The 120505-nt window shown below is 41.8% G+C and overlaps 4 protein-coding genes, 1 long non-coding RNA gene and 2 other non-coding genes across 13 annotated transcripts; 2 read left to right on the plus strand and 5 right to left on the minus strand.

Moving 5' to 3' along the window:
- Window positions 1–782: 782 nt before the first annotated feature.
- Window positions 783–32874, minus strand: ZDBF2 (zinc finger DBF-type containing 2). 3 transcript variants are annotated; one of them, XM_050969576.1, is made up of 7 exons: window positions 32777–32874; window positions 24607–24728; window positions 22884–22935; window positions 22250–22301; window positions 18891–18996; window positions 17336–17463; window positions 783–8616 (listed from the first exon to the last, which is right to left on the minus strand). In XM_050969576.1, the coding sequence occupies exons 3-7, from the start codon at window positions 22933–22935 to the stop codon at window positions 5853–5855; spliced, it is 3102 nt and encodes a 1033-aa protein (XP_050825533.1). In that variant the 5' UTR covers window positions 24607–24728; window positions 32777–32874; the 3' UTR covers window positions 783–5852. The 3 variants fall into 3 exon arrangements, with proteins under 3 accessions (XP_050825533.1, XP_050825534.1, XP_050825535.1); XM_050969577.1 differs by lacking the exon at window positions 32777–32874 and adding an exon at window positions 26817–26870; XM_050969578.1 differs by lacking the exons at window positions 18891–18996; window positions 24607–24728; window positions 32777–32874 and having other exon boundaries at window positions 22884–22927.
- A 194-nt stretch (window positions 32875–33068) lies between these two features.
- CMKLR2 (chemerin chemokine-like receptor 2) lies at window positions 33069–73635 on the plus strand. Of its 5 annotated transcripts, none has more exons than XM_050969615.1 (5): window positions 33069–33290; window positions 37786–37868; window positions 49583–49721; window positions 50577–50617; window positions 70175–73635. In XM_050969615.1, exon 5 carries the CDS (start codon window positions 70191–70193, stop codon window positions 71253–71255), a length of 1065 nt encoding a protein of 354 aa, XP_050825572.1. In that variant the 5' UTR covers window positions 33069–33290; window positions 37786–37868; window positions 49583–49721; window positions 50577–50617; window positions 70175–70190; the 3' UTR covers window positions 71256–73635. The 5 variants fall into 5 exon arrangements, with proteins under 5 accessions (XP_050825572.1, XP_050825573.1, XP_050825571.1 ...); XM_050969616.1 differs by lacking the exon at window positions 50577–50617 and adding an exon at window positions 65018–65059; XM_050969614.1 differs by lacking the exon at window positions 50577–50617 and having other exon boundaries at window positions 33070–33290.
- Window positions 73636–76901: 3266 nt separating this feature from the next.
- Window positions 76902–83046, minus strand: EEF1B2 (eukaryotic translation elongation factor 1 beta 2). Its single transcript, XM_050969623.1, has 6 exons — window positions 82899–83046; window positions 82080–82202; window positions 79773–79896; window positions 78732–78798; window positions 77653–77778; window positions 76902–77089 (listed from the first exon to the last, which is right to left on the minus strand). Exons 1-6 carry the CDS (start codon window positions 82976–82978, stop codon window positions 76935–76937), a joined length of 675 nt encoding a protein of 224 aa, XP_050825580.1. The 5' UTR covers window positions 82979–83046; the 3' UTR covers window positions 76902–76934.
- On the minus strand, window positions 78165–78298 carry LOC127030561 (small nucleolar RNA SNORA41). Its single transcript, XR_007768422.1, has one exon. It is a non-coding gene; the product is annotated as a small nucleolar RNA SNORA41 (small nucleolar RNA).
- LOC127030560 (small nucleolar RNA SNORD51) lies at window positions 78867–78947 on the minus strand. The gene has a single exon (XR_007768421.1). It is a non-coding gene; the product is annotated as a small nucleolar RNA SNORD51 (small nucleolar RNA).
- Window positions 83047–83525: 479 nt separating the features above from the next.
- On the plus strand, window positions 83526–113777 carry NDUFS1 (NADH:ubiquinone oxidoreductase core subunit S1). The gene is made up of 19 exons (XM_050969591.1): window positions 83526–83643; window positions 91377–91444; window positions 93043–93134; window positions 95901–96008; window positions 97652–97728; window positions 98324–98405; window positions 98529–98659; window positions 99580–99765; window positions 100731–100865; window positions 101343–101457; window positions 102427–102572; window positions 103305–103433; window positions 106006–106135; window positions 108336–108496; window positions 110653–110807; window positions 111554–111729; window positions 112519–112653; window positions 112834–112906; window positions 113369–113777. Exons 2-19 carry the CDS (start codon window positions 91381–91383, stop codon window positions 113458–113460), a joined length of 2187 nt encoding a protein of 728 aa, XP_050825548.1. The 5' UTR covers window positions 83526–83643; window positions 91377–91380; the 3' UTR covers window positions 113461–113777.
- On the minus strand, window positions 86067–89157 carry LOC127059023 (uncharacterized). Its single transcript, XR_007776523.1, has 3 exons — window positions 88833–89157; window positions 88030–88482; window positions 86067–87046 (listed from the first exon to the last, which is right to left on the minus strand). It is a non-coding gene; the product is annotated as an uncharacterized LOC127059023 (long non-coding RNA).
- Window positions 113778–120505: the final 6728 nt, after the last annotated feature.

The following is a 120505-nucleotide window of genomic DNA, read 5'->3' on the forward strand; positions in this document are numbered from 1 at the left end:
CATACATCTCAAAACCACTTTAAAAAGAGCAGGGTTGACATTTTCAAACAAATGACTCTCACCGACCCCATAAACAAACACACATTGGCTTCCTATGAGCATCTCTTTGCCACTACCTTCCCTCAGTTTTCTTTCCGAGTTTCTATATTTACCTCTCATGTCATTGTTTTCTCTGTTTCATATTCATTGAGCATGCACAGAAAAGGTCTTTAACAGTCAGAAGTCAGGTATATAAAGGAGTTTTAACATACAATAGATGTTATTTTGCCACTATTACAGCAATAATTTTCCAAAACTTATATTCCAGGTACTTTTCTTTTCTTTAAAAAAATAATACGCTGTTACTCTTCATATTGGTTTTAAAGGAAAATATATAATTATTTAAACTCTTATTTAAATATAGTCAATTATTTAATTTTTACAAAAATCACTCTGACTTAGGGCCCTACTTACAAAAGACTTTTCATGCAAAAGTGCATAACATTTTTTACATTCTAAAGTCTTCAACATGTGGATATTACGAGGTTCCAAGGGCAAGTTGTGTATGTGGGAGAAGCACAAGCCACAGAACTTCCTACAGCCCGGGGAGGTTCCCAGAGGCGGGTGTGACCTGTGCAGAGGAAGAGGAAGTCCCATCCCTTCCCACCCAAGCCAGAACTAGAAGTTGGAGCCCAGCACCTGGTAGAAGCCCCCGACCAGGGCTCCCACAGCCCAGCCCCTCCCCAGGTTCGGGACCAGTGCTTGGGGGTTAAAGAGGCCTTAGCTGGGAGAGGGAGGTGCCCTCCTGACCACGACACCCTGGGAGGTTAACCCATATCGCCCACTGTAAGGCCAGGCCTGCTTCCCTCAAAAGTCATGACCCCATCCATACTATGCCACTTCTACTTCTGCACTGGTGGTGGCAGACACCTCGTCAGCAGATGCCACTCTCTGACTGCCCAGTTCTGAAAGCAGCGCAAATGTAAGGGTGGGAATACCGTGACTACCCTACAATAGCCAGATCTCACACAGGAGATCAGATTTCACGGTCCATGATGTGTTTTTCATGGCTGTGAATTTAGCAGGTACCCACCTAGAGGTATGTGGAATTGTTAAGACTGTCAATAACCAACCATAAGTCAGTATGGAATATGATTATTTAAAAACTGCAGTTAAATATTTACAAAATAGTCCTTAGCTGACTAAACTCTCATGGCCTTAGATTGTTTTTTAAAATATTTTACTAAGTTTTAAAAAGAAGTAAACTCTCAACTACAGTAAACTAAGTTGAAGTAAAAACAGGTAAAACAAAAGGACTTAACAGTTAAGGCTGAAATTTAAGATAACCCACTGTCATTCACACTCACCAGTACAACCTTTTTCTCTTCTCTATTCAACGATTCAAAGGTGAATTATGAATCAAACCATTAAGCTAAATTTTCAGATTTAACTCTAACTTTCTTTTGGTTTTTGAGGTTTCATTAGGACCTCAACCATGTTGCTTGTATAGTACTGGAAAGATTATAATTTCCTTACCAACACCATCCGTTATTGCTAGAGTGAAAGTTCACAGTGCTCTTGTCTTGTCCAATAAAGCTGGACATGGTTTTAGAAAAACACTAATTACACAACTTGCTACAATACTGTAATTGTATATTTTGTTGAAGACACCATTGCACTGATCTGCTTTGTATCATACTGTATTAATTTAAACTGCCTTTGAAACAGTCTTGAAAATGTATTGTATGTATAAATTAGGTGTGAATATACACATACAAACACAAAATATGTATTCCTTACTAATTAATATTACTCTGTTTAATTTCTAGTGCAATTGTTTAATCATATTTTTACACTTTACAATTGTGAGGAAAGGTAGGCACAATAAGTAATGTTGATTCTACATGATACTTTATTATAGTCTAGTGCGCCATAATGCACTGAATTTACTATCACACAATACAATATGATACAATTCAAGCTCACAGTTTGTTTCCTGTAAAGGGTGACAGTGCACTGAAGTGTAGTAAATAAGGTCCTAAATGCTTAATTTAAACAAATACACAATTTCTGTAACTTTACACAATAGAAGAGGAGGTTACTTACCCTCGAGATGGGTGGTCCCTATCTGTATTCTGCAGAGGGTTTATGCATGCAGGTCATGTGTTGGGAGCCAGAAAATTTGAAAGCAGTACTGTCCTGTGGTCCGCACATACACCCTTCCCTTGCCTCATGGATTTGTCCAAGGCAATAAAGGGTGGAGCAGACCAACCCTGTCTCCAGTTCCTTCTACACCACAAATCAAATAGATCACAGCAGAGAGGAAAGTGGAATACAGATAGGGACCCACATCTCAAAAGAACCTCCAGTTACAGGTAAGTAACATGTTCTTCTTCAAGTGATAGTTCTTATTGTATTCCACTGAGCGTGAGGGTGTGAGGAAGAGGAAAAATAAGGTCCTCAGTGTGCCTGAGGTGGGTTGTTATGAGAGAGAAAACTTTGGTGAAGACCCGGGGAGCAGTGGTGAGTCCAAATGGTAGAACCCTGCATTGCAAATGCTGAGGACCCAACGTGAACCTCAGGAATCTCCTGTGGGTTGGATGGATGTCTATACGAAAATAGAGCCGTAAACCCACATGCCTTTTTCTAGAGAAGGTATGATGGCTGCTAAGGTAACCATAACAAACTTGGGCTTGCAGATGAAGCAGCTAAAGTGCCGAAGGTCCAGGAATGGTCTCCAGACACCCTTTTTCTTGGGTACCAGGAAGTAAGTGGAATAACCCTGTGTCCTGATAGTTTGAAAGAATGTGCTCTATTGCTCCCCCTTGCAGTAAAGACTCTATTTTTAGGGCAAGGATGCTGTCATGAGAGTGGTCCCTGAAAAGGGATCAAGGCAGGGGATCTGGATGAGGCAGTGTAGTGAACTCAATTGTATAACCATAATGGATGTCATCCAGGACCCACTTATCAGTTATTATTGCACTCCAAGCTGGTAAGAAGAGTGCTAAATGATCCCAAAGGGGATGGGTTGGCTCCATGGCAGAGGGCCTGGTGGTTGACGGTTCTCTAGTGGTACACAGAAATATCACTTCTGAGAGGATTGCATGTAAGATCATGAAGCCTGAGAAGCCGGGCCTGGAGGATGGGATTCGTTGGGTCTTCTGGCACTTACAATGAGGCTTATATGGCCTCTGATAGAAGAACAAGGGAGACGTGAATCACTGTAGGGAGTAGGCAGTAGAATTTTTCTTGTGTTCAAGTGTATAGATACCCAGCAATCTAAGCGTGGCTCTGGAATCCTTGAGGGGATTGAGGGATTTGTCGGTTTTCTGATTAAATAGGTGACTCATCAAAAGGAACGTCCTCAATAGTATTCTGCCATTATCTGGGAAAACTGCATGAGTGAAGCCATGATTCCCTTCGCATGACAATGCCTGTGGCCATCGAGCGTGAAGTGCTATCTGCAGCATTCACAGCCGACTGAAGCACCAGCTTACCCTCCTCCAGGATAGACTGGAAACATGCTCAATCTTGCTGAGGCAGCTTTTCAATAAAGTCCTTCACTTTGCCATCATTAATTGGCCAACAAGGCCTGGTAGTTTGAAATTTGGAATTGGAGGTTTGCTGAAGAGAAGACCTTGCATCCCAGAAGCTCGAAATGTTTGCCCTGCTTATCTGTCGGGGTGGAGCACAGATGTTTTTGTCTGGAGTGTTCCATTGCTGCTTGCACCACAAGAGAATCAGGGTAGGGAAAGAAAACTCCGACCTCTGGGTCGGTATGTAGTATCTCTTCTCTGTGTTCAAGTGGCCGGGATATGCCAAACCGTTCAAGCTGGCTGAAAAATAGCATTGTTGATTGGTAGGGCAACCCTGTTCAATACCAAGGAATGAAAGATGTCCAGGCGCTGATGCAGTTTGTCTTGTACTTCCTCCAGTGGACTATGCAGCTCATCCGCCATCCTTTGCAGAAGTTCCTGGAACTGGCAAAAGTCACCAGGAGACAAAGGGGAGGCTGAAGGGACTGCAGCGTTTGAAGAGGATGAAGGGAAGCATTCCTGCTCTGGCAGTACCGTTGGAACAGGACTGAGCGGTTCATCATCCATAACTTGTTCAGAGCGTCTCTCAAAGGTGCCCTAACCGGGAACAGAGGCAAAGCCTCCCTCGTGGAATAGGCAGGTTCTGAGAATAGGTACTGAGCTCAGGACCCTCAAAAGGGCCAGAAAGACTGATTGAGTGGATGTTGCGAAGGGCCCCAGGGTGAAGCCAACCAGTGGCTTCTCTGTTGTTGGGGAAGGGAGGGGATTGCCCACGCCACTGACAGTCCTTTTGGGTACTCACCCTGGCAATAGGGAACGAGCGGCTCTCGTGCTCCATCGGAAACCAAGGACAATGAAAACTCAGATCCTGGTTCCAATGGCAGTACCGTCAGAAGCGTGCAATCCACAGAAGGAGGAGGTATCCAAGTGGGGCCTGACTGTGGCAAATGCCAGATAGAAGATTAGCCTTTTTTAGGCACAGGTGGCAGAGGAAGATGCGAACATCTTGGTTCCCCCAGGGCAAACTGCTCATGTGACTCCAGTGCTTTCTCCAAGCATCCCAGCATCAATGGTACCTATTCTGTAGCCAGCAATAGAGCAGAGGACTGTCCAGGAACTGGTGGCTCACTTGTCTTAAGGGCAGCTGACACTGAAGGCATGTGCAGCTTGGTTCTCTTTACCAGCAGATCTGTTGGTCTGCACAAATTTTGTGTCATGCATGAGCGCCTTGGAACAGGCTGCTTCTCTGTGGCTGGAACTCATGGAAAGTGCATCATTCTTTTTTGGTTTGGAGGAAGACTTACTGCCATGCTTATGTCCATGCTTCCTTGCCTCCTGACTAAGCCCAGGCATGGGGTCCATAGCAGCGGTACCACCAGAGCCAGGTTCAAGCTCCGAGGCCAGAGGCACACTACTAGGTTTCTCAGGCAGATGTACAGGGGTTGGTCACTGGACTGGGCCCAACTGTGGCATCATGGTAACCTCCATGAGGTGCTTCTTGAGAAGGAAAGCCCGGCCTTCTCAGGTATGATTTGAGAAGGACTGGCATATACTGCTGATAAAATATGGGCTTCTCTCAAGCAGTAGAAGCAGTGTTGGTGCTCATTGCTGATGGAGAACAAAACGGGGGCAGGAAGAGCAAATCTTGAATCCTGGCATCTTCGGCATAATCCAGCACGGGCGTGTGACTGCTGGGGACTAGAAAAACAGATTCCCCCAAAGTCCAAATCCTACAAAAACTATTACTAAAAACTTAACTACCTAAGAAACAGTAATAACAGCAGAATAAAAAACTAACTATAGACAATTTCTAAAACATTTTTCTTTTAAAAGTGCATCAGAGATGAGAGGACACTATTAGCTTGGACTTGGACCATTCAGCTGTGAGAAAGAACTGGATATGCAGTCCGTCCACCCCACTCTTTATCACCTAGTACAAATCCACAAGGCAAGGCAAAGGTGCATGCGCAGACCAATGGACACTACTACTTTCATACTCTCCAGCTCCAGACGCATGGCACACATGCAAATCCTCAGTGGAATTCAATAGGGACCATCACTCGAAGAAAAACAGTGCAATGTATAGTGTGCCCATATTCCAGCAATATGAAATTAGTTTGTTGCTACAGTAGTTTATTATCGGACTTTCAATTTATTGTATCTGCAGTTCTGGCACATTACCTGGATTTTGTATAAACACCTTCCGTTCACTCTTCCTCAGCCTATTCCCAGTTGTTGGGTAAGTAAAAGTTTGTCATTTTATTGGCTAGCTATCTCCTGGTAAAACAAGACAACCTCCCAATACAGGTATAAGAGAAGTTCTTCCAGAGGTCTGTTTCACAGTGCTGGGGAGATCCTTATCTCCCAGCTCCTAACTTTGGAAGAAGCTAGTTCTGGCTTCTTTGGAAAAGACCCTGCTGTGATTTTCTGCCTCTTTTCAGTAATCCCTGAAATGACTGTAGAGTTCAAAAATGTCGTCCTGGGTTTCCTCCTAACCTTTAGCTTTTTAGCATCAAGTTTTTCCGTTTTGAGGTGCTTTCTCAAAGTAGGTTTCCTTGTCTGATGCCTATGGATGGAGAAGACAGAAGATTTTTGGGCACAAGAGGAGAGCTCCCTTCTTATCTGCTCTTTTTTTTGCTTTTTAGTTCTGGATGCTTGTTTGCCTGAGGCTACTCTACTTCCTCTTCTCACAAGGCCACAATTGACAGACATGGGTCCTGAAGCCTTTTTGGAAAGACCTGGTTCTCTACTAGTGCCTTCTTTCCTCTTCCACATTGTCTTTGAATTCTCCCTCTCCAACCGTTCACTCCTGATTGACTTCAAAGGTGTTTTGGCAACGCTGCTATTAACTGGGGTTAATCTAACATCTTCTATCTGAGACTGATGGGAGCTGAAAGGTGAAATGACGACGTGTTTATAGGACTTCTCTGAGTGAACAAATATCGGAAAATCAGACCTTTCTCTGGAAATGGAAGCTCCATCTGTCCTCAGACTTGAATTTATATCATTCCTTTTAACTGGATCTGACAGGAAAGTCGCTGAAGACGAACTATAGGACCCTGGCCAATTGAAGAATTTAGATGGTGTACATTCTTTCTGTGTCTCAGATAATTTCTTTGTGTTTGCATCAAGGCTTAGACTCCTAAACAGTTGTCGAACATGGGAGGGCTTTTTGGCTTTTTCTCTAATTGTGCTCTTGGGAGGTGTTTTCAGAATTCGATTTGTCAGTGGGTCATAATACTTAAAAGAACATTGTTTGTATCTGTACCTTACAGAATCCTTGCTGTCTGTGGAGCTGTGATTTCTCCTCATTTTGGGAACATCTATGGGTTTGCCTTTATATTGTTTAATCTCTGGACATGAAAGGACATAAACCACTGTCTTGGGCTGCAGAGGGCTCATAATTTTGGTATATGCTTCAGGAAGCTTGAGGGCACACAGTCTGGTTTTCATGTTTGAAATTCTTTCATTCTCTGACCAAATAATGTTTGCTTTCTGATCGGGTGGATCAGGCTCCTTTCTAATGATTTTTCTTTTTACTATTGGATAGTTCACTAAACTGGTTTGGGTTCCATGGCTGACTTTGACCACTTGGCATCTTGAAGCAAGGCGCCACGTCCTCTTTCTAGGCATCTGAAGTATTTGTGGGTTGCATAGTGTATCAGAGGCCAAAAGATTATCAAAATCAGAACCACCACTTATAGCATCATTCAACTCTGGCAATGCTTTAATCGATGAAGTTTCTGTTCTGTTACCTGTAACAATGTCACTCTTCCTTTCATCTTTCTGCTTCTTCTTCCTCATTCCCTTCCCTGTACAGTTGGCAGACGGTTCGCTGTTGAAATGACAACGGAAACGACCTTCCTTGAAATCACGCACAAGTGCTTCAATTTTTATATCATCTTCATACATTATCTGGGACCACGTCTTTCCCACAAAGGAAGGAGGCACATGAGGCAGAGCTGGAAGAACTGGTTCCTCATTATGAATTATTATATCCTGTTTTGCTGCTTCTGTTTGCTCCACTGAACCACCTTTTAGAACAGAACTAAGTTGAGTTCCATAGTTCCTATCTTCCAGGTTTACTTGGACCTCTTTTAGGAATTCTATATCCTTTGTAGCTGCCTTGGGTAGGCCTGCTCCTGAGCAAACAGGTGTCTCACAATCAAAACTCATTTCAGAGCCCTCTAGACTATTGTGATCCAGAAGTGATGAAATATTTAAATAGGAATTACTCTCTTCATCTTTGCAAGAAAGCTCATTAGGTGAAGCTCCATGGCAGTACTTCAGAATGACTTCTTCAATTATCTCATCTACTGAAGTTTCATCAAAGCTGCTCACCTTCATGTCTTTGTATCTTGTTAAATGTGGGGATGCCCCAAAACTTAGTGAGTTGCTAGTACCCACAAGATCCCTGAGACAGAAGTCAGACACCAAAGTTTCATCCTGAGATTGTAAACCATCTAGTTTAAAAAAAGATTGACCTGAGATAATATATGAAGCGTTGCCTTGGCTGCAGGTAGGTCTCTGACATGAAAATGAAGGGTTTTTTGGGTGGACTGATGCCAGAACAGGATTAGGATTTGTGTTTAATGATCCATCCTTGTGGCATACATCCTTCTGAACGTGATCATATCTGCTACTTGGAATCAAATTTGATGTTGCTGCGTACCTAATATTTTTTGCAATTACAGGGCCAACAGGAGAACTGTGACATAAAGGGGTGCTACGCAAATGGTGAGATACTGGGCTCACATCTGTAAACTGGCCATCATGGCTACTATTTGCAATCTGAGTGCCATCCATTAGTGTATGTTTTTTCTCATTGCTACAGATGTCCAAAGTTTGCTGAGATATTTCTAAGACGTGTTCCTGTCCCATCTTTAGTTTTTGGATAAATGTCTGTGGCACAGAAATTGACTTTATGCCCTCCTGAGATCTGCAAGGAGAAGGGGCGCATGATTTAACAATGGATTCACTATCTGTGCCAGGCATCTCCCGTATGCTTCTTACCACCTCTTTCTCCTCCTCTTCTGGAAGCAGGAAAATATCCTGGGGAGCCATTGGGGAGATGGGAAATGGCATGTCATCATATGTTGGTCTGGAAAAAACAAACTGTATAAATGTTGTAAATACATATAAAGTTTTTCAAACAAAAGAATTAAGAGTTCCATAACCATTATTAAAGTATAGTGCATTAAGACTAAGAACAAACTGAAATCACTACCTACAGTACCTTACAAAGTAAAGCTTCAAGAAAAGAAAGGAAACAAAGACAATGTTCCATAAAGCACCCCAAAGAAAGAAGACAAACTGGGCATTTGTCTGATTCCATAAAGCAGGGGTGGGCAAAGTTTTTGGCCTGAGGGCCACATTTGGGTATGGAAATTGTACAGTGGGCCATGAATGCTCACAAAATAGGGGATATGGGTGCATGAGGGGGTGAGGGCTCCATATGGGGGTGCAGGCTCTAGGGTGGGGCACAAATGAGGAGCTCAGGGTGTCGGAGGGGCTCCGGGGGGGGCGGTGGGTTGTGGTACGGGGGGGGTGGGGTGAGGGCTCCAGCTGGGGCCATGGATGAAGGATTTGGGGTACAGGAGGGGGCTCCATACTGGGATTGAGGGGTTTGAAGGGCAGGAGGTGGATCAGGGCTGGAGCAGGGGGTTGCAGGGGACGGGGGAGCTCAGGGGTGTAGGCTCTGGGCAGTGCTAACCTCAAGCATCTCCTGGAAGCAGTGGCATGTCCCCAGCTCCAGCTCCTACGCGGAGGCACAGCCAGGCAGCTTTGAGTGCTGCCCTGTCCACAGGCGCCGCCCCCGTAGCTCCCACTGGCCGGGAACCATGGCCAATTGGAGTGGCAGGGCCTGGAGCAGGGGCAGAGTGCGGAGCCCCCTGGCTGCTCCTATGCATAGGAGCCAGAGGAGGGACATGCTACCTGTTAACTGGGAGCCATGTGGAGTGGGGCAAGCCCCCGACCCCGCTCCCCGGCGTGAGCTCAAGGGCCAGATTTAAAAGGTCTGACAGGCCAGATACGGCCCACAAGCCGTAGTTTGCTCACCCCTGACATAAAGGATCAGGTAGATATTATTTTCACCCTCTCCTAGTAAGGAGCTTTTCAGAATGGCTAAAAAACACATTACTATCATTATTCTACAAGTGATAGCAGAGAAAGGGAAGAGAAAATCTTTTTCTTCTTTTAATCCCATTGATTTATAAAGAACAATTAAGTTATTTTAATGTATAGTTGATCTACTAAGCATTCTGCTATACAGAGCTTTATAAGCATCTTTGTACATAAATTCTCTTCTTTTAAAGAGTGGTTCTGTGAAATATGACTCTGCAAATATCATCATAGGGTTCCACAGAGGGAGCAAATCTGTGCAGTAAGGAGCAAGCATTTCTACCTAGCCACTTTTCATTGTACAGTCTCACCATAAGGATTTACTCCAATACAGACATTAAAATGTTTGCTGATTGAAAGTTGGCAGACAAATTCTCAGCGTGGGAGAACTATTGTCTTCAACAGTAAAACATTGGGTTTGGCTATTTTTTCAAAATTATATTTTTATGTAACTATCAAAATATTTATATAGCTCAAAAGTGTTTCAATTTTGAAACTAAAAAAGTACGTCATTAATTCATTAAAAAACAAAGTCTAATTATCCTGTTTAGAAACATGCAATTTCTTTAATCTAAGCATTTATAAAGATTTTAACATGTACAGTAGTAGATATACCTCACCAATGAATCATTTTATCTTTTTTTTTTTTTAAATCTACTTTTAAAATGTTAAATATGGATCCATGGATCAATCCTTCACTCCTTATAACAGCAAACTCTAGAGTTTTGCCCAAGTAAGGAGTGTATTTGGTCCTTACATGGTCAGCAAGGCCTACTACTAAGAAAGGTTCATGTCCAAAAGCAACAAACTTTCAGTACTGAAATGCATATCTGCCTGGGACACAGTAGAAGATCTAAAGGAACTGGTAATACTGACTAGTTAAGTAATATACATTAATTTGTAATATGCAAAGAGCCTGTTTGGAAGGGAGGTAGGCTGGTATGTAGAGACAAAACAGTCTTTGTCCATGCAGATCTGTCCAGGTTGAAGGCATATTACACTCTCACAGGCCTTGAGAGGCAGGCCTGTCCTCGCTTACAGACAGCCCCCCAACCTAAAGCAAATACTCACCAGCAACTACACACCACACCACAGAAACCCTAACCCAGGAACCAATCCCTGTAACAAACCCTGTTGCCTACTCTGTCCCCATCTCTAATGACACCATCAGAGGACCCAACCACATCAGCCACACCATCAGGGGCTCATTCACCTGCACATCTACCAATGTGATATATGCCATCATGTGCCAGCAATGCCCCTCTGCCATGTATGTTGGCCAAACCGGACAGACTCTATGTAAAAGAATAAATGGACACAAATCAGACATCAGGAATGGTAACATACAAAAGCCGCAAGGAGAACTCTTCAATCTCCCTGGACATTCAAAAATAGATTTAGATTTATCCTTCAATAAAAAAAAAAAACTTCAAAAACAGACTTCAAAGAGAAACTGCTGAGCTACAATTCGTTTGCAAACTCAACACCATTAATTTGGGCTTGAATAGGGACTGGGAGTGGCTGGCTCACTCCAAAAGCAATTTTCTCTCTCTTGGTATTGACACCTCTTCATCAATTATTAATTGTAGACCACATCCACCCTGACTGAATTGGCCTTGTCAACACTGGTTCTCCACTTGTAAGGTAAAACTCCCTTCTCTTCATGTGCCAGTATATATATTTATGACTGTATCTGCAATTTTCATTCCATGCATCTGAAGAGGTGGGGGGGGTTACCCACGAAAGCTTATGCAAAAATAAATCTGTTGGTCTTTAAGGTGCCACCAGACACCTTGTTGTTTTTGTGGATACAGACTAACACAGTTACCCCTCTGATACTTTACACGATTTATGATCTTGTAACCTGTACTGCTCCCCAAGAAATAAATGGATATTTTCATTCCTGGAGCAAATACCTTTTACCATATCAGCTCAGAAATTCGAACACTTGCTATCCAGTGAAAGTGTGCCAAGTTATATGGACTGCCTTATTTGTCAGGTCAGCCATAAAAATATGAAAATAGAATGTGAAAGTGAGGCTACTTTTGACTAAAAGGAAACTGTGTTCTAATATATTTCTCTTGGTTTTGTATATCATTTTAGTGATGGTGATGTTAGGGAAGGGTTAATCTTACATATTAATTTGTATTTCTAAAATTTGTATCTATTTTTTTGAATTGTCAATTTAAAATTTGTATATACTGTATTATGTGCAGTGGTCTACGACTAAAACACTACATTAATAAAAACTAAACTAACAGTCTGTAAACTGTGATATCGGGCAAATATTTATCCTTTTAAAAAAGTCTAGTACTATCAGGATAGTAAATTTGTTTACTTAATATACTGGCTTATAAAGGAAGTAACAGATTTTACACTTTTATTAGCATTTTTAAAATTAAAATTACACAATTTGACAAAGTTAATACACATGTACTACAATTAAATAATGCTAACAAGCACAGTAAAAGTAAGTAAATGGACAGATAGTACTGAGGTTGTAACATAAACCAGCCAAAGTCAGACTCTCAAAGTTCACACTCACAAAATGTCCTTAACTTACACTATTTTTTCCTCAGAATACAGTGAATTGAACAATTGAATGTCACGGAAACCTTAATTTTGGTCTTAGGTTTTTTGTTTTTTATCTCTGAATTTAAATAAAATGTAGGATGGATAATAGTTCAACCTCACATTCTGTCCTAAACTCTCACAATTCTTTCCACAGGACATCATGAATTAAAGGTTTGAATTTTTAATTTCATGAAAACCTAAAGATTCTTTAAATATATATTTTTAGTTTTCAGTCTGTGAATGTAAATACAGTGTATGAGGGGGAGGAAAGACCTGGAGAATCTTCTGCATACAAGAGACTGCAGAACTATTCCCAGAAGCACTCCTGGTGCCAAGAATCCCTATCACAGTGATTAACAGTATTCTGACCTACCAGAGCAATGGGGGAGAACTGTTAATAACATTTTATTTTGGGGACAGCAAAATCAGAAGAGAATCTGCCCGCTCCTTGAGCTAGCTCCAAGTTGCATTTGATTGGTAGCATTATGCTGCAGGAAAGCTTAATGTAATGTTGCAGCGTTGCAGCTAGAGTAGCCTGTGGTTATCAAGCACTTGTGCAAAGGAAGCAAATAATTTCACTCATGTCTTTATATTATAAATAGCTGGACAGGAATAACAGGAATGTAAGTGTGTGTCCACACACAAACAGAATACACATATGCACACAGGAATTATATGTATATACACGTGTGCACACAAGGACTGCACAATAAATAAATGCAATTTTTCAGATAAATATTCAAGGGTTGTAAATATAAACAAAGTGTTATATGCATTATGTCAACATCATTTCTTTATTCTGAGCTATTCCCTTTATACCCGAGGAAACCAATTTCAAACCACAAATTAGTGCTCTACAACACTGGAACATCAACTGGTTAGAGCAGTCGTCCCCAACTTTTCGTCTGGCGGGCGCCAGACAAAGGACTGTGGCAGTGGTGGAGCATCTGCCGAAATACTGCCAAATTTCTGCGACATTTCGGCGGCGACGCCTCTCGATGACGTTGCTTGTCGGCAGCAAGTGGCATCATCAAGAGGTGTCACCGCCGAATTTCTGCAGCGTTTCGGCAGCAATGCCTTTCGACGACGTCACTTGTTGGCAGCACCGAGAGGCATCGCCACCGAAACGCAGCAGAAATTCGGCGGATGCTCCACCGCCGGCCAGGACGCGGGCGCATTTAGAGGCACTGTGTTGGGGACCCCTGGGTTAGAGAGTACCATGGAATGTTACAGATTTGTGACAGCATCCCACGGTATAGGGATTAATACATTGTGCCTTTGAAAGAAAACACTGTCAATAGTGTGGAACGTTCTTCAGAAATATTCCTCCTTTCATCAATGCAGAACACAAGAACATCATAATGGCTAAGACACAAAGTAATAAAACACTTTCACTATCTTCTTACTCACTGATTCTTGGTTGTTACATGTGAATGATGTGATTACACTAAAACATAAAAGATGTTAGTTTCACTCCAGGAGTTGATTATTATGGAAGCACTGGTAGTGGCTTCATAGTTAAGGCTCAGTCAGGATACTGTCTGAGTGTGGCCATTAAAATTGCAAAATTACAACTTACAGGTCTTATCTTTAGAGCCCTGCGCGTATACAAAATTTGTATCCGCATCTGATCCACAAACATGGTCTGTGGATATAAAGCAAATATCTGACTCAGCTGCTCAGGGGGAACATGACACATCTAGTTAGTGTGTTCATTCATGCATGTCTCTATATTATACACATACACATCTACAAAGCATTTCTATAACACATTATCTAAATGTGCCACGTTCCTCTCTCGGGGAACAGACTATACATATTATATACAAAATGTGCACTGTCTGAGTTAGTGCGTGTATGTGCATACACATTTGTATACTATTGACATATATTACATAAAAAAAAAATTACAAGGAAGAAAGGAGAGCAAACCAATATGGCTAAACAACAGGGTTCAAGAGGGTATTTGAGCCAAAAAGAAATCCTTCAAAATTTGTAAATCTAACCCTACTGAAGCCAATAAATAGGAACAGTAGGCAATATATAAGAAAGAAATTAAAAGGGATAAAAAGGATTTTGAAGAGCAAATAGCTGAAGATGTAAAAATAAACAGGAGAGCCTTGAAGTATATTGGAAGCTGGAAGCCTGCAGAAGAATAGATGGCATGAAAGGCCAAGCCTGAAGAGGAAGGAAGTCGGGTTAAGTTTATGTTTTTAGTTTGGGATTTTGTCGGAGGATTCTAGGGGTGAGTGAATACCGTGAGGCTGTGGGGAGAAGGCCTGCTAAAAGGTTATGGTAGGAAGAAGCCCAGGGATAGATATGAATAGACAGATCTTGCCTGCTCACTACAGGATCCCTGGTCTCGAACCCAGAAATGGGAGGGCTTGTGTTTCCTTACTAGCCACCGAGGGAAGGTGGTGTGAAGCGCCCCCAATATGAGGGGATAAGGATCCTCAAAACCCTGAGCCTAGAGAGCACAAGGCATACAGGGCTCAGAGTCAAAGCCGAAGACCTTTTGTAAGAGCACTGGACAGTTTATTTTTGGGACACTTATCTCAGAAGGGGTGGATTTGAACGTGACCTGGCTGAATTACATGGAAAGAGACTACCATCAACAGGGGGCACCAGATGGAGAACAAGTCTGCTGTGCTACATGCAGCTGTGGGGAGCATGCCAAATGTTGAGTACACTCTTTCACAATTCACAAGTCTACAGAGGTCTGAGAGGAGCTTCAGAGAGACTTAAACAAACTAAGTGAATGGGCATCACAATGGCAAATGAAGTTCAATTTTGATAAATGTAAAGTCATGCAAATTGGAAGGGAAAAAATTGAACTACTCATACACCACGTAAGATTCTAAATGAACTGTATCAGCTCAGAAAAGGGACCACAGATTCACCATAGACAGCTCAATGAAGACCTCTACTCAACATACAGCTGCAGTCAAACAAAGCTAAGCATCCTAACAGCTGGATGGAGTATAATACAGAAAATATTATTAATGCCGTTATATAAAATCAATCATACAGCCTCATCTGGATCACTGATACTGGTCCCCCCGCATTACAAAAAGGATGTTGCAGAATTCAATATGGTTCTGAGGATGACTGAGGACATGAAAACCTCATATGAAGAGAAACTGAAAAAGTTGGGATCATTTACCTTGAAAAGGAGATGAACAAGGAGATACATAATAAAAGTATATAAAATAATAAATGGTCTAGAGAAGGTACATTGGAAGTTTCTATTCTCCCTGCCACGGAGCTCAAGAACAAGGGTATAGAAAATGAAAATAAAGGGCAGGAAATTAAAAATGATAAAACAATACATATTTATGACAGTGGAATTCACTGCTACAAAAACACTTAGGCCAAGATCATAGAAAGATTCAAAAGAGGATTGCATATTTGTATGAATATTGAGAATTCCCAGAATTATAATTAATGACAAAGTTTCAGGCCTTAAGTAAAAAGATGGTTTGTATAGCTATCATCCTTGGAAACTCATCCTAGGATCCAAAAGTCATGTTGGGCTCTTCCTTCTCACACATCATCACCAGTAGTACAAGTTCTGTAAGCCAAATCAGGCCCCAGACATATCCATGCAACCACATTATTTTCACACTGTGCTTTCAATGTTGCCTATACAAGTTCAGTGTCTTTATTGGGTTTCCATAGGTGTAACTGACTGGAACTTTGCAAACAATTTGGCTGATTTTAAAGAAGGTATCCACCATACTCTCTGATCTGAAAGTTGTTAATCTGCCATTTTTACATAGTCTCTTTGAAGAGCACAATTGTACTTAAAGCAATGTACTTATTTCTTTTTCTTCTTTGGGTCACGGCACCCACACCATCTATATTTGAGGCTGCGTTCTTCCACAGCCACTCAATTAATTTTTTCATTATTTCTCCCATCTCACTCTTGTTTCTGCAACTTAATGGGACCTGCTTCTTTCTACCAAGTACATTTTGTTCCTCAAATGTACTAATCTTGCATTTTGATCAGTTCATCAAACACATGTCCATTTGGGTGTTGTCTTAAAGTTCTTTGTGTATTTTCTTCATGGAAAGCATTTTCAAACTAGAACAAGAACTAGTACTTTTTATTTATGCTGATGTGTGCATGTCCCAATTAATTTGACAAGGACATGACTGAAAGATTGTTCTGCCATATCCTCTTCTAATATCAACTTGACCGATTCCTGACAATACAGACTGATTCCCTACCAGCTCTGTTCTAGCACTTCATCTGAATGTATTATTTGGGGATATACAACTTTCTCTACAAAAGAAAGTTGTCTTAAGGAAGAGCAGAGAGGTTGGCATTAAGGTGCCGGCTCTCTGGAATGTAGAAAGGTGGGTGTTAAGGTACAATATTATTGATGTCCTTATACTGTGCCCAACACTGTGGTATCTGAGCACCTACTGGAGACTAAATCAGGAGTGAAGCCTGCTTGGTTTCCTTTCAGCTGGCTAGTCTGATAATCTTACACAAAATACTTTATAGCTAATATAGTTCTAGAAATTTCCACCCACCCACACAGAACAATACTATACAAAACCTAAGCATTAACAAGTACTGAAGAAGCCAGTTAGGATTGCTTATGTAAATATCCTATTATCCCTACAGTTCTTACATTCAGGTAATAACAACACTGACATGTAAAAATTCAGTTTACGTAATCCACAAATTATTTTAATCATAATCAAAAAGGCATATGTCTGAACTCTTTCAACAAATGCATCAAAAATTTACTGTTAGTCCAGTATGTATACAATTGATGTCACGAGGTAAGGTTTGTAAGTGTGTGGTCTGTTAGTTTAACATGGTGCTTGTTTTCATTTAATGTCACATGCCCAGATGCTACCATGATGATTATATTAAAATAATTAAATAAAGTGATAAAACAGAAAGACCTGAAATAAATGCAAAGGGAATACATAAAATACTAGCCATGTCTATTCCTTCTTTATAAATAGTCTTTTCTTTTAAAGTTGCTTCAGTGTGGAAGTTCCTACCTTAAAATAGGTGGAATGTAGTTGAAGTTTTGTATTTCTACAGCTAAGCTGAACCATATATGTATTATATCAACACATAGATAAAAACAAACTGTATGTTATACCTGTTGTCATGGTATCTGTGGGGATGATGTTGCAGAACATCTTGCAGGAAACGCTCCATCAGGATGGTGGTACCTGTGCGATTCCTGCAGTACATGGTGAAATGTCTGTGCTGGGAACTGAAAACATGCTGAAAAGATAGAAAACAGATCACTAGCTTGGTATCCTGACTGACTCAGGGATCTATCCAGGAAGATGGCTTTCATTTTCTAAATTTCAAATTCTCCATGTTGCAATGAAAAATGTTGACAAACAATTTTTCCTCCTTCTCTAGTCTTTAAGAACCTCATTCAGGAAGGTTCTTCTGCATGTGCCTAACTTTAAAGCCAAGGGGGAGTCATTAGGACTACCCATGCACTCAAAATTAGGCATGTGTTAAGCATCTTGATGAACTGAAGTGTAATTAACAGCTTCCAAAAGTGTGCAGACATCTTACAGCATCTGTTGTGCTTGGTACACAGTCTCTACAAACGATGATGGGAAAAATAACTTCTTGAACTTCAGATGTTCAGGAAATATAAACCCATAACCCAACAGAAACACACCTTTAAATTATCTGTAGCCCAATACAGAGGCAGATGAAGACAAAACAGATTCCTACTATTTGATTATCAATGGTCCACAACACAATAAACACTTTCAGACCATGGTAGAGTTAAAGAACAGGGAAAAGAATATCAAATACTCATGTCCATAGGATATGCAGTGCAGTTTATATATTGAACATATTCACACTGCTATCTCACATTACACAGTGATCCTAGGAATGAAGACATTGCCCTTGAAAAAGCTTAATAGGTGCAAAACAAAGCTTAGCAACACAGGCTGCAGAGAACAATCACCCCTCTGCTCCACTCTTTGCACTGGGCTCCCCATTAAACACAGAGCTTATTTCAAGGTCTCTGTCCTTGTCTGGAACGAGTTACCTGACCGATGACCTTTCACTCTACAACTGAGACAGCTACGCTCTATATAATGAAACTCTTTACCAACAGTACATGAGCTATCACAGGAGCTGGACCAAGACTATGGAACCCCGTGGGACACAAAAGAACGGTCACAGGTTTCACCACTTTCAGAAGTAAATTCACAACTTATTTCTGTCACTTAGCTTTTCTTCAGTCAGTTTCTCTCTCACACACACACATATATTTTTTAAAAAATCCCAAACTAATCAAGCAACTTCTCCTACAGCCTAAAAAGGAAGGAACAAAAAAAAAAAAAAGAAATGGATATTTCTATTTTTAAAAATCTGGGAGGTGCTCAGATACTAAGGTAATTGGAGCCTAATACGCACATGAAAGATTCCTATGATGTAACCATCCATGACAGAAAAAGCTGTCAAAATGATTATGTTCCATTCAGTATTGACTTAAAAAAATGCTCAATATTAGTGATTGACACAGTTGAACAAGCTGGTCAGGCAATACTACTGAGTGCCTGTTATTTCAACCATCTCTTAATATAGGACATGATGATGTGAGAATGAGAGAGGGGAAAAACAGATGAAACCAAGCTCCCCATTTCCACTTTCCTACTCTGCTGCAAATGTCTTACCTGTTCAAGATTGCTGTAGTGCACGTGGCAGCAGTTGCAATAGCCTTGTCTATTTTGCACACTGGATAACCCAGGTCCAGCCTGCTCTGGCCCTCGTATAATTACACTGACAGAAGAAAAGTTTTCTGATATTACTAGTAGTTTTCAGTGAGAAAAATCAGACTTATAAATCTATTATATTTCAGGTGTTTAAGAAAACATTAAGACTTATACTATCAAAAATGTATTCTTTTTCATATTCAAGCATAATCATTTAGATGGATTCATGGTGCTGAGCTTCAAATCCACTCATGCTGCTGAAGTGTTGAAGTTTTCCCTGAATATCATATGCAAACCTAAAAAGAAAGTCAGTCATGTATAGCAAGAATTCACCATGCTCTCTCAAGCACTCATGATATTATGAATACAATTTATAAAAAAAAAAAAAAAGAGAGAGACTTCCTTCAGAATACTGCATGGAAGTTTTGCACAAAGAATGCAGGGGCTACAGAAATTACCATCAGAAAGCACTCTTTCTGCCTTGAAGAACCTATATAACCATGCAGATTTCAGAGGGACCCACAGGCGTTTACAAGAAGTTTACAGTCATAACCCCACTTTTTAGATACAGTATTGGCCAAAGATTATATAATTATCAAAATTAAAGAAATAAAGATAATGAGAGAGATGAAATCATCACCCCAAAATAACTATGAAATGTAGCTTGAACTGTAACTTGAAATGTAAGTGCTGACTGCTGTCAGGTCACAAAAGATGTTTTTAATATAGACATTTTTAATGAAGCAGATTAAACCAACTCCTGAATATTTTCCATCATATAAATGTCAAGAAAGTTGATATGATTTAGATTTATATGTCAAAATGACTGCCATGCTGTGGGAAGTGAAAACCATACTTCTCCTGAAGAGTAGGAACACTATTGAGGAGAGAAAAAAAACAAACGAATGCACAGGATGTAGCTGTGTGGGAGTGTGAAAAAATGAAAAAAAACTGTTTAAAATTAATTCGGTGTTGAATACCTATCTTGCCACTGCAATTTGTGAATATTTGCAGTTCACTTTTAATCTGCAGAAGTGCCATCAAGCACTTTCTAAAGACTTAAACAAGAGAGGACAAAGAAGAGAAGGGGAGAAAATGTGGCAAGAAGGGAAGAATGAAGAGCAAGAGTGAAGAAGAGGAAAGGACAGAGTCCGCCAGACAAAATCTCAAATTATATGCAGTCCATGCTATAAAAAAGTTTGAGAAGCCCGGGTTTAGGGAGTTAAATAATAGCAGAGAGAGAAATCAAGAGATGACAGAAATAAGGGAAGATACATTTTCAGAAGAGATTGAAATGAGATGAATTGATGAAGAGAAGCAATATCAGAACACTGGTGCAGCCAGCAGCTGCAGAGGAGGGGTTCTGACAGTGACAGTGGCAAGAATGTGCAGCAAGACATGGAGGCAGCCAGTTCAGAGGGGAATAAAAAGCCCTGGTCCCATAAGATAGGCTGCAGTGAGCCCTTCAAGGATTTTAATTAAAAAGGAAGACAATTTTGAACTGATTGTACAATGAATGTGAAGCCAATGGAGTTAAGGAGTGTAAGAAAATAACATAAGAACAGCCATACCAATGGCCCACCTAGCCTTTTTGTTACACAATCGCCAGTTTTGTGTGATTGCCGCCTCACTTTTCACCTCCTTTTCCAGATAATTTATGAATATGCTGAACAGCACAAGTCCCAGTACAGATACTATTTTTCTGTTTGTACCAGCCAGAGGATCCAACACTTATTTCTAAAGACTCCTCAGTCAGATTATGCACTTATTAAAAATTAATAAATGGGGGACACCGCTACTTACCTCTCTCCATTATGAAGATTGACCATTTACTTCTACCCTTTGTCTCCTATCTTTTAACCTGTTACTGATCCATGAGAGGATGCTCCCTCTTATCCCATGACTGCTTAGTTTGCTTAAGAGCTTTCGGTGAGGGACTTTCTCAAAGGGTTTCTGAAAGTCCAAGTACACTATATTCAGTGGTGTCAAGTATCAGAGGGGTAGCCATGTTAGTTTGGATCTGTAAAAAGCGATGCATCTCTCAGCTTTCCCCCAGTCCTTAGTTTAAAAAAACCTCTACAACCTTTTTAATTTTACACACCAGCAAACTGTTTCCATTTTGGTTTAGGTGGAGCTCATCCTGCCTGCACAGGCTTCTCCTTTACCAAAAGGTTCCCCAGTTCCTAATAAACCTAAAACCTGCCTCCCTACACCATCATCTCATCCACACATTGAGACCCTAAAGTCCTGCCTGTCTTTCTGGCCCTGTGCATGGAACTGAAAGCATTTGAGAGCATACTATCGAAGAGATCCTGGACTTTACTCTCTTACCTAGCAGCTTGAATTTGGACTACAAGAGCTCTCTCCAACCTTTCCCTATATAACTAGGACCTACATTTACCATGACCTTTGCTCCATGCTGGAGTAAAGAAGCTGGGATTTGGGGAGGCCACAGAGAAGGAAACAACAATAATCCAAGCAAAAGAAAATGAAGGCCTGGATAAGCACCGAAGCCGAGGTAATGATATGCACAGGCAGCCCTGAGGAAAAAGCGACAGGCAGATCTACAGACCTGAGAGATACGGGAACAGAGAGCACAGAATCAGCAATGACACAACAGTTTTGAACAGAGGAGACACATGGGAGGTCTGAACTGAAAATGGAGACAGAAGAGACGTAGCTGTACGTGAGAATTAAACTGAAAAGGAGAATAGAGAGGAGGAGAGAGAATGAGAGCAGAAAAAGATGACAAAAGCTAGGGATGGTGAGGGGGTAGAGCACGGGAGACAAAAGAGAGAGATTTTTTAACTTCAGAAATGAAACAACTCCATACCAGCAATATCAACATTTTTATATAAAATTCTTATTAGGAAGTAATTTTTAAAAAAAATCAACACTTTTTTTAATGTAGCCACCGGTAAATGCCATCAAAACCCATGGCCAGTCTACATGATCATTTTTTAATAAAAAGAGAGGGTAACAGGAATTAAAGTCACATTTAAACCTTCTGCTAATCTTGAAAAACAACTCTGGGCTAGTTGGCTGCTGAGTTTTTTTTCAGGTTCTCTGGAATTCTGAAGCCAAAAATGAAATTTTTGACCTTCAATCTCACTGCTGATATTAATGAGGGGTCAAAGGACATGCAATGCACATGTTTAATTATACCTATACAGAGGATAAAGAGACCATTAACCCGACAGTTGAAAATATTGCATTGTTATCAGTTTTATGGGGTCAAATTTAATGTCAAAAGCTAGATTCTCCCTAGTTTATTCAGCATAAGTAATAAAGTTTAATGCTAATTATATCATCTAACTCACCTGCTACTGCTCTCCTGTTGTAGGGATCCTTCGATAGCTCGTCTTTCTATACCTATTTAAAAAAAAGAAAAAAAAAAAAAAAAAGAAGCAAAGATAGAAAAACAGGCAGGAGAAACCAGAACTGGTCATTGTTACCTATGCACTAAATTGTCAGTGTCAAAAAGAATGTGTTTTATAGGACGACAAAAGTAAAATTGATTAAATTTAGGAAAACTTCCATTTATACAGAATCAGTCACCCACCAAGAGCTGCATAAACTACAAGCTTTATCTTTTTACAGTTGACATCATTGGAAATTTTTCTGTTGACTTAATCGGACCAAGGTTAGGCCCTATATGTTGAAATCACTTCACCTGTCATCATAATGCAGTCACCTCTGGGGTAAAATGCAGCAGCTGTTTAACAGTTCACTATAAAACAATTCATTGCACCCATAAGGAAGTTGAATTAATAATTTAAATGGTCTTTCTTCTATCCTTGACATCTACAATTTTATGAATTCAGAACAGGAATTGGCAAAACTACTAACCCAACTGAAACACCAATGGGAATTGACATATATTTTTAGTTAAAATACATGCTTTTTTGGTGTTTTGAATGTCCATATTTTTGTTTTAATAATTAAGTTGCTTACCTTGTGCTGAAGAAGCAGAAGCTTCATCAGTTGGCTTGTTCCTGTCAAACATCTATAAACCAAATACAAAAAACATTGAAAACAAATATGAAAAGCATAGTCTTGGCTCTTACCCGATTCTCAGTGTCAGCATGGCTGAGCTCCAAGAAAATGACAACACTGTGAAAACACAATACTGTTTCAGATAAGGATTATAATTTAATCTCAACTGAATCTTCATGATCAAAACAAATTCCTGGTTTATTAGATTATTCTATAATGCCACATACTATCCACTAGCCAAGGGCCCAGTAATTGTATGAAGACTTCTTAATCAACCCAAACCTAGAGAGCTACAGATGCAGTCTTTGCATGTAGCAGGCCACATTAGTCAGAAGAAAATTATCTGACAGGGAAGCAAAACACCATCCCCATAAATCTAGTGCTTTGGTCATTGTAACAGTGCACAATCAGCTATTGTGAGTGCCTCCTGGTGAGTGAGCACGAATCTGCACTCTCTTTCTTTTTGTGGAGCCCCGTTGGCTGTTGCCCTTGTCAGGCGGGTCTTCAGTGACTCCAGCTAAGTCACATAGTCAAATGCATGAACGAACACTTCTTTTGGAATAAAAGGTCCAACAGAGCCTGTCCCTGTGCCCTTGGTAATGTCTCCAGCTCAGTTCTCAGCCCCTTCTGGGCTACCTTTAAGTCCGTCCCTGCCCTGTTATAGAGTAGTGCCCCCAGGGTATCTTCCCTGGAGACTCTAAGTCCTGCCCTTCACTTGGGTTTTTAAATGAAACTTGTTCCCTTCTTGGGGCTTTGGCCACTCTGCCAGAGGGCAGAAGGGGGATCTGTGCCCACTCACTACTCTGGGTCCTGACCCAGGGTCCCTATAAATAGCAGCCACATGGTACTTCCTGTAACAGTTGCTGCTGTTATTCCCTGGGTCTCTTCCCACACAGCCGCTTCTACTTCACCATTACCTCAGGGCTAAAATTCTCTGTCTGTTCCCTGCTTGAATAGGGTCACTTTCAGGCCTCCTCGGAGAGTTTCACAGCTTTCCAAGTCTGCCTCATCCTTTTGGTCCCAGCCAGCAACTGAGCTGCTCACACTCTGCAGGTCCTTTTAGCTGAGCCTCCTCCATTCTGATTGGCTGCTTCCCTGTAGCCATTCTAGGCAGGCCTGGAGGATCCACCTTCACTGCTCCTTTCTGGGACAGGATGTGGTAGGACTGTTGAGGCCTCCAGCACACCCCATCACAGTCACAAACTGTACAGTTTTAACTTGTATAAATCTTTCTCCTTTTACTAAAGATTTCTATGGAGAGGAACATTTGCACTTTGGTTTTGTATATTAGATCAGGAAATGTCTCTTCCTCCCATAATAGATAAACATTATCGTATCCTATCCAGATCTTAAACTACATTAGTAGGTCTATGCAATGTCCCTGCCAAATTCATTTAATGGTTTAATGGCTTCAGCTACACTTAAAACACTGAGCAAAAACCTATATAATAGAAGCCATGAATGAAATGGAACAAATAGGATAACCATCCAGGCTGGAAAAGCCATCTTTATAGCTCAGCATTATCTCCTGATGCACAAGCTGATCTAGACAGAAGCATGGCACTGCAAAAACATCCAACTTCATGTTTTGATGTCAGGGAATAAAAAAGAGCTCCAAAGTGTCCCACATTAGCTTAACAATGCTGCAACTGAAACTTTAAATAAACTTTCAGGTACTAACCTTAGTGCTGCCAACCTTTGGCCCCCACCAAAAGCTGATTTCAAGGCTGTTGAACACTAGATCTCAGACAGGAGGCCATTTTCTGCACAGGACACTCACCCATTCTCATCTCCACTGTAAACCTGGTAATAATGAAATTAAGGGTCTTTTTAGCTAGTTATTGATGTGTTTGTTCTATATTCTAAAGGAGAAAAGGTTTCAGTCTACATAGAATCGATCTGTCAGCAAGTTGGTCCATAAGATGGACAATGCTCTTTTTAAAGCAGTCAATTAACATTTTTGATTAAGGAATTAATTTTGACAGAGATTCCTTACTGAACTTTGACAGCTTTTTATATATTTCTTAGCATTCCCAGCACTTTCCCGTATGATGATCTCACTTCTCTTCTCATAGTCCCTATTCAACATACACTATTAAGACGTTAATGTTCATGCATTTAAATGTATATCAGTAAATGAAATTCAATTCCTAAATATAAAGCAAATTATGCCTTGAGATGATTGTTATGGTTAAAGCCACCAACATGCTTTGAAGAATCAATTCTTCTGCTCATACTGCGTAAACCAGCTAGATTAGTAAATTAACTGGCCCTCTCACTGCACTTTATATGTTCCAAGCACTTTGTAACTATTATTAAATTAACCATTTGAACACCAGAGTGAGGTATTTAGCCCCGTGTTACAAATAGGGAAACGGTGGCAAAGAAAGTTATTTGCCTACGGCCACAGAAAAAGCATCAAAGCCAAGTTCAAAGCTCAGGACTTGCTGATTCCCATAACTGTGCTCAGCTCACTAGGCCAGTTATATATTTGACTGCAGCATGTCAAACTCTTGATCTCAAACCTACTTTACATTTTTTTGCTCTCATGAAAACTGTATAAGGATCACTTTACATTTGCGCACTTCTTCTCTCTTGCTCCTTCCCCCAGTCTCTGTTCTTACAACCAGAGGAAATGCATTTACACTCCAGTAAGAAACCTGTACCATTACACATTTTATATAGAGGCTCTTTAGTCTACATGGTTTTTTTTGGTTTTTTTTTTTGTATTTTTCCTCTCACTCTTCTGTATATATTGAGTATCTTCCCTCTGTTTGGGTATTGTCCATGCAACTTTTTCTGCACATTTGTTAATGTGCTTGTGATTTTTTTAATTGCACTCAAAAGTGAGCTGATAATAGCCTTGTCTAAAGCCAGTACAGGGTGGGCAGGTACAGCAATAAAAAAGTGCCTTAATTCGGACTTCAGTTAGTCTTGTTAATGAGCATGATCCTGCACTAATAAAACCAATAGGAGCTTCGCCACTGGCTTCAGGTATAGGATCAAGGTATAGGATCAAGCCCGAATATTGTCTTTAGACATTCCTGAGCAAACAAATAATGTGACTATCATGAGTGAGTGAAGTGATAGTTTTGTATCCAGGGTCATTCATCCCTACATATAATTATGCACGTTACACATGTAGACCCTAATCTTGCAAAGAATTCAATAAATGCTTAATAGGGTTGGCTTGAAAACAAGAATTCCAGTTTGCAAAAAGTGTCAAGGTTTCAAAGTCTAATTTCATTCTTTATTGGAACAAAAACTAGACCCTTCAAAATTTGTTGCAAAGAAAGACCTACCCCAGAATAGCTATTAGCCCAGTGATTAGTGCACACACCTGGATAATAATAATGAAATAATAATTGGAGATAGATCTATGTCCTAGAACTGGAAGGGACCTTGAAAGGTCATTGAGTCCAGCCCCCTGCCTTCACTAGCAGGACCAAGTACTGATTTTTGCCCCAGATCCCTAAGAGGCCCCCTCAAGGGTTGAACTCACAACCCTAGATTTAGCAGACCAATGTTCAAACCACTGAGCTATCCCTCCCCCAATGGAATATGAAAGACTCAAATTCAAGTTCTCGCTCTGAATCAGCCAGAGCAGAGACTTAAGCCTGGGTTTCCCATAGGTGAGTGCCTTGGGCTTTTGGCTATTCTGGGAGAGTCAATCTCTCTCTCTCTCTCTGACCAGAAATTCCATTGTGGACCTGAGAAACCTTTCCAATGAAATTTTCATCTAAATAGATATAATTCTGCAAAGTTTCAATGAATTGGCATTTTCTACCAAAAAAAATTCATCAAGAAATTCCAGACCAGCTCTAATGCTTAACTTTAATTAACATCATTGAAGTCAACATACATAAGTGCAGAATTGGCCCTTAGGTATACCGAGTTAAGTCCAGTGTGGCTCTTTTCTCTCACTTTTCATGCTGCAAGGGAGTGTCATGGACCAGATGTTCTCACTTACAAAGGGTAGGGTGTACATTTGTAAGGCCTCAAGCACCCCTAATAGCTGTCAGAGAAATATCATTTTCAGAGGAGATTGTTTGCCAAGATTCTGCTGTATATAGTTGACGCATGAGAGACAAATATATCCCTAAGACAAGAAAAATGTTTAAGGCTGAAAGTATGCTCAGGTCTCAGTTCAGCAGAGCAAGCGAAAGCTTGTGCTTGGATGCCTTGTGTGGCCCCTACCAAAATACAGACACGGGGAAAGGAGCACAAATCCTCATGCGTTTGGTAATGCAGTCTCATTTAATTTCTAATTTAGAAAAGTCAAAAGGTATTTCTTCATTTGATCTATATTTTTATAATGGGTTCTTTTATCCACAGGCTTTGTAAGAACAACCCTTGTTCAGTTAAGGAATCTCTAAACTTGAAATAGCTCAATGTAATTGTAGTACAATAATACCAATTACTGCTTAAAAATAAATTACATATGCATAATTTTCCTTTAAAATAATATTTCAACATTGTAAAAGATCTGTATTATGTTACAAACATAGTAATGACTGGCATCAACTGGGAATGGTTGATTTGGCAGATTTATAACCCATAGGGCTACTGTAGCTGTCTCTTGCAGTTAGAGAGATTTCTTGTTTAGTTTTATTGAATTACATGGCACACAGCAGTCACGGAGCATGAAGAACTGCAAGGAGTCCTAAACAAGTTGAGCTAATGAGACCTGACAGAAGACCAAAAGAAAGATGACCATAAGGCAAGAAAAAAATTTTTTTTTTTAAATCAGCACTTTCATTTTGATAGCACATGAAAATGTCATAGGCATCAAAGAAACTCTGGAGACTCCTTTCAGCCTTCCCCTGCAACAGATAAATTAGAAACAAAAAGGGGAGATGATGGTCAAAATGACTGAGGAGGGAGGAGGTGTTGTATACATCAAGAATATATACTGAAGTCCAGAAGGTGGGTGAGAGGCAGGTCAGATGAAAGTCTCTGGGTAAAGATAAAAAGGTGACAAAACAGGGGTGATGTCATAGTAGGGGGGTCTACAATAGACTATCAAATCAGCAAGAGAAAACAGATAAGGCACTTTTAGCACACACAACAGAAATATCCAAAATGCAAGACCTGGTAGTAATGGGGGATTTCAACTATCCAGACATGTTTTGGAAAAGTAATATGCCAAAACACAAAATGTCCAGTAAGTTCTTATTATGTGTTGGGGACGACTTTGTGTTTCAGACGATAGAGAAAATTACTTGGGGAGAGCGATTTTAGACTTGATTCTAACTAACAGGGAGGAACTGGTTGCGAATCTGAAGGCTGAAAACAATTTGGGTGGAAGTCATAATAAAATGATAGAGTTCATAACATTAAGAAAAGAAAAGAAAGAGAGCAGCAGAATAATAAAATGGACTTCAACAAAGCAGATTTTAAGAAACTCAGAGAACACGTTCCATAGGAAGAAAATCTAAGGGGGAAAAGGGAATTCAGGAGAGCGAGCAGTTTCTCAGAGAGACAATATTAAAGGTGCAACAGCAAATTACCCCAATCCAAAGGAAAAACATGAAGAATAATGAGGCTAACATGGCTCCATCAGGAACTCTTTAATAACTTGAAAATCAAAAAGGAATCTTACAGAAAGTGGAAACATGGACAAACTGCTAAGGACAAGTAGAGCAAAATAGCACAGATGTGGAGGGACAAAATCAGAAAAGCTAAGACACAAAATGAGTTACACATAGCAAAGGGGCATTAAAGGGGAAAAGAACAGGTTCTATAAATACTTTAGGAGCAAAAAAAAAAAAAAAAAAAAGGTATGAAAGAAAGTGTAGGTCCTCCACTCAGAGGGAAAGAGAGCTAACAACGGATAACACAAAGAAGGCTGAGGTGTCAGAATGTCTATTTTGCTTCGGTCTTCATTAAAATGGCAAATTGTGACCAGATTTTTAAACACAATTAATATTAACAAGAGAGAAGGAACACAAGCCAAATAGGGAAAGAAAAGGTGGTAGACTATTTACGTAAATAAGTATTCAAGTTGGCAGGACCTCACAAAATTCAATCTAGGATACTGAAGGAACTAGCTGAAGTAATCTTGAAACCATTACCAATTATCTTTCAGAATACATGGAGTATAGGTGAAGTCCCGGAGAACTAGAGAAGGGCAAACATAGTACCTTATCTTTAAAAAGGAGAACAAAGAGGACCAGAGGAGTTATGGATCAGTCAGTTGAACTTTGATATCTCAAAAGATACTGGAACAAATGATTAAACCAGTGGTTCTTAACCTGGGGTGCACACACTCCCTGGGGGTGCGAGTTGCCCTTTCTGGAGGTGCAAGACATGCCAGATTTTTTTTAGAAGGTAAATCATCAAAAACACAAATTAAGGAAAGGCACGTAAGTACAACTTCTTTGTTTCATCAAACCTATGTATTTATTAACATTATACTTTTTTAAACGATTACTGCAATGTACAAATAAAATATCTAGGTTTAAAGAACTGACCTACTTCAACCATTTTTGATAAGGGGTGCAAGAACATATTCTGAGAACCACAGGGGTGCAGGCTGCAGTAAAGGTTAAGAACCACTGGATTAATCAATCAATTTGGAAGTGCCTCAAGGATAATAGGGTTATAAGTAAGAGCCACTATGGAATTGTCAAAATCATGTCACATCAATCTAATTTCCTTCTTTTGGCCTAGTGAATAGGGGAAGATGTAGTGTGATATATCTTGATTTTAGTAAAGCTTCAGACAGTCTTATAAGCAAACTAGGAAAAGGTAGCCTGGAAGAAATTACTACAAAGTGCAAAACTAGTAGTTAACAAATGGTTCGCTGTCAAGTGGGAAAATGTATCTAGTGAAGTCCTGCAGGGTTCCATCCTGGATCTTGTACTATTTAATATTTTCAATAATGACTTAGATAATGGAATGGAGAGTATGCTTATAAAACCTGAAGATGACATCAAACTGGGAGGGGTTGCTAGCATTTTGAAGACAGGATTAGAATAGAACTGGTCTGAAATAAACAAGGCAAAGGAAAAATCAAATGCAAAACTACAAAATGGAAACTATCTGGGTAGGCAGTAGTACTGCTGAAAAGGATGATCACAAACTGAATATGAGTCAACAATGTGATACAGTTGCAAAGAGGCTAATATTCTGGGGTGTATTAACAGAAGGATACTATGTAAGACACAGACAGCAACTATCCTGATATACTTAGCAACAGCCAGGCCTCCATTGGAGTACTGTGTCCAGTTTTGGGCACCACACTTTAATAACATGTGGACAAACTGGAGAGTCCAGAGCAGAGCAACAAAAATTTTAAAAGGTTAGAAAACCCGACATACAAAGAAAGATTAAAAAATCTGGGCATCTTTAGTCTTGTGAAAAGAAGGCTGAGGAAAGACCTGATAACAGTCTTAAACTTTATGTGAAGGTCTGTTATTCAAAAAAAAAGACAGCGATCAATTGTGCTCCAGGTCCACCAAAAGGTACGACAAGAAGTAATCAGCAAGGGAGATTTACGTTGGACATTAGGAAAAACTTTTCAACTATAAAAACAGTTTAGCACTGGGACAGGCATCCAAAGGAGGTTCTAGAAACCCCATAATTGGCGTTTTTCAAGAACTAGTTTGACAACTGCTATCAAGGATGGTCTAAGTCAGTGATATTCAAACCTCAGTGGTTCAGGAACCAAATTAGCAATCAATATTACCCAAAAGAGCCAGAGTAGTGTGAATTGTTTCACACTTTGAAGATCTCTTCCATTTTTATGGTTTCTATGAACTCTGAAATCTGGTATTCCAGCTAGGACACCTCAGAACTACCTCTCTTGATCCTCCAGTTGAGAAAGCCAGTGTCGTGTAGGAAACCAAGGAGAAATGGAGGAAAAATCTCTCTTAACTGTTATTATTCGTATTACTGTAGTTCCTAGGAGCCCTAATCATGGACCAGACCCCTTTGTGCTAGGTGCTGTAAAAACAGAATAAGGAGTCCCTGTGCCAAAGTTTACAGATTAAGCAATATTTTTTTTTTTACTGTCAGGTGGTTTCCAAGAGAGGAGATTCAAAGTTGTGCTTAACAATTTTGGCAGAAGTCTACTGTTACTAAAGTCTATCTTTCTCACCTCTTGCTCACAATATGTCTTGGTCACACATCATGTTTTAGATCCCTCTACTAGCTACCCATTTTACTGTTCACTCTTATTCTTAATTTATGGACTTATACTATTCATTTCCAGCCTACATCTCTGATCTTATCTCCTCTTATTTTCCCATCTCACCCCTCTGTTCCCCAAGGGTGCCTCTTCTCCCCTTTGCTTCCATCCCCCTCCCAATTCCAGGCCATTCCCTATGCATGAAACAACCTCCCAACTCCCTAAGCCAGGGAACTGCCTTTTATTAGTTCAGTAAAACACTTATCTTGGTTTTAGGTACTAGAATATTTGGTTTCGTGTACCCATTGTGATAACAACAATATAATCCGGCTATCAGCTGCATGAGTGCTGGTTGGCTCCCAGAATTATGTTTCAAAGAAACCTGGACAGTGGTCTGTATTTGTGGTACTTCAGAACGAGCAATCTGTAAGAGAAAAATCCTACAAACTAAACACAAAATGACTTTCCCAGAAATATGTACATTTCAGGGGCAGCTAGATAACTAAAGCCTTAATGCACATAAAGATGGTGGTGTAGGAAGGCAAGAGTTAATTTTAGGTTAGGCACTGGGGAACCACAGGGAAGAAAACCCCAAAAAAGGGATGGCCTACATCTTACATGGAAGGGAACAAAAGCAATGTGGAAAAGAAAAAGCGAAGGTTTTGGTGATGGCAGTAGAATGAACTGGATGTGGAGAGCAGTCAAGCTGGAGAATTACATCTACTGTGATCAAGTATTCAGCACACATTTTGCATTTGTATAGCACGTTCGATTGGAGTACCATGCTCTGTTTAACCACATTAAGCCTCACAATACATCTCTGAAATAAGGAAACATTGTTTAGGAGCAGGAAACACACACACACAGGCGGGTAAATGGCTTGTCCAAGGTCATACAGCAATGGGTGCTGCAGAGGTACAAGAGAGCCCAGGAGTCTGGACTCTCAGTTCAGCACTGCACTTGCAAGTGTAACTAAGTGCCCCCTAGCTCCGGACAGGTGCCCACCTACAGTGACGTTTGAGGGAAGGCAAGTGAAGTTCAGCAACGCAGATAACAGAAATTCTTCACGGGGTAACGGCCTCCAGTGCCACCCTAGCCACTGCCAGTCCCGATGTCAGAGCCTACGCGTCTCTGCCACACGCCCATGAGGCTCCCTGGTACGTTACCAGTGATATTTGCCACTCGAGGCGTGGGCTGCCCACATGGACAGTCACAGGAGCAGCCCCACGCTGGACATTACACCTAGATGCCCTTTCCCTTCCCGCCACTTCTAATTCCCTCTGCGTCGCGTCCCAAATCGCAGCCTCAGAAGATGCCCTGCCCCGAGCGGGGAGGCCCCACGAGGACGTCGGGGTGGGGTTTAGACAGGGACCCACGGCCCCTTCCCTACGCCAGCAGCACCAGCATGAAGTGGGCAGCCCCGCCGCCTAGCCCCTGACCACACGCCCGCGGGGGAAGGGAACGGCAAGCGCCGGCACCGTTCCTTTCCGGCCCGCACCAGCCGAGGGGGCGCGCGCGCACCTGCACACGCGGGAGAGCGCGCAAGGTTGTTTCGTAAACAGCGATGAAGCCCCGCCCACCAGCGTGCGCGCGACGGCAGCGGCGGCTCCCGCCCAAGCCCTCCTGGCAGGGGCTTTTCTGGTCCCTCTCACGCACCATTGTATCGGCGGCCGGCGAACCGGCCTACCGGCCGCCACCCTCCCCAACAACCCGTTCTCACCTCAGTCGCTTCCCCTTTTTCCCTTCCGTCCCACGTGGGGGGTCAGAGGGCGGGCACCAGCTCCACTTCTGTTTCCGGGTTATTGCCCCGAGCATGACTCTTGTTTCCATGGGCCCTCTATTGGGCGGCTTAGGCGGGGCCTGCTGGGCAAGTCAGGCCCGTCGCTGCACCAAGGGCCATGTCTAGGTAAACAGCCCGGATGAGTTCTCAGCTAGTGGTGAGCTGTGGAAAAAGCCTGCAGAGCCCAATCTCATTTGTATGGCCACACCCACCCTGCCGAGGTGCACAGCATGATGGGATTGCTTGCCCAAATGATCACTTGGGGCTGGTGTTGGGTTCCCAGGCTCCTTGTTATTGGTGCAGGCGTAATAAAGGGTTGTTCTCCTTGTTGTGTGAACTGAGTGCAGAAGAACTGTACCTGGCATAGGCCAATGGTGGGACTTACCCTCTGCTGAACAGCATTTGCTTAGCAGGGGACTTGGGTTCCAACGTCCAATGAGTTGAGAGAAGGGAGGTAGGTGTTTGTATGTAGTGATATGGGCTTTAGTGACTATTTGACAAGTTCTATTTTCATAGTAGAATAGAAAAGTTAATTTAGACTTGAGAGGTTTGTCACATATTATGAACTGAAGTCAGTGATATGTGCGTCTAAGTATTAGATTTACTTTAGAATAGTGTCTCTATTGATGTGAGTGGGGTATAGAGAAGGGGTCATGTTAAAGGACCTTCTGGGTTGCTGCACTGAGGGGAAAAGAACACTTCCCAACCTATGTGGGGGTGGCTCTTTTGCTCATGGTTGTGTTTATGAGCCCCAGTTGCAGTGTTTTCCCAAATTAATGCTGAGTTAACTTGCTCCTTTTAGTAAAATTTTATGCTACAGTAAGAGTCTGTGCTTCCAAGAGGGGAAGTAGTGCCTCTTAGAGGTGCCCAGGGGGTGGTAAGTAATTGTCCTAGGTCACTGGGAGGAAGTGTGAGCCAGTTTTGTGTTGTATTGTTGAAAAGGAACCCCTAGATACTGAACCTTGCCCTTGTTGCTGCTGGCTTCACCTGGCAGAAGGGTTACCTCTACATGGACCCTCTCTCACTACAGAGGTGAAGAGGCACCTAGTGAGATTTCCAAAGCACTTGGGCACCTAACTCTTATCAACTTCAATAGGAGTTGGGGCCTAGACCCAATAAAAGTCCCACTAGGTTCCTATTTGCATTCTTAGGTGCTTCAATACCTTTAAAAACCTGTTCCTTTCTCAGAAAAAAGTTACATTCCTGCATAGCGTGCAAGTCCAACATCAGTTATTGTGTTATGACTGGATTTATGACTATACTAACATGGGAGATACAGTACTAGCATTTGCAATGTTTTGCCATATATTGTTTCCAACCCATGATTTTATTGCAAGTCTCATGATATTTTCTGTTCTTCTTAACCAGCCTCTAGAGACAAGTGATTACATAAGAATTTCAGCTTTCTTTTAAAAAACAATTAGTTTCTAGTGCTTGTGGTTGTGGAAGAAAACTTGAGAGTGTGACCTGACTGTAAACTTAAAGGCTCAACAAATAGAAGGTACCCTCCCCCCAAAAAATATGCTTTTGATGATAAAAATTCAGTCTCACTCAGGATGTTTGGATGCTTGAAGTGGGCAATAATAAGATTTCTACTTTTTAAGAAATATGCTGGGCACTTACCCCCTAAAACACATAACTTCTTTACACCATATGAAGAAAGACTAGGACAAAGACATTTCTGTCATTGTCCTTTTAGCAATCAATAAAGAGCTTGTTTTTCATTAAGTATCATACCTGCCCCATCAAACCTTATCAGAGATGAAGGTCCCATTTTGACTTAATGGCTGAATTATAGCTAAGAGTGTTCATGTTATATGGAAGAACATGAATGTATCTTGGCAGTGTGGTTAAAAATAGTAAACTCACTGCTTAGCTGATGTTCTATTTATTTTAACCTCTAAGGTTTTTAAATTCATCTTATACTCCTTTGAGTGACCAGCTATTGCATCTTTCCCCCTTGCAATCTCTTCCTGGCACTGGGTCAATATTTTTAGTGTGTCCTCATATTTTATGGTAGTAAGGCCAAATGCAAACAAAGTCAAAGCCCAAGCCTTTACCTATGAAGACATCTCTCAAGGCTGATTCCCCACTCTGGCACTTCGAGTGAAGAAGGTGGGGGCCCGGAAGGATTCTAAAAATTAATACTGGTCACTCCAGGCTGGTATTAAACTTCCAAGGTTACAGCTTCTCTCTGATCTTGGATGGGTAGATGCTGCCACCATCCAAATGCAAAACCCCTGGGAACCCAGGAAGGCGCACTTGAGATTTCCTTTCTGTGGGGTACCCTCAAGCCCTTTCACCTCCCCTCTGGGGAAAAACTGACAAGGAAAACAAAGGAAATTAGCTGTTGCCCCAGCTAATTAAACAACATATGTACAAACCTCTTAGGACGCCAAAAATCCAATCTTGTTCTTAAAAAAAGTAAATTTTATTGAAAACAAAAAGAAAGAAAATACATCTGGAACTTAAGGCTTTTGCTAGATTTAAAAAACCCACTTACAAAAATTAAACATCAAGAATAACCTTCTTGAGGTCCAGCTTAAAGGTTGCAAGCAAAACAAAAAGCATTTGGAGTTAGCACAGAGGAGTCCACAAGCCAATAAGAAATAAACCTAATTGTGTCTTTCTAGACATTTTCTGATTTATGAGCAGGTTTTTGGTATGATCTGATGATTTCCATACCATCACAAAAAGCTTTTTACAGCATAGTCCCAGCCCTGTCTCTGATCTGTTCCCATTCTCTGGAGAACAACAACAGAACAGACAAAGGGAAGTTTTCCCCTATTTTAAAAAGCCTTCCCATTGGCTCTTTTGGTCACATGCCCACTCCTATCCTTTTACCTGTGGACTTTTTAACCCTTTACAGGTAAAGCAAGTAGAGAACAGCTACTTTAGGGTATGGCTACATTTGGAATTTCAAAGCGCTGCCCCGGCAGAGCTGCGGGAGCGCTGCCGCGGCAGCGCTTTGAAGTGTGAGTGTAGTCAGAGCAGCAGCGCTGGGAGAGAGCTCTCCCAGCGCTGCACGTAAACCACATCCCTTACGGGTGTAGCGTGCAGCGCTGGGAGCCGCGCTCCCAGCGCTGCTGCCCTGATTACACTGACGCTTTACAGCGATGTATCTTGCAGCGCTCAGGGGGGTGTTTTTTCACACCCCAGTTGCAGCGCTGTAAAGTGTGAGTGTAGCCAAGGCCTCAGAGGGATTTTATAGCTAACTGGCTGGCTGGGTGTCCATAAAAGGGAGCTACCCCCTCCCCCCTCCATTTATCACAACAGCTGTAAATACAGGTTTGGATTCTGCAGTGTGATCCATGTAACGGCACTCTTGTGCACATGTGAAACCACATTGAAAGTGTCATACTATGGGAAATCTTGCAGAGTAAATTTAAGATAAGAATGTACACTCAGGACTGAAGTAATACAGAAAATTATACAGAAAAATAGCATAAGACTTTTTTAAAAAGGGGGCTGCTTCATTGTTTTCACTTTTACACTAGTAGCTGAAGGCCCAGGCTATCATAAAGTCATCTGTAAAAAAAGTCAAAAATGGATAAGAACTCAAAAAGTGGATGGTAACAGACCATGAGTCCCAGTGATGACAGAACCTGATGATATTCTAAACAGAAAGAGCTCCCAACCATGCTTGTAGCTGTTCCCATCACTTCATACTAGGTCAAAAGACATTCTCAGGTTTCAGAGTGACACATGGAGTGACAATCCTAGAATCATATTATATAGATATACATGCACATGCGTGGGTACGTATACATATGAGGAGCAAAAGTGAAAAAAAATGCTAGGATGTATGAAGATTCGGATGGAAAATAATACTGAAAAATATTGCAACACCATTATATACATCACTAGTATATGCTCACCTTGAGTACTGAGTTCAGATCTGGCCACCCTATCTGAAAAAATATTTAACAGAAATAGGGATGGAAAGAAGGATGGTGAAAATCGGAGGTGTGGAAAAGATTGAAATAATGGGAACTGTTTGGTCGGAGAGGGAATATGATAGAGAAATATAAAATAATGAATGGTAAAGAGAAGGTAAAGCAGGCATTCCTATATACCAGGGGTAGGCAACCTATGGCACACGTGCCAAAGGCGGCATGCAAGCTGATTTTCAGTAGCACTCACACTGCCCGAGTCCTGGCCACCAATCCAGGAGGCTCTGCATTTTAATTTAAGTTTAAATTAAGCTTCTTAAACATTTTAAAAACTTTATTTACTTTACATACAACAGTAGTTTAGTTATATTTTATAGACTTATAGAAAGAGACCTTCTAAAAATGTTAATGTATTACTGGCACACGAAACCTTAAATTAGAGTGAATGAATGAAGACTTGGCACACCACTTCTGAAAGGTTGCTGACCCCTGATATACACTCTTACTTACAATACAAGAATAAAGGAACATTCAATGAAATACTGAAAAGCATTAAAGCAACAAATTTAAATCTATTTTTACACCACATATAGTTAACCTATGGAGCTTACTGCCACAAGATACTGTTGAGTCTAAGAATCAGCAGGATTCAAAAAAGTCTCAGGACAGCAGACAATGGTTAAAAGAAGGAAAAGAGATACAAACCTGATACAGCCTTGTTTCCATTTTAGTTTTAACTCTGCTGTGTTTTACTATGTTCCACTAGAGGGCTATCTGATCACCTGTATTCTTATGTACAATGTTAGTACCCTGTAAAGAGTGGGGCAATTTCTTTCTTTCTTTTCATAGGTAGAATATTGTTAATCTTGGCCCAAGTCAAAAGAAAGAATTAATTATTAAATGTATTCTTAATTTGAAATTGCTACTAAATGTGTTCAAGTTGTCTCATATACTGCCACAACACAAAGCTTTTTAAAGCAAAGCTGATCTAGCCCAAACCTGTGATCACAGACACAATTAAATTGTTACGTTTTTATTTTACTTTTTTTTTTTCAGTCACACTACAGCATCAGCTGGAGAGCCAGCCCTTACTTTGAATCTCCTTTGGTGAACGAACCCTTTCACAGAACTCCAAAAATGTAATTATGTGGGGTCAATGCAAATTTTGCAGTTGATTTAAGAGGGTATTGGAACTGGGCCCCAAGAGAGCTAAGCATCCTTCCCTTCTCTCACATCCGTGTTGGTTGTTCTAAATCATACAGTAAAAGCTGTGTTATCTGGCACTTTACCAACTGAAAAGCTCTAGAAACCAGCATTTCTGATACCCATTAAAAGTCCAGTTGGTGTGGGTCCGGCAGGCTCCCTAACCTGGCTCCGTGTGCCTTCCCAGAAGTGGCAACATGTCCCTGCTGCTCCTAGACAGAGGAATGGCCAAGGGGGCTCCGTGTGCTGCCCCGCCCCACCCCCTGGCTCTGCAGCTCCCATTGGCCTGGAACTGCAGCCAATGGGAGTTGCAAGGGCAGAGCCTGTGGGTGGAGACAGTGTGCAGAGCCACCTGGCCATGCCTCCACCTAGGAGCAGCAGAGACATGTCACCTCTTTCAGAGAGTCGCCCGAGATGAGCACATCCCATATCCGGCACCCCGAAACCCTCCTGTGCCCCAACACCCTGCCCTGAGATCCGCCTGCATCCAAACTCCCTCCCAGAGCCTGTGCCCTGCACCCCAACCCCCAGTCCTGAGCCCCCCTCCTACACCCAAACTCCCTCCATTGGTAAGTATAAGGGTATGGCTACATTTGGAATTTCAAAGCGCTGCCCTGGCAGCGCTTTGAAGTGTGAGTGTAGTCGGAGCGGCAGCGCTGGGAGAGAGTTCTCCCAGCGCTGCATGTAAACCACATCCCTTACGGGTGTAGCGTGCAGCGCTGGGAGCCACGCTCCCAGCGCTGCCGCCCTGATTACATTGACGCTTTGCAGCACTGTATCTTGCAGCGCTCAGGGGGGTGTTTTTTCACACCCCTGAGCGCGAAAGTTGCAGCGCTGTAAAGTGTGAGTGTAGCCATGGCCTAAGTCTTAGCTAACCGAAATTTTTGACTTACCGGCACCCCCCATCCCCCCAACATGCTGAATAACAAAGCTTTTACTCTATTATGTTTCATATTGTTTCTACAGTAAATGTCATGAAATATTTCCTCACATCTGAAGCCAAGCCAGCTCTTTTACTCTCTGTTATCTTGTGAGTAATTCTGCAGCAAAAAAACAAAATTTCCCCCTGAAGAAAAAAGCAGGAATAGAGAAGTTCTGTTTTTTCTCCAACAACAAAACTTAATTACAGGATAAAAATGCTGATAAGCCAAACTACCAGCCTTTGTAAGAGAAAAGACATTTCCTTCATTTAGAAAATGTAGGGACTTTTGCACCTGGGCAAACCAGAAGGTGTTGAAAAGAACTTTTGAACAAAAATCTATTTATTTGACTGGTAGTTTTCAGCATTCCCCTTGCTGTTCAAAGAAACTACTGTATGAACTTGACCTCTTCATTTTTGATTCTGCAATACAGTCATAAACCTCTGTTATGTCATAGGTTGATATTGTATTTAGGATCCTGGACTGGGACTCAGAAGATCTGGGTTCATTTTCTGGCACTGACAGGGGCTGTGACACTTTGGTCAAGTTCACTTAATCTGTGCGTCAGTTTCCCCTCCTCTGTAAAAGGGTGATAATTGCACTTTCTTACCTCACAAGGGTGTATTGAGTGAAGCACTCAAGTACTGCAGTAGTGGGGGCCATGTAACTAGAGAGAAGTATCCAATAACTTAGTCATGTAACAGTCAATTGTCTTGGGAACATTTGAGATGTCAAAATGATCCAATCCTCTGTGCAGAATTCTCATTTACTTCACAATTGGGCCCAAAATCAGCATTATAAATTCCCTGCAGAATAAAATACAGATATAGAAGACTGACTAAGAAGTTTTTTAAAAATTGATATATTCCTCACCCTCATCCAATTTCAGGCCAGTCCACATTATTTTTCAGACTTAAGTTTTCTTCAGTCCTCTTTGCAGCCTGGCAAATGTCATGAAAGCTCACCAGGTTAAACTCAAGATCTATTCATCTGTATTTTGCCATGATGATTTGGAGGGAGAGTGGAATTCTATTAAAAAATTGAGATAGACAAATGTTGAATAAATTTTTTCAAGATTAAACATCCCGGTACTTCAGGATCAAACATTTTCTACCCTGTACTGATAACTCTTAAGCAAAGATTTTAAATATATTTATTGAATTCACTGAATCCATTGGTCGTCTCATGTGACTAATTCTGGAACATGAGGTCTTCCTCCAGTAGATCCCTGTTTTAAATCAGGACTGTGTCAATAGAGAGCTGAGCTTAATTTCTGATGGCTGTTCAGCGGCCTGAGTGAAATGTATTGGCAGTCTCAGCCCACTTTCTCGATAGTATGCAATTTGTACGCAGCTGCCCCAAGACAGAAGGTATTCAAAAATCTTTCATATAGCGCTCACATAATATAGCTATTGGCTACTTACTGTGATGTCGTCATCCATGTTATTGGACAGTCAAATCACATGAATGGATAGTCAACATTCAAAAGCCTTAGCCTCTATTTAAGCTTTGTACTGGGAACATGAGAGAGAAGGAGTGGAACACAGCATGGGAGTCTCTTCATCCAGCAAAAGTGGATTTCAGAGTAGAGTCTCATGACAACTCAGTATTAAGCTCTTTTGCATGTAGATGTCCAAACCCCCAAAAAACCTTCGTAGCACTCCATCCTTTGTCATTTTCTACTCAAATCATTTCAGCAATATCATCTTTAAAAAGATGGGAGTAAATTTCTTGTTGTAGAATGTAAGCAAAAGCCTAATGGGAAGAAATTGTCTCAAGTAAAATTTTACTCCATTTTTGCTTTATACTCCATTTTGCTAGCTTTGAATTAGAAAGAAGAAATTATAGCCTTGAATTAGTAAGAAGAAATTGTTCTGAGTTTATTCTTTACTGATTGTGTTAATGATTGTTTTTAGAAGGATATAAGTTTTATGACAGAGCCTAGCTCCCCATCCCTCATGTGCAGTTTCAGCTGGCCACTGGAACTGACCAAGCAACGCTAAGGACTGGTAACTATAAGATCCAGCTGCAGAAGCTTTTGGGGTGTGTGTGTGTGTGAATGGAAGCATATGCTGATTTTTAATGCTAAAACACTGTACTCTCAATAAATGTGGCATATTGCCTTATCCCCTGTAAAAGATTACATGTGCTTCTTATAAGCATAACAAGGAGACTGATAGTATACTCCCAGCCTACATCTGAAGTTGATGAGTTTAGAGATAAATAGATAATTAAATAGTGTATACAGGAAATGTTCCCATCCTGGTCTCTTTATCCATGTGAAATGTTCCTACTGGGAGCTGAATTTAAGGCATGTAGTCAGTTTATTGATATGTGCTTAAAAAATAGTATGGGGTTGATTGGAACCTTTGTTCCTTTTGATATGTCTTGAGTGGAACTAGAGTTGACAAAATACTGGAGCGACCTGTATTGGACAGAGAATTTCAAGGGTTTTCCCTGAATTGGAGGAATGTCTATCAGGACGCACTTTACTTCCTGCATGACATTAAGCTGAACAACAACAAATCATATTGATTTCTTCCATCCTTAGTGCATTACATATGCTTCCCCATTTAGCTGTTTGGTATGAAAGATAAAAACTTCCCCAAAGATTTCTTGGCATACAAAGGGGGCCAAATCCTGGAGTCCTTATTCAGACAAAACTTTTCAGACTCAATGGAAAGAAGTAAGAACTGAATAAAATTTAAGAAAGAACTTCAGCCATCATTCACCATGATCTCTTGATAAGAAGAATGGACTGCAATTCTGCTCTCAGTCTAGTCATTCTAAATCTAATACTTGTCCATAGAAGTCAATGCATTTATTCCTGATTCACAGCAGCATAGCTGAGGAACAGAATCCTAATTTACTTAGACCCCTCTCATCTATGTGGCTGCTGAGGTCCATGGTGGGCTAGATTCTCTGCTGGTATATACTGGCATAGCTTCAATGACTTTAGTGGATCCATGCTACTTTACACCAGCTGAAAGAGAGTACTAACACATATTGAGGCGTCCATGTAGGGGGAGTGCAGATTGGTGGAATACTTGGTGAAACAATTGAAGTTGGCATGCCTATTTGCAATTCTTGATATCTCCACGGTTCTTTCTGAAACTACTTTTCTGCACACCAGTATCCCACTGCATGGGTGGAGGTAAAACCCCCATTGTGTGAAAAGCATTCTTACTAGACCACGGTCTTGTCAGCTTGGTTATTTGTATTCATTAGATAACAATAGTTAGTCTCATATTTAACAAAATACCAGAGAAGTGGTTTACTACGTGCATAAATTCAAGAATCTTGGGCTGAACAGAGATTGGATTGTCAGTCACAGAGTCACTCTGGCATCTTGTTCCTATTTTGCTATTCTAGTACTAAAGAATAGAAATATCTGTGAGCTGTATCAAAACCATTTCCAAATATTTGTGAACACTGAAAAAAATCATAAACATCAATGAAAAATTAATGGGAAATTGGACATTTCTCACAAGTAACTTTTCCATGTAATATCTGTCATTGCCTGACGCAGCCTTTCCTTTTCCTCTCATCTAAGTTGCGTGCTAAAATTGATGATTTAACTGAATTGAGCAGGCCATGAATTCATTCCCTGAGGTGGCAGAGATTTAACTGAGAGCAGAGCCAGTCATGAACTATGCCACCTATTATATTTTAGATTAGTTGTTCTTTTATAGTAATGTCTCTGAAAAATCTTAATATTTTATTAAAACCATCTGACGGATTTAGCCACATAATCTTCCATTCGTTTTAATAAAAAATATTTTTTATTGTCTGTATTATTGTAGTGCCTAGGAGCTGATGTGCTAACTTCAAGGGAATAAGTAGCCCCAGAGAGTCAAAGGTGTTAATGTGATCCCGTCCCTATACAACACTAAACAGTTAAATATGGTTTCAAGTACTGAGACCTCTACTTATTTAGTTCCTTGGCAAACATACCGTTAAAAAGCCTTTTAATCTAGCACTTGAAATGAAAAGTATTAAGGCTTTCATTTTAACAATATCCTTTAGTTCCTTTTGCTGTCTGACAGCCTCTGAGAGGGTAATAACTCTCCTTTTGGGGGGGGAAAGAAGTTAGGTGAAGTGGGTGTAGCTGTTGTTAAAGTTCTATCCCATTCCCTTGAAAACAGAACTAAAGAAGCATGCACACAGGGGGAGAGAAAAGGAGAGCAAAGATTGAAAACATAGATTCCGTCTCTGTCTCTTACTTGCAACCTCACTGCAGGAGAAACACAGGCCCAGCGCACAGTCTAATCAGGCACTCAGAGATCTGGCAAACTCGCACCAGCAGTGGGCTGTATAGGGCATTGTTTTAATTGGCCTTTGTGGTCACAGGACTACAATAGTATTGCAAAATATATAGTCATGGCTGGCTGAGCCAGATGCTTTTTAGACAGAATGCAAAAGGAAACAGTAAGAATAATGTGTGGAAGGAAAAGGACACGCCTGGGAAGGGTGTGTGTGACAAGGTCTCATATCCTAGATGGTGTTGGGATTTAGCTGGATCTAGTGGAGGTGGTGATTTCATCTGGGTTCCTCCTTCTGGCCTGGTCTGGTCAGGACATGTCTCAGGATCAGAACAACAAAGGTCCAATGGTGTCACAGTTGATCGTGGGGTCCCAGGAGCTGGTGGGGCTGGCAGCCGTGATGGTGAAGCTTACTCCTCTTTAGTCCACCTGTGTTCCAGCCAGCCAGCGTTTGATCTTCTTCTGAACATAGGTGCCAACTTTTCCTTTATGCCGGGAGTGCTCGATCCCCTGCACCTCCACCCTAGGTCCCAACCCCCCACCCCTGCCCCGCCTCTTCCCAATCCTGGCCCCCACTCCACCCCTTCCTCCAAGATCTCACCTCTGCCCCACTTCGTCCCACCCCTGCTCAGACTCATAGACTTTAAGGTCAGAAGGGACCAATGTGATCATCTAGTCTGACCTCCTGCACAAAGCAGGCCACAGAACCCTACCCTACCTGCTGTATCCCCACCCTGCCTTTCCCCACCTCTTTCCGCCTCATCCCTTGAGTGTGCCCCATCCCCGCTCCTCCCTCTCCCTCCAGGAGCTGACCTGCACACCGCAAAAGAGCTGTTCGCGGCAGGTGGGAGGTACTGGGAGGGAGGAGGAGGAGTGATCATTGGGGCCACCTGTGGGGGAGATATGCTGGGGGGCAGAGAGATGGAGGAGCTTGGCTGCTGGTTGGTGCTAAGAACCCGCTAATTTTTCTCCATGGGTGCTCCAGCTCTATGCCCCCAAAGCCTGTTTTTTAAGGACCCTAAAAAGGGAGTGATGGGTGGAATAGTCCATCTTTTCATTACTGTGTTCAACAATTAGGCCTAATTTTTGACACACCAATTTTGATCGATTGATTTCTGGTCTCACACTTCTCTTTTTTACGAGCATAATTTCAAACAAGAAGAAGGCCTACTACTATAACTCAAGGACTGTGTTGGACTGATTCAGTCTGTTTGTCTCCCTTTTGTACTTTCCCCTTATCAACATTTATTGTTATAGCTGACTGGAAAATTTTATAAACTTTTATTTGCTTTCCCACTGTTGAGCTTATGTTGGGGTAGGCTTGTTAGACCCCCATTATTACAACAAAGCGCTAATCATGGACCCCATTATGTTAGGTACTGTACAAACATGAGGCTAAATACCTAGACTGTTTGAAAAATCCCACCAAACTATCAGAGGGCATGTGTACGGATAGTACTTTATTTGTAAGTGTGTGTGTTTGATCTGAAACATCAACTTTTATCATCTACAGAGTTAATTGTAGCTTCTCCAATGTATTAGATTTAAAAAGACCCATAATTCTAATACTGAAGTGGGTGGAAGGGAGTGGACCTGCCCAAATGACCCTTAACATTCCATTAAGCAGATGTTTTAGATTAAATGTATCATTGGACTATGCCAAAGATGGTGTCACTCGTATAGTTGCTGAGTAGGACATAAAGGACAGTTAAGCTAGGGATGGGCAAACTTTTTGGCCCAAGGGCCACATCAAGGTTGCACAACTGTATGGAGGGCCGGGTAGGGAAGGCTATGCCTCCTCAAATAGCCTGGCCCCCATTCCCTATCCACCTCCTCCCACTTCCCGCCTCCTGACTGCCCCCCCTCAGAACCTGCAACCCATCCAACCCCCCCCCCGCTCCTTGTCCCCTGACTACCCCTTCCCAGGACCCCTACCCCCTATCCACACCCCTACCCCCAGACAGCCCCCCTGGGACTCCCACCCCCTTTTCAACTGCCCTCTGTTTCTCATCCTCTGACCACCTCCTCCCAGGACCCACCACCCCAAATGCCCCCCGGGATCCTACTCCCTTACCCAACCCCCCCTGTTCCCTGACTGCCCTCCCAACCCATATCCCTGCCCCCTGACAGGCCACCTGGGACTCCCACTCCCAACCCTCCCTGTTCCCCATCCCCTGACCTCCCCACCAGAACCTCCGCACCATCCAACTGTCCCTTCCTCCCTGACTGCCCCCCAGGATCTCCCGCTCCCTTACACAACCCTCCCCACTCCCCGCCCCTCTACCAGGAGCAGGAGCTTGTGGCTGCGACACCCGGCCAGAGCCAGCTGTGCTCCCCACTCTGCCCAGCGGGAGTGGCGGGCCAGAGCGCGGCCTGCACGGCGGCATGGCTGCGGGGGAGGGGAGATAGTGGGGGAGGGGCCAGGGACTAGGCTCCCCAGCCGGGAGCTCAGGGGCCAGGCAGGACAGTTCCATGGGCTGGATGTGGCCCACGGGCCATAGTTTGCCCATGTCTGAATTAGGCACTATTAAATCTGACTGCTTTATTCAGAGAGTTGACCTGAAGTAGTAATTTGCTTCATTTCTCAGAAAGAGGATATTATCCTTTTCCAGGTTATCAGATAGTTAAAGTCTACCTTTCCAGGGTGGATATTAGTCAATGAACCAGCATCCAAATTCTTAGGACAGCAGAACAGACATTGCAGGAGTCATAAAGTAATATAGAGATTTTAAAAATTGTTCTATTGTCTTGCATGGCTAAAATTAGCCCCGCAAAAATGAAGAATATTTTTAAAAAGGTTCAGTTCATAGAGATAAAAATTTAGATTTAAATTAATTGGACCAAATCCATTCCTGGTACAACTGAATTGAATTCATCTCCATCGAATTTGGCAGCTGGTATGCTTTAATTTAGAAAATATTATTTGAGTTTTTGCAAATAAGAATAAACATTTCCCTAAAATCAGTAACCCCCACAATGGGAAAAAATTGTTAGGACTACCTGAGAATAGTTAGTAATCCTGATAAGGAACCATTTTACCCGACTTCTCAACTATAATCTGTACTTTAAGTATTTCCTTCAGAAAGGTTGTTTCTCCATGCATCTTAGCTCCCATATGTCTTCTGTTTTGCATTTTATTTTGAAATGTGTAATAAATAAAATGAATTCTTTTTTTTAAACCAAAGCATTGATGGTGCCATTATAACTCATTTGCTTTTCAATATAACCATCTTATTCACTATGGAACAGCCCAGGATCTGTAATTTGCATGAAAAATATCCCCTTTGTCTTTTCCTCATCACATACAACCCAAAGTATTTCTCTCCCTTCCAAAGAATTTCCATGAGTTGTGTTGCTCATGAATGCATTTAATTGATCAAAATAGCCCTGGCATAATGCCACTCTTACTATTATGTATACTAAAAGCCCCAAAGCCTCATTAACTGACCCTGCTTCACCAAAGAAACACAAATGACATGGCAAAGTAAAAGAATTTCCCAGCAGTAAGAGAAGAGGACAAGCAAGCAAATGAAGAATGAGGCTTTTCATTAACTGTGTTTTACACTGTTATAACAGTATCCAATAGTCACACAGTAAAAATGCTAGGAGCAGTTAATAAATTGCATGAAACCATAATGAAATGCCCAAATAGTACAGATTCACCATGCCTTTCTCGCTAGGTCTGGGCGCAGAAAGGAAATAAAACACAAGTAAAGCCTTGGGGCCCAGTCCTATATTCACTGGGCTCTTGAGATTTCAGCTGAAGTCAATGGAAGTTATAGAAGGCTGAAAACAAGTACCATTTAATATTTTTAAATTTTAGTTTAAATTATGTTAATAGATTATTAATTTAGGCCTTAGTATAGGTTATCTATTCCAAAATTAATTTTAAATAGATTTGTTTTTTTAAAACTCCAATTTAAATATATTTTTTTAAAATCAGTTTTTATCCACCTTGACTAGAGCAGTCACATAGCTGCTCTGATTTATGCTGACTGAAACAGTATTGCACTCTGACATACCCCAGAATGCATCCCACACTGACAACACTGGCTTTGCACCAGCCAAGGTTTCCCTTATAATGGGAGACTCTTCAGTTGTCTCATTAAGGCAACTTTAAGTCCCCATTTGCACTGCTGAAGCAGCACAGAGGGAATTGGAGCAGGACCAAGAATCTGGGCCTTGAACTATCTGCCTTACAATACCCATATCATAAACAGATAAGTAAGAGTTAATAGAACAGAAGTACTTCATATCTCTTTTGCCTGTAAAGGGTTAACAAGATCAATGAGCCTGGCTGTCACCTGACCAGAGGACCAATCAGGGGACAGGATATTTTCAAATCTTGAGGGAGGAAAGTTTTTGTGTGCGCTGTTAGATTTTGGTGGTTGTTCTCTCTGGGTTCTGAGAGTGACCAGACGTGCAACCAGGTTTCTCTCCAATTTCCGTGATACAGGTTCTTATAGATTCAAAATAGTAAGTACTTGGTGATAAGGCGAGTTAGGCTTATGTTTGTTTTCTTTATTTGCAAATGTGTATTTGGCTGGAAGGAGTTCAAATTTGTATTTGGCTGGAAGGATTTTAATTTGTACTTGTATACTTAGGCTGGGAGGGTATTCCCAGTGTCTATAGCTGAAAGACCCTGTAACATATTCCATCTTAAATTTACAAATAATTTTTACTGTTTTTTCTTTCTTTAATTAAAACCTTTTCTTGTTTAAAAACCTGATTGTTTTTTTATTCTGGTGAGACCCCAGGGAACTGGGTCTGGATCCACCAGGGAATTGGTGGGGAGAAAGGAGGGAAAGGGGAGAGAAAGGTTAATTTTCTCTCTGTGTTAGGATTATTTTCTCTCTCAGGGAGAGTCTGGGAGTGGGAGAGAGAAGGAGGGGGTAAGGTGAATTTTCCTCTCTGTTTTTAGATTCAAGGCGTTTGAATCACAGTGATCTTCCAGGGTAACCCAAGGAGGGGAAGCCGGGGAGAGGCAATGGTGGGGGAAAGAGTTTACTTTCCTTGTGTTAAGATCCAGAGGATCTGGGTCTTGGGGGTCCCCGGGCAAGGTTTTGGGGGGACCAGAGTGTACCAGGCACTGGAATTCCTGGTTGGTGGCAGCGCTACAGGTTCTAAGCTGGTAATTAAGCTTAGAGGAATTCAAGCTGGTACCCCATCTTTTGGACACTAAGGTTCAGAGTTGGGGTTTATACCATGACAACCCAAATCTGGCATTGTACCCTGCAGACAAGCTATGTGCCACTCCAAGCAGAATACTGAAGAAATCTGCTACACAACTAGACCTATATTTTCCCATTCAAAACACTTCCAGAATAAAAGAATGCCTATTAAAGGAGGCACATCTACAAGGTACGTCTATCGTTGACTTCACAGAGAAAGGAGGAAATGTTTCAATGACACAGAGGGTGCAACTAATGGAGCCAAATCCTGAAGTCCTTATTTCTTATTCATTAATTGTCAAGTAGAATTCCCATGACCCCATGGGAGTTTTGCCTGAGTAAAGAGTGATTAAGCAATAAATAAGGGTTTCAAGATGTGTCCCAGTATTAATTCTAATATTAACAGGAAGCGTCTGGGGGTGAGTTGTGTTTGGGTGTTTTTGTGTAACAGTAGGGGGCCTGGTCCTCAGCTAGTGTCAATTGGGATTGCACACTGACTTTTAATAATGCCACCTCGCTCTTATAAAACCCAGCACTTTTCATCAGTAGATCTTAAAGTGCTTTACAAAGAAGCTCAGTATAATTTTGCCTATTTTACTGATGGGGAAACTAAGGCACAGAGAGGTGAAGTGATTTGCCCAAAGCCTCCCAGCAGGCCAGTGACAGAGCCAGGAAAAGAACCTAGTTCACCCGAGTCCCTTCCTGGTGGTCTATCCACTAGAACATGCTGTCTACCAGTTGAGGATTTGACCCATGGTATCTGTCGGCTTCATGCATCTCAGACACAAGGAAAAAAAAATCTATTTTCAGTAAATAACTAGAATCTATGATTTAACCTCACTGTAGTGCTGGAAAACATTTCCTTTGAGTTCTTAAATGCTTTTCTGCTCATTTAATATTACTTTCTATGAACCAAAATGCACGCCAGAGACGTAATGTGCAATCCGTCCATTGCATATCAGAAAGCAGCATGTGTTACTTATCATTCCCTTATGAATGATACACATGCAACTATTTCTATTCAACAGCAACTCCCTCTGCTTCCCTGCAGACAGTGACCTAAAGTGATTCATTCATATGGTTAGAATTTATTTTTGGTGGGATGCTGGGTTTATGAAGACAGCCAGTGTTTTTAAACAAGTCCAGAAATCTGGAAATGTTTCCCAATTTCCTCTTGCTGAACACGAAAGCTTAGCTCACGAAAGATTATGCCCAAATTAATTTGTTAGTCCCTAAGGTGCCACTAGTACTCCTCATTGTTTTTGTTTTTGCTAAACACTGTTATTCCATTCCACAGTGTCGTTAGAAGGAGGTGATAGCTAAGGGAAGCAGCTAGAAACATAAGGAAGTCACTCTGAACACTACACTTCAGTCTTCCTTCAGCTGTGGAGGTTACATCCACTACAGAGCTCTTTTCTTCCAACAGAAGCAAATTGGTATGTGGATTTTTCTGTTTGTTTATTTTAACTGTCTTGAGCTACTGAGTTTTCCAGCAATATAATTCCTGAAGACAAACAAGCAATATGAGAGAACACCCGCTGACTAAAAGCGTTTCTCTGAAGAAAGGGCTTGATTCTCATTTATACTAAGGCTAGCTTTCCACTACTCTGGCAGCATCAAGGAATCTGAAAGTGGGAATGAGTTACATTTTTATAGCTTTCTACTAAAGTGCTTTTACACCCACTTTAAGTCCCATTTATGGTCCCAGAGTGGTGCAATGTAACCTTAATGTAAGGAATCAGAATCAGTCTCTCCGTCTCTCCGTCTCTCTCTCTCTGGGTGCTTTGTGTTTTGACTTTAAGAGTTAGAATTGTTTAGGAATTGCACAAATTTGCTATATCTCTAAACCAATTCCAGTCTCACTGGAAATAAGCATATGGGGTCTGACCCAAAGCTCCCTGAAGTGAACAGAATCTCTCCACTGACAGTATGAGCCTGATCCCAAGCCTTATTGAAGAGGTAATTCTAGAAAAGAAATCAAGAATCCTCATGAGCTCAGATAATCGATTAATACGATCATTCCATAAATCAGAACTGAGAAGTAATTCGTAATGAGCAAAGTCTTGTCCTGCTCTGGTGAAGTGACCAAGAAAGTGTGTGTATCGGGGTAGCAGACAGTGGAGGACAAAGTAGACTTGTGCCTATTAGTGTCATTATACAGTAGTACAGGATAGGATTCAGTTCTATATTTGCAATAACCACAGAATTGTCAGGTGTAGCTTTTCTAAATGAAATCTAATAAAAACAAAAATTTCACAAAATCAATTGTATTTAACTTAAACTCCTTCCAGAATCCTGAATCTCTGAACTAACCATGTAAACAAAGGAAACAGTAAGTTTTATAAACTCTGTACAAGAGAATTTATTTTTTAAATAAAAAGAAGTTATATTGTTGAATATTTTTTTTAAATTATTACGATAGTTTACATCTTTTAGAGGAGAAGAGAGAGAGAGAGAGATCATGAGGCTAAAGGAAGAAAATGGACACACCAAATTGGGAAAACTGTAGAACATTGTCTAAACTCCATAGGTCAAATCCTGAAAGCTAGACTCAGCCCTTAGGTTCAATGAGGTTGCTCATGCTTTAATTTATGCACATGCTTACATACCTTGCTAAATGAAGTCTTGAGAATTCACAGAAATGTAGGAATAGAATGCACCTTGAGAGGTCATCTAGTCATCTCCCCTGCACTGAGGTAGGATTAAGTATACCTGGACCATTGTAAATATTTAATCATTTGCTCAGGATTTAAACTACTTTGATTAGCAAATTTCATTATTGTTTCACCTACCTTGGAATAGCAAGTGCAAGCCTCTCATAACCTGCTCTAAATCTATCTACACAACTGTAAAACTCTACCTAATTCTCCCTCCTCCACGTAAGCCAGGAAAGGGCAGACAGGGCACGGCTCCTATCAATGTTACTGTCAGCATGTGAGAGAGAACAGGGAGTGAGGGAGCTGCCTGCCGGAGATTTGAAGCCTGGACCAGGCTTACTAAATGAGCCAACCGGAGACACCTGGTGCAGGGAAGAAACCTCTAGGACTGTGGTCCCCAAACTGTGAGGCATGCCCCCCTACAGGGTGCTGAGAAACATTTTTGGGTGAAGCAGCAGTGCCCAGGCCAGCCCCACTCTGTCCCCATCTCTGCTCCAGTCCCACTCCCAGCTCTGCACCCAGGCACTACCCTGGCTGCTGGTCCCCACCACAGCGCAGCCATGGTTCTTCTTCCAGTCCCACCCTGAGCCTCGGCCCCCACCCAGGGCTTCGCTCCTGGGCCCGTTCCCGGCCCAGGCCCAGCCCCAGCCCCACTCCCAGCCTTGGGACCCTTACCCTGTCCATTCCAGCTCCGGAATGGGGCACTGGATGGGGTAAGGGGGACGCAACCCTCAAAGTTTGGAGACCACTGCTCTAGGAGCTCATTCATTACAAAAGAGTTGAAGGAATTCTGCAGGGAAAGGGACTGACTGGGAGAAGGTCCAAGGGAGTCAGCTTGAGCAGGGCAGCTAGTGCCAGATACAGATTGGGACAAATTTCTTGGAATTCTGTGAGTGATTGGAGAAATTATTTTTTTGTTGGGTTGATATTTTGGAGCTTTGTGAATAAACAAAACCAGACACTAAAGAAGGCCTGTGATTGAAAGGAGAAAAACTGTGTGGGGTTTGCTTAAGGAGCCCTGAAGAAGAAGAAAACAGAGGTGGGGCACTGCAGAGGCTCCCCTGGACATAAAGGGGCACTCAGGTTGTGGCCACCACAATACACCTGGCACCTGAGCAAGGACCCTTAGCGTTCCCTTCTCCAAGAGGGGCCCTGGAGGAAGTCTTGTGATTAATGATACAGCAGCAACAGGCAGAGAAGGAGCAAAATCATCCACTCCAGGAAGCCTTACTAACTACCCAGCAGCACACGCAGGAGGCCTAACTGGCTGAACAGGAACAGAATTGGCTGTTCCAGGCCAAGGTGGCCAGGCTGCTTGTGATAGGTTTGCTGGGTGCTCCTACAAGGGTGTTCCCTGCTGACGCTCTCCTAGGACCCACCCTAACCAAGCTAACTCTACTGACCCGGCAGCTTTCCTGACAGCTGAGCAGGTGACAGCCACCACTGGCTGGGAGAGGAACCCCCGCCCCCACTCACCCTTTAGCTATATGGGGAGGCTAGGGTTGCCAACTTTCTAATCGCACAAAACCGAACACCCTAGCCCCTCCCCGCCCTTTCCCAGAGTTCCTACCCCCGCTCACTACATTTCCCCCTCCCTCGGTGGCTCACTTGATGCTCTCCCCGACCCTCCCTCACTTTCACTGGGCTGGGGAAGTGGGTTGAGATGCAGGAGGGGATGAGGGCTCTAGGGTGGAGCCAGAAATGAAGGATTCAGGGTATGGGAGAAGGCTGCAGGTTGAGGCAGGGGTTAGAGTGAGAGAGGGTGAGGGTTCTGTCTGGGAATGCGGGTTCTTGGTTGGGGCCAGGGATGAGGGGCTTGGGTGCAGAAGAGGGCTCCAAGCTGGTGGTTGGGGCACGGGCTTACCTATGGCCAGGACTGTCCCTAGGGGGGTGCCGGGCCCAGGACATAGGAGCCAAGTTTCTAATCTGCCAGGGGGGTGCTCCCCCCTCTGGCCCCGCCCAGGCCCCACCCCCACTCCACCCCTTCCCCCAAGGCCCCACCCCACCATGCTTCTTCCTGCTCCCAACCTGCCTCTTCCCACCCCTTCCCACCCAGTTCTGCATCCGTCCCTGAGCACACTGCACCCTCACTCCTCTGCCCTCTCCCCCAGTGCCTCCTGACGTCGCAAAACATCTGATCCGGGATTGACGCTGAGAGGGAATGGAAGGTGCTGATCAGTGGGGCCTGCCGGTGGGTAGGAGGTGCTGGGGGGGAGGGGGAGGTTCTGTTGGGGGGAACTCCTCCTCGCCCCACCTGCCTGCCACTCACCTCCCCATTCACCTCCTCAACCTGCTCGCCCACCCACCTCACCTCCCCGTCCCCTCCCCAAAGTGCAGGGCCCAGGGCAGTTGCCCCAATTCACTGTACCCAAGGCATAGCTCTGCCTCTGGTGGCTCCTGGTCAGCAGTGCAGCTGGGGGGCTAAAGGAGGCTTCCTGCCTGTCCTGACTCCATGCTGCATCCTGGAAATAGCCAGCAGGTCCAGCTCCTAGGCAGAGGCATGGCAGCCAGCTCTGCACACTGCTCTCACCCTCAGGCACCGCTCCCGCAGCTCCTATTGGCTGCAATTCCTGGCCAATGGGAGTGCAGAGCCAGTGCTCAGGGTGGGGGCAGCGTGCGGAGTCCCATAGCCTCCCCTACTCCTGCCTAGGAGCAAGACCTGCTGGCTGCTTCTGGGGTGCAGCGCAGAGCCAGGACAGGTAGGGACTAGCCTGCCTTAGCTCTGAAGCACCGCTGACCGGACTTTTAATGGCCCAGTTGATGGTGCTGACCGGAGTCGCCAATGTCCTTTTTCAACCAGGTGTTCCAGTCGAAAAACAGATACCTTGTCACCCTAGGGGAGGCCTAAGCTACTTCCAGGGCCCTGAGTACTTTACTTTGAAGGTGGCCATATCGGATTAGCTTGGACTCATTCCAGAAATATATTACAGAAAGTTTCATGAGGAACCATTTCTAAAAGGGAGCTGTCACCCAACGGCTCTGCAACTTGGCCACTTGCTGGCTGACCCCTGAAACCAAGACCATGGGTGACCTGATGGATAGCATTGTTTTGGAACAACATTTAAAAATTCTCCCCATAGCAGTATAAGCCTAGGTTTGTCAGTTCTGCCCACTAACCATGCCAGAGGCTGTAGAAACAACAGAGAGGTTTCTAGAGGCGGAGGCTTCAGACATTAGGATAATTCCTCTTAACCTTCCCTCGGCTCATAGTAACTCAAGGGTTGTTGGCACTGCTCCAGTTTTCGGCACCCTAGAAATTAGGAGGTATCCTTGGTATTGGGCCCAATCAAGGAAGAGAGCCTCTACCTTCCTGGAGATCTCCCGTCAGAGGTGCTTTGAGACCCCAGGATCCAATCAGGCCTTTGTTGACCATTCAAGAAGGGACGAAAATATGTTATTGCTTTAGGCAGCTGGGACATAGGCAGTAAGGGTGTCCCTATGATGGAGTGTGACTATCTAGGGTGTCACTTTGACAGATAGGGTAAGACCTCAAACCTGCCAGCAAGGGATGCCATAAGACCCTTCCTGGTTTCCATCCAGATAGAATCACCCTGGGTCCTGGGAGTAGTATTGTCCTAGAAGTTCCACAATCAGGAACATCCTATCCTGTAGGAGTAGGAAACTCCTGGACTGTGAAAAGCGGTATTGGTCATCCAGAAGGAATGCTGGGCAGTGAAGCCAGGCATTACTATCTGCATTGGACTCCCTTTTTCCTTGTCACTGACCAAACGGTGCTCTGATGGCTCCAGATGATGAGAGATTCAAATGCCTGGTTACCCATTGGTGCCCTGCCCTTTTGTTTTCCTGGACAGCATTGTCCTGGCAAGAACAACCTGACTGCAGACCTTCTATCCAGGACAGACAAAGATGGCGAGCCATGCAGTGAGTGCTCTGTCACTGTCAGGCCACTCAGAGTGGTGAGGAGTATGTGAGAGCAAAGGGAGGGAGAGAGCCTGCCTGACTTGAAGAACTAGAGCTGGCTTGCTCAACCAGAGACACGTGGTGCAGCAAAGGACCCTCAGGCAGCTGATTCCTTACAAGAAATGAAGCAGTTGGGGTGAGAGGGGGACTGCAGATTCCTGGGGACTGTGGGAGTGATTAGAGAAATGCCTTTTTTGTTTGCATTTTTTTCGAGCTTTGTAAATAAAGAAAACCAGACCCTCAAACGAGCTGTGATTGAAGGAGAAAAACAAACCCCATATAGTCTCTGGAGCCCTGAAGAATCAGGTGCAGCGCACTGCAGAGGCACCCTGGCCTCATGGGAATGCTCTGGTGGTGGCCACACTATTACACAGTGCTTGAAGTAGGGGAAGGGAAGTGCTTGCAATGGGTTAAAGACCCTAATGAGGAGTGTACTTTAAGCATTGTCTTACTAAAGCTGCTACTCTGAGGTTGAGAGAGTCCCTGTCTGTCATCCCGCACACACCTTTTTCAGACCCCTTTAAGCACCGGTTACTGTAGCTTTGAGGCTTCTATAACCAGCATGGAGTGGGTTCTAGTGTCACTCTTTGGCCTGAGACATAGGATAGGATTCCTTCCTTCCTCCTCTTCAAGTTTGGCACAGCAGCAGAGAGAATTTGGTCCTGAGAGGCTGAATTCTGTACCTGGATGCATATAGGTGGGCTACTGAGGTTAGTCAGGTTCTTGCCATATTTTTCCTCCCAATTCTAGAACTGCTGGGGGCTTTTAATCACTAATGATAATCTTCGTGACTAAGATGCTGACTAGTATAGATTCTCCTTTTTACTCTGCACTGTTGCTTCTGATCTGACAAGCTAATGAATAATTTCTGGGATGCTATTAACTACTATTTTAGGAAGCTCATATTTCAGCTAGCTAGCTTGATTCAAAGAGTTGAAGTTATAATTGTCCTTGCTAATAATAAAATCTTGTGTCTTTACGCATTCCCTTCTGACTATGCCAACAAATTTTCCACCTGGATTTCTAGATCAATTATTACTCTTGTTTTCACCTAAAAAATGGGGCTGTTCTACACCTCCAGACAATGCTAACGTATTCTGTGTACTGCTCTTGGTAGAGGCCTATTTATTCATTACACAATACGGAATCTGTGCCAACAGCTTAGCTGTGTGTTTCTCATTCTAATGAACAGATACCTGGCTGACTTTCACTCACTGGCTCCAAGAGCATTTTGTTTTAAATCCAGTCACTCAGAAGCTAACAAATTCACAAGAGTGCAGGGCTACATTATAGCTGCCCCTATGCTCTGTACTAAAGGGAGAAGAGGGTGGAAGGCAAGGCCTTCTCCTCCGGCATCCTGCAACACAGCAAATGCAATATGAAAGAACCACACTGGAGCAGTGTTTACTGACTACATAACAGGCCTAACTTCATATATACACTGCTGTTACAGTTGCCACATCTGAGGTACAAAAAACAGGACATGTGGGATGATTCTGAGTCCATAAAACTGGACAGCTGGCAGTGCATATTTGAACATCCTTGCAGATATTCCAGGACAGCTACCTCATAAAAAGGGGCAGTTGTTGGAAAACCTGGACAGCTGACAACCCTATGCTCTGACACAGCTTTGGTGACTTCTGCAACAGAAGACAGTGAGGGTCACTAGAGGGCTCAAACTACTTTAAAGAGCTATTACTCCATTCCTGTAACTAAATACCCTCAGCCCTGACCCCAGCATGCCCCCTTTGCTGGGGCACGTGCAGGGTGGCAGGAAGCATAAGATCCCACATCAGCCCTAGGATGCTCCTGTAACTGGGAGAATTCTCTCCTGTCTAGTTACAGCTCCAATACAGCCCCTTACCACCACCAGACTGGCATATGGAGGCTTTACCACACTAAGATCCTTCGAAAAAAATGACCAGCTCTAACTCAGATGTAACTTTTCTCCAGCGATGGGGATCAAAAGGATACCGATGACACCAGTTGCTGCAGCTTAGGCTTGCAAAGTTGACTCAGTTCCAGGTAAATCCAGAGAGGTCAGGCATTGTATCTCTCTGCCATCTCTGTCAGCAGCAATGCGTCCAAAAGGGTTGCAACTCTCTCATAGCTCATTCCCCACAGAGTCAGCACCTTTCCTTCTTTGTCTGCCTTTGGCTTCTCTCTGAACCTGCTTCCCCCTCCCTCTCTTCTGCAGCACTCATCTGCCAACTCATTCAGCTCCTGCCAAACACGTTATTCCCAACCACCAATTTTTAGTCTCTCTGGCTGTTCCTCCTGCACTGGTAGATGTGGCTAGATCCTTGCCCTTCTGGTGCAAGACTCTCAGGGTTCACCCACAGACTTCTGCAGAAGTGATAGAGAAGCACACAGAAAATATTCTGCATCTCTTTTTCTACCTCGGCTTCTACTCATCTGCTCCAGGTTCCTTGGCCAGAGGAGCATTTTGCCTTTCAGTAGAACAGAAGGATAACATCATTAATTCTTATATTTTTGCTTGACTGAAGCCATTGAGTGCTGCTGTAGTAGCAGGCAGAATGTTCATGGATTCATTATTGCAGGCCCTTTAATACTGAGGTCCTTGCTCAGGTTTTACATATAAACTCCCCCTGACAGTATTGAGGTTTTGCCTGCATAAGGATGGAGTGGGTTGGTTGTCCCAGAGACTATAGTAGTTGTTCCCCTTATTTATTTATTTGCTTGGACTCCTTTTCTGTTCCCTTGGGCAGGTTAACTCTGGCAAGTGACGTTCAAGGCATCTGAAAAACACCCCTGGACAGCATACGCAGAGAGAGCAGGGAGTAGTGGTGTGTGAGCTGGAGCACTGGGTTATTGCCCACTTCTCAATTACTTCGCTCATTCATGTGTATGTACTTTGTGATGAGAGGAAAAGAGCTTTCACTGTTTAATTTACATGATCTGTGGCCGGCTACTAGGACCACAGGAAGATTAAGGGGGACACAGAGGAAGTAGATAGTTGGAGACCTCCTTTGACATTTTGCCCTGTCCCTCTTCGCTATCTCCTCACTTCTCTCGTCTTTTCCTCTCCTTCCTTCAAAACGTTCTTTCCTCACCATCCTCCCAAACCCCGCTCCTGTTCTTCTCCCCTGTACTTCCCAGTAAATAGATATTAAATAGTCACCAGTATTGAGGGCCACCAGCCTTCTTAACAGGGGTGTCATTTGCTATGGGACAAGGGGGGCAGTTCCCCCCTTCCGGCCTTGGTTTCCCACCCCCAGACTTTTCATAGGTCTTTGTGCTCCACCTTCCTCCCCAACTTTTGCAAGATACAATATAATCACATAATATTTTATATGACAACACAGATTTGCCTCCCCTAGAATTTTTCAGAAAAGTTGCCCCTGCTTCTTGAATATACTTAAGACGTTTCACCCTGAGTTCAACCAGTGTGATCTAGTAGGCGCTAGACTGGCATTCAGGGGGCACAAATTCTATCTGCATCTCTGCCACTGACCTGCATGTTTGACCTTGGGGATCACTTCTGTCTCCACTGCCATCCTTCATCAGTCTGGTCTCTTTAGAATATAAGCAGGGCAGGAACTGTGTCTCACTGTGTGTATGTACAGAACCTTACACAATGAAGCCCTGATCTCAGCTGGTGCCTTTATGTACTCTTCTATAAACATTAATCTCCTAAAAGAATTGTGATCATGGCACTGTATGCCATCTGAAGTCTGCCAGATGAAAAAGCAGGGGGAGCAGTGGTGATTAGTGAACAGCAAGCAAATGCAGCTGTTTGCAATGTAATACTTTAGCCACCTGTCCCTCCTTCCTTCTAAGGATCCCAGGTGAATGAACTCAGCCTCCTACAATCTCTGGGAGATGGTGAAGAATTATTAGCCTGCAGGGTGCCAGCATCCTGAACTGCCATCTTTAGAATTGTTCAGTACCCTGCAGAGTTGAGCTCTAAGTGAGAAGGAAAGTGAAATACCCAAGGAAGCCTGTGGCAGAACCAGGAACAGGGCCTAGATTTTCTGGTGCCTAGTTCTCTACTTTAACCACAAGTCCATCTTTTCTTTTCAGTGGCTGGGAAAGCTGTCAGTGCTATGCTAGGCTAGGGGGCTGAGTAAATGTCTAGCCCTCCTGGAACATGATGATTGATAAAGAAAGTATGAAAGAAACCTCTGTTCTTGATGGATGTCCTGGGGCCTTGTACAATACATGGACCCTAGATATGCGCCCCTTCTGCTCCCCACTATAGCAAAAAGATCTATGTAATGTGAAAGCACCTGTTCATTGAACAGGTATAAGCACGAGAAAAGATACTTTGCTCAAAGCAATGTAATACTTATATAAGTACAAAACAAAATCCTATTTCATGGCTGGACACCAACCAATTGTAAAGCAAGAGGACTATATGCCTCCCACCCATCACTTAGAGTCATGGGAAAACATTTCCTGCACTGTCCATCACACTTGATCAGAATATTGACATCACAGCAGTTACCTGATTTTGTAGCTCAGGTGCTAAAAAATTAAACAGCAGGTAGCTCCATCAGGAGGGAGTGTAGATATTGTGGCTGTGATCCAAGGAAGGGATTGCTGGGGCTCTAGGATGAATGGAAGACATGCCCAACCTGTTTGAAATAATCATTCATGTGCATGCCACTGTGCAGTAATCTAAGTAGGTTCATTAGCACTCCACAGCTGGGCTTTGTCAGATGGTGAGTGGATTAGTTGAATCTGTGGCACACCTTGCACCTGGAGCATGGGATTTATTGTTGAGATGGTATGGATGTGAATTCACATGCTGTGTGTCTCTATCATACACTTACTGGCTCTGAGCTGGCAAACCATCCAGAAACTGCAGCTGCTTTCCAGGTGGGTCCAGTTTCCCCATAAAGGACAGTAAGAGGGGGAAGGGCAGGGCTTGCTACAATATAGTGTAACCTCCTCTCAGGGCAAGAGAGGTTGTGATTCTCTCCTTCCACTGCAAATGAGGAGTTAGTGTTTAAGTTTATAAAAGAGAGGATGGTCTTATGTTTGGGCACTGGACTGGCATTCTGGGTTTAATTCCTGGTTCTGCCATAGGGCTTCTTGTATGACCTAGTCACTGAAATCTCTCTGTGCCTCAGTTCCCTTGGGGATAATGTACTTCCCTTGTGAGATGCTCAACTCCTATAGATAGGGCATGTAAGTACTTAGTTCTGGCATGTAGCATGTACTGTAAGCACAATGCTATATTTCAAATTGCAATGGCCCTTTCCCCCTAAACTCTTAGATACTGTTGTAAAGGTTCTCATGCTGCATTCACAATTAGGCTACACTTTAATGGAGATTGTCTCATGACCATCTCCCTTCCGGTTCATAATCAAGCCAACCACTTCTATTATTCTTGATCCCATAACATACCTGTAGCAACTACAGCAATTCCATACGTACAAAAGTAGTGTTAGTAGTGTGTATTTTTTTAACATGTGTAAGCAAGGAGTAGCCAACACCATAGACCCAACCAGCTTCCACAAACCACCATCAATCATTCCATGGATTTGGAGAATTCCTGCTTTATTATATTTTCTGGAAGTCTCAGTGCTTGGACCCTGTGTAAAGATAAATCACTTCTGATAGTGTCAGAATTATGGCTGTGGTCATTTCTGAGTTCCCTGAGTATGGGAAAGATACATTGTTCCCCTGTGACAAGTGGTCAGATGACTTCTTGCATTCAGGTTAGGCCTGCACTAGAAGCTTTTGCTAGTATAGCAATGCCAGGTTTTTTCGGTGGGGAGAGGGGGAATATATGTGATATGTATTTTGCTTGCTGAACTAGTATAAGCTAAATCAGTAAAACTTTGCCAATAAGTTGTGTCTATACTGGGAGGATTGTCAGTTTAAGCTACACTGGTCTAACTATACTGGCAAACTTCTTAAAGCTTAGACCTGACTTTTGATGCCTGGCAAAACAGGCTTGTGTTTTGAATAGGGCAGATATGTAGGTAACAGTGCATGCCTGGCCTTGTTCAGAGAAAGCTCCTTTTGACATAACAGCATTTAGGAGATGTGGAAATAACACGCTGCACGTGGGCGTGGAATGCTCCTTCACTCAGAAAGATGTAATGAAGAGACTGCTACCAGCATTCAGACATGTGCTTGCCTGAATGATTGATTGCAACTTACCCATGTCTGTAAGGGACTCTATTTAGCCATTTTGTCCATTGCATAGCCCATTCTTGTTGTCCAACTACAGGCTATGCAATCACATCATTGCCAGTCATTTAGCATAGGCTAGAACAGTAATCTTGATTACTAGTCACATGACAAATGTAGTGGGCCTGATTCTGTTCTGCACATAACTGTGTTACACCTGTCATTATTCTTGCTTTACACTGGAGCAAGTGAAATCAGAATGAGGCACCACATCACTAGATGAAAATGCAAATTCCAAATAGCTTTATCAGGATAACTCTGAGTCTGCTCCATCTCTCATATCTTCTTTTGACTCTGAGATGCTCTATGTACCTCTCTGTATGTATGGCAACATTTTTGCCAAACTGAGCTTTCTAGCTATTTATAGTGTCTGCAGTGACTACCTGGCTCACGATGCAGAAACCAAGGAAGCTGAATCACTGTCCCAACCCGGCTACTTAAAACCCAGGGATGCACCTCCTAAGAAATATTTTTTTCTTAGTTAAGTACTTGAAACCAAATGCAAAATGTTTGTTTTGCTCTTGTTTACGGATAACATGCACAGCTGTCCATGCGTGGGTGTTTGTAATCTCAGCAGTAATCCTGGCGGGGTTTACAATCTCCATGGGTGCCTTTGTGAACCTTTGTCAAAGTTCCCCTACCTTTAAGTAGCCTGAGGGAGATAAATATCTCTGATGAACTGTACACAGCCTGTCTGCTCTTTGGAGAACTTTGTGGGGGACTTGGTATGTTCCCTTTTTGGAGGAAGAGAATTACTCCCTAAATAAGCACTTCAAATTCTCAGACAGTCTGAAATAGTTTGCATTGACATCTCTTGAGTGAAACAGATTTCTAGGCCAAAATCTGTCTGAGATCTGTCATAGCCAACAAGCATCAGGCAATCTTTTGAAAATTTTAGTTGCTTTGAAGATCTGATTTGCCTCTGTAGCCGAGGGCTCCCAAGTCCAAGAACTTCTGCAAATTCTCCTCTAACCACAGATCACACATGTGGAATTTGAAATGTCCAGGACCACTGCTTAAATTCAGGTGGAGCTGTCTGGAGTGGAGCTCTGGTAAATATTTTCAGACCCTCAGGGCTGAAGCCCAAGCCCCTGGCTTGCCTCCTGTGGGGCTGAAGTCCCGAGTCCCAGGGCTCCAGGAAATACTCTGTGAGAATTTAAGCCCTGTCCAGGATCTTTCATGAGTATGTAGAAGATTTAGTATTTAGAGTATTTAGAAGTAATACAATTCTTGTCACAAAATTAACAGCAGAGAAACAGCCAGCTCTGCTAGTTTCAACTTTCTTGTGACAGGATCTACCATTGTGACCTCTACAATCAACTTTACTGGCTAAATCTTCCCCAAGCAAATGCAGTGACCTTGGTTTACAAAACTGAATAAATGGACTTGCCACCCATATAGTCATGTTCATCTTTAAGCAACACAGACTGCAAACACACATTCACTTGACCACATCTATTGATTTTAAGTGATGAGAGCCAAATCTGGGAGATGGTTGCAGCCCAAATTCTTAGAATAAGATACCTGGATAATTCACTAAGGCCCAAACATTGTTGGTTTTAGGAGAACTTTGATCCTTTAAGAAGACTTCACACAGTACAAAATGAACTGAAATTGTGACTGTCTGTTTGTCATCTGCTATTTGAGACTGAAAACCTGAGTCTGATTTCAACACTGAGACACAGAGAGGTCAAGCAACTCCCCCAGATCCAACAGGAAATCTGTGGCATAGCCAGGAATAGAACCCACAGGGCCAGATTCCAGGTCCCATTTTATAACTACAAAAACCATATTTCATGTGACAGAGGAAAACTTTTAAATAAAAACAAAAGATGACCTGGTGGATAATGCTGAACATGAGCTCTCAGTGTGATGCTGAGGCCAAAAGGGCTAATGTGATCCCGGGATGGATAAACGGAGGATTTTTGAATAGGAGTAGAGCGGTTATTTTACCTCTGTATTTGGCACTGGTATGACTGCTGCTGGAATACTGTGTCCAGTTCTGATATCAGCAGTTCAAGATGGATGTGGATAAATTGGAGAGAGTTCAGAGAAGAGCCATGAGAATGATTAAAGGGTGAGAAAATCTGCCTTATAGTCTATTTAGTTTAACAAAGAGAAGGTTAAGGGGTGACTTATTACAGTCTATAAGTGTCTACATGGTGAATACATTTTGAATAATGAGATCTTCTGTCTAGCAGAGAACGGTATAACATAATCCAATGGCTGGAAATTCAAGCTAGACAAATTCAGACTGGAAATTTTGAGTGAGAGTGATTAACCACTGGAGCAATTTACCAAGGGTCATGGTGCATTCTCCATCACTGACAATTTTAAAATCAAGATTGGATGTTTTTCTAAAAGATCCATTTTAATGTTTTGGGGGAGTTCTATGGCCTGTGCTACACCAGAGGTCAGATTAGATTATCACAAAGGTCCCTTCTGTCCTTGGAATCTATGAGTAAATGTAAAAATGGATTATCTACATAATTGATGCTCAATGGGGGTAACACTATGAAAGTAACAGAGTAATGCAACTCCAGACACTGAGTCAATGGAGCTATGCCATTGCTGATTTACACAACAGTTGAGAATCTGGCCTTGGAATCAGCTGAGGAGAGGTGTAGGAAAAGCACTGTCTGTGGCACATGGTAAAATCTCTTGTGTACTAGAAACATTTATTAATACTTTGCATTTCTTTAGATCTTTCTGTCCAAGGATCTCAAGGCACAAGCTTACAATGCTCCTGAGGTAGTTTAATTATTATTCTCTCTTTTACAGACAGGGAAACTTAGAGACACAGACTAAACATTTTCACACTTGGTTGCTTAAAGTTAGGCACCTATATCTACAGTTAGTTAGGCAACCAGATTAAAGGGAATCAGTTTGTGGAGGGGCTTGCGACCTCAAAGTATGAATGGACAGCAAAAGGAGCAAGTGTTCTGCCTGCCCTTTGCAGAAAGGATTTGTTTACTGTTTAAAACGCCTTTTGACAGACATAATCATCTTTTAAACTTGGTTGGTTTCAATGCATTAAAAGCAATTTTGTAACTTGTACCCATCCCTGAAGTCCTATCGGCCAAACTTCTAACCACATTTTCCTGTTTATTGAGAGAGATTTTCCTCTCTCTTGCTGCTCTGTGAAACCCAAAGCCCAGCAGGGAGTGAGCCTGCATATCTGAATGTGTCCAAGCCCCACCCCTACCCCACTCTGGCAACTGGACATGCACAGACTAGAAAGCCCTAACAACAATCGCTGTCCAGCGGCCTGCTATCTTTATTGCGCCTCTTTTTATAGATAGGTTCTCTCATAGACCTGTCAGTTTTCACTGCCTCTGTCTAGCTCTTGATGCTTCCCTTGGCTCTGTTTGGGGGCCCTCGCAGGGAGACAGCACACTGTGTACCATGTTAGAGGAGCACTCTAGATCTGTGTATGTAACTAGTTAAGGTGCCAGTAGATGGTCCTAGATTTTGTATGACCAGTAGTCTTGTCACACACTGTAAATGGCTTCCTCTGTGCAGCTCTTTACATCAATTCTTGATGGTCGAATCAAGGGCTGTCCACAGGTGGCAATGGCAACCCACAATCCTGCTTCTCCCCTCCTCACCACCCAGTTTGTCTATCAGTCTATTAGCAGATGCACTTTATGTATTTTTCTCACAACTCTCCTTAAAAAAACAACAACTAGGTTCTAACTCTGCAAACTCTTAATGCACATGGCCTTTATGAGACAGTTCACGTGCGTTTGCTGGGTAGGGACCCCAAGCTTGTAAAAACCTTTTGCTTCCGGGAGACTGGGGTAAGGAAAGGAGTTAGAGGTGAGGTACTTGGGCAAAGCATAACCTTGGAATTATAGTTCGTCAAACCACATTTACAATACTGCACATCACAAAAATAGGCCTTCTTTCTACAGGGGTCTTTTATTTGGTGTGTTTTGGTTCACACTAGAAATACATAGATATTTGATAAATGTCTTTTCTCCTGTTAGGCAGCATCTCTGAAGATCTAAACATAGAAGGGACATTGCCAGGTAATTTAGTTTCCAAATTAAGATTTGGGAGTTTTAAGAGGCATTACAAAAACTCATATTAAAATGCTCTTTCAGTATTATTTTTAGCTTCAATTTTAAATAAGTTGTTTGGATTCAAACATTTCCATGGGGCATTTGCAACTCAAATATTGCTCCTTTGTGCTAGTACTTGAGAACCAGAAATTGAACTGCTTGGCGACTGAAATGCAGAATGTAACCAGCAATAGATGGTCAAATTTTACTTTTAACTTTTTAAAAATTATTTCAGTTTAATCTAAGGTATTATTTGTTATGTAGGTAAAGGCATTTAAAATAAACATAAAGGGTCATCTCAGGATTTTAAAAAAATGTTCTCTTGTTGGCTCAAACTCACTCTTATTCCAGCTGTTAAGGGTACTGCTCATGTTTATAATGTTCTTCTTGCAATGATATCATTTTTTTTGACAAATGACTCAGCTGGGTGGTACTGGTATTTGTACAGATTCCACACCCCAAGGGGATGTAGAATTTAATTACATAAATGTGGCTCCCTTAAAACCTGAACAAATATTTTTTTAAAAAACATATATTGACCAGAATAACACACACAATAAAATTCCTTCAGGATGAGTAAACTAGAAAGGACAGAAGTTATCACTCTTGCTAGATGAAATGGGATAGCTCTTCTTTATACACTTTATAACATGAATATATCAATATATAACATCCTTCTGCTTATTTTCTACTTTTTCAACCATGCACATATTAAAGGCCTGATCCTTAAACACTTATGTATGTGCATAACTTTACTCCAGTGAATAGTCCCTTTGAAGTCAAAGAGCCATGCAAGATGTGGTTCAATGAGCAAAATATCTCAAGAGCCTTTTCTTGCTCTCCTTTAATTAATGGAATTTAAAAAAATATGGAACTGGGCTCCAAATCTGCATGGTGAGTCTTAACTCCTTCCCAGAACTAGTCCTCAGGAAAATAATAGAAATAGACTCGCTCTTCTTGCATCCAGTCGGCCATACACAGGCTGCTCTCAGTTACACCCATGCAGTACATCTGGACTCAGCTGGAGGTGTAACAGAGCAGAACTTGGTCTCTTTTGATCAGAGCTTCACTAATGCAACAAATCGCTCTTGATCACAAATCTGCCAAAACAAGCCTGCTTTATGCTATTAAACCTTTCTCCCTCTAAAATTCCTTTTACTATCCATTTTCCTTTGTTTTATTTTCCTAGGCTTTTTTTATTGTTTTTCCTGCCCTTCCTTTTTAGATTCTTTCCCAGAAAATCATGGTCTGATTGTAAGTCCAGAAGCTGTCTCAATAGCAGGAAATTGAGAAACTGTGTGGTTTTTTTTGTTTTTTTTTTGTTTTTAACCTGCCAAGCATTTGCTGCTGAATAATCATTTCTAGTTCTAGTGCTTTCTGTTGTTGTTTGGGGAAGTTTTAGTCACCGTTCCTCTCCTCCATCTGCACCCAGTTAGTTTCTCAGGTCCCTCTTTGATGAGTGCACATGTCATATTTTTCTTGTTGGACATTACTTTCTGCTGGGGAATATCCTTTCTTTACTGCATAGCAATTATCTGGTAGCTATCACTATAACTAAAACGATGAAATATATCCTGGGTTTCTTTTCACATTCTTCTAACTTGTGGCCTGAAACTTTCCATGCTTAGTCTTTGCCCAAAATCGAGTGATCACCAGGGACCAACATATTTCTATTTTATCAAATGAAACTTGTGGGCCTGATTCACCTGTGTTAGTCCATTTTTACTCCTAATGTAAGTCCGTTAACTTCTACAGCTTGTCCCTCGGGTCTCAGTTCAGCAAAGGAGTGAAGCATCTGCTTAAAGTTAAGCATGTGCATAAATCCATCCCTATTTGGTAAAGTACTTAAAGCCAATGGGATTTAAGCACAAGTTTAAAAATAAGCACTTGTTTGTGATTTGCTGAATAGAATTAGACTTATGCACATGCTTCAGTGCTTCGAGAGAGTGCAGAGCTGGTCTCATTTTCTTCATTAGTTGAGAAATGGCAGAAAAACTTTAAAATGACAAAAAAAGGGGCAGGGAAAGAGTTACAATTCCTGTAGAGGCTATCCTGTCACCTAGGCAGGGCCAGATTCAGTGGCATGCTATCTAGGTAATTATAGGTCCCTAATATCATAGTACCTGCATTCTACCCACATTGTAACACATTTGTCCTCGCATCACCTTGTGAGGTAGGGAAGTGAAGGTTCAGGGGTACTGAAGTGCAGAGAAATTAAATGACTTGCTTAACATCATCCACTTGATCTCTGGCAGAACCGAAAACTGAACTCTTGCTCTCTTGAATTCCTGTCAGTACCTTAAGCCACGAGACCTTACGTATTCCACAGAGAGGGGCTTCCCATCTGTGAGGGGGTCACCCATAATCATGTATGCTAAGTGTTCTAAAGAGTCTGCAAAGAAATGCAGTGTGTCAAACTTGCTTCATACCACTAGTCAATTTAAAGGGGTCTAGCTAGGACATTTGCAAGCCAAGCAGCTCAAAGGCTTTTTGTACATAGCTCTATAATAAACTCTCTTTAGGATGAGCTGCATCGACTGCTTTAGTCCTTTGTGGCAGAAAATAAATAATTTCTGTTGTTAGAATATTAAAGCTACCGCTGCTAGCCAGCCAAAGACATTTGGTCCACGATGCCTTTTGTTGTGACTTTTTTTTTCTTAATAACTGGTTTTGTTACTATCAGCCTCACAAATTGTTTTCATTCCAGGCATGGATCTATGCCCCATCTGGCATCTATATGGTAATTTCATGTTAAACGCTGGCAACGTTCTCCAGGATGTACAAGACACAAATAAGAACTCAAGGCCAGATGCAGATCTCATTTACACCTGTGTAAATCTGGAGTCCACCACTTAAATCAAGAAATGCTTTACTAGCACTTTTCTTAAAGTAATTGAATTGGAACACTTCACTGGCTGCCAAGGAGAATTCAGCAACATACATGGCTTTAGTTTAATGACGCAGTAAAAAACAACTCCACTTTGCCCATTATAAGATATCTGAGACTCCACTTTTGATTAAGTTTGAATATAAGTAATTTCCTGTTTCAACAAACCCAGGAGAAAAGTGCCCCTTCTTGGAAAGAAAACAAAATTCGGCCAGACCCCCAGCAGGTGTCACCTGGCTTACAGCTGCAGAGGCTTTACTGGAATGAAGTTGATTTACACCAGCTGAGGACCTAGCCCACTGTTAATTTTTTTTTATCTTTGTACAATAAACTCTTTAATAAGGACCAGATTCTGATAGCCTTATGCATGTTACCTCACTCCATGAGCAGAACTATTGAAGTCAGTGGGACTCCTCATGGAGCAAAATGTTACTCAAGAAGAGCAAGGGTGTTCAAATCTGGCCCTAAGAAGTCTGGACTGTTTAGCTTTTCTGAGTCTCAGCATTCCTCATTGTAAAATTGTGTGTATCAGAGTGGAATAAACCCCTGAACTTTAAATTGCCAGACTACGACCTTGATATTCCAGGTCGTATTTTTAGCAATTTAAAGCAAAACAAAACAAAAAAAACCACAAGAAACTTGGCTCCCTAGAATTTTAATTGAACCCTTTCGCCTACACAGACGCCTGGCTCTTCTCTGATTTCTGCCACAGACGTCCAATAAATCCTACTTCAAACAGGACTGGGAGACAGAAGCTGTAAAATCCGAAACTCAAAAAGAAAGAATAATATTTTGCACTTCTATAATGTCTTCCGTCCGAGTATCTCCCAGAACTTTACCAACAGTATTGAGTTCACCTACTTAACACCCCATTTTGCAGGTGGGAAAACAGATGCAGAGAGAGTAAGCAATTTGGCCAATATAAAAAATGATAAAAGGTTCAGAAAACCTGACCTAGGAGGAAAGGTTAAATAAACTGGGCATGTTTCTTTTTGAGAAGGGCAGACCTGATCAGTCTTCAGATATATTAAGGGCTGTGATAAAGAGAACAATTTATCAGAGTCCTATCTTAGGTAGTCATGGAGAAGTAATCCGTTTAATCTGTAACAAGGGAGATTTAGTTTATATATTAGGAAAATATTTCTAACTATAAAGGTACTTTAACACTGGAATAGGCTTCTAAGAGAGGTTGCGGAATCCCCATCACTGGAGGTTTTTAATAACAGGCTGGACAAACCTCTGATGTGGATGATCTAGGTTTACTTAGTCCTGCCTCAGTGCAGGGGGCTCTGTCACACCCCAATGTCCCCCTCTCTCAAGGGGCCCCCTGGGGAAGGCAGATTAGCATGGTATCTTGCTAACGCTGTTGCAAGCATTGCAGGGCCTTTTGGGAAGGGTCAAAGAGATGAGTGTGGAATGGAAGATTCCTTTGCAGGGAGTGAGAGGCCAAGAGAGGGAAGGAGGAAAAGAGCAGAGAACAGGTTAACTTGACACTTCAGCTAGCTCTGTGAGAAGATAAGATGCTGGCCCCAGTCATATAATCAGCTTTGGGGTTTACTTTCATTTCTATTTAAAAAGTACAAAGCAACACCTCACAGTGAATGACTCCAAATGGTGATCCTGGAAAGGACCAGATCCTCAGCCAGTGTAAATCAGTATAACTATTGAAATAGGTGGGTTTGCACTGGCTGATGGAGTTCAACCCATTTCCCATACAGGTCAAGATTCCCAATAACTTCAACAGGAACAGGAGCAGGCCCAAACTTACAGGGACATACAAAATGCACTCATTTTAGTCCTCGGTTGTTTTTTAAGGGACTGTGTCAGATAACTTAGGTTCTAAATATAGGGTTGTTTTGTTTATGGGTTTTTACAAGACTAGGACTATTAGAAAAATGACATAAATTTGTCAGAAAGACATCTTCAAGAGACTTTTGTAAGTGTCATTATAAATAGTTTTTGTCCAGATGTGAATGCTCCCCTGCAGTTTCTGCAACTCAAAGGGTAAAGCATTGTGCTAGCATTGGACAGCCAAAAAGTGATACACTTGAAGCAGTGAAACTCATTTATTTCTGATGTCCAAGCCCTTGAATGAAATTATGGTGGTATTAGTAATACAATTTAAGAAAAAAATTTAAGATATGATTTGACCTGAACGCTTCCCTTTTAAGTTTTCCATTTCCTTTTCTTCACAGAACGTAGCCATACACTATGGGGTTTCCTGAAATGATGCTGAGTGAAGATTTTGACAACTACTCCTATTTCTATGAGTATGAGGAAGAGGAACCACCCCAGTCCTACCTCAGTGTTGCACACATCATCTCTCTTTCCTTATGCAGTGTGGCTTTTCTCCTGGGGGTGCCAGGAAATGCCATAGTCATCTGGTTTATGGGGTTTAAATGGAATAAATCAGTCAGTACCCTCTGGTTCCTCAACCTGGCCATTGCAGACTTCATCTTTGTTCTTTTCCTGCCTCTCTACATTACGTATGTGGCCATGGGCTTCCATTGGCCCTTTGGGAAATGGCTCTGCAAGACCAACTCCTTCATTGCTTTACTAAATATGTTTGCCAGTGTCTTCTTCCTGACCATCATCAGCCTTGACCGCTATATCCGCCTGGTACACCCAGTCTTTTCCAACAAATATCGGACCCTAAGGAACACCCTCATTCTGAGTGTGATTATTTGGATCTCAGCTGCTGCTATTGGTGCCCCTGCCTTATACTTCAGAGACACAATTACCATTCACAACTCCACTATTTGCTATAACAACTTCCATCCGTATGACAAAGAACTCATTCTGATGAGGCATAATATTTTCATTTGGGTGAGGCTTGTTTGTGGCTACCTCTTTCCCCTAGTGACCATGGTCCTTTGTTACTCATTTCTGGTTCTGAAGGTGAAGAAGAGAACCATGCTGACTTCCAGCAGGCTTTTCTGGACCATCCTTGCGGTAGTTGTAGCTTTTTTTGTTTGCTGGACCCCCTATCACATATTTACCGTTCTGGAACTATCGGCTCACCATAATGAACGCTTCCATGACTTGCTTCTCAGCGGTATTCCCCTCTCTACTGGCCTAGCTTTCATCAACAGCTGCCTCAATCCAATCCTCTATGTTCTGATTAGCAAGAAGTTCCAAACCCGTGTCAGGGCAACAGTTTCTGAGGCACTAAAACTTGCAGTCTGGGAGGTCAGCCGGTCTGCAACAGTCAGTGAACAACTGCGGAACTCTGACAACAGCTATCCGGCTGTGCGGTATTGTGAAACCACTCAGTGACCAGCTTGTACAAAATCTCTTCCTCACTGCATATAACCAGCAGTAGTTTCACAGTCAAACCGATGTGTATCTTAGCTACGAAAAAGAACAATGGGTTGATTGCAATCAATTTAATGCTGCACCCTATGTTAGCTGGATTTTTTTTTTTTTTTTTTTTTTTTTTTTTTTTTAAGGCTGCAGAATTTCGATAGGATGCTAGTTTGATGTACAAAGGACCTGCGTCAAAGCCCACTGCAATCACTGGGATTTGGATCAGAGAGAGAAACATTCCCACTGTAAATCCTATTGTGTAAATTCTAGAAGAGGTATTGAAAGTGACACCTTCTCAACATAATCATATATAACAAATATTTCTCTGTTGAATTATGTAACACCTTAGATCCAGGAGTTCTCAGCCTAGAGCTCACACTTCCAATAGTGCTAAATAAGGAGAACTCCTGGTTAGATCCCAGCTAGGGGGAGGAGGCCCCATCTGAGTAGGAAAGGGGTCCCAGTATAGAAAAGGATCCCAAATATGGAAAAGGTTGAACAAGTGTACAACAAAAATCAATTAACATCCCCTGTTTAGTGGTTGATGTTTCCTTACACAACGCTTAGACAACCTCATACCCTGGAGTCTGATACATTGTGGCTTCCTAGTCAGTTTCATTTCCTGGTTGTCCATGTTTTTGATGTCTTATGGTGAGGAGGGGATGTTTTAATTTTTTTTCCCCTCTCCTGGAAACAAAGAAATAACATTTTTTTCCTAATCATAGTATAGATTGCATGACCCCTGCCTCCCTCTACTACTACACTAGGGTTGCCAACTTTCTTCTCACATAAAGCCAAACAACCTTGCCCTACCCCTTGCACCATCCCTTCTCTGAGGCCCTGAGTTTCCTGTTAGCTCATGTGTACCTAGTAAAAGGTATATTTTCAGCCAGCTTGAATACATGTATGTACAAAACTATACACACATTCTTGCCTCAGATTGGGGCTGTAATATGGTTATAACACCATATAGCCTTGTCTACACAAGTAAAGTTTACAGTGTAGATGGGGCTCTATATATAGATTCATGCATAATGTTCTTTTACACAAAATATTCTAATCACTTTGAACTATAGTTGCACAAATATGAATAGATCAATATTGCCTGCAGCCACATTTTGGTCTGAGTTCATTAGGCCTCATGAGCTGAGGGGTGTTAGACTGGATCAGTACCATCTCAGAAATACACCTAAATACTACAAAATATGACGTTGCTAATTGGTTAGGTACCACTCTTTCCTGAGTCATTACAGAACGAGTGCCTCAGCAAGGTGTTACGAGCTTTGTGCTGCGGAATATGCCTTAACCAGAACTTCTACCCTCTCTTCTTTAGATTCCCTGGCATTTTTTCCTAACAGCAGGGTGTTAGCCTTCTGCTGTTTATGAATACAGTATTCTTCACTTCCTCTCCTCAGCAGAAATGCACGGTTCCTGTCTGCTCTTAAAACAGCTCCTTTGTTCAACGCAAAGGATTCTGGAAAAATAATCCAAGTATAGTGGATTTCTCAATCTCAGTGCTAAGGCACATTGCAGCAATTCTCTTTGACAGTAGTTCAAGCCCTTATTTTGCATAGTCAAAAGGGTTAGCAAAGGAGTCAGTAAATATTTTTTTTTTTCAAAGCTGTGGAATATTCAAGAGATCCATGCTTAGTATTGTTGGACTATCACCATGGTTTGTTAGGAACAGCAGTTCAGTGACTCATGGGACAGGAGGACATAAACCAATATGTAGCAAGCTTCTTGAGCTAATAACAACCCTGAAATAATTCTAGAAGAGGTACAGATTTGAAGACACAGCACAAGAATGCCAGTTACTGCCACTGGATAGGAAGAAAAGGACTGGCAACCTGCCCAAGTAATTCACACCAAGGCACAGGCATTGTAACTACTGCATAAGTCACCTCTACGGAAGGAACAGAAGACATCTAAACAAAACCAAGGAAGACACAAGCTTTGTTTCCTGGAGGACAGTGAGATAGATGCTAATGGAGTCTGTATGCTGATCGAAATGACAGATGCTTACTCAAGTCACTGACTATAGAAAAATGGCAGGAGCAGCAAATGCCAGGTGCAGATGGTGGAGCCATCTCAGCAGCTGTACAGGCCAGTGCAGGACAAACTATCCTGAGAAGGGAAAGTGGCTGTTTGATTGGAAAGCCAGCCTGAGATTTAAGGATAACAACTATTGACAGATGTCTGGATAAGAAGTAGAACAGTCCTCTCGTCTGAACAGCTGCTCTGACATTCCTAAGCAGTCTGTGAGGTTTAGTACTTAAATTAGTTTGTGGCTGTTTCTTTTGCTATTATACTTGATTTTTCAATAAAGGGAAGCTGTACAGTAACCACTGGATTATGACCTCTCTCATGACACTTTTTACCTTTTAAACTTTTGTAAGCCTGACCCCATATCTCTTTCTACTATTCCTGGTTCTGTTACACCCAGAATTTACTGTGCCTTTCACTGATCCTTCTGGAGTGCTCTGTGTTAGGGGCAGATATTCTTCTCTTCCTTAGGCCACGTCCAGACTAGGAATTAAAATCGATTTTAGATACGCAACTTCAGCTACGTGAATAACGTAGCTGAAGTCGAATTTCTAAAATCGAGGTACTCACCAGTCTGGACGGCACGGCATCGATGTCCGCGGCTCTCCGCGTCGATTCCGGAACTCCGTTCGGATTGATGGAGTTCCGGAATCGATGTAAGCGCGCTCGGGGATCGATACACCGCGTCCAGACTAGACGCGATATATCGATCCCCGAGCAATCGATTTTAACCCGCCGATGCCGCGGGTTAGTCTGGACGAGGGCTTAGGTTGGAAGAGGGATCTTCATTCTCCAAGACAAGGCCTGAACAATACAGCAGGAGCCTGTCTCCTGATTAGACCTGTGCGAATAACTGATTTTTTTGTTTGTTACAGGTTTTTCCCCCGCCCAATCCCCAAATGTACTTTGGGGGATTTTTTTCTCCAACTGGAGCAAATTAGTTAATTTGACACATGCATAATGGTTTGATTAACATAGGAATTCCTTCCCCCCACCCCCACTTCAAATGAAAACTCCAAAAACTAATCAAACTGGTTTTTCCTAGTTCTGTATGGTATGTTATGGCAGGATTGTAGAATATTACTTTCCTGATTATTCCTTAATGCTTCAACGGGCACTGTTTACTTCTGTCTAAAACCAACTGAAACATGCCCAGAACCCATTCTTTTACATAAGTCTCAATTCAGCAATATTTTCAGTATTCTCCAGTACTTCTGCAGGAGCAGTATTAAAACAGCACCAATCCACCAACAGTGCAGACTGACACTGCAGGTGGCTGGCTGGCATAATTATTTATCTCCTTAAGTGTTACAATCTGCAAGTCACTGTTAACTGCATGGATCTATACTTTCAAGAAAACTGTTCAAAGATCTAAGTAAAAGCAGTTTTTGAACAGCTGAAGTATTTTTGATAAAAGCAAGAGTATTGGAGATAGATGACCAGGGACAGTAGATCTTATATACCAGTGCTCTTGCCAGGCATTGTAATATTTTTGCCCAGTCTCCCTCATTTTTCACAGCACCTGTGAGGATCTTTAAAAAATGAGTTATGACAGAAACTACTAGGTGGAACATTAAGAAAACAAGGGAAGAGTCAGCATTAATGTTTTTATACTAGTTCTTCCTTATTGGAATTAAAAGATTTTGTTAAGGTGAGGGTGGGAAGACCCTATGATTTGGTTTTATTTAATCATCTGTTGGGACATAGGGCATCCTTTATGGAGGATAACAAAATAAATCAAAGCATTTGCAACCTTTTTCCTGTACAACAAACTTTTGAACAAACAGATCAACAAGTCCTGCCATCTCAGGTAAGCACCATGTTTCCAACAGAACTAGCAGAAGTGAAATGGTGATGACTTTAAAGTAAAATGTCAGGTTTCCACATTAAACCTATCCCAGTTGAAACTATAGTGCTACTGTTTCAGCCTCCAGGCAACTCAGTGCTTCACATTACCTAGCACAACAAAAGGGACTAGAAATTTCATTAACTGAAGGCTTATGAAGAAAAGCCTAAACAGGCAATGTGCAGATTTACATAGTCCTGGCTGGAAAAGCATTCAGCTAGCATATTCCATCATTAGATTAACTTCTGGGAAAAACAAAAACACAACCCAGGACCTCACATCTATAATGGCCAAATTCAGCCCTGATACAAGCAAGCTGAAATCTGTTTATACAAGTATTATATAGAAAACATAAGTATGCAGGATCATTATAATGATCATGAGTGCAGCTTTGAAAAATCCAAGGATGGCTGTATAATACTCATGGGATATGACTGTATTTTTCCCTTCTGAAAGAATGCACTGTGCCACTTAGGGGTGCAGGCTTTGACTTCAATTAAAGCACAGTCTGTCCAAACATTATAAATGAAACAAAATGAGGTAATCTAAAGTGATTGAACTCCCTATTAACCCTTAATTTACACAAGAATTTGTTCACAAATCCAGTATGTCAGTCTACTTAAGTATTTCATTGAAAGGGATATGCTGCCCCTAGTGTTCTCTCTTTGCCTCCCAACTCTGTGACATGATTTTACATATGCAGTTCAAAACTGCACTGGCTTTTCACAGTCATATCACATCGCAACTTATTTGGTATTCATTATCAAACCAAGTCTGGACAGCATTCCTGCAGCTTGGATTTTATGTCCTTAGACCAGGGGCGGGCAAACTTTTTGGCCTCAGGGCCACATCAGGTTTTGGAAATTGTATGGAGGGCTGGTTAGGGGAGGGGTTCATGGCACAACCCGAACCCCCTATCTGCCTCCCTCCCCCCTAGAACCTCCATGCCATCCTCTCATTCCTGACGGCCCCTCAGAACCCCTGACCCCATTCAAGTCCCCCTTTCTCCACCCTCTGGAGAACCGGTGGCTGGTGGTGCTACAGCTGCACTGCCCAGCTGGAGCCAGCCATGCCATCACGCACCACAGAGCACCAGGTCAGGCCAGGCCCTGCAGCTGTGCTGCCCCATGAGCTCACAGCCCAGAGCATTGTGCTGGCAGCACAGTGGGCTGAGACCAAGGGGAAGGGAGAACAGTGGGTGGGGGGCAGGGGCTAGCCTCCCAGGCCAGGAGCTCGGGGGCCAGGCAGGAGGGTCCCATGGGCTGGATGTGGCTCACAGGCCGTAGTTTGCCCATCCCTCTGCCCTAAAGAACTCACAATATTAAAAAATTTAGCCAAAAACACCCCTGGTGAAGTAGTATTCCCATTTCACATATGGGGAAACTGAGGTACAGGGCACAAGTAACTTGCAGTTAAGATTTCAAGACAAGTTCTAGGCGCAGAAATCAAATTTTCTGACCTTAACCACCAGACCACTCTTCCTCACTGGTATCTGCATTAGAATTATCTTCATTGTCTCTGTGTATTATTTACTCCTCTCAAAAGTATCAAGAACCAACCCAGATTTCCATACTGATATCCACTACCGTCAATCCTGGGGTAGAGGATCTCAGTTTAGTTTTCATTTTTGCTCTGCAGTTCACTTCAACAGGCGAACCAAACCTTTTTGAACTGTAATTGAGCTAGATTATTCAGTGATTTGGAATAAGCTACAATAGAGCAACCAGAAGCTTTCAAGTACTTTTATTCCAGATGTAGGTTTAGATCTTGTTGAAAGCAGCTACATCCATTGATTGTACATAATCTTCAAAGGCTGTTATTCTCTCTTCCAACATATCTGTACCAACTTTGTCATCTTCAACTACACACTGAATTTGAAGCTTCTTGATACCATAGCCAACTGGAACCAGCTTGGCTGTCAAGGAAAGAAATATGGTGATTAAGAGTCAATTAACCAAATACCCTATTCACCAGAGCATCACTTTAAGCACTAATTACACAATGCGAATTAGACCAGTTCAAAATAGTGAATTGCATAAAACACTTGGAAACAAAAAGCATACTTCATACGCACATCACCTATCAACCCCTTGGCCATTAAAAGCACAGACTCAAATGCAGGTTACTTTTGCTTATGCTACTTATGGACAGTATTTTCCCATTTCAAATCTACTTTTACAAGGGAGATTTGTTTGCTGTTGACAGAGGACCTTCAGTCCACAAGGAGGCAAAACTGGATGAAAACAGGAAGCTGACCAGGAAATATACCCACTCCTCTCCATCATTCAGAAGCTCCTCCCCACAACTCAGCATGAACAATTTTGAGGTCTCTACAAGGAATAATATCTATTATTTCTACATACCATGAAGTTATGCCTTTAAGTACATCTCTGCATGCAGCATGGTTTTTCTTCAACACACACACACTATTGTACTACTATCCCCTTACTCTCACATTCTTGTTTATCTCCTACTTACAAGATCCCCAGACTAAGCCATCTGCCTGAATGCTTCGGACACACTCCTCCAATTTGGCCATGTCTGTCTCATCATCCCAGGGTTTCACATCCAGTAAGATGGATGATTTGGCAATAAGAGTTGGTTCTAAAAAACGCAAGAAGATTGTGAAGGAGAAAAGAGAAAGCAACATGATGCAAGAATAAATTAAAATTAAGATATCCTGGATATTTCCCAGGCTATAAGGAATTTCATAAAAGCTGTTTGCAAACCTATACCAAATGCAGCAGGAAGAGAACAGTCAAAACAGATGATTAATAATACTTTAATGAATCTCTCAATGTAGAAGGCTTTACTCTTTCTAGTCTTATGTGGAAAATCTCTTGTATAAAGATTTGTTTGTCATAACTTTTATAAAATTTCCAGTAAATTCATATAATGTTAAAAGACATGTACTTCCAACTTGTTATACGAAGTCATCTTGTCATCAAGCCAAGCTTACTCAGAAATTTGCATAAAATCTAAAGTTGTCATCTTGTCTGTTACATAGAAAGTCCTTTTCAGCTGACCTGAAAATGAGCATGATACAGTGTAACCGTTTATTTCCCACAGATGGAATACTGCAACTGCTACATGGCAGAACAGTTCCAGACCAGTAACTGTGGAATCCTATATTGAAATGATTAAATTGCAATATTAAAATAAAAGGTTGATTTTTAATCTTCCTTCCTACAATTATGTTATCTTGATAGTGTCTAAAGTAGGTGTGTGTCCAGCCATTAATGGAGAGCCTAAACTTTGCATTTGTATCTTTAGAAGCAAATCCCAAACTCAAGTCAACACATTGACACAGCAGTTTCAACGTAGTGACTAAAGTGTGCTTGTGATAAAAGTGCTCTACCACAACATAGTGAGAAACTGTACTATTTCAAGTGTACTTGATCGAAGCAAATCTTAACTACTCCAGCTAATAATTGGGGGGAATGGTGGAGAAAGTGGGGGCGGGGAGGAGGAAGAAAAGAAATTTTCCTGTCCCCCTTTCCAGTGCAAATCAATCAAGTGCATAGAACAGGCTATTTAAAAAAAGCTTCCAGACATACTTTTGGACTTCTTAGATTCATACTGAGCAAGACGCTCTTCTCTCAGTCTCTTTGACTCTTCACTTTCCTGAAAGAGAAACAGACTCACAACAAGGCAAAGACAGACATTCTTTACCCACTATTAATAAAGGTAGACTGGCTTTTAGTCAGGTAAAAACAAATCATCACAAGATCAGCCGAAAGATGGTGATTTGATTTTATTCATCATGTAACCAGTCAGTTAAAAATAGGCACTTCATGCTTGCTAGAAATTTACAAAGCTCCTACCATTTTTATGTGACAAAGGTGGAGCATAGCTTGCAATACACAATAGTGGAGTCTGTACATGTCATTTGAGCATTTTTTCTAATACTCAAACAGAATAGGAATAAAATTTAACTTAAATGTGATCTTTAAGTTGTTGTATTAATAAGCCAATTAAAAGTTTACTAGAATTTTGTTTGTCATCTAAAAGTGTTTCTGCATCCTTAGAACAAAAACATTACTAGCATGAGAATGGAATGAAAAGAAATGCTCAAATGCATGAATGGTATTAAGCACTTGGCAGATTATGGGTAAAATTTTCATGAGCATCTATGAGACAGATTTCCAAGTGCCGAAGTCATTTAGGTGACTGAAAATTTTACTCTATATTGTGTTGCACATGGACATTCCTGTTGATCCAATGGACATATATAAAAGTAGAAAGCATTTTTCAAGTTTAAACCATGTAAAAATAAGTTACTCTGAAGTTCCTTACAGATCAGGTCAGGTCAACAGCTTAGAAGACTTTTCCCCTCATTTCTTATGCAAATTTCCATAAGTAAAATGCTTTCTCTTAGATTAATTTTTATTACTGCTCTGGTAAAGTTCATGCCTATTACAGTAACATGTTCTTCACTACCTCATTAGTTATTTATCGCCTCACAGGTTCTTTCCTGTTTATCACGCAAAGTTAGATGTGTTTTAGGGCTGTGATAATACATTTCTGGTGTATTTCAATCAAATTATGATCTTTTAAAAACAAATACAAATTCACAAATCTATTAAAAAACTCAGTACCTCCTCCTCATCAGATCCAAAAAGATCAATGTCATCATCATCTTTGCTATCTGTGGTTGCACCTGTGGAATCTTCAACATCAGCAGGACCATATTTCCCCAAAGCCTTCTTTACTCCTGGCAAACTAAAGAATGGCAAAATATTGGTTTAAAATGAATATACTCCTAATTTCAGATACTAATATTTTTAAGATCAGTGAACCTACAGTAACAGCTATTTGTGGTAGCAATGAAGTACACTAGTTTCAAAAGTGAAACACCAGAACAATCCCAAAAGTGCACTCACAGCTCAGCATGATAGTTACAAACTGACAATTTTTATGGTGAATCCCACCTGCCTAGGAAGCTAAATGCCATATTTTTGTTCGTGCTAGCAGCATTTCCTACAGTATGCCACTTAACAGCAGCCAACCAAAATGAAGCACTTCTCTGGAATTTTGCTGATGGGTGCTTTGGTAAGTTTTGCTTTTCTTTTCAATATGTAGAGATATTACAGAATATATCAGAAAGATTAGTGATTTAAAATTATGATAACTAACAATATACGGTGTTTCATTAACAAAGTAAATTTTCCTACTTTCCACCCAAATGTTTCTCTGAAAACCTTTGCTTTTGGTGGAGGATTAACAGCTGCTCAGTAGCCACGGTGATGAATAAAGTTAGCTTTGTCAAAGGGTAATTAATACTGTGTTTTTGGTGTTTTAGTGAGTGCTTAAGCGATGGAGCTGTTTGAGAATTGTTTTTTCTAATACCTAACATATAACATACAAACTTCCTTACGGTTATTTCAGAAGAACCAGAACCTCTTGGGGACTAAGTACTGTACTTTGAATCCAAGACACATCAAATAGCTCCATCTAGTGCTTGAAAATATATAGACTTCAAACTACAGTTTTCCACAGCCTCCTCATTAAGGTACAGTACCTCATTTTCTCTATCTTTAACTATTTCTTTCTTTGTATTTTCATTTTTCTATGGTGGCTACCAAAGCCAATAGCATGGTCTGTTATTTTAAGCTTTTATTTCTATTTGTGACTATTTGCATTTTTATTAGACTGCTATATCTTATGAACTGCAGTGACATAATATTAGCCTTAGTGATTACACTTTTCTATATTCACTTCTGCTTTGATTTTGGTTAGACAGGCACTAGTTAGATTTAGTTACCATATCAGAATTTTTAGTGAGCTTTGTGAAGTAAGTTTACAACTTCAGCCTAGTTCCAAGTAGAGAAACCATCACAAGTGGTATAAATCCATGGTAGCATCAAAAAAGCCAAAGGTCAGGAGACTGAACCACTCAACTCTACGGAGGCTCCCCCCAGAACAGGGTTGAGGCATAATGGTGAGGCAGTATGAAGGTGCATACACTGACACTGCCTATATGCTGTACCTTTTCTAGAGAGGACTTCAGTCTCCATGGCTGTCAATACGGCAACTTTCATGAGCACTAAATTCACTAAAAGAGAAAAGAATACATTTGCTTTCACATTTCCCCCTCATTTTCAGGTCTCTTTGTGGGTCACTATTTAATTTGGTTTATGCTTTCAGGATGATCGTTTGAATGAAAGGTCTCCCAATATATAGTTGATCATTTTGTTTATTAGCATTCCTACTTCAAACTACACTTTGGGCAAAAAAAGAAGCTAGTGTAAGTGTACAAGTTTCCAATTTAAATCTATAGGAGCTTGATTGTATGGGGAATTTGTATTGGGGTATGGTTCAAATCTAACCCTGCTGGTATCAACTTTAAATTACTATTCTGATAATCTATAGGAGATCAGTGTCATTCTAACTCCTAGAACTCAGGGTCTACATCAGTGGTTCTCAACCTATTTACCATTGTGGGATGCATATGCAGCTCTCACCATATTATGTTGGCCACAGCTGTGTGCTGATGGGGCCGCACGGTATACATAAAAGCATCACCACAAATGCTGCCTTGTTGAAGTTTAAGCAGCCTCCCAAGGACTGAGAGGGCATGAAGACAGAATCAGCTTCCTGACATTTAGATCAGAACTGAGGTGCATTATTAGCAAGACAGTGTGGAAGGTTTACACACCTGCCTGCACTGTACCAGTCCTATGAATAAATAAAGAGCTCCCTTGTTCAGAGCTATCAAGCATACACTTTTCAAAAGCAAAGAGGCTCAAACAAACTTTAAGACAAAAAGCTAGGTAAACTGCTGGCTACAATCCCAATGAAAACACAATAGACTTTGTTCAAAAAAACTGAATGGAAACTGCAAAGCTTATGATGTTTAACCACTCGCCTATAAATTGGTGCCTAGTGCATTAAGTTCGGCATACCTTGCTTTTTGCTTTTCATAGGACTTAATGTGGTTGTACCAGCGGAGAGCGTGGAACAAGTCAGCAGGAGGCGGCGTAGACACTGCTTCAAAAACAGCAATGTCAGCCTGAGAGGGCACATACCTACAGAAAAGAACAAATTCAAATAGGAAAACGAATTGCTTTTTGTAACGTACCAGTTATAACAGAAGTCGCCCGTGAAATAACTTACACTTAACAAGTCACCTGGATACGTCTTCTCTACAGAAGACGCTCACGGCTGCTCACAGGTTAGCCGTGCTCAAATGAGAACGGCCACACTGCGTAACACTCAAGCTCCTAGAGCCACAGTACCCCTGCACCGGTGCCTGGCCCCCAACAGCCGGGTCGGCTACAGAGAACAGCAACACCCCACTAGAGTTCGGGCTTGGGTTGGAGACAATACTCGAGTCAATGTCGCAGCGAAGACCAGCTTTCCCTGCAGCAGGATCCTAAGGAAATACACCGACTGCAGCGGTTCCCACTCACCCCGCACCCCCCAGCCCCTGCAGCTGCGCAGCACCGCAGCCCGGGACCGGCCAGGCGGCTCTGGGGTTATTACCCTGGTAATTCCCCCCCAGGGAAGCAATGGACTCAACGGCCGTTTGGGGGTGGGGCAGGCCCGCAGCTGAGCGGCGGCCCCAGGCACGTGCGGGCCAGCGGCCAGTAACACCCCACGCGCAGGCAGGCTCGAGACACCCTGAGCCGCAGCAGCGCCCAGGGCTTAGCGGGGGAGGGGTCGTTCGTTCGTTCGGCGCCCGCACCGCCGAGGGTCGCGCTCCGCCGCCCCCCGCCGCTCACCCCTCGATGTAGCTCTTGTCGGCCAGGAAGTCGTTGAGGAGCCGGAGGCCGGCAGCGGATCTGAGGTCCCCGAAGCCCATGATGGTGGCGGCAATGCAGCACACAGACAAGCCCACCCGCTCCAGCACCCAGCGCAGAAAGAGAAACCCAGCCTCCGCGCCGGATTTATATAGAGTGCGTTGTATCCCTCCGCCACACCGGCATTGCTGTCGTGAGATTATCCCTCCGCAGGGAAGGAAATAACCCCCCGTCCCCTCCCACACCGCCTGGTACAGGGCTCGGGGCCGGTTGGAAATGAAAACAGAAGGACGGAATGTAGTGAACGGCTAATAATGAGGATGTTCCGGGAGGCTCTGCCGCGGCTAATTTTCGAAAATCGCCGCCGTCGAGGAGTGAGTGACGGAAGTTGCCGAGGCCGCTAGTGGCGGAAATTGCCGAAGGTTCCCGCGGAGAGTGATGGAAGTTGCCAAGGTCACTAGTGACGGAAGTTGCCGAAGGGGCCTCCGGGAAGTGATAGACGTTACCGAGGCCCCTAATGACGGAAATTGCCGAAGGTGCCCCCGGGAAGTGACGGACGTTGCCGAGGCCACTAGTGACGGAAATTGCCGAAGGTGCCTCGGGGGGTGGCGGAAATTGCCGAGACGGCCGCCATATTAGCTGGGTGGGAGATCACAGGAGCGTTGTTCTGGTTCGGAAGAGCAAACCGGTGCAGCGGGTGCTGCTGCTGGTCCCCCAGTACGAGAAGGTAACGGGGGGTTGCCCCTAGTGTCCCTGCCTGGGGCGAGGCCCGCGCTGAGGAGGGGTTAGTCGTTCCCTGGGGGGGGTGATTTCACCCTGTCCCGTGGATGCCCTTCACGGGCTCCGGCTCCCTCAGTACCGGTGCCGGCTGAGGCTTGGGGGCCTGACCTTGTCTGGGCTGGCGCTGAACAGGTGACCCGGCCCGTTAGGCCTCGCCCTGGCGTTCGTGGCGTTACATAAGCCAGCCCCAGACTCTTCCCCGCCTGCTGCATGGGGGCGGGGGCAGCGCTGGTGTGAGCAGGTCCCTCAGGGGGAGCCTGCGGCTGGGTGCAGCGCCGCTGGGACACCTCTGAGGTGCTCGGGGTCCCAGAGAGGTCTCCAGCGGGGCCCTGGCCGGCGGGAGCAGAGCCCAGGTCTCTTCCTGAGAGCAGCGTCTGATCCCTAGAACTTGTGCAGTCTCAGACCTGGTCCGAGTCACTCGTTGTCATTGCTATGGGGCTGTGTTTATTCCCCAGCCGCACCCGGGGTCCTTACTGCGGTATCGTGCTGTTGTATGTAGTTGGGCGTGAGGCCGGGAAAGTGGCACCGACTGGACAAGAGTTTTGGACAATAACTGTATGTGTGTCCCTTTAAAAAACCCACGAATGACGGGGTTCTGCCCCAGTAGCTTACAGTCTAAAGCTGCAATCCTGCAAAGATTCGCACCCATTCCTAACTTTACACTTATGAATAGTCTTGTTGGGGTTACATAGATGAGCATTTGCAGGATCAGAGTGTATACGAGACATAACTCAGCAAGGGATGTCAGTAAACAAAAGAAGAGGTGGAGGAGGCTTTGTATGGTAAGGCAAAGGTTACAATTGTGAAAGATCAAGAGATGCTTTTTTTGTGAGGTCTCATTATAAAGAATTGATTTAATTTTAAGAAAGTGTTCTCAATGACCAAACTGAGTGAAAAGCCAAAAGTAAATAGCATAAATAAAGAAAAGTAGATCTTGTTTTACAGTTACAGTTAAACAAAGATTTAACTATCACTGGTTGTCATGGTTAATAGCACAAGGAAAAATATTAAGTGTTATTTTAGATTATAGTTAATAGTGCTCAAGAATATGGAGGTTCAGGATGAAAGATTCTCATTGTCAGGCCACGTCTACACTACAAAGTTAAGTCAATTTTATGTAAGTTGATGTCGAGCCTCTGATTTAAGCGAGTCCATCTTGTGTGTCCCCACTATGCTCATTGTGTTGGCGGAGCAGGGCTTGAATCAACGCATGAAGCACTGCACTGTTAATAGCTATCCCACAGTGCATGTAGCTGAGTGGAATTTTGTGTTGGGCTTTCGATGCCTTATGGGACCAAAGCATTTGTGCTGGTGGTTATGGGAACATGGTGTTAGCCTACGTTACTTCACTCCTTCCCTGAAATGAATGGCAACAAACCAAGCCTTTTCGTGCCTTTTTTCCCCATAAACCTGGGTTACCTGTTCAGACGCCACAGCATGGTAAGCATGGACCCTGCTTAGCTATACGCTGTTGTTGTGAGCATTACAAACACCTCACGCCTTATCCTGCAGTATTTACACAGTTGATACAGGAACCACTGCACAGAGTAATGTGATAACATGCAAGCAACAGTCATGCATCACCTTGACACGGTTGAGCGTCTCTTTTGGGCCAGGGAAACAAGCACTGCCTGGTGGAACAGCTATGGGATGATGAGCAGTGACTGCAGAACTTTTGAATGTATAAGGCCACTTTCCAGGAACTGTGTGAAGAGCTTTCCTCCTCCCTGAAACGCAGCAATACTAAAATGAGAGCTGCTCTGACAGTAAATAAGCAAGTGGTGATTGCTCTGTGGAAGCTTGCAACGCCAGATTGCTATTGGTCAGTGGGGAATCAATTTGGAGTGGGTAAATCTGCCGTGGGATCTGTTGTGATCCAAGTTTGCAGGGCAATCAACAGACTTCCGCTAAGAAGGGTAGTGACTCTGGGCAACATGCAGGACGTTTGTGGTGATGGTGTTCCCTAAGTGCAGTGAGCCTATAGATGGAACACATATCAATAACTTGGCACCACACCACCTTGCCAAAGAGCAGATAAACTGAAAGGGGTACTTCTCAATGGTGTTGCCAGCACTGGTGGATCACGGGACATTTCACCAACATCAATGTGGGATGGTCAGGAAAGGTGCATGATGCATGCGTCTTTAGGAACACAGGTCTGTTCATAAAGCTGCAAGCAGGGACTTACTATCCAGACTGCAGAATAACCGCTGGTGATGTTGAAATGCCAGTCGTGATCCTGGGATACCAAGCCTACCCCTTGCTTCCATGGCTCATGAAGCCATACACAGGCAGCCTGGACAGCAGTAAGGACAGGCTCAAGCATAGGCTGAGCAGAATGGTGGTAAAATGTGCCTTTGGATGTTTAAAGGGCGCTGGTATTGTTTGCTTACTAGATTAGACCTCAGTGAAAGCAGTATCCCCACTGTTATTGCTGCCTGCTCTGTGCTTCATAGTGTCTATGAAACAAAAGAAGAAAAGTTTCCAGCTGGGTGTGGGGTGGAGGAAGATCACTTGGCAGCCAGTTTTGAGCAGCCAGACACCAGGGCAATAAAAAAAGCACATTGAGGGGCTTTGTGTCTCCGTGAGTCTTTGAAAGCCAGTTTCAGAAATAAGTGTCGTATTACTGTGAATCATCTGTGTTGTTCCTTACCAAGCTGTCTCCTTCATTGCATTTTCTTCCCTGTAAACTCCACCCCCACTAACTACAGTGTGCTGAATGAATTAAAGAGCCTTTTCTCCTCAATCCCTTAAATTTTATTATGCACAAAAACTCACATAGCAAAGAAAAGTAAGATAACCTGGGGCAAAAGAGCTGATAACACTGGTGTGTGTGGGGGGGAAACAAGGACAGATTGCTTACATTTGCACTGCAGTAACAATCCAAGGAGTGGGAATGGGCGCCTTCTGATCCTTCTACCCTCCCCTGCTGTTGAGTGCAAGGGATACTGAAACCTCCCCTCGCCCCCCCCAGCACCTCATAGGGCGTTTGGGGGAGAAGGATGTGGAACTTGGCAAGGATGGCAGCAGGTTCAACATAGGCTGCAGAGGGACTCTAGGATCCAGCTGCCTTTCTTGAACCTCAGCCAGATGCCTCAACATGTCTGATTGCTCCCTCATAATCCACACCATCTCGTCCTGCATGTCACGCTCGTGTTCCCTGCATGCTCTCCTGTCCACGTGCAGATTGTTGGACAGTGTAATCCTCTATGCTCTGAGCTCCATCTTGTCACTCTCGGAGGCACATATTAACTCACTGAACATGTCCTCCCGAGTCGTCTTTTTCCGCCTTCTAATCTGGGAAAGTCATTATCCCAGTGTGGAGGATGCATTGATGGACAAGGTTTCTGCTGCAAAGAATACAAAGCAAGAGGGTAGCATTGACAGTGCATTCATTGTTTCTGGTGCAAGGTTAATTCTTTTTATTAAAAAACACCTCTCAATGCATTTCTCTGCAAGCCACAACATAATCACAACCACTGGCTATTACAAGAGTCGGTTTGCTGCTCCAGCCACGGGTGAGTAAGGCCATGAAACATGGGTGAGAGGTCTTGTGCTGCAGCTTTGGTGAAGACATCCTTGGGATCACAATTTGGAACTTGAGAAAAGCTCTCTTTCCCCTAGCAACCTGATGGTCCTTGAGGACAGGCAACAGTGTAAAGCCCCCCAAATAGTTTGGTGGGGGTTTTTTTTGGTTTTTTTTTAACAAAAGCAGCACTGGGCTGGGGAGGAAGGGAGACAAACAGGAACACCACCGCCCCTTAAAATACTAGTTGCAATTCATGGTGATCCCTTCCAACCACAACCACGGCACACTTGGGAAAGCATGGTTGTGTGACCCAGATTTCACTGAACGGGTGGATTACTTTTTGAATTGTTTACGGTTTAAGGGCTTGCATTGAAAACTTCCCCCTTTTCTTCTATATGACCATATGCGATATCACTCTCCTGAGGATAACAGAGGCAGAAAGGGAGTAGATGATGCATCTGGGTACAGACCTGGTCCTTGTGCTACAATGCTGTGTGCCACAATGATGCCAGAAGAGTTAATACTGGAGTGGGGCAGGAAAGTGCCCTACCATGGTAGACAAAATAAGGCAACCCGTCCCAGAAACTTTCTACAAAAGATTGCAGAGAACATCCATGAAAGCTTCCTAGAGATCTCCATGGAGGATTCCAGGGCCATCCCCGTGCACGTAAACAGTCTCTTTCAGAGAGACCCTCTGTGTAGCTGGAGTGGCCACTGATGCCCGTACACTTCCTTTTTGGTCAGATTAAACATTCAAAATAATAGCATGTAACCCCTACGGTTTGACTGGAAATGTGTACTCACCAGAGGTGCCTTCCTTGGCATCACGCACTGCCAGCAATTGCTCCTGTTAAGGGATGGGCTCCAGGGTTAAAAACTATTCTTGGCTGTCGGGGAGAATGGATCCTCCGCTTGCCTGCCTTGTATTCTCCTCCTCTGCTTCATCAACAATGTCCTCTTCGTTGTTGCTCGAGGTTGCCTGGGGCTTCTGTGAGGTATTCACGGAGCGTTTTGGGGTAGTTGTGGTTGCTGCTGAGAATCGCATGCAGTGCCTCATAAAAGCAGCATTTCTCTGGGGCAGAACCAGATTGACTGTTTGCCTCCTTGGTCTTCTGATATGCTTGCTGAAGCTTTTTTATTTTCACACGGCACTGCCTGTGTGATTTTTGGCATAGATGTCAGTGATTCTTCTGCTATGTACTCCATGCAGGTGTTTACACTGAAGAGGAACCTTCCAGCCTCTGAAATACTGAATTTCTATAGAGTATTAAACAGATTTAAATAATTAGTTCTTAGACTGGTTTCTCTGAGTCCAGTCCAGTTAGTCTAGAACAGCAGGTCCATTGCCTAATCTCTTGCCCACTCTCTTCAAACCAGCAGAGACTGACAGTTTTGTGGCAACCCAGTAAAGCCATGTGGGGAGAGTGAGAGTGTCTTTCTGTGTTTTTGAGTGATCTCCAGGAGATGCTTAGAGCAAAATTTGACAAGCTTCAGAGAGATTTGCACGCAGCCCACCCAGTGACGTAGCCAGGTGGAAGGAATAGAGGGAGCAATATTTAATAATAATAAAAAAAAAAAGGTGCCCCCGCTGCAGTACTTTTACTCACCCGGCAGCGCTCTGGGTCTTCAGGGGCGGGCCCTTCACTCATTCCGGGTGTCTTCGATGGAATTGAAGGTCCCACTGTCCTTAGGAGCCAAGAAATCTTACCACGTTATAGGTGAAACCATGTTATATCGAACTTGCTTTGATCTGCCGGAGTGCGCAGCCCCCCCCCCCAGTGCCGCTTTACCCCATTGTATCCAAATTCGTGTTATATCAGGTCGTGTTATATAGGGGTAGAGGTGTGTATATATAATGTCACACACAGATTTCTCATAACTTTTTTCTATTCTGAAGATCACACACTTCCTAATCATAGGGTTGCTCATCATAAGCAAGCTGCTCTTAGAAAACAACTTTGAAGTGTTTTGTTGTAGGGCAGGAAAACAAAGAATACCATGGACTTGTAAATATGTGGAAAAAAGAGGAAGTTGAATATAGAACCTGCCATCAGGACAATGTCCATTTAGTACTGCAACAGCATTTCGTCCCCTTGGAAAAATAAAATGGATTACGTGCAAACTCTGAAATACTCTTCACTCTTGTTATCAAGTTCCTGTGGTCGCTTGAAACTTGTCTCATATCTTAGCTTCTGAGGGCTTGTCTACATGGTACTGCAGACTGCTATGCCATGTGGCCAAGCCCTAATTTTCTTAATTCTCGTTCTTCATAAAAGAATGGACCCCATTCAACTTTCAAATTCCTTGGCTTTGGAGGATAGCTTTGTTATGAGGGTAGTGAGTTACTTCAAACTACAGACTAACTATTTTGCAGTTAGGTGATACAATGAGATGTTTATATGTATTTAGGAAGCTGGGGGAGCCCAATTCAGGCTGACACTAAGGAGAAACAGACATTCAGTTTAAAAACAACACATCAGAAATAGTTAATTACAAATCATGCTTTTCCAAGAACGGTCCTTTCTTTCAACTCTCTTTCTTTTTTTCTTTGTTCTTTTGTCATTTCTTGCTTTGTTAAAGTTACTTGTTTTAGACTGTGAGCCGTTTATGGAAGAGATTTTGTCATCCTGCTATTTTTCTGTAAAGTGACATGCACGCTAATGGAAACACTCTTCTTTTGATAGCTGCCTGTTAGTTTGGAATAGGGAGCCGGCATTGACCAGTTGGTAGGGGGTACAAGACTGGAAATCAGGAGAAATTGGGTTTGTATCCATCCTTGCTATTGATTCACAGTGTGACCTGTATTCAGTCTCTTTGGCTCACGTATTCAAAAATGTCCACTCACTTTGAATGACTCAGTTTTGAGGACACAATTTTCAGAAGAGTAGTGCACACTTTTTACTCTTGTTGACTTAAGCTGGAGTTATGGAGGATGCCCAGCACCTCTGAAAATCAAGCCTTAGGCTGTGTTGAGTTAAGCACTCAGAATTAATGGGCTCCTAAAAATTTAAGCTTGAGTGATTTTTTGCCGAAGACTATTGAGGTAATTGTTGTCAAGAGCCTGGATTAGAACTCAAGAATTCTTGGTGCTGTCATCTACTCATCACTTTGGACATATGATACAAAAGTTTTTGTAATTTGTATGGAACAGTCTTGCATACAAATTAAAAACTTAAGATCTGAAGAAATCAGGGCAGATTGATTTAAATTAAAGCTGATTTAAATCACCCTTTTTAATCATGATTTAAATCAGCAAGGAGATTTTGATTTAAATTCATCTATTTTAATCGTGTTTTGTATTTGTGTTTTTTAGTTCTTATTGGTTGGTAACTGTTAAAACATGCTGATTTGCAACTAAATATAGCCTTTACACTAAATTTGTTGCTTCTTTTTGCTATCCAGCAGGATACACTATATCGATACACATTTATTTAAGCAGTTATATCACTTAACTTCTTACTATATGGTGTTTTTGTCAAGATCTATTTGGATGGAAATTCAAAATCAGTGCACAAAAACATTTTCATTTTGTTTTAAGAGAAAAAGTTTATCAAAACCTGTTTTGCATTTAATACTAACTTCATTAAACAAAGGAAGTATTATCTGTAGTTAATGAATCAAATTGATTGTTTCTGGTCACCATGTCCTTCAGGATTTTAGAACTAGTAGCTCTCATTCTCACATCTAGTGTTTATTCATAGGTTGGAAGAGGAAAACAAGCTTGCCTGCTCTTACAACTTCCAGTTGCATTCTCAACTTTGAGTGCACTAGTCATTGAACTGAGCTAGTTGAACAAACTGAAATGAAAAAATGTATTTCTGTGCCTGCAGAAGGAGGCACTGTTGTCAAAAGCTGGGGTAGCACTTCAACCAACTCTGGTTCCTTCCACCAGTTCAGTTGTTTTACTGTCTTTAAAACTTGGCACAAAGATACTGCTTAATATTTTTTGTATTTAATTTAAATTAAAATAATTTGCATATAATAAATTTAGGCCAACATAAATGTTAACTTCATATTAGATTTATTTTTTAAAATGTCTGTATTTAATTTAAATATTAAAATTATTGATTTTAATCTACCATCATAGAAATATCAGGCAGATCTTAATTGCTAAAATTTAGCCCACTAACTTCTCTTGTATTAATTTTCAGCACCATGCTTCGATTACCTGCTGTCCGCAGGGCCTTAGCTGGTGTCACTCAATCCACCAAAGGATGTGGTGAGTCTGCCTGCATTTTATACACAAGTGCATGAAAAGCCTTTCCCTGCTTATACATAGTGATACAATGCATGTAAAGAAGGCATTGTATATTGGGGTTATTACACAAATTTCCTACAATTCTCTGGGTTTCATATAGTGCTCCTGTTGCTGGTGGGGTTTGGATTGTACTAGCTATTAGTTATTTGTATTTATAAAAACAACTTGAAGCACCCATCTTAGGCTATGGAAGCTTTTACATATCCTGAAGTTAACAACGTGAAATAATGTGAAACATCCTTCAATAAGTTGCTCGTACTACTCTACCCTTTATTATTAACATTAACATGCCAACAAACTTAACAATAAAATCCTTCTACCCCTCAACCTGCATGCTTTCCAAAAGCATTGAGGAGAAAAAATGGACTTATAGTATGGCTGGAAGTTAACAAGAAGTCTGGCTTTGTAAGAGCCCAGAAGGAAGTGAATTCCACAGCCAAGGGGCCTTCATGGAGAATGCCTTGTCTGCTGCTCTCTCTCATTTAGAGCTACTCTGAATCACGTGAAAGAAGAATGTCCTGACTGTGATTGGTCCTTTAAAATATCCCTCATTCCCCAACACTACTAACAATGCACTGGAGTATCCAGAGATTGACATTCCACAAGAGATATAGAAATGCTAAGCCACTTAAGCAGTCTGAATGGCTGAATGTTTACAGGTGTGTTATGTTAGCCACACTGACATTTTAAAAAAAAACAAAACACCATAATTTTCCATATGAAAAACAATGCACTTGTCAAAGCAAGAAGAGAGCACACTTTACTATTTTATGTGGCAAGCATTTAAAAAGCCATTTTATGGGGGATAAAGCTATATTATACCTTGAATCTGCATTTATTAGTGAATTTATGTGAAAGATAGCTCAGAAGAAAACACATGAATTATGATTAATTTGCTTTTAAAAATTGGCCATCAGCTATTCTCCATTCTTTTCTTCTCTCACTGAGCTTCACAAGCGATACCTGCACTAGGGAATGTCCACTTTGTTGTTTTTTGGTGATGGTTTTGAAATAGTCAGTTTAGATTAATTATTGCAATATGTATTTTTACATAATGATCATATGCCTAGAGTTTTGATAGACATACTGCATCAATTGAAGAAATATTTTTTTAAGCTTTTGGTCGCATCCTAGTTCATAATGGTTGAAGACATAGCAATGCCAAATGTGCTAGATGAGATGTAATGAGGAATAAGAATTTTAGATAAGCTAATGGAAATCAGGGTTTTATTTTTTTGTTTGGTTTATCCTTGATATAGCTAGTATAATAGGCGCCATAACTGTCAAAACATTAGTAAGCAACATCTAAGAAATTTGCCTGCAGTAATCCTGTTTATGGATTTTTATGGTGCCCATCACCAGGATATCTAGAGGCCAACTTCTTAATTAAAGTAGCCTCCAGTATGTGGACAACTGACTAATAAAATGCTTATTAGTCTTTTGGAGCACAGGTTTGGATGTTCACCTTTCTGGTCAACCAATTAGAGTAAAGAGTAAATGTTTGTCACATTTAGCAGTGACTTAAATTCTCAGTTGTTTTTTTTTCTTGTATCTTTTAGTGCGTACAACCACTGCAGCAGCCAGCAACTTGATAGAGGTGTTCGTTGATGGGCAGCCTGTCTTCGTAGAACCAGGAACCACAGTGCTTCAGGTAGAAAAAATTCTGGACCAGAATCTGACTACCTTGTGCCCCCCCCATTTGTAACAGTATATTTTGTCATTGTGTTACACTTCATGTAACTGATCACTTTGCGTGTCTCGTGGCAGTTCTATATAGGTATTTTTACTATCCACCAGAGAACTTAATATGGGATGATCACTTGTAGTGGCTTTACATTTGAGAAAGCAAAATCTGACCCGATTAGCTGAAAGAAAGGTGCCATAGGAGGAATTCAAACTGATAACTACTGCAGTGCTGTAAATAGATTCAGACAAGCTTTAATTAAATTCTAGATGGTGCAGGTAGAGTAGTTATTGTGACTCTCTTGTGTCCTTGTCAGAACTGTATGGGTCACACCCACTGTCTTTCCACACTTTTTATATGGCTACTGCTCTTCTTAGCACCCTCTGTGCTATACTTAATTAAATGGTATGCAAGATAGAGCTTCCCTTCCTGCCTCAGCTCTTATGGCTCAGAACTCTATGCATGCCTTTGCCGCACTTTCACTCTTCTTGGCCTGAGGGGGAAAAACCTCTGAAGTCAAAATGGGATCCAAACTTTTCAAGGCTATGCTTAGCATTGCAGCTGGGCCACTAGGCCAGCTTTTCAAGTAGACTTCTAAACTAACTTTTTAGGAGCAGTAGGAAGGGACCAGCTATGGAGAAATGGCACATAAAGTATGCAGCCAAGGTTCATTTCAGAGGGCAGAATTGTGCCTTTGGATGCAAGTTACATTAAAATAGTTGTGGCTTTACAGTTCCCAGCTAATAGCCCAATGCAGTATTTCTCTTAGGCTCCATTACTGCTTAATCAGCTGTCTCTCTCTGCTCTACTGATGTGAGACTCTTTTTGTAGAAGTTGACAATGAACCAAGAGTTTATGTTAAGTGATGCCTACCTCCCTTTTGAATATCTCTGCAGCATCTAGTGGCAGTGTAATCTATTTACAGTGTAAATCCAGTGTAAATACAGGATTTTTCATGTGGGGTGGGGTGGGGAGGAGAGGGAGCATCATGCCTCCAGTCCCAGCTCTGCTTCTAGCCCCAGCTTTTCCCCCCTCCCCAGCTCTGCCTTCAGCCCAAGCTCTGCTATTGAGGAAGCCTAGGCTGTGCAGTAATGGGGTGGGAGGGTGGAACAGGTAGATTCTGTTAATGGTAAGGGGGAGTGTGACTGGAATAATTTGCACACCACTGTGCTTGGGGTTATGCTGGGGAACTGTTCAAAGGCAATAGGTAACTTAGATAAAATCCTTTTTCTAATACAATATAGAAGTGTGAAACAAGAGGTTGCATCTTTGTTTTTTTTCTGTGTAACTTGTATATGTTTGCTTTCCTTTACTATTTAATCTTTGAATATGTGGCATTTTGATTAAATAAACTTTTTGTTAATTTTTAACTATATCAAGTCTCTGGTACAAACTGTATGGAGTGTGTATCCCAAAGTGAGCTGGTCTAATAGAGGGAGTTGGTTCTGGGGTGACGAACCAAAGGGAACTGTCTGATTGTCTGGCTGTTAAGAACTTGGAGAGGATGGATTTGGGGAAACTCTGGACTGGAAAGCTGTTGGTGTTACCATGCAAGGAATAAGGCTGATGTAAGCGAGGGTGAGACCTTGTGCTTGTGGGCAGACTACCGGTGTCAGGGATCTGAGCACAGCATTAAGGCATACCAGTGTTACAGAGCAGGCAATGACGGAACCTCTTACTGGTCTGGATGGTCCCCAAAACGTCACAACTCCCAGATCCTTTTCTGCAGTGCTGCTACCCAGCCAGTTAGTCCCTATTTGTGGAGTTGATTTTTTTTAAACTTCCTGAAAGGTGTAGTACTTTGCATTTGTCTTTATCTAATTTAATCTTGTTGACAAATTGGAGAATTAGTCAAGGTTGTTTTTAATTCTAATGTCCTCCAAAGTTGCTTGTTGTCATCCACAAGTTTTATAAGCATACTCTCCACTCCATTATCCAGGTCATTTAATAAAAATGTTGACTAGTTCCAGAACCAGGACAGATCCCTGTGAAACCCCACTAGAAATGTCCTCTCAGTTTGATAGTGAACCATTGATAATTGCTCTTTGAATACAGTTTTTCAAACAGTTGTACCCACCTTACAGTAATTTACATTTTCCTAGTTTCCTTATGAGAATGTCATGTTGGGACTGCGTCAAAAGCATTACTAAATTTTCTCAGGGTTTGGGCTTCTTCTGTGAATGTGTGAGGTGACACTTGGAACCACTGTAATCTTCAGGGCACTCAGTGAGATTATAGTGGACATCCATGTCGTTGTACTGTATTGGGGTTTCTTATGCCTGCCATCTTTTTTTATTTCATATCTTCTACCTCTTTCCAAATTCATTCTTACTTTTCTTCTTCCTGTAAGTCTTATTGGAGCTCTCCTCCCATGTACCTTTCTTGATATAGTGCTTACTTTCTTGTGAGTTTGTTACTGCAGAGCAACAAAATACAAATATTCTTTTTATTACTACAGTTCTTAACACCCTTTCTCCTTGGGCCCAATTTTTTAAACCTGCTTTTTCCTATTACTCCCCAGCCCCTTATTTATCATTATTGACTTGCCACTCTCCCCTTTAGGCAAACTTCTGAAGCTAACGCTGCACAAGCCGAAGAGATACACTGAGCACGCACTCCGTGAAAACCAAAACAAATTTTTCATTCTTTGAGAAATTTCAGAATTGAAAATTCAGTTGAACCAAGGTCCTAAGAGGTAATTCTGTAACTTAGTTTTGTTTCTTCCTTTTCTAGGCCTGTGAAAAGGTTGGAATGCAGATACCTCGCTTTTGTTACCACGATCGATTGTCTGTTGCGGGAAACTGTAGGATGTGCCTTGTAGAGATAGAGAAAGCACCCAAGGTATGTATCTTTTCTGTACTGAATTTGTATTATTTTATAAGTGTTTGCAGGCCTCTACTGAAAATTTGGAAAGTGAATAATTGCAAAACAATTGCATATAATCTGTAGTTATAATGCGGATGTTGCAAGCAGATTATTTTTCTGCATGTATCTCCACCCCAAAACGTCATGTCCATTTGTAAAAGAATGGCGATGCTTTATTGCAGTGGTTTTCAACCTTTTTTTTTTTTTTTTTTTTTTTTTTTTTTATTTGTGGACCACTAAAAAAACTTTGAAGGGTAGTGCAGACCCCTTTGGAAATTCAACATGTGGTCTGTGGACCCCTGTCATACAAGTCTTAAAGTGAAAACTGACTGAACAGAATAAAGCTATAAATGTTGTACATGCTCGGCACGGCATTTGACCAGGGGCGATGCCAACCTCTTCCCAGTGGGGGGACTGACGTGAGCCTTAGCCCCGCCTTACTACGAGGCTCTGTCCCTCTCCATGCCTTCAGAGCAGGGCGGCCAGAGAGTGGCAGCTGCTACAGAGCGGCATGGGGGGCCTGAAGCAAATTTTGGAGTGGTTATAACTTTGCAAGTCTCCCCTCCCCCCAGCACCACCCATGCATTTGGAAGGGCGCCAAACTGTGGACTTCTGTGGTAACATCATCACTTCTGGGTTTTGACTTGTAGTGGGGGTATTTGCATTGTTTTGACTGATTAGAGAAACAAGAGTGCCTTGTCTGGCATCTGACACTTTCTTTTCATAGGGCAAGTCTATGCTACCAGGCTACGTCGATGCAGCTGCTCCGATACAGCTGCACTGCTGTAGCACATCTGGTGAAGGCATGCTATGCCTACTTGAGAGCATCTCCCATTGACATAGCGCTGGTGTGGACAGTGCTTAGGTTGATGTAACTTAAGTTGCTCAGGGAGGTGTCTTTTTCACGCCCATGAGCGACATAATTTACATTGACTTAGCATAGACCAGCTCATAGTCACCTTTCTCAGACCTCTTAGACATAGTCTGCGCCCCCTAGGGTTCTGCATACTACAGGCTGAAAACCGCTACTTTCTTGTATATCTTTCATAAATACGTTTATACTTTGTTACCTTACGAAACTCACACTGTTGCTGCAGGTGGTCATTTTGGTATACAAACTAGGGCCCTGAACTTGCCCTCGACCCTGCATGGATCTAATTGAAGGATTGGGACCTACAACTTTGTCCCTGACTGAAATGGCAGTTTATTTACTAGCCCCATGTATTACTGCATTATGTGTTCATTGAAGTCTGTTGCAAAACCCCCATTGACTTCAGTGGTGCAGGATTGAGCCCTGTGTCAAGAGCAGAACCTTTTTCAGAGTTGCATTCTCTCCATTTGGTGCCGTATAGTTTCTTTTTCTTTTAAAAATGAACAAAATAGGTTAAACCCACTAATTAAATCAAAACTAATGATAATGGCAAAAGTTAACCACTTACGTCACAGATTCTCAAAAAGAATGGGAGAGAACTTCAAAACCAAAGTCAATTATGTTTTTAATTGGGTAGGTTTTTCTGAGTTTTGTGGCAAATATGTTTGTATTTTCTATAAGATGTATGAATAATTCACTCTTTGCTGTAAGAGGAGATCTCCTGATGCTTTTCCTATTATGTCTGCAGCCAGTAGCTGCTTGTGCAATGCCAGTAATGAAGGGTTGGAACATACTGACAAATTCTGAGAAGTCCAGGAAAGCAAGGTATCCACATCTGACTTCATGTAGCTGTTTGTTTTATTATTGGAAGAGAAGGCTGTGTGGTTTATAATTACATCGCCTAATTTAACAAATGTGCAGTATTCAGCTTTGATTTTTTTTTTTCATTTTTAAATAAAGGCACTTAAAGTACTGCTTTTAACTTTATTTGCAATATACTATAAAACTGTATGTAGACAGAGTGTTTACTTTCTAGTTAAAATTTTAAAATCTATGTCCATGCAATTCTTCCCAATCTCTTGGCTGAGAATGCTAACAAGGGTGGTAGTGATGATCCTGGTGCTGTGATGTGGCTAGGCTATTACCTAGCCATCTGATTATAACAACTTGTAATCCCCTCCAATCTGTGGCAAACACAAAACGGTAACCTGGAGATGCAGGCCCATTTCCCATTACTATTACCCAAGTCATTCAGTTAGCCCAATTTATTGTCTTTTAAACACAAATTGGCATTTTAGTGATAATGACACTAGTGTCTGTTTTTTAATGCTCTAGAGGCCTTGTCTACCATTCATAGCCTAGACTACAGGGTAAAACTGTAGTGTTGTGACACTAACTCTGTAACTACTGACACCAACAGAGAGGGTGTAATGGAGTTCTTGCTGGCAAACCACCCATTGGACTGTCCAATCTGTGATCAGGGAGGAGAGTGTGACCTTCAGGTACAAAGATGGGTTCAATTTTTTTACACTTCTTATTTGCTAACATTTGTCTCTTTAATTGTCTTCAGTGAAACTACATTTTTCAGTAACATGGCTTCAACTATTTTCTGTTACCTATTCTAGGACCAGTCAATGATGTTTGGCAATGATAGGAGTAGATTTTTAGAGGGAAAACGTGCAGTTGAAGACAAGAACATTGGCCCACTAGTCAAAACAATTATGACTCGATGTATACAGTGCACTCGGTGTATCAGGTAATGTATTTCAGCTTAGTATTATCTCCAATGGAAAATAGAATGGGGGAGAATCTATTTTTAAAATACTGATTGTTGCTAATGCATCGTGAAAGATGCTAAACCAATTGCATTCAATCCTTTGTCTCTTGTGTGATTGCAACCAAGGTGCAAGGAGACATGTTGGTGTCTGATGGAGACAACCAACTGATTTCTCACAAACCACCAAATAACTATCAGACAATACAACTAGAGATGTCCAAAGCAAGAAAATGGAATCAAACTCCAAATTCAGAGCCAGCCCTGTGGTTTATATTCCAGAACAGGTCCCAAAATATGAAGAGGCCTTTTCTTCAGATCTGGTTTGTATGAAACTGTAGTCTCAAACAGCCATTGTCCCAAGATTGTGACTCAAGGTGACAGCAGTCTGAGACTAAAATCTCAGGAGGATAGCTTTTTAGATTTCAGCATCATTCAATTTGAACCTGAACTTTTATCCAGGTATGGATCAGATACAGTTTTCTCTGCCTATCTTGTGTGAGAAATTCTGGTTACTGCTTAATTTGGCTGTATACATAGTGATAATCAAACTCCCTTAAACCAGTTGCCAGTTCCTTGAATCAGCTTTCTCTTCCCACCCCAATGAAATCCAGCAAGCTAGTATTTCTGTATGTGAACTGTTGCTGGATATGTCTTCATGTTTACACAAACATAGTATAATTGCTTTTTACTATTTCCAACTATTAGAATCATTGTACTACATACATAGGGACTTTCCAATCTATTTAGATGCCTGTCCTATTTCTTTTTTTTTTTTTTTTTTTCCCCTCCTCCTGTAGGAAAGTCGTCTTCTCTTCCAGAGACTGATACTGAAAGATAAAAAGATTAAGAATTAATATTGATATACATTTCATTTTTTACACTTTATTTGCATCCAACAGGTTTGCTAGTGAGATTGCAGGGGTAGATGACTTGGGAACAACAGGCAGAGGAAACGAGATGCAAGTTGGCACTTATGTTGAAAAAATGTTTATGTCTGAGTTATCAGGCAATATTATTGACATCTGCCCAGTAGGAGCCCTTACCTCCAAGCCATATGCCTTTACTGCCCGTCCTTGGGAGACACGGTATGTATTTTAAGTGGTACATTGAATACAAGTTAATGTCTGTTTATCTTTCATATGCTCTTTAATATTCACCCACCATAAATATTTATGCTACTATCGTAAGAGAAATTGAAAGTGCTGTAACAGACTTAATTTTTTTGGTTTTGTTTGTGTCTTTGATATACACCTCTACCCCGATATAACGCTGTCCTCGGGAGCCAAAAATATCTTACCGCGTCACAGGTGAAACCGCATTATATCGAATTTGCTTTGATCCACCGGAGTGTGCAGCGCCACCCCGCCCCCCCCCGGAGCACTGCTTTACTGTGTTATTTCCGAATTCGTGTTGTATCGGGTCATGTTATATCAGGATAGAGGTATAGATTGAATTCATTAAGCAATTGAGTCCTGTGGCATCTTTAAGACCAACAGATGTATTGGAGCATAAGCTTTCGTGGGTGAATACCCACTTCATCAGATGCATGTGTCTGACGAAGTGTGTCTGACACATCTGTTAGTCTTAAAGGTGCCACAGGACTCTCTCTCTCTGTTGCTTTTTACAGATCCAGACTAACACAGCTACCCCTCTGATACTTAAGCAATTGAGTTACTTTGATACCAAGTCAATTAAATTGAGGAGTACATTCATCCTATAGATGTTGGTCATTCTAAATTAGAATGGTTTTTATCTCTAGCAATCTGGGAGGCAGGAGGATCAGAATAGTCTCCAATTTGCAGGTCTCTCTAAATTGTGCCAGCGGTTGAATATACAGTGCTTATGAAAGATCAAATTCTATAGTCCAGTGACTGGTGAAAGGCTGATTTACAATATGTCTTAGGAAACAAACCTTTAATGTTAGTTATCTGATAATGCTGGAAACCTACATACAGCATTTGTAACCTTTGACTAAAGACTTCTATTGCTTTTTGAACAATCGCTTAACAATGCATGAGTTGTAGGTTTCTGTTCCTTTTCCTCCCCACAGAAAGACTGAGTCCATTGATGTTCTTGATGCCGTTGGAAGTAACATTGTGGTGAGCACACGGACTGGAGAAGTGATGAGGATTTTGCCAAGATTGCATGAAGACATCAATGAGGAATGGATCTCTGACAAAACAAGGTACCAATATATATGTATTGTGTTTTTAAATGGGCATTTTCACAGTGTACCAGAAATACTGACTGTAGCGCTGACCTCTGAATTCTACACTTGGTATTTTAAAGGCATTGTTGGCAAACTCAGAATTCTTGTGATGCTGTAAATATACATATTAACCAACCCATGCACTAGAATTTTATATTTTGTAGTCCTTGACTGTAGTAATGTTTAAATTTTTTGTTACTGACAAATTTGTTTTTATATGTTGAAAGGGGAGAGTTGAAACGTTCAAATTTTGGGTAATTTACTAGTCTGTATCATGATAGGTTATTCCTTCCAGCTGTTTAGGATATCCGAACCAAAGGCTGCTGTGGTTTTGTTCATATTTCACTCACTCTGTAGATCTCTGCCTCACAATTAATGATATTGCCTGTACTATAAAAGCACATCTTCCTCTTAGTGTTTTTTAATAGTACTGGTTTGGCTTTCTTCATCCAGGTTTGCTTATGATGGTTTGAAACGCCAGCGGCTTATTGAACCAATGGTCAAAAATGAAGAAGGGCTTTTTGTTTACACTTCCTGGGAAGATGCCCTGACTCGTGTTGCTGGAGTGGTAAGAAATATTTGCCTCTCTCTCTCTCTCTCTCTCTCTCTCTCTCTCTCTCTTTTATTTATTTTTTTTTTTAAAGGATATTTATGATACTTCTGTGCAGCAGGGCAAATTACTATACCAGTCAATCTGAAGCCTAGGAAATCAAATAATGACGACTGGAGACAACCATCTATTATTAGTCTTACTTTATAAGAATAATTTTGGAGAATTATACCTTATTAGAAGACAATTGGTTTCCACTTACCAAAATTCCTAGGTAATGAAGAAATTCAGAAAAAATTACTTTTTTGAGTTCAAGTGTGGGTGGTTTGTTTTTTTTTTTCCCCCTTCTGGATTGTTTTTTAGGGAAGGTACTAGATTAGATTGCACACTAATGATTACATGAGGCTAATTTTTCTCCTCCCAATTATGCTAACTTATCTTTAATTTAAATAAGATATTGTACTACTTCTATAGAAATTCAGGATGAAGTGACTATTCCCCAATCTATTTACCGATATAGTGTTTATCTGAAGATTTTTTTTTTTTTTTTCATGGAATTAAACTGTGCTATCTTCCCCCATCCCCCACCTCCCAAAACAGTTACATTGTGGATTGGGTAGATCTGGTCTAAAGCTTTCTCTGTGCCCCTAATTCTGCTGTTAAGATGTTGTACTGCATGAATGTTTCATTGTTCTTTAATAATTGTATCTATTCTTACACCTTTGTTGATCTGTTCTTGGTTTTGAGTACTTTGCATGGTGGTGATGGAGTTTTTTATTTAATTTTAAAAAAATGAAAAGATAAGTCAAAATTCTTACTTGCATCATCATAGCATTTTTACAGGAGAACAGTGATGCTATCTACTTTCTCGGATGCTGTCTCTGCTTCATAATTTATCATTTGAGTGTGTATGGGTGAGAGCGAGAGCGCTTGTTTTCAGCTGTTACTTATAGATATGTCAGACAGATCTTGTTCCTCTCTGTACAGCTGCAGGGTGTCCAAGGTAAGGATGTGGCTGCGATTGCAGGAGGACTGGTGGATGCAGAAGCACTGGTAGCTCTAAAAGACTTATTGAATAGAGTAAACTCTGACACTCTATGCACTGAAGAGGTCTTCCCTAATGCTGGAGCTGGGTGAGATAACACAGGCAAAGTTTATACTTTTCTTAATTATGTTTTCCAATTAGAGAGTATTAATACATTCTTAGAGATCTTGCATATGAATTGTCCAGTAGCCCATGGCATATTGATAAATTATGAATCATTTCATTCTGAAATCTGCCAGGGTAGAGACATGAAGTAGAATACTAGACCACATCTAGAATATTACTGTTCTGAGTCGGCACGTTAGAGTGGATGGAGGGGTAGCTTCTACAATAATAGAAATGCAAATCTGATAAATATGGGACAACTGCAGTTCAGTAGTAGAGTACAATAGCTTTTTGCCGTCCCATTAGACTACTCTGCTATAAACTGATCTCTTTAGCCAGCTTTACTTTTGTGTACTATTGTGAGAACTATACCTGTAGGGCAGCCATAATACTCTGTGTTGGTATCAACATAAATCTAGCAATGAAGTTGCATTTTCCAGTCTACGAAGGCTGAGAGCATCTTATATTGGTAGACAGCAGAAAATGTCTACGTTGTAGTAACCTACGGCTACCCATCTGTAGGTGGTTGTGTTTTTGTTTTGGATTTGGTTTAGTATCCTTAGCATTGAGCATGCTCTTCTTTCTTTTTCCTGTCTGAAAATATAATTTGGAGATTTAAGTTTACTTCACTCCAGTGTCATCTCTGCTACTGCCTTTACAACTCCTCCTCCTGTTTTTCTGACAAAGATAATTTCTTTGTGTTCTTGTATTATAGCACAGACCTACGCTCTAACTACTTGCTTAATACCAAGATTGCTGGAGTGGAGGAAGCAGATGTCCTGCTTCTGGTTGGCACCAATCCACGCTTTGAGGCACCCCTGTTTAATGCTAGAATTAGAAAGAGGTTTGTATCTTTATGGAGATGAGGTAGTCCATCCATACTTACAAAGTAGGGGCTAGAGCCACCCTTGTACGCTACTGCAGTGGAGCTCTGTGTGGGTGCAAGTATTCACTCAGCAGATCCATCTGCAGGATGTAGTGTGTGTGTGTGTGTGTGTGTGTGTGCGCGCGCATATGTAGACCACAAGGTCTTTTCCCTCCCTTCCCCTTCGTTGCATAGATTATATGCCAATAATTCCCTCTTACCATTAATGGGAGTTCACATGCATCAAGGGAAGAACAGACTAACAAAAAATTCTCAGATTTAATTTTTATAGAAGGTTATTCAAGTAAATTCCTAAAAGGACACTGCTTAGCACTATCAGTGCACAGAATGAAGTTTTAAAATGATTGTTGCCCTAGTAAATGTGACTAGATGACTTGTAAGAAGTGATGATATAGTTGACTTCATTGCTTGGAAAATAGGAATAAGATAAGTGATTGATCTGTCTTTGAAAATGTTTTTCAATCAGATGAAGTTTAGAACTTCATCCATTTTGATTTGGAAAAACATATATTGGATCTTAAATGTAACTCAGTTGTTTAGTTCATCCAATTTACCACATTAAATTATAGAATTTAAGAGGATTCAAGAAAAATTACATAACCTAAATCCTATATTTTATTAGTTACTTAATAGAATATGCCCTGGTAGTTTTCTATAACTAGTCAACAATTGATTGGGGTAAAGTAAGCCACAAATGGCAGCGTCTCTTATCTTGAGTTACACTTGCTTTTGCTCACACTTTTTTTTTTCTTTTTTAAATGTAAAACAATAGGTTCCACTCTCCTAATCATAGTGCCAGATTCAAAACTGTTTTATTAGTTGCCTTTGACTAGGTGTATGTTGAGGGGAACACCTTAAGTTCTTTAGAGAGAGGCAAACATATCTACTTTTGCAAATTTATGAAATATGGACAGTTACATTTTTGTAAACCTTGGTTTCCCGGTAGGTTTTGTTACGCTAATCCTCCTCACTGTTTTGGGATGACCAAGTACACTTAACTGATACTTTTTTTTTTTTTTTTTTTTAATAATTGATTATTATAAAATTTTGATAGAAAAGGGGAAATCTCTGTAACTGGATTTGGTGGAATTTTTGTATGCCTTTTTATAATTTAGTGTAATGAGAGGCTGCAAGAAACTAAAGAACTCTCTAGAGGATTGTATCTTCTTTCTAGTCTGAACTCATCGCCTGCTGCTCCCTCCCCCTTCGGACTCCTTCCCCCCCCCCCCCCCCAAAAGCGAGTAATCCCTAAAAAGTGCAAGGGTGAGTGCTGCCTCACAGAAATGTATAGGTTACTTTAGTTTTCCAGGAACTTGTTCCCTACTGCATATCATCTTCACTCTCTGTGCAGTTAAGAGCTGAGCAGAAGGTCAAGCAGGAGAATATATTTAGTAGCATTCTGAGACTACAGCATATCACGGTACCAAAGAAAAATCATAGGGCCTAATACTGCATGTACATGTGTGCAGCTGGTCCACCAAAGGCAGTGAGAGTGCTGAACCCAGAATATGTATTTTTACAGAAGTGAAACAATTATAGTATAAAGCTTATCTACATGGTAATCACAAAAATGTACTAAATTGTACTTATGCAGAAAAAGGTGAGAATTAAAAACAGAACTTCTGTAGAATTCCATCAGTATGCTTTGTCATTACAATCATCACTTTCCTGGATTTGGCTAACAAGCTTTCCTGTGTCTTAACAGTACAGCCCAATCCCATTGGCCTGGGGATGTCTGAAACTTTTGAAAAACCAGGCATTCTGATAAACAGAAATGCTATTTTGAATTGCATTTTCACTGATCTAGTCCTGCCAAGCTGCTATTTATTTCTGCTGAAACAGAATTCGGTCTTGGGGCTGGGCTATATGAACAATTAATTAGCTGGCATGCGATTCTACCCAGGACTAGCCTACTGCAGACTAGCTATCCGTGTGGACCGTTCTGATGCGCATTAACAGTTTGTGCTTTCATGTGCTTCTGAGATCAAAGTGCATTACAGGATCCACGTGGTCAGTTAGTCCATGACAGGCTAGTGTGGGGTAGACTTTCAGTGCAGCTTGCTGTGAACTAATTGTGTAGACAAGCCTTCAGGGTTCATCTACACTTAAAATGCTGCAGCAGCACAGCTGCACTGCTTCAGCGAAGACACCCCCTATGTCGACCAGAGGGGTTCTCCCATCAGCATAGGTAATCCAGCTTCCTGAGACGGTAGCTAGGTTGACAGGAGAATTTTCTGTCAATTTAGCATTGTCTACATTGGGGTTAGGTTGGTTTAACTGTGTTGCTCAGGGGTGTGGATTTTCACATCCCTGAACAACATAGTTATACTGACCTACCTTCCTAGTGTAGACCAGGCCTCCGTAATTGTAGCTAGTGGTTTGGAACTGCTATGCAGACACAAAGTCATTGATTAGCACTAAGAGGTTAAATGAAGTTATTAACAGGGTGATCAACAGGGCTACAGAGAGGAGACACTATGGATTTGGATGGAATTCAGATAACTGTATTTTGTTCTTGCTATATTTCCAGCTGGCTTCACAATGATCTGCAGGTGGCCCTTGTGGGTAGTGCAGTGGATCTGACCTACACATATGATCATCTGGGAGATTCGCCACAGATACTTCGGGACATTGCTTCAGGAAAACACTCCTTCATCAAGGTATATGCTTCTTAATAATGTTCCTATTCAGATATGTCAGAATATAATTTTATCTTTCACGGGTGCAGTGTTTAAAACGGGTTGGCAACCTTTCAGAAGCGGTGTGCCGAGCCTTCATTTATTCACTCTAATTTAAGGTTTCACGTGCCGGTAATACATTTTAATGGGGTTTTTTGGGTTTTTTTTTTAAGAAGGTCTCTCTCTATAAGTCTATATATTATATAACTAAACTAGTGTTGTATTGTAAAATAAACAAGGTTTTCAAAATGTTTAAGAAGCTTCATTTAAAATGTTGGTCTTACGCCGCTGGCCCGCTCAGCCCACTGCTGGTCTGGGGTTCTGTTCACCTAGGCCAGCAGCGGGCTGAGCGAGGCCTGCGGCCGGGACCCCGGCTGGCAGGGTCCATCAGCCAGAACCCCAGACCAGCAGCGGGCTGTGCGGGGCCGGCAGCCAGGATCCAGGGAGCTGGGGGTGGGCTGGAGTTGGGGCTGGAGGTGTCAGGGCAGAGGGGGGGCTAGGTATGGGTGGAGGTGCCAGAGTCAGGGCTAGGGTTGGGCTGGGGGGGGGATGAAGGAGTCGAGCAGAGGGCTGGATGTGTATGAGGGAGGTACAGGGCTCAGGGCAGGGACCTGGGGGGTGTGCAGGGCTCAGGGCAGAGGCATGGGGTGTGTGTGTGTGTGTGTGTGTGGGAGGGGGAGGTCGGGGGTCAGGGCTCAGGGGAGAGAGCTGAGTGACTGCCCCCCTAAGAACTCCCAAGCCCACTGCTCCTTGTCCCCTGACTACCCCTTCCTAGGACCCCTGCTCCCCAGGATGCTCCCCCCCATCTGAGCCTCTCTGTTCCTTGTCCCCAGACTGGACTCCTACCCCCTACCTGTCCCCAGACTGCCCTGTCCCTTATCCACACCCCTATCCCCAAACAGACCCCCAGGACTCCCATGACCCCTCCAGCCGCTCCCCGCCCCCTGACAGGACCCCCAGAACTCCCAACTCATACAACCACCTCAGCTCCTTGTCCCCTGACCACCCCCTCCTGAGACCCCCCCCCAGGACCCTCCTTGCTCATGGTCCCCTGACTGTCCTGACCCCTATCCACCTGCTGCACCCTCACAAACCCAGGACTCCCATGCCCCATCCAACCCCGCCCCTAGCCACCCCCCTCATCCAAGCCACCCTGCTCCCTTTCCCCTGACTGCCCCCACCCCTTATCCAACACCTCCAGCCCTGGGCCCTTTACCTTGAGGCTCCACAGGAGAGCAGAGCCGTGGCCCTCAGAGCACTGCGCGCGGCAGCAGCATGGCTCCAGTTGAGCAGGGAGCGTGTCTGCCTCCCCGCTGAGCCAAATACTGCCCCGCCAGAGCGCGCAGCCCTAACTCCCAGAGCGCTGCGCGTGGCAGCAGGGTTCCGGGGGAGGAGCCGGCAGCTTGCTGCGCTCGGTCTGGCGCTCCGGCCCGGGAGTGCAGACCCCGCGGCTTCCAGTTCCCGGAGAGTGGGGCCATTTTTCCACCCCGTGTGCACAGCTGTGTTTCTGCTCCCTGCCCCTTCGGGGGGAGCAGAGGAGAGTGGGCTGGGCTGGGCAGGATTTTTAATGGCATGCTGGAGTCCCGGCAGGCTCCAGCGTGCCATCTTTAGCATGCGAGCCATAGGTTGCCAACCCTTGGTTTAGAAGCTGTTTTGGAGAGCGGTTTCATAACATTCACGGATGTAGGAATGGTTAACAAGCAGGGATTCTCTATAAATTGTTTAATATGCTCACCACAAAGCTGATGTTTGAAAATTCTTTCCAATGTGCGAAACTGAAATGTTCATGATCGTAAATCTCTGGCACATGTCCTCTTCTGGGTGAGCTGAGTTGTCCCTTCTAGCCACTGCTGTTTCCAGTTAAACAATTTCTAGCTGGAAAAGGCCCAGAACAACATTGCTTTGGCCGAGATAACATAAGTTTTTGCTATAGCAACATTTGTAGGTTTTTTGCTAGAGATAAAATAGATAGATTGATCATTTCAAAGCTGCAGCTCTGCTTCCTTGAAAGGATAGTGTTTAAAAACACTGGATTTGTTTTCTTTTGTGTTCCATACTACTGTAACACAGTTCATAAATCATTTCTTGGAAATCCTGTTCTGTACCAAAATTCAATGTCACTGCCTTAGAATGAGAAGTCATTCTTTTTTTAAATTTTTGTTTTGATTTTTTTCCCCCTCAGGTCCTTAACCAGGCCAAAAAACCAATGGTGGTGGTAGGCAGCACAGCACTTCAGCGCAGTGATGGAGCAGCTATACATGCTGCAGTTTCTACCATTGCACAAAATGCTAGGACAAAAAGTGGAGTTGGTACTGACTGGAAAGTTATGAACATCCTTCATAGGTTCGCTCTACAGCATTTCTACAGCCTTTCTGCTTTATCTAACCTGTGGTATATATTAAACTCTTTATGCCAAGTATGAAGACTTCTCAGTACAAACACATGGGTTCTAGCCTGCCAAGGCTCATATGTGGAATAAAGCAGCACTTAAAACTAAGAGACACGATATAACTTAGCAGAAAAGCTTCCATAACCTCTGTTTCATGATTTAGCAAGCTAGCCACCGGGACTGTTGGCACAGAGGCAAATTTTGGGTTTAGACTATGAGAGGGGTTAACAATGTAATACCCTGTCGTGCTTAAGAGGACATACAGAGAACCAGTGCTACTTGGTAAGCAAGTAGTGTTTACATAGAGGAAAGGCAGAATATCAATAGTGCTTAAGAAGACCGTTAATTAATACTTCTCCTGCATTGTATAGTTCTCCAGGTAAGATTTTTGTCTTTTTGAATCAAGTGGTCTAACTAGATTAATGTCTCCTGTTAACCAGATGTATTCTTTTGCACTTTGATATTAAAAGATCTGGAAATTATCCAGATAGTCTTTTAAACTACTTATCAAGATGATTCCTGCTAATGAGCCTGGTTTTGCTATCAGGAACAAACCGCCGCTTAGGATGACAAGAACCCTAGTTCAATCTCTTCCTTTCTCTGCTTAAGACTGTAACTGAGATACTTTAAATCTGAAAAACCTGCGTGTCAATGTCTATAAAGGAGAATTATCTTGAGTGAAGTTATTCTTTTACACGAGTGTAAATCTTGGGAGAGTAACTCCATTGAAGTCAGTAGACTTACACCGGTTTAACGAGGCAAGAATTTGGTCTGCTGAATATAAATTAAATATAAAACACTGCTATCGAAGAGAGAAAATTCACATTAAAATATTGATGAAACAAAAATAAGTCAGTCTTACCAAACACTGCATTTAAAAAGGCATGTAGTATGAGGTATCTTTGGGTAGTCTCTTCTGTATTAAGACTTCCATACACGTACTGTAGAAATCATAAGAAAGTTCAATCGTAAGAAAGTTTAGGTGCCCCAACAAAAGTTGGATTTTAATTGTAGCAGATAAACTTATGTAACTATTATTATTATTTATTATTTATTTGTAATGGGCTGGAGGGTACTCAAAAGGGCTCAAGGGTCTAAAGGTCAGTTTTCCTTGTTTTTAAACCCAAAGTATTTGGAAATTCCATATAGGGATCACTGGATGGAGGACAAGCTGTGCATTTTTCCAAAAGGGGTAGCAATGTTAACACAACCTCCAAAACTGTCCAAAAAAAATTACTGATCCAAGCTTAAATCTATTTTCCCCAGCATTGCTTTTTTTGTTAACAGGGTAAACCTAATCTCCTCCTCCTCATGGGTGAGTAGATTAATGCAAGGCTGCATTAATGGGACAGAGTCAACTTAACTTAAAAATAGTGTTTTTCTTTGTGAAATGTTTGCCTATTATTACAAGTAACACCTAATATTACTATAAGTGCATAAGCAGACCTTTTTTTTTTTTTTTTTTTTTTTCCTTTCTCCAATTTAATATATTTGACAACACTGTGTGTGGCGAACATGACATTTTGCAGATGTACTGCGGAAACTCTTTAACTAGGGCTGGCTAGAAAATAAGAATTCAATTGTGAAATGTTGGTTTTGACCCTTTTTTTTTTTTTTTTTTTTTTTTTTTTTTTTTTGTCCCACGTTGGGACAAGACCGATATTTTTTGTACACAGTTTTGAGCCACACTCCAGAATAGCCAAAAGCCCAGTGTTTAGGATACTCGCCTGGGATGTGTGGGAGACCCAGATTTAAGTCCCTGCGCTGCCTGATCCAGGAGAGAGACTTGAACCTAGGTCTCCCACATCTCAGGTGAGTGCTCTAGCCAGTGGGGTGTATCTCTCTGGTTATGACCTAGACGTGAGAGACTTTCCTAACAAAAGTAATCAAAACTGACTTATTGATTAGTTTAAACACACCATTATTTTCCAATAAATGTTTAATCAAATTTCAGATCAGCATTACTTTTAACTGTTTTTTTTTTTTTAAAGGACTAAATGTCAAATTGAGATGTATGCCCCTTTTTAAATATTTCAGAGTTGAAAAGGAAATGCGGGGGGAAGAGAACCTGACACTTTATAATCTGTAATAAGTCTGCCTGTCCTTGCAGGGTTGCAAGCCAAGTAGCTGCTTTGGATCTGGGTTTCAAACCAGGAGTGGATGCAATCCGGAAGAACCCTCCCAAAATACTGTATCTTTTGGGGGCAGATGCAGGCTGCATAACACGTCAAGATTTGCCAAAGGATTGCATTATCATCTATCAGGGTAACTAGAACAAATTATTCAAGAAATACTGCCTCAGACAATCTAAACAGTAGGACATAATTATGAATATTACTTTTTGACTAATTCTTCCCTCCCAAGTTTAATTTTTATCATCAGCTCTAGCGCAAAATATTTTTAAACTTAATGTGCTCACACGGCACTGACATTCCTCCTTCTTACCCCTGTTGGGAAATGGAAAAAATGTTGGAACTTAACTGCTGCAGGGAGTAGTGACTATTTCATATTTTAGGAAAACAAGCCTTCTGGTGGACTGGATACCTGGGGTTATTGACAAAAAAATACAAATTGGTTTACCCTCTTGATCATGGTGTCAGATCTACTAGTGGAAGGCTGTTCTCATTCCAGTCCATGTCACAAAAGCAGTAATTACCAGCAATCTCTAGAACCTTAGCTGAGACTGCTGTAGGTTACAGCAGTCTCAGCTAAGGCCAAGAATCGAATGGATATGATAGTTCAATCTCCATTTTTGACACTGGTTGTGGTTCAATTAGGCTGCTTATATTATAGACAACTAGGACTTTAATCTCTAAGGCTGTCAGTCTTTCCAGAACACTAAATTTACTCAAGCACAGGTTCAGAAGAAAAATTCCTTTTCAAGAGGAATACAGTAGTTCTGATGTGTTCATACATAATTCCTCTTGAATTATGCTTACCGATGCCTTATAGTTATTCCTGTGTAGCTTCCTATCAGAACTTGACTTTCCTCTTCCCATTTTTTTCCTCAGGACATCATGGTGATGTGGGTGCTCCCATGGCTGATATTATTCTCCCGGGAGCAGCTTACACAGAGAAATCTGCAACGTATGTGAACACTGAGGGCAGGGCCCAGCAGACAAAAGTAGCAGTAACACCTCCTGGCATGGCAAGAGAGGACTGGAGAATTATTAGAGCCATCTCTGAGGTGCTGTAACTGTTTTAGAAATTGAAACCTCTAGTAAGAATCTACATGGAGCTTGGAAACTGTTTACAGAATCTTTTTAGAATGCAGATTTGTGTTCAGGATTGTGGGTATAAAGTCTCATGGAAGTATGTGTGGGACTGAATTAATATGAAGCAAGACTGCCTTTAATGATATCTGTGGGGTAAATGGGATTGTGTTTTCCGCTTAGAGATTTTGACATTATTGTAGCTTCTAGATATGCTGTGAGAATGTACGATAGATGATTCTTAACTGCAGCAAATTCTGTTAGCCAAGGCAGGATTCTCTAGAGCAACCTGGAAGACAGACTGGGGCCATGCTTTACTGCTTCCCAGAAAAGGAACTGTGTGGGTCCCCTGAGAGTATGTGTGCTGATAACATCTGGTAGGGCTGAACACATCCTAACTGGTTCTAGGAGATAGTTTATCAACCGCAGTCTTAGTGCTGTCCTGAATGCTGTAGAGAGATCTGACGCTACTGTTTCCATGGGAGAAGAGAAGCCACGCTTCTGTCCTTGTGCTTCCTGTCTTCCTTGGGTAACAAATGGACTCTAGCTCTTAATATTTAGAGAACTTAATTACTGGCATCAAGAGATCAACATAATATGTTGCAAATTAAGCATAGGACCACCACTTTAGTCATTCACTCCTCAAATTAGTGTAGCTTTTCTTCCTGCTTCCTCGTAGATGTTTGAGTTAATGTTTTAAATACTTAATATGTATTGGCCAGAGGACTAAATTTTGATGGAGTCTTGTGGCTTTTTTATTAAAGCTAACTGGTGTGACCCTCCCTTACGATAACCTTGATCAAGTAAGGAACAGATTGGAAGAAGTTTCTCCTAACCTGGTCCGCTATGATGATGTAGAGCAAGCTAACTACTTCAGCCAGGCGAATGAGCTCTCCAAGGTATTGAATGTTTAAATTATGAGCATCAAGCTATGTAAGAGGCTTGCTTATATGTCCTACTAAACACACACTGCACTGTACAGCAGGAGAGCGTAGTCAAACAAGTATTGTGGTAACACAGTCCTGCCTCACAGGTGACTGCTTAATCTCCTAATATACCTTCTTTCTTTTCCATTGCAGTTAGTGAATCAGCAGTTGCTTGCTGACCCTCTTGTTCCACCTCAGCTCACAATTAGAGATTTCTATATGACAGGTATGTGGTCACAGCCTTACTTGATGGAAGTAGAATTTTATTAACTCATCTCATTCTTTTTTTAGCTTTGCTGTGTTATTTCATTAGAGCTACGTTGTAACACAGATGCATAATTAACTAATTCTAAAGGAGCTTCCAGAATATTAAGACCCCCTTAAAGGGACACCATGCTTTTGTCTGGAAAACTTTGTACCTACTGTTCTTACCTGAAACATCTAAGATCAGAGGGCTGACCTGTAATCCCTATTCAGCCAAAATTCCCAGTGAAATCAATGGAAACTTGTACAAGTAAGGTCTGTAGAATTTGGTCCTATATCTTCAACTAAGTGCGTGTGGGTTTTTTATATTCCCCAGATGAAGACTTTTAGTAAACCATGGGGTTTTATGACTTTAGGTCTCCCTGTGTGTCTAATGGTTGTGTTCTGAAATGAACACTCAACACCAAAATAAATGTCTTTGCAGATCCAATCAGTAGAGCATCCCAGACAATGGCCAAGTGTGTGAAAGCGGTCATTGAAGGTGCTCAGGCAGTAGAAGAGCCATCCATCTGCTGAAGAATGTAATCACACAGCTACCAAAATCCATCAGATATTCTAGTAATATGTTGGTATGACAAACTTTCAAAAAACAATTATTTGGTTGTGGTACACTTTATTTTCACATCTTCCTGAAAACAGTTCAGATCGCCTAATCTTGGGCTATCAGTGCGCTTGGAAATTAAACACAACACTCAATTTACTGGACCTAAAAAAATATGCGTACAGTAATTGTGTACAAACATGGTAGATTATTAAAATCAGTTTATTTCCTATGTAAATGGTTTGTATGGCTTGTGATTCTCTTACATAAAAAATAAAGATTTAAACAGAAATCTTAAACAAGTTTTTAATGTGACAAAAATTCTGGAAACCAATCTTTCACTTCCAGTGCACCTGGAAATCTCAATTATTTGATACTTTTTAAACATCCCTTGAAGTTGCAAAGATTCTGCCATTATGTAGAGAAGGTAGAACCCATGTACTACCACCCTGAGTGACACATCTCCTTTCTCTTCATTCAAATACACCCATTTACAACTCTCAGTGCTAAGAACTAATAGGTTTGCTGATGCTTGTATTCTTTCATTTGGTCAAGACAGGAAAATACTTTACTTGCAAGAAATAGACTGCTTGCCATACAGATTTTATCAGTGATGCCTTTCTTAGGTAAATTGCTCTCTATTTAGAAAAAGTGGAAAATTACCAAAACACAAAACAAGCCCTCAAAACAAAACCTAAATCATTTACCATGAGGAAGGTTGCAGTAGTTAAACAAGGGGCTCATTACTAGAGTACTTTTAAATCTGGACTTGATCTCTCTTCTCCCTGCATTACTCCATTCTGTTATAGAAGCAATAAAAGATGTAGCTTCAGAGTGACTTCAAGTGTTAAGTCACATCAACTTAAAAGAAGCCCCAAAAGCTGCCAGTTTGCAAGGTAAAGAAAGGAGAGTTTGCACTATCTGAAAATGTTCATTAAATGTGTCAAAAATCAATAGCATGCTAACTTATTTTGAAATCACTTTAAAAAAATAAAAGATTGCAATTAGTGATTTTCTGCATACTTCAAATTCAGTCTTGGACTGAGTACCACCAGTACCTTGGCTGACAAAATATTGTTACAGGCAAAGTTCTTGAAACTCTGAAAGGCATTTGCAGCAGTTTGGGCAAAAAGTTCAGTAGCCTATCCTGCAGTTTGCTATGTGCAGACTGAATTGCTTTCAAAGGGTATGGCTACAGGGGGATAAAACCCCCTAAACATTGCTGGGTAGACATTCAGACTCAGGCTGGAGCCTGAGCTCTGAGACCCTCCACCCTTCCAGAGTCCCACAGCTCAGGCTTGAGCCTGAGTCTGACTGTCTATGTTGCAATTTTTAGCCCAGCAGCCTGAGCGCTGAGATCCTGAGTCAGCTGAGCTGGGCCAGCTGCAGCCATGCCATGGGGCTTTTATCCTCATGTAAACATACCCTTATAGGCATAGCTTTATATTCTTTGAGCCAAAGGTAGAACCATGTTAGTTAGGTAGTAAGTCTCAAACTATTGCATCATAAGACACTTGCTATATTCATCTGGAGTGGGATTTTTCAAAGTCACATAAGCGACTTTTGAAAATCTCATCCCTTGCTCCTGTAGTATGTAAGCTTGTAAAGGTTCTAAGCCTTTAAATTTGAAGATAATCTTCTGAACATGACCGTATGTAGTATTAGCTTAGAATAAAACAGCGCTAGGAAAGGCCCCATCCTGATGCTCAAAGCCTGATTTTTAAAAAGGAGGTAACTTTACATTGAGTTGCATGTTTATACTGCATGTGTAAATGGACAACCAAGGGGCAGATATAAGTGATCATGAGTGTCCTATGTCTTTCCCTGCCAAGTGAAGGGCTTTACAACATAAAGCTGTGTTCTGCGCATAATCTTTGAAACAGTCACCAATAAAAGCTCTACTGCCTGTGTTCAAATGTTTTAATCATTTCTCTTCCTCCCTTTGTTCTCTTTCTTGCCACCTGCTTTTTACCTCTTAGAATGATTTTTGGGGTGGGTTTCAGTGAGACATGTAGAAATGCATTGAAATGCCTATTTCCACTGTCACAAATGGTGGCAGCTCCTGAGCTATGTAATGTGCATCAGCTGCTACAGCAAGAAAATTCCCTATTTTACAGGTGTGAAATGTGGCTTTTTTTTGTAAAGGAGGGAGGGAGAGAGAGCACACACTAAACTGGTAAATCCTACAGTTGTTTCTAACTCAAATATATCAGAAGATACAATGTAGAAGGATACAGCCAAGGTCTCCTAAAACTGAAGTACCTAGTGCTCCTCAGTTGCTAAGGAAGCATATAGCTCTTAGCATTAAAGGGACAGGATTGGATTTAAAATACTTTAAAATGTATCCCTTGTTTTCCTAATACTGATGTGACAGTTTGGACTCCCAAGGGTGTTACCTGATGTGCTGAGATACCATTGAGTCTACCAGCATGAGCCCCCTTTAACTTGTCTTGCTGAGCCAGGCTCTTAAAACCTCCTCTAACACATGCACAAGCATGGCCACAGCCAGCTGCAGATCAGTTTTGGAAAGACTCAGCTTAAGGGACCTGCTCCAGCAGCACTCAGATGTCCACCTCCCTTGGAGTACAGACTCAAAGATATATTATGAAATCCACCTCCTCCCTCAGAGTGGAAGAGAGATGTGCACACTTCACCCCCTCCCCCAGTTAGAAATTGCATAAACTGGGTTATATTATAAACCAGAAACAAACTTATTGACTATAACAGGTGTATTTTAAGTAGCTAAGGAGGTAGCAGACAGAACCAGACTGATTGTTAAGAAAATAAAACTGAGCATGCAAACTAAGCTTAATACGCAAAAGAAACTGGTTACATGTGAGTTCCACCCTAAATGTCATTCAAATAATCTTCGCAAGCCAGACACCCTTCCAGCCTGGGCCCAGTTCTTCCCCCTGTTCAGTTAGTTGTTTCCAGCAGTCATCTTGGGTATGGTAGCAGGGGAGAATTGATGACCAGAATTACCTCACTCCTCACCCTTAAATAGGATTTGCATAAGGTGCGAGTCCTTTGTTTCCCTATTTTGATCCCCCTTCCCTTATAGGGGAAAGTTACAAGAAGTCCCAGATAATGTTTTAGTATCAGGTGACAAGACTACCTGACTCTGTAGGATTACAGTGTCCATGAGTCAGGGGCAGTATGGAGTGTCCACAGGAAGGCCAAGCTTTTCACAGTCCATTGTCCTTGCTGATGGGCCATCCGCCCTGTCTGGCTTTTTCATTGTTGTACCTGAAGTGTCAACAGTAGGCGTCACCCAAAGCAGCATAGTTGAAATACAGATACATAGTCAATATTCCTAATTTCAGATACATAAATGATACATGCATACAAATAGGATAATCATATTCAGTAAATCATCTCACATGAGCCCTCTTGCCTAAAGTACCTTATATCATTCATATCGCAAGCATATTTTCATAAAGAATATGGAATGACATGTAACAACTGATATTTAAGGGAAATAATTTAAATAAATCTAACTTCACCATTTGTTCTATTTTGCATTTCATAGATGATAGCTTCAGTAACTACATTGTAATTGGTTCAGTAATTGGTTAGGTCACTTTCATACACAATACCAATACTACCATGTGTGGGAAACAAACTGCAATAATCTTAAATTGATTTCTCTAAATATTGTGTGTGTGAATATGAAACAAGAATTTAACCAATAGAAGTATTACTTTTACTACCATGCTGCAATTTAGAGATTGCAAGGTTATTTTACTTAAATTCTCCATCAAAATTTAAAAAATGAAAATATTTCTCAATAGTTTGCAAAGATTAGTTTAGGTACAAACTGAAGATTTGTTTAAAAATAGTCTCTTTAAACACTGCAAAAATTTAACTCAATGTTGCAAACTCTTAAGATAGTTGAAGCCTTCCTTTAAAGTGCCAGCTCATGGAGATGTGATTATGAGACTATCATCTTTCATTAGAAAAAAGTTTCCAGTGTTATGGATAGAGAAAAGCATGAAAATATGAACTCTAGAAATTCAAAACTAAAACTTTTTTTTTTAAATCACTCGATTTTAGTATTTTGAAGTTGGCAATCCTACTTTGGTTCTCAAACTAGCTCTGTTCCTGATTTTCTCTCATCTTCAGAATAAAACATTGAAAAAGAAGCAATGGGGTACTGGTGGGGAGAGAACTGGATGTCTCAGAGTACTCTGCAGTTCTAGCAGATCCTGGCAATTACAGGCCAGTAAGCCTAGCTTCAATAGTAGGCAAATTGGTTGAAACTATAGTAAAGAACAGCATTCTCAGACACATAGATGAAAGTGATATGTTGGGGAAGAGTCAAAAGGGCTTTTGTAAAGGGAAATCATGCCTCACCAATCTATTACAGTTCTTTAAGGTAGGCAACAGCCATGTGGACAAAGTTGATCCAGTGGATATAACGCAGTAATTAGGAGTATGGAACAGCTTCCCTATGAGAAGAGACTTAAAAAGACAAGGCCTGTTCAGTTTAGAAAAGAGATGACTAAGGGGGATATGAAAGGTCTATAAAATCATGAATCTTAAGTTTCTCTACAAGGAAGTTTTACTTACCTCCTCATAAACACAAGAACCAGAGACTCGTCCACTCAAATTAATAGGAAGCAGATTTAAAACAAAAACCTAAGTAAGTACTAACACAACACACCTTGTCTGGTGATATTGCAAGGGCCAAAAGTATAACTGGGTTAAAAAAATTAGGTACGTTCATAGAGGATAGGTCCATCAATGACTGTCAGTCAAGATGGTCAGGGACAAAACCTCACATTTTGGGTGTCCCTTAACCTCTGACTTCCAGAAGCTGGGACTGGACAACAGGGGACAGATTACTTGATAAATTGCCCTGAAGCATCTGGCATTGGCCACTAATCAGAAGACAGCATACTGGGCTAGATGGACCATTGGTCTTACCCAGTATAGTTATTGTTATGTTCTAATTAAAAAATCATAGAAGCAAAATAAATAGGGGTTTCTTAATTAGTTATGCAACCCACTCTGTAACAGCCAGAAACGTGTTAATACTGTCCAGCAGTTTGAGGCACTAAGAGCTGGGATATGTCTCATTTAATCTTTTTTTCAGAAACGCTTTTGCTGGCTAACAGAGCTGGAAGACACTACATTTCCCAGAATGCAGCATCTGCATTTCCTGTCTGCTGATCTTGCAGGAGCAGCTTTACCTGTCACATGACCAGTTGTGCTCTAGTAGCCTGGCTTTGCCTTTCTTTTTATGCTTATGCTCATCTGTCCAATAGTCAAACACCTCTTCCCCCACCAAATCAATAGGTAAATACAGTTGTCAGTGATTTTAGACAACATATTTGGGGGGTTAGGGGAGAACCTGTCACATTTCAAATTTCTCCCTCATGGCCTTTTCTGCACTAGGAATAGAATAGGTGTATTGCTAACAGTTTGTTGTTTTCACATGAGTTTGCAGGTTGAGCTAAATACTAGGCTCCCTCAGTCTTTAACTGGCCTGCTAACTTCCAAAAATTACAAACAGCTCTGGTTTCACTAGCATTTTATCTCGAGCTAAGAACACACCTTTTTTCCTAGTACAGACAGAGCCTGTAAGGCTGAAGGAAAGATGTACTGAGGAAAAGGCTGAGAAGGGTTTGAAGGTAGGTAGCTTGAATTCTAGTACTCTCTGAGGAAAAGGAGGTTTTTCACCCTCACACAGTTACTTCTGCAGCAGGCTGTGTCAGTGTCAAACTGTAAGTAAGTTGAATGAGAAGTATTCTAAACAGGAAAAATATAGATGAGTAAACTCACTCACCAAAGCCTTCCCTCAAGCTTCTTCCCAAGAGAGACAATGCAAACTCCCCCTAGGTCAATGGTGAGAGGCAGCAAAATGTCACCTCCAACTCCAGACACATGCCCCACACAGTATTTGCAAGAGGGCCTAGCTAACCCACAGCAAAAACATACTCTCTTGAGAGAGAAAAAACATTTTCTTAACATTAGTTCCTAGTGTTGGCTTCTGAATCTATGTAAGCAGATAAAGTCACATAGGATGGAAAGGAGGGGCCTGAAGACTGAGCCCTGAGGGCCACGGTCACAAAGAGGGCAGGAGGAAGAACCATTAAATGATATGTTGAAATAGTGGATAGATTGATAAGAGAGGAACCAAGAGAGGCCAGGGGCATAAAAGCCAAAGAAAGACAGCATCAAGGACCAAGTAAAGAGTGTCAAAAGCACAAGACTCAAGGCCTTCACTTATTAATAGCCTTAAGGTATTAATACACCAGGACACTTTTTTAATCCAAGTGGCCGTTGAATGATAATTTCTGAACACAAGTTGTTATGTCATGTCATTCAGAGTAGTTACTATTGGCATAAAACAATCTTTTACGTGCAGGTCTTTGGAATGGAGCCTGAAGCTGGAGCAGCTCCAGAGCAGTGGAACTGTAGGTTTTTGCCTGGAGCTGGAGCAGTGCCAGAGCACAGCTCCAAACCCTGTTTACATATGTAGATTACTTTCACCTCCAACTATCTGCATACAACACCAATGAAATGCAGGGGTGGAGGGATATAGGCTGCTATTGCACAGCACTACAGTGGGGAGGAAGGCAATATTTTGCTCAAGGACAAGCCTCATGCTCTTCCAAAATGTGTCTTTTTAAGAGCTATGTAGTGCAGAGTGGATGTTCAAGATTTTGTCCAAAGACACTACATGGTATATTACATGGTGCAACAATCTGTGTCCTTTGAAATTGTGGAATTCAGTCAAACTTGTGGTTCCAAGGAATCCAGATATTTAAAAGTAGATGCTTTTACTTCCTGAAAATTTAGTCTTAAATATTTTCATGCCTGGGTAGTAGCTTAGGAGTCTGTGTGGAAAGCTTGATATTTAGTTACATACTTTATGCATGCATCCATAACCAGTAATGCTAAATAAATCTGCTACTAAATAATATATTTTCTTCTGGCTCCACACTCATCAATTCTGCTACAGTGCAACTGTGTCTAAAGCTGAGAAAGCCCTGAAGACTCTGAGGCCTTTCCCTG

This window comes from Gopherus flavomarginatus, chromosome 10 (genome assembly GCF_025201925.1).
Source record: "Gopherus flavomarginatus isolate rGopFla2 chromosome 10, rGopFla2.mat.asm, whole genome shotgun sequence".
Classification (NCBI taxonomy): domain Eukaryota; kingdom Metazoa; phylum Chordata; order Testudines; family Testudinidae; genus Gopherus; species Gopherus flavomarginatus.

Coding starts and splice junctions, on each gene's coding strand:
- ZDBF2 (XM_050969576.1), bottom strand. CDS start 22,935: ATGTTTGACAGGAACAAGCCAACTGATGAAGCTTCTGCTTCTTCAGCA. Junction 22,302..22,883: donor TTCTGCTTCTTCAGCACAAG/GTAAGCAACTTA, acceptor TTTTTTAAATAG/GTATAGAAAGACGAGCTATC. Junction 17,464..18,890: donor ACTACAGCAATCTTGAACAG/GTAAGACATTTG, acceptor CTATCTTTTCAG/CATGTTTTCAGTTCCCAGCA.
- CMKLR2 (XM_050969615.1), top strand. CDS start 70,191: ATGGGGTTTCCTGAAATGATGCTGAGTGAAGATTTTGACAACTACTCC.
- EEF1B2 (XM_050969623.1), bottom strand. CDS start 82,978: ATGGGCTTCGGGGACCTCAGATCCGCTGCCGGCCTCCGGCTCCTCAAC. Junction 79,897..82,079: donor TATGAAAAGCAAAAAGCAAG/GTATGCCGAACT, acceptor GCCATTCTTTAG/TTTGCCAGGAGTAAAGAAGG. Junction 77,779..78,731: donor TGAATCTAAGAAGTCCAAAA/GTATGTCTGGAA, acceptor TGCGTTTTTTAG/AACCAACTCTTATTGCCAAA.
- NDUFS1 (XM_050969591.1), top strand. CDS start 91,381: ATGCTTCGATTACCTGCTGTCCGCAGGGCCTTAGCTGGTGTCACTCAA. Junction 98,406..98,528: donor GAGGAGAGTGTGACCTTCAG/GTACAAAGATGG, acceptor TACCTATTCTAG/GACCAGTCAATGATGTTTGG. Junction 101,458..102,426: donor TGACTCGTGTTGCTGGAGTG/GTAAGAAATATT, acceptor CTCTCTGTACAG/CTGCAGGGTGTCCAAGGTAA.